The sequence below is a fragment of the Callithrix jacchus genome, chromosome 5 (genome assembly GCF_049354715.1).
Source record: "Callithrix jacchus isolate 240 chromosome 5, calJac240_pri, whole genome shotgun sequence".
In the NCBI taxonomy this organism is placed as follows: Eukaryota; Metazoa; Chordata; class Mammalia; order Primates; family Cebidae; genus Callithrix; species Callithrix jacchus.
In genome coordinates, this window is record NC_133506.1 from 176,316 (window position 1) to 320,494 (window position 144,179).

A 144,179-nucleotide genomic window follows, 5' to 3' on the forward strand; every position below is an offset into this window, starting at 1 on the left:
AAATTGCTCTGAATATAATATGTCAGACAAAATATAAAATGCCTTATTATACTCTGTTTTGGAGTATTTACACCAACTCCATATGCTCTCTTATGTAAAATCCAGAAATTCTATATTTAAGCGAATCGAAAAAAATCTAAATATTATCTAGGCAACCCAATGTTAAAAACAAAATTGCTCTGAATATAATCTGTCATAAAAAAATACAATGCCCTATTCTACCTTGTTGTGGAGTATATACACCAACTCAATATGCTCTCTCATGTAAAATACCAAAATTCTAATTTTACGTGAATCGAAAAAAATCTAAATAATATCTAGGCGCCCCAAAGTTAAAAGAAAATGGCTCTAAATATAGTCTGTTAGAAAAAATACACAATGCCTTATTCTACTCTGTTTTGGAGTATATTCACCGACTCCATATGCTCTCATGTAAAATACAGAAATTCTATATTTGAGGGAATAGAAAAAAATCTCAATATTATCTGGGCATTCGAATGTTAAAAGCAAAATTGCTGTGAATATAATCTGTCAGAGAAAATATACAATGCCCTTTTCTACTCTGTTTTGGATTATATACACCAACTCAATACGTTCTCTCATGTAAAATAATGAAATTCTAATGTTACGCGAATCGAAAAAAATCTAAATAATATCTAGGTTCCCCAAAGTTAAAAGAAAATGTCTCTGAAAATAGTCTGGTGTAAATAGTATAAAATTTCTTATTCTACTCTGTTTTGGAGTATATACACAAACTCAGTATGCTCTCTGATGTAAAATAATGAAATTCTAATTTTACGTGAATTGAAGAAAATCTAAATATTATCTAGGCACCCGAACGTTAACAATACAGTTGCTCTCAATATAATGTGTCATAAAAAATATACAATGCCCTTTTCTACTCTGGTTTGGAGTAGATACACCAGCTTATTATGCTCTCTCATGTAAAATAAAGCAATTCTAATTTTACGCGAATAAAAAAAATCTAAATATTATCTAGGCACCCCAATGTTAAAAGCAAATTTGATCTGAATATAGTCTGTCAGGAGAAAATATATAATGCCCTTTTCTACTCGGTTTTGGAGTATATACACCAACCCAATATGCTCTCTTATGTAAAATACCGAAATTCTAATTTTACGCAAATCGAAAAAAAACTAAATAATATCTAGGCGTCCCAAAGTTAAACAAAAATGGCTCTGAATATAGTCTGTTAGAATAAATATACATTGCCTTATTCTACTCTGTATTGGAGTATAAACACAAACTCAGTATGCTCTCTCATGTAAAATACAGAAATTCTAAATTTACATGAATCGAAAAAAATCAAAATATTATCTAGGCACCCCAATGTTAAAAACAAAATTTCTCTGAATATAATCTGTCAGAAAAAATATACAATGCCCTATTCTACTCTGTTTAGGAGTATATACACCAACTCAGTATGCTCTCTCATGTAAAATACAGAAATTCTATATTTAAGAGACTCGAAAAAAATCTAAATATTATCTAGGCACCCCTATGTTAAAAACAAAATTGCTCTGAATATAATCTGTCAGAAAAAATATACAATGCCCTTTTCTACTCTGTTTTGTAGTATATACACCAAGTCAATATACTCTCATGTAAAATAACAAAATTCTAATTTTACGTGAATCGAAAAAAATCTAAATATTATCTAGGCACCCCAATGTTAAAAGCAAAATTTCTCTGAATAAAATCTGTCAGAAAAAATAAACAATGCCTTTTCTACTCTCTTTTGGAGTATATACACCAAATGAATATGCTCTTTCATGTAAAATACGGAAATTCTTATTATTCGCGAATCGAAAAAAATCTAAATAATATCTAGGCGCCACAAAGTTAAAAGAAAATGGCTCGGAATATAGTCTGTTAGAAAAAATATACAATGCCTTATTCTACTTTGTTTTGGAGTATATGCAACAACTCAGTGTGCTCTCTCATGTAAAATAATGAAATTCTAATTTTACCCGAATCGAAAAAATATTAATATTATCTAGGCACCCCAATGTTAAAAACAAAATTGCTCTGAATATAATCTGTCAGAGAAAATATACAATGCCCTATTCTACGCTGTTTTGGATTATACACACCAACTATATATGCTCTCTCATGTAAAATACATAAATTGTATATTTAAGAGAATAGAATAAAATCTAAATATAATCTAGGCACCCCAATGTTAAAAACAAAATTGCTCTAAATATAATTTGTCAGAAAAAATATACAATGACCTATTCTACTTTGTTTTGGAGTATATACACCAACTCAATATGCTCTCTCATGTAAAATACAGAAATTCTATATTTAAGCGAATCGAAGAAAATCTAAATATTATCTTGGCACCACAATGTTAAAAGCAAAATTTCTTTGAATATAGTCTGTCAGAGAAAATATACAATGCCCTTTTCTACTCTGTTTTGTAGTATATACACCAACTTTATATGCTATCTCATGTAAAATACGGAAATTCTAATTATACGTGAATCGAAAAAAATTTAAATAATATCTAGGCACTTCAAAGTTAAAAGAAAATGGCTCTGAATATAATCTGTGAGAAAAAATATACAATGCCCTTTTCTACTCTGTTTTGGATTATATAAATCAACTCAATATGCTCTCTAAGGTAAAATACCGAAATTCTAATTTTATGCGAATCAAAAAAAATCTAAATAATATCTAGGCACCCCAAAGTTAAAAGAAAACGGCTCTGAATATAGTCTGTTAGTAAAAATATACAATGCCTTATTCTACTATGTTTTCGAGTATATACACCAACTCAGTATGCTCTCTCATGTAAAATAACAAAATTCTTATTTTACCTGAATCAAAATAATCTAAATATATTCTAGGCAACCCAATGTTAAAAGCAATATTGCTCTGAATATAATCTGATAGAAAAAATATAAAATTCCCTTTTCTACTCTCTTTTGTTGTATATACACCACCTCAATATGCTCTCTCACGTAAAATACAGAAATTCGAAATTTACATGAATCGAAAAAAATCTAAATAATATCTAGGCGCCCCAAAGTTAAAAGAAAATGGCTCTGAATATAGTGTGTTAGAAAAAATACACAATGCCTTATTCTTCTCTGTTTTACAGTATATACACCAACTCAGTATGCTCTCTCATATAAAATACCGAAATTATAATATTACCGGAATCGAAAAAACCTAAATATCATCTAGGCACCCGAATGCCAAAAACAATATTGCTCTGCATATAATCTATCAGAAAAAATATACAATGCTTTTTTCTACACTGTTTTAAAGTATATACCACAACTCAATATGCTCTCTCATGTAAAATACTGAAATTCAAATTTTACATGAATTCAAAATAAGCTAAATAATATCTAGGTGCCTGAAAGGTAAAAGAAAATGGCTCTGAGTATAGTCTCTTAAAAAAATACACAATGCCTCATTCTACTCTGTTTTGGAGTATATACACCAACTCAGTATGCTCTCTCCCATAAAATACAGAAATTCTAATTTTACCCGAATCATAAAAACCTCAATATTATCTAGGCACCCCAATGTTAAAAACAAAATTGCTCTGAATATAATCTGTCATAAAAAATATACAATGCCCTCTTCTACTCTGTTTTGCAGTATATACACGAACTCAATATGCTCTCTCTTGTAAAATAGAGAAATTCTATATTTAAGCGAATCAAAAAAAATCTAAATATTATCTAGGCACCCCAATGTTAAAAGCAAAATTGCTCTGAATATAAACTGTCAGAAAAAATATACAATGCTTTATTCTACTCTTTTTTGGAGTATATACACCAACTCTATATGCTCTGTCATGTAAAATACAGAAATTATATATTTAACCGGTCAAAAAAAAATCTAAACATTATCTAGGCTCCCCAATGTTAAAAGAAAAATTTCTCGGAATATAATCTGTCAGAAAAAATATACAATGCCCTTTTCCACTTTGTATTGGAATATATACACCAACTCAATATGCTCTGTCATGTAAAATACAGAAATTCTAATTTTACGTGAATCGATAAAAATCTAAATAATATCTAGGCGCCCCAAAGTTAAAAGAAAATGGCTCTGAATATAGTGTGTTAGAAAAAATATACAATGCCTTATTCTACTCTTTCTTAAAGTATATAAACAAACTCAGTATGCTTTGTCATGTGAAATACCGAAATTCTAATTTTAACAAAATCGAAAAAATCTAAATATTATCTAGGCACCCAAATGTTAAAAACAAAATTGCTCTCAATATAATCTCTCAGAAAAAATATACAATGCCCTATTCTACATTTTTTTGGAGTATATACACCAACTCCATAGTCCCTCTCATGTAAAATACAGAAATTCAATATTTTAGGGATCCGAAAAAATTCTACATATAATCTAGGAAACCCAATGTAAACAGCAAAATTGATCTGAATATAATCTGTCATAAATAATATACAATGCCCATTTCCACTTTTTTTGGAGTATATACACCAACTCAATATGCTCTGTCATGTAAAATACCGAATTTCTAATTTAACGCGAATCGAAAAAAATCTAAATAATATCTAGGTGCCCCAAAGTTAAAGGAAAATGCCTCTAAATATAGTCTGTTAAAAAAAATATACAATGCCTAATTCGACTCTGATTTGGAGTATATACACTAACTCAGTATGCTCTCTCATGTAAAATACAAAAACCCTAATTTTACGTGAATCGAAATAAGTCTAAATGTTATCTAGGCACCCGAAAGTTAAAAGAAAAATTGCTCTGAATACAATCTGTTAGAGAAAATATACAACTCCCTTTTCTACTCTTTTTTGGAGTACATACACCAACTCAATATGCTCTCTCATGTAAAATACCAAAATTCTAATTTTACGTGTATCGAAAAAAATGTAAATAATATCTAGGCACACCGAAGTTAAAAGAAAATGGCTCTCAATATAGTCTCTTAGAAATAATATGCAATGCCTTATTCCACTCTGTTTGGGAGTATACACACCAACTCAGTATGCTCTCTCATGTAAAATACCGAAATTCTAATTTTACGTGAATGGAAAAAAATCTAAATATTATCTAGGCACCCGAATATTAAAAGCAAATTTTCTCTGAATATAATCTATGAGAAATAACATACAATGTTCTTTTCTACTCTGTTTTGGAGTATATACACCAACTCAACCTTGTCTCTCATGTAAAATACCAAAATTCTAATTTTACGTGAATCGTAAAAAATCTAAATAATATCTAGGCGCCCCAAAGTTAAAAGAAAATGGCCCTGAATATAGTCAGTTAGAAAAAATATACAATGCCTTATTCTACTCTATTTTGGAGTGTATACACCAACTCAATATGCTCTGTCATGGAAAATATCGAAATTCTAATTTTAACCGAACCGAAAAATTCTAAATATTATCTTGACACCCAAATGTTAAAAACAAAATTTCTCTGAATATAATCTGTCAGAAAAATATAAAATGCCATATTCTACTCTGTTTTGGAGTATATACATCAACTCCATATGCTCTCTTATGTAAAATACAGAAATTCTGTATTTAAGCGAATCGAAAAAAATCTAAATATTATCTAGGCAACCCAATGTTAAAAACAACATTGTATTGAATATTATCTGTCAGAAAAAATATACAATGCCCTACTCTGTCCTGTTGTGGAGTATATACACCAACTCAATACGCTCTCTCATGTAAAATACCGAAATTCTAATGTAACGTGAATCGAAAACAATCTAAATAATATCTAGGTGCCCCAAAGTTAAAAGAAAATGGCTCTAAATATAGTTTGTTAGAAAAAATATACAATGCCTTATTCTACTCTGTTTTGGAGTATATACATCAACTCAGTATGCTCTCTCATGTAAAATATAGAAATTCTAATTTTACACGAATCGAAAATATCTAAATATTATCTAGGCACCCCAAAGTTAAGTCAAAATTGCTCTGAATATAATCTGTCAGAAAGAATATACAATGCTTTATTCTACTCTGTTTTTGAGTATATACACCATCTCCATATGCTCTCTCATGTAAAATACAGAAATTCTATATTTGAGCAAATCGAAAAAAATCTCAATATTATCTAGGCACCCCAATGTTAAAAGCAAAATTGCTCTGAATATAATCTCTCAGAGAAAATATACAATGCCCTTTTCTACTCTGTTTTGCAGTATATACACCAACTCAATATGCTCTGTCATGTAAAATACAGAAATTCTAATTCTATCCGAATCGAAAAAAATCTAAATATTATCTAGGCACTCCAATGTTAAAAGCAAAATTGCTCTGAATATAATCTGTCAGAAAAAATATACAATGCCCTTTTCTACACTGTTTCGGAGTATATACACCAACTCAATATGCTCTCTCATATAAAATACCGAAATTCTAATTTTAGGTGAATCAAAAAAAATCTAAATAATATCTAGGCACCCCAAACTTAAAAGAAAATGGCTCTGAATATAGTCTGTTAGAAAAAATATACAATGCCTTATTCTACTCTATTTTGGAATATATACACAAACTCAGTATGCTCTCTCACATAAATCACAGAAATTCTAATTTTAACTGAATCAAAAGAAATCTAAATATTCTCTAGGCACCCCAATGTTAAAAACAAAATTGCTCTGAATATAATCTCTCAGAAAATATATACAATGCCATATTCTACACTCTTTTAAAGTATATACAGGAACTCCGTATGCTCTCTCATGTAAAATAAAGAAATTCTATATTTAAGCGAATCGAAAAAATTCTAGATATTATCTAGGCACCCCAATGTTAAAAGCAAAATTGCTATTAATATAATCTGTCAGATAAAATATACAATGCCCTTTACTTCTTAGTTTTGTAGTATATACACCAACCCAATATGCTCTCTCATGTATAATACAGAAATTCTAATTCTACCCAAATCGAAAAAATATAAATATTATCTAGGCACCGCAATGTTAAAAAATAAATTGCTCTGAATATAATCTGTCAGAAAAAATATACAATGCCCTATTCTACTTAGTTGTGGAGTATATACAACAACTCAGTATGCTCTCTCATGTAAAATACCGAAATTCTAATTATAAGTGAATCGATAAGTTTCTAAATATTATCTAGGCACCGCAATGTTAAAAACAAAATTGCTCGGAAAAAAATCTGTGAGAAGAAAGGTACAATGCCCTTTTCTACTCTGTTTTGTAGTATATACAGCAACACAATATGCTCTGTCAGGTAAAATACAGAAATTATAATTCTACCCGAATCGAAAAATCTATTATTTAGTCAACCCAATGTTAAAAACAAAATTGCTCTGAATATAATCTGTCAGAAATAATATACAATGCCCTATTCTACTCTGTTTTTGAGTATATACACAAACTCAATATGCTCTCTCATGTAAAATACCGAAATTCTAATTTTACGCAAATCGAAATAAATCTAAATAATATCTAGGCGCCCAAAAGTTAAAAGAAAATGGCTCTGAATATAGTCTGTTAGAAAAAATATACAATGCCGTATTCTACTCTGTTTTGGAGTATATAAACCAACTCAGTATGATCTCTCATGTAAAATACAGAAATTCTAATTTTACCCGAATCAAAAAAATCTATATATTATTTAGTCAACCAAATGTTAAAAACAAAATTGCTCTGAATATAATCTGTAAGAGTAAATATACAATGCCCTATTCTACTCTGTTTTGTATTATATACACCAACTCAATATGTTCTTTCATGTGAAATACAGAAATTCTATATTTAAGTGAATCGAAAAATATCTAAATATTATCTAGGCACCCCAATGTTAAAAGAAAAATTGCTCTGAATATAATCTGTCAAAAAAAATACACAATGCCATTTTCTACTGTGTTTTGTAGTATATACACCAACTCAATATGCTCTGAAATGTAAAATACAGAAATTCTAATTTTATAAGTATCGAAAAAATCTAAATATTATGTAGGCACGTCTATGTTAAAAACAAAAGTCCTCTGAATATAATCTTTCAGAAAAAATATACAATGCCCTATTCTACTCTGTTTTGGAGTATGTATACCAACTCCGTATGGTCGCTCATGTAAAATACCGAAATTCCAATTTTACCCGAATCAAAAAAATCAAAATATTATGTAGGCAACCCAATGTTACAAACAAAATTGCTCTGAATATAATCTGTCACAAAAAATATTCAATCCCCTATTCTACTCTGCTTTGGAGTATATACACCAACACAATATGCTCTATAATGTAAAATACAGAAATTCTAATTTTACTGGAATCAAAAAAATCTAAATATTATCTAGGCACCTCAGTGTTAAAAGCAAAATTGCTGTGAATATAATCTGTCAGAAAAAATATACAATGCTCTTTTCTACTCTGTTTTCGAGTATATACACCAACTCAACCTGCTCTCTCATGTAAAATACCGAAATTCTAATTTTAGGTGAATCAAAAAAAATCTAAATAATATCTAGGCTCCCCAAAGTTAATAGAAAATGGCTCTGAATATTGTCTTTTAGAAAAAATATACAATGCCTAATTCCACTCTGTTTTGGAGTATATACATCAACTCAGGATGCTCTCTCATGTCAAATATTGAAATTCTAATTTTACCCGAATCGAAAATAATTTAAATATTATCTAGGCACCCCAGGGTTAAAAAAAATTGCTCTGAATATAATTTGTCACAAAAAATATCTAATGCCCTATTCTACTCTGTTTTGGAGTATATAAACCAACTCCATATGCTCTGTCATATAAAATACAGAAATTCTATATTTAAGCGAATCGAAAAAAATCTAAATATTATCTAGGCACCCCAATGTTAACAACAAAATTGCTCTAAATATAATCTGGCAGAAAAAATATACAATGCCCTATTCTACTCTGTTTTAAAGTATATATATCAACTTCATATGCACTCTCATGTAAAATACAGAAATTCTATATTTAAGCGAATCGAAAAAATCTAAATATTATCTAGGCACCCCAATGTTAAAAGAAAAATTGCTCTGAATAAAATTTGTCAGAAAAAATATACAATGCCATTTTCTATAATGTTTTGTATTTTATAAACAAACTCAATATGCTTTTTCATGTAAAATAGAGAAACTCTAATTTTACCCGAATCAAAAAAATCTAAATATTATTTAGGCATGCCAATGTTAAAGAAAAAATTGCTCTGAATATAATCTATAAGAAAAAATATACAATGCCCTCTTCTACTCTGTTTTAAAGTATATACACCAACTCAGTATGCTCTCTCATGTAAAATACAGAAATTCTAATTTTACCCGATTCAAAAAAATCAAAATATTATGTAGGCACCCCAATGTTAAAAACAAAATTGCTCTGAATAAAATCTGTCAGAAAAAATATACAATGCCCTATTCTACTCTGTTTTGGAGTATATACACCAACACAGTATGCCCTCTCATGTTAAATAACGAAATTCTAATTTTACGTGAATAGAAAAAAATCTAAATAATATCTAGGCACTTCAATAATAAAAACAAAATTGCTCTGAATATAATCTGTCAGAAAAAATATACAATGTTCTATTTTACTCTGTTTTGGAGTATATACAGCAACTCTATATGCTCTCTCATGTAAAATACAAAAATTCTAATTTTACGAGAATCGAAAAAAATCTAAATAATATCTAGGCGCCCCAACGGTCAACAAAAATGGTTCTGAATATAGTCTGTTAGAAAAAATATACAATAGCTTATTCTACTCTATTTTGGAGTATATACACCAACTCAGTATGCTCTCTCATGTAAAATAAAGAAATTCTAATTTTACCCGAATCAAAGAAATATAAATATTATCTAGGCACACCAATGTTAAAAACAAAATTGCTCTGAATATAGTCTGTCAGAGAAAATATACAATGCCCTTTTCTACTTTGTTTTGTAGTAAATACACCAACTCAATATGCTCTCTGATGTAAAATACAGATATTCTATATTTAAACGAATCGAAAGAAATCCAAATAATATCTAGGCACCCCAATGTTAAAAGCAAAATTGCTCTGAATATAGTGTGTCAGAGAAAATATACTATGTCATTTTCAACTCTGTTTTGTAGTATATTCATCAACTCAATATGCTTACACATGTAAAATACAGAAATTCTAATTTTATCCAAATTGAATAAATCTAAATATAATCGGGGGAACCCTATGAGAAAAAAAAATTGCGTTGAATATAATCTGTTGGAAAAAATATAGAATGCCCTATTCTACTCTGTTTTGAAGTACATACACCAACTCCATATGCTCTCTCATGTAAAATACAGAAATTCTATATTTAAGCGAATCGAAAGAAATCTAAATATTATCTAGGCACCCCAATGTTAAAAACAAAATTGCTCTGAATATAAACTGTCAGAAAAAATATACAATGCCCTATTCTACTCTGTTTTGGAGTATATACACAAACTCCATATGCTCTCTCATGTAAAATACAAAAATTCTGTATTTAGGCGAATGGAAAAAAATCTAAAAATTATCTAGGCACCCCAATGTTAAAAGCAAAATTGCTCTGAATGTAATGTGTAAGAAAAAATATACAATGCCTTTTTCGACTCTGTTTTATAGTATATAAACCAAGTTAATATGCTCTCTCATGTAAAATACCGAAATTCTGAATTTATGTAAATCAAAAAAAATCTAAATTATACCTAGGCGCCCCAAAGTTAAAAGAAAATGGCTCTGAATATAGTGTGTTAGAGAAAATATACAATGCCTTATTCTACTCTATTTTGGAGTATATACACCAACTCAGTATGCTCTATCATGTAAAATACAGAAATTCTAATTTTACCCGAATCTAAAAAATCTAAATATTATCTAGGCACCCCAATGTTAAAAACAAAATTGCTCTGAATATGGTCTGTCAGACAAAATATACAATGCCCTATTCTACTCTGTTTTGGAGTACATACACCAACTCCATATGTTCTCTCATATAAAATACAAACACTATATTTAAGCGAATCGAAAATAATCTACATATTATCTAGGCACCCCAATGTTAAAAGCAAAATTGCTCTGAATACAATGTGTCAGAAAAAATATACAATGCCCTTTTCTACTCTGTTTTCGAATATATACACAAACTCAATATGCTCTCTCATGTAAAATACCGAAATTCTAATTTTACGTGAAACGAAATAAATCTAAATAATATCTAGGCACCCGAAAGTTAAAAGAAAATGGCTCTGAATATAGTCAGTTAGAAAAAATATACAATGCTTTATTCTACTTCATTTTGGAGTATATACACCAACTCACTATGCTCTCTCATGTGAAATACCGAAATTTTAACTTAACAGAATCGAAGAAATCTAAATATTATCCAGGCACCCCAATGTTAAAAACAAAATTGCTCTGAATATAATCTGTCAGAAAAAATATACAATGCCCTATTCTACTCTGTTTTGGAGTATATACACCAACTCCATATACTTTCTTAGGTAAAATACAGACATTCTATCTTTCAGAGAATCAAAAATATCTAATTATTATCTAGGCACCCCAATGTTAAAAACAAAATTCCTCTGAATATAATATGTAAGAAAAAATATACAATGCCGTTTTCGACTCTGTTTTGGAGAATATACACCAACTACATATGCTCGCTCATGTAAAAGAGAGAAATTCTGTATTTAAGTGAATCGATAAAAATCTAAATATTATCGAGGCACCCCAATGTTAAAAGAAAAATTGCTCTGAATATAAACTGTCATAAAAAGTATACAATGCCATTTTCTACTCTGTTTTTTAGTATATACACCAAATCAATATGCTCTAATATAAAACACTGAAATTCTAATTTTACGCGAATCGAATAAAATATAAATATTATTTAGACACCCCTATGTTAAAAGCAAAATTGCTCTGAATATAATCTGTCAGAAAAAATATACAATGACCTTTTCTACTCTGTTTTGGATTATATACAGAAATTCAATACTCTCTCTCACGTAAAATACAGAAATTCTATATTTAAGCGAATCGAAAAATATCTAAATAATATCTAGGAGCTTCAAAGTTAAAAGAAAATGGCTCTAAATATAGTCTGTTACAGAAAATTTACAATGCCTTTTTCTACTCTGTTTTGGAGTATATACACCAACTCAGTGTGCTCTCTCGTGTAAAATACAGAAATTCTGATTTTACCCGAATCGATAAAATCTAAATATTATCAAGGCACCCCAATGTTAAAAACAAAATTGCTCTGAATATAAACTCTCAGAAAAAATATACAATGCCCTCTTCTACTCTTATTTGGAGTACATACACCAACTCCATATGCTCACTCATGTAAAATACAGAAATTCTAATTTTACCCGAATCGAAAAAATCTAAATATTATCTAGGCACCCCAATGTTCAAAACAAAATTGCTCTGAATATCATCTGTCAGAAATAATATACAATGCCCTATTCTATCCTTTTTTGGAGTATAAACACCAACTCAATATGCTATCTAATAGAAAATACATAAATTCTATATATAAGCGAATCGAAAAAAATCTAAATATTATCTAGGCACCCCAATGTAAAAAGCAAAATTTCTCAGAATATAATCTGTCAGAAAAAATATACAATGCCCTTTTCCACTCTGTTTTGCAGTATATACACCAACTCAGTATGCTCTCTCATGTAAAATACCAAAATTCTAATTTTACGTGAATCGAAAATAATCTAAATATTATCTAGGCACCCCAATGTTAAAATAAAAATTGCTCTGAATATAATCTGTCTGAAAAAATATACAATGCCCTATTCTACTCTGTTTTGGAGTATATACACCAACGCAGTATGTTCTCTCATGTAAAATACCGAAATTCTAATTTTACCCGAATCGAATAAATCTAAATATTATGTAGGCAACCCAATGTTAAAAGCAATATTGCTCTGAATATAATCTGACAAAAAAATATAAAATGCCCTTTTCTACTCTCTTTTGTAATCACCTCAATATGCTCTCTCACGTAAAATACAGAAGTTCGAAATTTACGTGGATCGAAAAAAATCTAAATAATATCTAGGCGCCCAAAAGTTAAAAGAAAATGGCTATGAATATAGTCTGTTAGGAAAAATATACAATGCCTTATTCTTCTCTGTTTTAAAGTATATACACCAACTCAGTATGCTCTCTTATGTAAAATACCGAAATTATAATATTACCGGAATCGAAAAAATCTAAATATTATCTAGGCACCCCAATGTTAAAAGCAAAATTGCTCTGAATATAATCTGTCAGAAAAAATATACAATGCCCTATTCTACTCTGTTTTGGAGTATATAAACCAACTTCATATGCTCTCTCATGTAAAATACAGAAATTCTATATTTAGCGAATCGAAAAAAATCTAAATATAATCTCGGCACCCCAATGTTAAATACAAAATTGCTCTGAATATAATCTGTCAGAAAAAATATACAATGTCCTATTCTAATCGGTTTATGCGTATATACACCAACTCCATATGCTCTCTCATGTAAAATACAGAAATTCTATATTTAAGCGAATCGAGAAAATCTAAATATTATGTAGGCACCCCAATGTTGAAAAAAATATTGTTCTGGGTATAATCTGTCAGAAAAAATAAACAATGCCCTTTTCTACTCTGTTTTGTAGTATATACACCAACTCAATATGCTGTTTCATGAAAAATACAAAAATTCTAATTTTACCTGAATCGAAAATATCTAACTATTATCAGAGCACCCCAATGTTAAAAACAAAACTGCTCTGAATATAATCTGTCATAAAAAATATACAATCACCTATTCTACTCTGTTTTGGAGTATATACACCAACTCCATATGCTCTCTAATGTAAAATACAGAAATTCTATATTTAAGCGAATCGAAAGAAATCTAAATATTATCTAGGCACCCAAATGTTAAAAGCAAAATTGCTCTTAATATATTCTATTAGAAAAAATATACAATTCCCTATTCTACTCTGCTTTGGAGTATATACACCAACTCAATATGCACTCTCATGTAAAATACAGAAATTCTAATATTAAGTGAATAAAAAAAAACCTAAAGAATATCTAGGCGTCCCAAAGTTAAAAGAAAACGGCTCTGAATATAGTCTGTAAGATAAGAAAAACAATGCCTTATTCTACTCTGTTTTGGAGTATATACACCAACTCTGTATGCTCTCCCATTTAAAACACCGAAATTCTAATTTTACCCGAATCGAAAAAATCTAAATATGATCTAGGCACCCCAATGTTAAAAACAAAATTGCTCTGAATATAATCTGTCTGAAAAAATATACAATGCCCTATTCTACTTTTTTTTTGGTGTATATAAACCAACTCAGTATTCTCTTTTATGTAAAATAGAGAAATTCTAAATTTACGTGGATCTAAAAAAATCTAAATATTATCTAGGCACCCCAAAGTTAAAAGCAAAATTGCTCTGAATATAATCTGTCAGAAAAATTATACAATGCCCCATTCTATTCTGTTTTGGAGTATATACAACAACTCCCTATGCTCTCTCATGTAGAATACAGAAATTCTATATTTAAGCTAATAGAGAAAAATCTAAATATTATCTAGTCAATCCAATGTTAAAAGCAAAATTGCTCCGAATATAATCTGTCAGATAAAATATCCAATGGCCTTTTCTACTGTGTTTTGGTGTATATACAACAACTCAATATAATCTCTCATGTAAAATACCGAAATTCTTATTTTACGCGAATCGAAAAAATCTAAATAATATCTACGCGACTCAAAGTTAAAAGAAAATGGCTCTGAATATAGTCTGTTAAAAAAATATACAATACCTTATTCTACCCTGTTTTACAGTATATACACAAACTCAGTATGCTCCCTCATGTAAAATACCGAAATTCGAAATTTACGCGAATCGAAAAAAATGTAAATAACATCTAGTCGCCCCAAAGTTAAAAGGAAATGGCTCTGAATATAGTCTGTTACAAAAAATATACAATGCCTTATTCTACTCTGTTTTGGAGTATATACACCAACTCAGCATGCTCTCTCATGTAATATACAGAAATTCTAATTTCACCCGAATCGAAAAAATCTAAATATTATCTAGGAATCGCAATGTTAAAAACAAAATTGCTCTGAATATAATCTGTCAGAAAAAATATACAATGTCCTATTCTACTCTGTTTTGGAGTACATACACTAACTCCATATGCTCTCTCATGTAAAATACTGAAATTCTATATTTAAGCGAATCGAAAAAATCTAAATATTATCTAGGCACCCGATGGTTAAAAGCAAAATTGCTCTGAATATAATCTGTGAGAAATAATATATAATACCCTATTCTTCTCTGTTTTGGGGTATATACAACAACTCCATATGCTCTCTCATGTAAAATACTGAAATTCTAATTTTACGTGAACGGAAAAAAACGTAAAAAGTATCTAGGCCCCCCAAAGTTAAAAGAAAATGGCTCTGAATATAGTCTGTAAGAAAAAATATACAATGCCTTATTCTACTCTGTTTCGGAGTATATACACCAACTCAGTATGCTCTCTCATGTAAAATACCGAAATTCTAATTTTACCCGAATTGAAAAAATCTAAATATGATCTAGGCACCCCAATGTTAAAACAAAATTTCTCTCAATATAATCTGTCAAAAAAAACATATAAGGCCCTATTCTACTTTTTTTTGGTGTATATAAACCAACTCAGTATGCTCTCTCATGTAAAATAGAGATATTCTAAATTTACGTGGATCTAAAAAAATCTAAATATTATCTAGGCACCCCAAAGTTAAAAGCAAAATTGCTCTGAATATAATCTGTCTAAAAAAATATACAATGCCCTTTTCTGCTCTGGTTTGGAGTTTATGCAGCAACTCAATATGCGCTCTCATGTAAAATAGCGAAATTCTAATTTTACGTGAATTGAAAAAAATATAAATAATATCTAGACACCCCAACGTTAAAAGAAAATGGCTCTAAATATAGTCTGTTAGAAAAAATATACAATGCCTCATTCTAATCTGTTTTGGAGTATATACACAAACTCAGTAAGCTCTCTAATGTAAAATACCAAAATTCTAATTTTACCCTAATTGAAAAAATCTAAATATTATCTAGGCACCCCAATGTTAAAAACAAAATTGCTCTGAATATAATCTGTCTGACAAAATATACAATGCCCTATTCTACTCTGTTTTGGAGTATATAAACCAACTCAATATGCTCTCTAATGTAAAATACAGAAATTCTATATTTAAGCGATTCAAAGAAAATATAAGTATTATCTAGGCACCCCAATGTTAAAGAAAAAATTGCTCTGAATATAAACTGTCAGAAAAAATATACAATGCCCTATTCTACTCTGTATTGGAGTATATACACCAACTCAATATGCTCTCTCATATAAAATACAAAAATTCTATATTTAAGCGAATCGAAAAAAATCTAAATATTATCTAGGCACCACAATGTTAAAAGCAAAATTGCTCTGAATATAATTTGTCAGATAAAATATAGAATGCCCTTTTCTACTCTTTTTTGAAGTATATACACCAACTCAATATGCTCTCTCATGTAAAATACAGAAATTCTATATTTAAGCGAATTGAAACAAATATAAATATTTTCTAGGCACTCTAAAGTTAAAAACAAAATTGCTCCGAATACAATCTGTCAGAAAAAATATACAATGCCCTATTCTATTCTGTTTTGGTGTATATACACCAACTCAGTATGCTCTCTCTTGTAAAATAGAGAAATTTAATTTTACGTGAATCTAAAAAAATCTAAATATTATCTAGGCACCTCAAAGTTAAAAGCAAAATTGCTCTGAATATAATCTATCAGAAAAAATATACAATGCCCTTTTCTACTCTGTTTTGGAGTATATGCAGCAACTCAATATGCGCTCTCATGTAAAATACCAAAATTCTAATTTTACGCGAATTGAAAAAAATATAAATAATATCTAGACACCCCAAAGTTAAAAGAAAATGGCTCTGAATATAGTCTGTTAGAAAAAGTATACACTGCCTTATTCTAATCTGTTTTGGAGTATATACACTAACTCAGGATGCTCTCTCATGTAAAATACCGAAATTCTAATTTTACACGAATCGAAAAAATCTAAATATTATCTAGGCACCCCAATGTTAGAAACAAAATTGCTCTGAATATAATCTGTCACAAAAAACAATTTATCTCCTATTCTACTCTGTTTTGGTGTATATACACCAACTCAGTATGCTCTCCCAAGTAAAATAAAGAAATTCTAAATTTACGTGAACCTAAAAGAATTTAAATATTATTTGGGCACCCCAAAGTTAAAAGCAAAATTGCTCTGAGTATAATCTGTCATAAAAAATATACAATGCCCTATTCTACTCTGTTTTGGAGTATATACACCAACTCCATATGCTCTCTCATGTAAAATACAGAATTCTATATTTAAGCGATTAGAGAAAACTCTAAATATTATCTAGGCACTCCAATGTTAAAAGCAAAATTGCTCCGAATATAATCTGTCAGAAAAAATATACAATGCCCTATTCTACTCTGTTTTGGTGTAAATACACCAACTCAGTATGCTCTCTCATGTAAAATACCGATATTCTAATTTTACCTGAATCGAAAAAATCTAAATATTATCTAGGTACCCGGATATTAAAAGCAAAATTGCTCTGAATATAATCTGTCAGAAAAAATATACAATGCCCTTTTCTACTCTGTTTTGGAGTATATACACCAACTCAATATGCTCTCTCATGTAAAATACCGAAATTATTAATTTACGTGAATCGAAAAAATCTAAATAATATCCCGGCACCCCAATGTTGAAAACAAAATTGCTCTGAATATAATCTCTCAGAAAAAATATACAATGCCCTATACTACTCTGTTTTGCAGTATATACAGCAACTCCATGTGTTCTCTCATGTAAAATACAGTAATTCTGTATTTAAGCGAATCGAAAAATATCTAAATATTATCTAGGCAACACAAGGTTAAATGCAAAACTGCTCTGCATATATTCTGTCATAAAAAATATACAATGTCCTTTTCTACTCTGTTTTGGAGTATATACATCAACTGAATATGCTCTCTCAGGTAAAATACTGAAATTCTAATTTTACGTGAATCGAATAAAGTCTAAATAATATCTACGCGCCCCAAAGTTAAAAGAAAATGGCTCTGAATATAGTCTGTTAGAGAAAATATACAATGCCGTATTCTACTCTGTTTTGGAGTATATACACCAACTCAGTATGCTCTCTCATGTAAAATACAAAAATTCTAATTTTACCCGAATCGAAGAAATATAAATATTATGTAGGTAACCCAATTTTAAAAATAAAATTGCTCTGAATATAATCTGTCAGAAGAAATATACAATGCCCTATTCTACTCGTTTTTGGAGTATATACACCAACTCCATATGCTCTGTCATGTAAAATACAGAAATTCTAATTTTACCCGAATCGAAAAAATCTAAATATTATCTAGGCACGCCAATGTTAAAAACAAAATTGGGCTGAAAATAATCTGTCAGAAAAAATATACAATGCCCTATTCTACTCTTTTTTGGAGTATATACAAAAACTGCATATGCTCTCTCAGGTAAAATACCGAAATTCTAATTTTACGTGAATCGAAAATATCTAAATAATATCTAGGCACCCCAAAGTTAAAACAAAATGGCTCTGAATATAGTCTGTTAGAAAAAATATGCAATAGCTTATTCTACTCTGTTTTAGAGTATATACACGAACTCAGTATGCTCTCTCATGTAAAATACAGAAATTCTAATTTTACCCGAATCAAAAAAATCTAAATATTATCTAGGCACACCAATGTTAAAAACAAAATTGCTCTGAATATAGTCTGTCAGAGAAAATATACAATGCTCTATTCTACTCTGTTTTGGAGTATATACACCAACTCCATATGCTCTCTTATTGAAAATACAGAAATTATATATTTAAGCGAATGGAAAAAATCTAAATAATATCTATACTCCCCAAAGTTAAAAGAAAATGGCTCTGAAAATAGTCTGTTAGAAAAAATATACAATGCCTTATTCTACTCTGTTTTGGAGTATATAAACCAACTCATTATGCTCTCTCATGTAAAATACCGAAATTCTAATTTTATGCGAATCGATATAAATCTAACTAATATGTAGCCACCCCAAATAAAAAAGGAAACGGCTCTGAATATAGTCTGTTAGAAAAAATATTAAATGCCTTACTCTACTCTGTTTTGGAGTATATACAACAACTCAGTATGCTCTCTCATGTAAAATACAGAAATTCTAATTTTTCTCAAATCAAAAAAATCTAAACATTATCTAGGCACCCCAATGTAAACACAAAATTGCTCTGAACATAATCTGTCATAAAAAATATTCAATGCACTTTTCTACTCTGTTTTGGAGTACATAAACCAACTCCATATGCTCTATCATTTAAATAAAGAAATTCTATATTTAAGCGACTCGAAAAAAATCTAAATATTATCTAGGCACCCCAATGTTAAAAACAGAATTTTTATGAATATAATCTGTCAGAAAAAATATACAATGCCCTTTTCTACTCTGTTTAGGAGTATATACACCAACTCAGTTTGCGCTCTGAAGGAAAATAGAGAAATTCTAATTTTACCCTAATCAAAAAAATCTAAATATTCTTTAGGCACCCCAATGTTAAAAACAAAACTGCTCTGAATATAATATGTCAGAAAAAATATACAATGCCCTATTCTACATTTTTTTTGGAGTATATACACCAACTCCATATGCTCTCTCATGTAAAATACAGAAATTCTAATTTTACTCGAATCGAAAAAATCTAAATATTATCTAGGCACCCCATTGTTAAAAACAAAATGGCTCTGAATATAATTAGTCAGAAATAATATATAATTCCCTATTCTACTCTGTTTTGGAATATATACACCAACTCCATATGCTCTCTCATGTAAAATACTGAAATTCTAATTTTACGTGAATGGAAAAAAACCTAAAGAATATCTAGGCGCCCCAAAGTTAATAGAAAATGGCTCTGAATATAGTCTGTAAGAAAAAATATACACTGCCTTATTCTAGTCTGTTTTGGAGTATATACACCAACTGAGTATGCTCTCTCATGTAAAATACCAAAATTCTAATTTTACCCAAATCGAAAAATTCTAAATATAATCTAGGCACCCTAACGTTAAAAACAAAATTTCTCTGAATATAATCTGTCAGAAAAAATATACAATGCCCTATTCTACTCTGTTTTGGAGTATATACACCAACTCCATATGCTCTCTCATGTAAAATACAGAAATTCTATATTTAAGCGAATAGACAAAATCTAAATATTATCTAGGCACCCCAATGTCTAAAACAATATTTTTCTGGGTATAATCTGTCAGAGAAAATATACAATGCCCTTTTCTACTCTGTTTTGTAGTATATACACCAACTCAATATGCTCTTTCATGTAAAATACAAAAATTCTAATTTTACCCGAATCGAAAATAGCTAAATATTATCAAAGAACCCCAATGTTAAAAACAAAACTGCTCTGAATATAATCTGTCAGAAAAAATATACAATGACCTATTCTACTCTGTTTTGGAGTATATACACCAACTCCATATGCTCTCTAATGTAAAATACAGAAATTCTATATTTAAGCGAATCGAAAGAGATCTAAATATTATCTAGGCACCCAAATGTTAAACGCAAAATTGCTCTGAATATAATCTGTCATAAAAAAATATACCATTCCCTATTCTACTCTGCTTTGGAGTATATACACCAACTCCATATGCTCTCTCATGTAAAATACAGAAATTCTATATTTAAGTGAATCGAAGAACATCTAAATATTATCTAGGCACCGCAAGGTTAAAAGCAAAATTGCTATGAATATAATCTGTCATAAAAAATATACAATGCTTTTTTCTATTCTGTTTTGGAGTATATGCAGCAACTCAATATGCGCTCTCATGTAAAATATAGGAATTCTAACATTACGTGAATTGAAAAAAATATAAATAATATCTAGGCACCCCGAAGTTAAAAGAAAATGCCTCTGAATATAGTCTGCTAGAAAAAATATACAATGCCTTATTCTAATCTGTTTTGGAGTATATACACCAACTCAATATGCTCTCTCATGTAAAATACCGAAATTCTAATTTTAAGTGAATGGAAAAAAAGCTAAAGAAAATGTAGGCGCCCAAAAGTTAAAAGAAAATGGCTCTGAATATAGTCTGTAAGATAAAAAAAACAATGCCTTATTCTACTCTGGTTTGGAGTATATAAACCAACTCAATATGCTCTCTCATGTAAAATACAGAAATTCTAATTTTACGCGAATCGAAAAAATCTAAATATTACATAGGCACCCAATTGTTAAAAACAAAATTGCTCTGTATATAGTCTGTCAGAGAAGATATACAATGCCCTATTCTACTCTGTTTTGGAGTATATACACCAACCCTATATGCTCTCTCATGTAAAATACCAAAATTCTAATTTTCCGCGAATCGAAAAAAAACTAAATAATATCTAGGCGCCCCAAAGTTAAAAGAAAATGCCTCGGAATATAGTCTGTTAGAAAAAATATACAATGCCTTATTCTACTCTGTTTTGGAGTATATACAACAACTCAATATGCTCTCTCATGTAAAATACAGAAATTCTCATTTTACCGAATTCGAATAAATCTAAATATTTTCTAGGCACCCCAATGTTAAAAACAAAATTGCTCTAAATATAATCTGTCATAAGAAATATACAATGCCCTATTCTCCTCTGTTTTAGAGTATACACACCAACTCCATATGCTCTCTCATGTAAAATACTAAAATTCTATATTTAAGCGAATTGAATAAAATATAAATATAATCTAGGCACCACTATGTTAAAAGCAAAATTGCTGTGAATATGATCTCTCAGACAAAATATACAATGCCCTTTTCTACTCTCTTTTGGCGTATATACACCAACTCAATATGCACTCTCATGTAAAATACCGAAATTCTAACTTTACGTGAATCGAAAAAAATCTAAATAATATCTAGGCGCCACAAAGTTAAAAGAAAATGGCTCTGAATATAGTCTGTAAGGAAAAATATACAATGTCTTATTCTACTATGTATTGGAGTATATACGCAAACTCAGTATGCTCTCTCATGTGAAAGACAGAAATTCCATATTTAAGCGAATCGAAAAAATCTAAATATTATATAGGCACCCCAATGTTAAAAACAAAATTTCTCTGAATATAATCTGTCAGAAAAAATATACAATGACCATTTCTAGTTTGTTTTGGAGTATATACACCAACTCAGTTTGCGCTCTCAAGTAAAATAGAGAAATTCTAATTTTACCCTAATCAAAAAAATCTAAATATTCTTTAGGCACCCCAATGTTAAAAACAAAACTGCTCTGAATATAATCTGTCAGAAAAAATATACAATGCCCTATTCTACTCTTTTTTGGAGTATATACACCAACTCCATATGCTCTCTCATGTAAAATACATAAATTCTAATTTTACTCGAATCGAAAAAATGTAAATATTATCTAGGCACCCGAATGTTAAAAACAAAATGGCTCTGAATATAATCAGTCAGAAAAAATATACAATGCCCTATTCTACTCTGTTTTGGAGTATATAGACAAACTCCATATGCTCTCTCATGTAAAATACAGAAATTCTATATTTAAGCGAATCGAAAAAAATCTAAATATTATCTAGGCACGCCAATATTAAAAGAAAAAGTGCTCTGAATATAATCTGTGAGAAAAAATATACAATGCTTTTTTCTACTCTGTTTTGTATTATATAAACCAACTCAATATGCTCTCTAAGGTAAAATACCAAAATTCTAATTTTACGTGAATCGAAAAAAACCTAAATAATATCTAGGCACCCCAATGTTAAAAGAAAATGGCTCTGAATATAGTCTGTTAGAAAAAATATACAATAGCTTATTCTACTGTGTTTTGGAGTATATACACCAACTCTGTATGCTCTCTCTTGTGAAATACAGAAATTCTAATTTGACGTGATTCGAAAAAAATTTAAATATTATCTAGGCACCCCAATGTTAAAAGCAAAATTGCTCTGAATATTATCTCTCAGAAAAAGTATACAATGCCCTTTTCTACTCTGTTTTGTTGTATATACACCAACTCAGTATGCTCTCTCGTGGAAAATACAAAAATTATAATTTTACGTGAATCGAAAAAAATCTAAATAATATCTAGGCACCCCAATGTTAAAAAAATAATTGCTCTGAATATAGTCTGTCAGAAAAAATAAATAATGCCGTATTCTACTCTGTTTTGGAGTATTTGCACCAACTTTATATGCTCTCTCATGTAAAATACAGAAATTCTATACTTAAGAGAATCGAAAAAAATCTAAATATTATCTATACACCCCAATATTATAAGAAAAATTGCTCTGTATATAATCTGTCAGAGAAAATATACAATGCCCTTTTCTACTCTGTTTTGGAGTATATACACCAACTCAGTGTGCTCTCTTATGTAAAATAACGAAATTCTGATTTTACCCAAATCGAATAAATATGAATATTATCTAGGCACCCCAATGTTAACAACAAAATTGCTCTGAATATAATCTGTCAGAAAAAATATACAATGCCGTTTTCTACTCTTTTTTGGAGTATATACACCAACTCAATATGCTCTCTCATGTAAAATACCAAAATTATAAATTTACGCTAATCAAATGAAATCTAAATATTATCTAGGCTCCCCAATGTTAATAGGAAAATTGCACTGAATATAATATATCAGAAGAAGTATACAATGCCTTTTCTACTCTATTTTGGAGTATATACACCAACTCAATATTCTCTTTCATGTAAAATACCGAAAATCTAAATTCACTTGAATCGAAAAAAATCTAAGTATTATCAAGGCACCCCAATGTTAAAAGCAAAATTGCTCTAAATGTAATCTGTTCAGAAATAATATACAATGCCCTATTCGTCTCTGGTTTGCAGGATATACACCAAATCAATATGCTCTCTTATGTAAAATACCGAAATTCTAATTTTACGCATATTGAAAAAAATCTAAATATTATGTAGGAAAACCAATGTTAAAAGAAATTAGCTCTGAATATAATCTGTCAGAAAAAATATACAATGACTTTTTCTACTCTGTTTTGGAGTTCATACACCAACTCACAATGCTCTCTTATATAAAATACCGAAATTCTAAATTGGCGCTAATTGAATAAGATCTAAATATTATCTAGGCACCCCAAAGTTAAAAGAAAATGGCTCTGAATATAATCTTTCAGAAAAAATATACAATACTCTTTTCTACTCTATTTTGGAGTATATACACCAATTCAATATGCTCTCTCATGTAAAATACCGAAATTGTAAATATACACGAATCGAAAAACATTTAATATTATCTAGGCACCCCAATGTAAAAAGCAAAATTTCTCGGAACAAAGTCTGTGGGAGAAAATATACAGTGCCCTTTTCTACTTTGTTTTAGAGTGTATACACCAACTCAATATGCTCTCTAATGTAAAATACAGAAATTCTAATTTCACACGAACAGAAACAAATCAAAATATTATCTAGGTACCCCATTGTTAAAAGCAAAATTGCTCTGAATATAATCTGTCAGAAAAAATACACAATGCCCTTTTCTACTCTGTTTTGGAGTATATACACCAATTCAATATGCTTTCTCATGTAAAATACCGAAATTCTAAATTTACGCGAATCGAAAAAAATCTAAATATTACCTAGGCACCCCAATGTTGAAAGCAAAATTACTCTGAATATAGTCTGTCAGAAAAAAAATACAATACCCTTTTCTACTTCGTTTTGGAGTATATACACAAACCCAATATGCTCTCTCATATAAAATACCGAAATTCTTATTATACGCGAATTGAAAAAAATCTAAATATTATCTAGACACCCCAATATTGAAAGAAAATGGCTCTGATTATAATCTGTCAGAAAAAATATACAATGCCCTTTTCTCCTCGGTTTTGGAGTATATGGACCAACTCAATATGCTCTCTCATGTAAAATACCGAAATTCTACATTTACGTTAATCAAATGAAATCTAAATATTATCTAGGCACCCCAATGGTAATAGCAAAATTGCTCTGCATGTATTTCGTCAGATAAAATATACAATGCCATTTTCTACTCTGTTTTGGAATATATACACCAACTCAATATGCTCTCTCATGTAAAATACAGAAATTCTAATTTTACGAGAATCGAAAAAAATCTAAATATTATCTAGGCACCCCAAAGTTAAAAGAAAATGTCTCTGAATATATTCTGTCAAAAATAATACAATGCCCTTTTCTACTCTGTTTTGGAGTATATAAACCAACTCAATATACTCTCTCATGTAAAATACCGAAATTCTAAATTTACGCGAATCAAAAAAAATCTAAATATTATCTAGACACCCCAATGTTAAAAGCAAAATTTTTCTGAATATAGTCTGTCAGAGAAAATATACAATGCCCTTTTCTACTTTGCTTTGTAGTATATACACCAACTAAATATGCTCTCTCGTGTAAAACACGGAAATTCTAATTTTACGCAAATCAAAGAAATTCTAAATATTATCTAGGCACCCCTAGGTTAAAAGAAAATGGCTATAAATATAATCTGTCAAAAAATATATACAATGTCTTATTCTACTCTGTTTTGGAGTATACACACCAACTCAATATGCTCTCTCATGTAAAATACCGAAATTCTGATTTTACGCCAATCGAAAAAATCTAAATAATATGTAAGAACCCCAATGTAAAAAGCTAAACTTCTCTGAATATAATCTGTCAGAAAAAGTATACAATGCACTTTTCCACTCTGTTTTGGAGTATATACACCAACTCAATATGCTCTCTCATGTAAAATACTGAAATTCTAATTTTACGTGAATCTAACAAACTCTAAATATTACCTAGGCACAGCAATGTTAAAAGCAAAATTGCTCTGAATATAATCTGTCAGAAAAAATATACAATGCCCTATTCTACTCTGTTTTGGGGTATATACACCAACTCAATATGCTCTCACATGTAAAATACCGAAATTCTAATTTACACGAATCGAAAAAAATGTAAATATAATCTAGGCACCCCAATGTTAAAAGCAAAATTTCTCTGAATATAGTCTGTCAGAAAAAATATTCAATGCCCTTTTCTGCACTGTTTTGGATTATATACACCAACTCAATATGCTCTCTCACGTAGAATACCGAGATTCTAATTTTACGTGAATCGAAACAATCTAAATATTATCTAGGCACACCATTGTTAAAAGCAAAATTTCTCTGAATATAATCTGTCAGAAAAAATATACAATGCGCTATTCTACTTTGTTTTGGAGTATATACACCAAGTCAATATGCTCTCTCATGTAAAATACCGAAATTCTAATTTTACGCAAATCGAAAAAAATCTAAATATTATCTACGCACCCCAATGTTAACAGCAACATTGCTCTGAATATTATCTGTCAGAAAACATATAAAATGCGCTTTTCTACTCTGTTTTGGAGTATATACACCAACTCAATATGCTCTATTATTTAAAATATGGAAATTCTAAATTTACGCGAATCGTAAAAAATCTAAATATTATCTAGGCAACCCAATGTTAAAAGCAAATTTGCTCTGAATATGATCTGTCAGAAATAATATACAATGCCCTATTCTACTCTGTTTTGGAGTATATATACCAATTCAATATGCTCTCTTGTGTAAAATACTGAAATTCTTAATTTACGCTAATCGAAAAAAATCTAAATATTATCTAGGTACCCCAATGTTAAAAGCAAAATTGCTCTCAATATAATCTGTCAGAAAAAATATACAATGCCCTTTTCTACTGTGTTTTGGAGTGTATACACCAACTCAATATTCTCCCTCATGTAAATTACCCAAATCCTAACATTACTCTAAGTATCTCATAAAGTGCACAAGACCCCCTTGATGTTGTTTTTTATAACTAGGGGATTACAGATGACATTACTCACGATATGACTGCAGCTGTTTGCCGGTCCTGTGATAATGTTTCTAATATCCAGAGAAGGAGAGGGGAATGTTTCTGCCCATAGGCAAATCCTCTGAATACGGCAAGACGAGTACACCGTGCTGTGATATTTTCACTAATGTAAACAAGAAAACAATTATATTGAATTAAATATTGCAAGGTGTTAACCCCCCCTATAATTTTCCTTGTAATTTCAAGGGGTTGAGGAGGACATTTTTGTCAACATGGCGGAGGTGTAACTTCAGCTATTGTCTACTATATAATAAAGAAGGATAAAATTATTATTTACATATGATATGATTGCCAGTATCATATTACACCACATTTTCAAAATATCTGGGCCCCAGCAGCTGTGGGCATGGCAGCCAAGCGAGGGTGTCCCTATGCAACCAGGTTGGGCATTGCAGCTGCTACGGGCCCTTCGTGATTTGTCTGGGGGCTGCTTCGGGCCCTCTGGTGGTGGCTGTGGTAACAGCCACATAGCCAGAGGGTCTCTCAGCATCCAGGGAGGGCCTGGCGGCTGCTACTATCACTCTGGCAGGGGCTATGGGCACAGCCACCTAACCAGGGGGTCCCTACGTAGCCAGGGTGGGGCTGGAAGCTGCTATAGGCCCTTTGGTGGGAGGTGTGGGGATACCCTGCTCTTCACAGGTACACAGTTTGCACCTATTTCTACATGTGTAGATTGTTTACATAATGGGCACATATTTGTACACATGTACATATAATATTATCACAATAAACATATATGTACATAATATGTGTACAATATATATGTACTTTATACGTACCTAATATAGACAATATGTACTTTTTGGTGATATTATGTGATATCTACATATTATTGATTATATATCTTATTGTGATAATATGTATCTTACCACTGAAATTTTTAGAAGTGTACATAGAGTACACTTTATGTACCTATGCATTGTGTACACATTATGGAAACAAATAGGTACATATTTTACAGATTATGTACATTTTTTCTACATGTGTATTTTGTACACATATGTACAGCGGAGTAAATGTACAGACTATACCTATTTTATACATTTATTGTGATATGTCAATAAATGTACACATGAGTACATTCTGGGATATAATTTTTAGCATATTAGACAGGAATTACACCGGTGACCAAAGTGGGTTTACACCCAGGTGCGCACATAGTTTATACATGTACATGTTGTGCTTATTATGTACTCATGTACAGAATGTACATGTCTACATTATATATACATAGGTGTACGCAGCATACATAGGTACATACTGTGCACACATATGTACACGTGCATATATTGTACATCTGTACATAATGGGTACATGATGTACATGTGTACACATCATATCACAATAAATGTAAATATACATGTTTGCAATATGTACGTTTATATTATGTATTACGTTTAGTGTGATTATGTATGCTGTTGTGATATGATATCATTGTGACATTACAAATGTACATATTATACACATTATGTACCTATGCATTGTGCACAGATTATAGAAATAGAAAGAAACATATTTTACAGGTTATGTACATTTTATTTACTTGTGTATTGGGTACACAGAGTAAATGTACAGATCTTACTTACTTTATACATTTATTGTGATATGCCAATAAATGTACACATTATGAGTACATTCTGTGATATTACATTTAGAATATAAGATAGAAATTACTCTGGTTACCAAAGTGGGTGTAAACTTATGTGTGCACATATTTTGTACATGTACATACTGTGCATATTATGTACTTGTGTACAGAAGGTAAATATCTACATTATATGTATGTATGGGTACAGAGTGTACATATGTACATACTATGTACATATATCTACACCTGAATTTATTGTACATCCGTACATAATGGGTCAATGCTCTACATGTAAACACATCGTCATACCACAATAAATGGTAATGTACATAATGTGTGAAATACGTATATTTATATTATGCATTACATGTGTATTGTGATTGTATATGCTGTTCTGATATCATTGTGATATTACAAATGTACATATTGTACACATTATGGACATACCTATTGTGTACATATTATGTACACATAAATGTACATATTGTACAGATTATGTATATTTATTGGACATCTGTATGGTGCACACATGTACATCACAGTCAACGTACATATGGTACATATTCTGTGCATTGTTTGTAATATTTCAGTAAGAGTACACATTATAAGTATATTCTGGGATATGATTTTTAGTATGTTAGATAAAAATTACTTTCAATATCAAAGTGGGTATACACTTATGTGTGTCCATTTTGTGATATTATCCATCATATCCTGAGTAGGTGTTTCTCTCATTGTGAAAGCAGGTTTACACTCTCGGATTGCTCCAATATCAAGGCAAACTAAAACTCGTCTGTGATGTAGTTAATAATATCCTGAGGACAAAGGATGACCATACCCTGAATATCGCAGGATGTGTACACCACCACTGTAGTATTGTTTCTAATGTTCAAAAACGGAAAGGATATTACTCCAAATATCTCAGAAAGCACACAAGCCCCCCGTGATATTGTTTCTAATAACTAGAGAATTACAGATGACATTACCCACGACGTGACTGGGGCTGTACCCTGGTCCTGGAATATTGTTCCTAATATCCAGAGAAGGAGAGGAAAATGTTGCTGCCCATAGGGAAATAACTCTTAATACGGCAAGAGGTGTACACCATGCTTTGATGTGGTCACTAATGTAAGCGAGAAAACAATTACATTGAATTAAGCATTGCAAGGAATGAAACTCCCCTATGATTTTCATTCTAATGTCAATGGGGGTGAGGATGACATTTTTGTCAATATGGCAGAGGTGTAGCTGGAGCTATTGCCTAATATACAAAAAAACAGAATAAGATTATCATTTTTATATAATATGGTTGCCAGTATCATATTACACTGGATTTGCAAAATAGCTGGGCCTCAGCAGCTGTGGGCAGAGCCCACAAGCGAGGGTACCCCTAAGCAGCCAGGGTGGGCCTGGGGGTTGCTCTGGGCTTTTTGGTGGGGTCTGTGAGCACATAGACCCAGCCAGGGGTCCCCGAGCAGCCATGGTTGGCCTGGGGGCTGCTACGGGCACTCTGGCATGGGCTGTGGGCACAGACACCTAGTCAGGGGGTCCCTAAGCAGCCAGGGTGGGCATGGGGGCTGCTACAGGCATTCGAGCAGTGTTTGTGGGCACAGCCCAATTGCCAGGGGGTCTCTAAGCAGCCAGGCTGGGCCTGGGGGCTGCTATAAGGGGGGCTTTGGTAATAGCGTGCTGTGCATCGGTACATAGTTTGCACCTATTACTACATGTGTAAATAGTTTTAATATCGGGCATATATATGTACATGCGTACATATGGAGTTATCACGATAAATTTATATTTACATAATATGTGCAAAATACATATGTACCTAATGCATACCTAATGTGTACAATATGTACTTTTTTGTAATATTAGACAATATATATTACTGTGATTATATATCTTATTGTGATTAAATATATTTTATCACTAATATTTTAAGGAATGTGCATAGTGTACACATTATATACCTATGTATTGTGTACACAATATAGAAATATATAGGTACATATTTTACAGATTATGTACACTTTTTCTACATGTGTATTGTGTACACCTATGCACAGCAGAGTAAATGTACAGACTGTACCTATTTTATACATTTCTTGTGATATGCCAATAAATGTACTCATTATGAGTACATTCTAAAATACAATTTTTACCATATTAGAAATTACTCCATTGACCAAAGTGGGTGTACACCCAGGTGTGTACATAGTTTATACGTGTACATATTGTGCATATTAGGTACTCATGTACAAAATGTACATGTCAACATTATATGTATTTATGTGTACATAGTGTGCACATGCACATACTGTTCACACATATGTACATGTGCATATTTTGTACGTGTGTACATAATGGGTACATGATGTGCATGTGTACACACCGTGATACCACAATAAATGTAAATGTACACGATGTGTGCAATATGTACACTTATATTATGTATTACTTGTGTATTGTGATTTTATATGCTGTTGTGATATGATATCATTGTAATATTACAATAAATGTACATATTGCACACATTTCGTACATACCTATTGTGTACACATTATGTACCTGTAATTGCACATATTGTACAGATTATGTACGTTTTTGGTACATCTGTATTGTGTACACATATGTACATAACACTCTATGTACATATGGTATGTATTCTGCACATTGATTGTAACATCTCAATAAGTGTACACATTATGAGTATATTGTGATATATGATTTTTAGTATATTAGATAAACATTTCTTTCTATATCAAAGTGGGTATACACCCATGTGTGTCCATTTTTTGATATTATCCATCATATTTTAAGTAGGTATTACTCTCATTTTGAAAGCAAGTGTTCACTCTGTGATTGTTCCAATATCACAGGCAAAGTACAAGGCTTCTTTAATGTACTACCTAATATCCTGGGGACAAAAGATTATTATACCCTGAATATCGCAGGAAGTGTACACCACCACTGTAGTATCGTGTCTAATATCCAAAAACGGAAAAGATATTACTCCAAGTATCTGATAAAGCACACAAGACCCCCGTGATATTTTTTCTAATAACTAAGGGATTACAGATGACATTACTCACGATATGACTGGGGCTGTCCGCCCGTCCTGTGATATTGTTCCTAATATCCAGAGAGCGAGAGAATAATGTTGCTGCCCATAGGCAAATCCTTTGAATACGGCAGGAGGAGTACACTGTGCTCTGATATGGTCACTAATGTAAACAAGAAAACAATTTTATTGAATTTAACATTGCAAGGGGTGAAACCCCCTTATGATTTCAATTCTAATGTCCAGGGGTGTCAGGATGACATTTCTGCCCATATGGCAGAGGTGTAACTAGAACTATTGCCTAGTATATCAAAAACCAAAATAACATCATTTCCATATGATATGGTCACCAGCATCATATTACACCACATTTTCAAAATAGCCGGGCACAGCGCCCTAGCCAGGGGGTCCCTAAACAGCCAGCGTCAGCCTGGGAGCTGTTACGGGCCCTCTGGCGGGGAATGTGGTTACAGCTCCCTTGCCAGGGGGTCTTTGAGCAGCCAGGGTGGGCCTTGGGGCTGCTACGAGGGGGGCTGTGGTAATAGCCTGTTCTGCACAGGTACATAGTTTTAATAATGAACACATATTTGTATAAGTGTACACATGGTGTTATGATAAATATATATGTACATATGTGCACAATACATATAGACCTAATGCGTACCTACTGTGAACAATATGTACTTTTTTGTGATATTACATGATATATATATATTACTGTGATTATATGCGTTATTTTGATTATATATATTTTATCACTGATATTTGAAGGAATGTGCATAGTGTACACATTATGTACCTATACATTGTTTACACATTATAGAAATATGTAGGTACATATTTTACAGAGTATGTACATTTTTTGTACATGTGCATTGTGTACACATATGTACAGCAGGGTAAATGTACAGATTGTACCTATTTTATACATTTATTGCACTATGCCAATAAATGTACACACTATTACTACATTCTGAATTATTATATTTTGTATATTAGATAGAAATTTCTCTGGTTACCAAAGTGGTGTTACACCCAGGTGTGTACATAGTTTATATGCGTACATATTGTGCATAGAATGTACTCGGGTACCGAAGGTACATATCTACATTATATGTACACATGTGTAGTGTACATATGTACATACTGTACCCACATATGTACACTTGCATATATTGTGCATCTGTACATAATGGGTACATGATGTACATGTTTACATATATCACAATAAATGTAAATGTACATGTTTGCAATATGTACATTTATATTGATATTACATATTAAATGTGTATTGTGATTTTATATGCAGTTGTGATTATATAACATTGTGATATTACAATAAATGTACATATTGTACACATTATGTGCATACCTATTGTTTGCACATTTTGTACATATATTCGTACAAATGATAGTTTATGTACATTTATTGTACATCTGTATTGTGTACATGTATGTACATCACAGTCAATGTACATATGTTAAATATTCTGTACATTGAGTATAATATCCCAATAAGTGTACACATTATGAGTTTTTTCTGGGTTATGACATTTAGTATATTAGATAAAAATGACTTCCAATATCACAGTGGGTATATACCCATGTGTGTCCATTTTGTGATATTATCCATCATATCCTAAGTAGGTATTTCTCTCACAATGAAAGAAGGTGTACACCCTGTGATTGTTCCAATATTATAGGCAAAGTGCAACGCTTCTGCGATGTAGTTCCTAATACCCCAGGGACAGAGGATGAGTATACTCTTAATATCGCAGGAAGTGTACACCACCACTGTAGTATTGTTTCTAATATTCAGAAACTAAAAGGATATTACTTCAAATATCTCCAAAAGCACACAAGACCCCCGTTACATTGTTCTTAATAACTAGGGGATTACAGATAACGTTGCTCACGATGTGACTGGCGCTGTAAGCCGGTCCTGTGATATTCTTCCTAATATCCAGATAAGGAGAGAAAAATGTTGCTGCCCATAGAGAAATATTCTGAATACTGCAAGAGATGTACACCGTGCTCTGATATGGTCACTAATGTAAACAAGAAAACTATTATATTGAATTAAACATTGCAAGGGGTGAAACCTCCTATGCTTTCAATTCTAATGTCAATGGGGTGAGGATGACATTTTTGTCAATATGCCAAATGTGTAACTAGAACTATTGCCTAATATGTAAAGAACCACAATAACATCATTTCTGTGTGATATGGTTGCCAGTATCATATTACACCACATTTTCAAAATAGCCGGGCCCCAGCAGCTGTGGGCACAGCGCCCTAGGCAGGGGGTCCCTAAGCAGCCAGCGTGGGCCTGGTAGCTGTTATGGGCCCTCTGGCGGGGGCTGTGGGTACAGCCCCCTAGCCGGGGGTCTTTAAGCAGCCAGGGTGGGCATTGAGGCTGCTACGAGCAGAACTGTAGTAATAGCCTGCTGTGCATAGGTATGTAGTTTGCACCTATTTCTGAATGTGTACATTGTTTAAATAGTAGGCACATGTTTGTATACGTGTACATACGGTGTTATCATGATACATATATATTTTCATAATATGTGCACTATACATATGTACCTAATACATACCTAATGTGTACAATACGTACTTTTTGGTGATATTACACGACATATATGTATTAGTGTGATTATATATCTTACTGTGATTATATATATTTTATCACTGAAATTTTAAGGAATGGGCATAGTGTACACATTATGTACCTATGCATTGTGTACACATTATAGAAATATATAGGTACGTATTTTACAGATTATGTACTTTTTTGTACATGTGCATTGTGTACACCTATGTACAGCAGAGTACATGTACAGATTGTGCCTATTTAATACATTTATCACAATACGACAATAAATGTACACACTATGACTACATTCTGGGATTTTATATTTAGTATATTAGATAGAAATCTCTCCGGTTACCAAAGTGGGTATACACCTATATGTGTACCTAGTATATACGTGTATATATTGTACATACTGTGTACTCCTGTACAGAAGGTACATATCTACATTATATGAACATATGTGTAGTGTACATATGTACATACTGTGCACACTTATGTACACGTGTATATACCGCAAATCTGCACGTGTGCATGATGTACATGTGTACATATCATATCACAATAAATGTAAATGTATATAATGTGTGCAATATGTACATTTATATTGATATTATGTATTATATGTGTATTGTGATTATATATGCCGTTGTGATTATATGAAATCATTGTAATATTACAATATATTTACATATTGTACACATTATGTACATACCTACTGTGTACACCTTATGTACATATAAATGTACATGTTGTACAGATTATGTACATTTTTTGTACATCTGTATTGTGTACACATATGTACATCACAGTCAATGTACATATGGTACATATTTTGTACGTTGATTGTAATATCCCAATAAGTGTACACATTATGAGTATATTCTGGGATATGATTTATAGTATATGAGAAAAAAGTTACTTCCAATATCAATGTGGGTATACTCGCATGTGTGTCCATTTTGCTGTACCTTCTATTAATCTTTGCCATTGAACATGATAGTGAGAGGTGGTTCTTTTCTCTAACAAGGTTTTCTGTTAATATAACTCAACTCTACTACCTTGTGGCCTCTGTATCTTCCATTGTAAATCGTAATTACCTATAAAAGAGAATATTTTGACATCACGCATCTACCTCTTTGATCCATCAGCCAGAGGCCTAAAATAAAAAAGACATTCACCCCACGAATGGTTATATAGTGGTTGACAACCCCACTTTCTTCTAGGTAAATAGTATCCTCTCTTTAACAGTAGCTACTTACAAGATTTGTGCATAAAGAATGTGACTTTTTTATCAGTATCTAGTTTATTCTTACATAAATTTCTAAAATACTGAGAGAATATTCTGATCATTGGTTATGTACTATTTTAATTTAATTTTTTCCTCTCAAATTTTATCTTAACTGCATACTCTACCCTGTTTATAAGACTGTCCTATGGTTAAATTTAGTAGGTAGTAAATTATCCTGAGCACACAGAACAATTCTTTTTGTAATCAACTCTGAAACATCATTGAAAGAGCAAGGATATGGGAATGAGATGTATCTGGCTTTTATTTCTGGTACTTACTTGCTCTCTGACCTTGGGCAACTTATGTATTGCTCTGAGTCTCATCTTCTTCATCTGTAAAATGATCATAGTAATACCTAATTCATATGCAGCTTGGAAATGTGTAATTTAGTGATTGATATAAAGTTCCTGATACAATTTCTGACAAAATAATAGACACCCCACGAGAGATAGCCATAACAATGAGAGTTTATATTCACATTAACTGGGATAAAATTGATCTGAAAATACAGCATAAAAAAGCAGCCAAAAATTCACAAGCATATATTTCGCTTGCCTTTTTATACAGAGCTGGAAAATTTCTCATCATTATCTTATCCATTGCCTGCAGCACGATCCTTCCAAAACTCCTCCTAAGACCGTCTGCCAAGGTGGAACACACTGAACCGCATGTGACTCTGCCTTTTCTGACTATTTTTGCAAGATTTTTCTCATAGAGTATTATTAACAGAAAATGGGGCTGTTATCAAGGTGACTAGGAATGGTGCATTCTCAGTTCAGGCTCTGATGGAATGTCTACTTGATCTGGTGCAACTCCAGCTGTGCTCTTGGCTTTCCTCACTTTTGTGGTTCCGAGAATGCAAATATTCTCCCATGGCTTCCTTATTTTGTCTTTCTGCATGAGGTCTCATTCAAGTACAAACATTCCCTTCAATTTTCTCAACTCATTTTATATTGTCTGAATAACCTTGATAATTTTCCCTTTCCTAAAGCTATAGACCTTCTTTTTGTGTGTAAGAACAGATTACTCACAAATGTTTACTGTGCGCTAAACATTTATGTGTAATCGGTCCTTAATTCTACACACAAAATATCATCTCTACCAACATTTTACAACTATAGTCTTTCTATAGAGAACTATGAAAGGAACTTGCTCTAAAGGAGAAACTTCCAGAGCTAAACCAAGGGTCTGACAATTGTTAACAATATGTTATTCAGTAAAAATATTTTTTCAGTTAACAGAGAAGAATGCCATGGACAAAATGGCAAAACTGAACTTTTCAGCACTTATTCCTTCACAGAAACATCAATTTGAACAGCCATCCGTGCATCAAAGTGTCTTCAAAAGAGACAAGGAATCCAGGTGAGAGGTTATAGCACGTTTGTGGAGTAGAAAAGTAAGAAAAACGGCATAAAATAGAGTCTAAAAGAGAGTTTTCTATTATCTGCATTACCCCGCCCCTAAACCTGGGTAGTGCAGCATGGAAAGAGATACTATGTATGTGCAGAGAGGAGAGCAAATGTAACACCTGACTTCAACATCAACTCCAATGCCAGGCACAATTCAGTGAACTCAACACCAGGCAGGTTTCTATAGCCACAGGCTATGGGACAGACCCTGTCAACCCAAGCTCCAGGCCTTCCCCTATGGCTCTAAGATCTAATGCCTCCAACCTCCATGGCTCCTATCGACATAGGCTCCAGGCCTTCGCCACAACCAGGCCATTTATGGCTTCCCCAGGCTCCACACTGGTTACTATAGACTCGTAAGTGCCTGGATAAACAAACCTCTACATCGACACAGTGGAATATTATTCAGCAATGAAAGCAAAAATCTTTGAATGTGGCCTTTGTTGCAGAAAAACAGCACGTGAGCTATGAAGCCATTAAAAGACATAGAGGAAACTCAAATACATACTACTAAGTGAAAGAAACCAATCTCAAATGACCACTTACTATATGAATCCAACTATATGACATTCTGGAAAAGGCAAAACTATAGAGACATCAAAACGTTCAGTGATTGCTTGGGGTTGAAAAGTGGGGAAGGATAAATGGGCAGAGCATAGAGGATGTTTAGGGCAATGAAACTACTCTGTGTGTTACTATAATGGTAGACACATGCCATTACACCCTTGTCAAAACTCACTGAATATACGACAGCAAGAATGGTCCCTAATGTCAATTATAAGCTATGGGTGACAGTGATAAGTCAATGTTGGTTCATCCATTGTAACAAATGTACCTCTCTAGTGAGGAAGGCTGATAGTGGAGGAGGCTGTGCATTTGGGGAGGTGGGAATGTAGGAACTCTCTGTACTTTCCACTATGCCTCACTATTAACTTTACACTGCCCTAAAAATAAAGCGTATTTGCAAAAAGATTGAGCTGTTGATATAAGCCCAATGTCTACTTTGACGTCCAGAAATGTTTCTTTTAAAACGCTAATACACCACTTCCTGGAAGAAAATATTTGTTAACAAATTCTTTTCTAGAACAATTATTTTTGTGGGTGTTCCTGTCACAACTATACATAAAAATCAGAATATGCAGCAACATCTTGATACTCTAAAAACACAATACCAAAAACGTTAAGAAAATCATTTCTAAATTTGATCTAAGCCAAAATGTGGAGAAGCAAAAGGGAAGAAAATTATTTCTGTATAATGAGATTATAGGTTGTTTCTCCGAACTCCTCTACAGTTTTCAGTATTTTCCAACTTCTATCATGGAGATATATAAATATAGAAGTAGATATGTAGATATATAGTCATTAGATATATATTTATATATAATAAATAAACAAATACCATTTTTATTATTATTTATTTATTTATTTTTTGAGACGGAGTTTCGCTCTTGTTTCCCAGGATTGAGTGCAATGACACGATCTTGGCTCACCGCAACCTCCACCTCCTGGGTTCAGGCAAATCTCCTGCCTCAGCCTCCTGAGTAGCTGGGATTACAGGCACGCGCCACCAAGCCCAGCTAATTTTTTGTATTTTTAGTAGAGACGGGGTTTCACCATGTTGACCAAGATGGTCTCGATCTCTTGACCTCGTGATCCACCCGCCTCGGCCTCCCAAAGTGCTGGGATTACAGGCTTGAGCCACCGCGCCCGGCCTACAGATACCATTTTTAAAAGACATATTTATGTATTTTATATATTTATATAATATATACATGTTCATATGTACATCATGTTATCACCATTATGGATATAAAGAAGGACATTAAAATAGTGAAAAGATTAAAATAAAATGTACCAAAATGGAAACAGTGATTTAACTCTGCCTAGCTTTATGTGATTAAACAAGGTATTTTTCAAATCTATTTTTCTTTGCTTTCTAGAGGCTTTATAATAAATCTATATTTTTATATTTAAAAGCCTAATTTTTATTAAACAAATAAAAATTCAGCAACACTGTCTTTAGAACATTTTTTAAATCAACTTGAGCATGAAGAAAATGTTATGACTACGGTGGTGAGCATTTTGAAAGATTAGCAGAAGCAGGGATAATGCGACATTTAGCTGATCTTTCAAGGGAAGCTAGACAAATGACACTTTTCGAAAAGAAAATAGTCACTAGTGTTGAAACATGGTATTGCCAGTATGATTAAGAAGGAAAGTGTCAACTTCTTCTGTGGAAAATCCTAACATTACCAAACGTAAGAAGGCAAATACTTCAACAACAGAAATGAAAAATATCTTGATTCATTTATTTAACACATTTTAGAGTTTAATCCCAAAAAGTCTATTTTGAAGAAAAGAAAAAATCTTACTCGTGTATATTACCCTTTCCAATGAACTGGCCAAATAAGTCTATCCAAGGTACGTTGAATACCGAGCATGCTGGAAACATTTTTATTGACATCATCTCTAATCCCTACAACAATAGTGCAAGGAAAGGTTTAACATCTTCTTTTTACAGAGAGGAAAGCTGAGGCTCAAAGAGGTATAGTAGCTCATTAAACATTACACATCTAATACGTGGTGGAGGTGGGACCTATACTTACATCTTTCAGACTTTAAGTCTGTGTTCTTCTTTCTACCTCTCTGCCTCAGTCCAACAATTGGGATCTTTGCCATGATGCCTCACGAGTTCACGAGGCACTTTTCAGGAAGTTTTTGACTCAGACTTTATCACTCAGCAAGATACCTCAACTAATTTACAAAATGTGACTTGAAAAGCAGGTTGTAATTCCAAAAGCAAAAATCCAACCACAAAAGATAAAGTCTTAATCAGTAGAGCTTTACAGAAGAAGTAATGTAGGTAGTAAGGGCACTTTTGGAAATGTCTGGAATTAGAGGAGTCGATGTATCACCTGTTAGAAATTGTACTCGCTTGGTAGCAAAATCTTCCTGTGTTCACTTAAAATAATAGTCTTGTTGTTTTAAAACCAACGCACAGTCAGAGGGTGACTTGGATGTTTATTTTTTATTCTCTTTGCCTTCTTGTTTTAAGAATGGATTTTTCCTGAATTCTAATTATTATTGTAACTTACATAAGTGCAGCCGATTTTGCTTTTAAGGATAAAACTACATTTAAGTAGCTTTGTCTGGATGATCAAAACCAGGCCGTGAAGAAGTGAGTTCCTAAAGGGTAGGAACTTTGCTTATGTCTATATCTCAGTTGTGTTAAACAGAATAACTGGCGCAAATTAGCAAATGATGCACTGAGGAATCATAGAACAAAAGACATTATGAAGAACTAAGTTTCCGATTCAGGGTGACGCTAAGGAGCTAGTGTACCAGAGGATGGTATGCCTTCTGCAATCACAAAAGCAGCATTCAGTCTGATCTGGGCTCTAAGAAGTGCTCCTTGAGACCTGAAATTTTATCCTAACACTGCCACTAACAGGTTAAGTCAGAAAGAGTTCACTTCCCAGAGCTTTCGATTTCTGGTTTCCAAATCAGCACAATGAGAAACTGAAAAGAAGGAAAGAGGAAAAAAAGAGAGGGTCAGAGATCCCTCCTGCTTGTACAATGCCATGATTTGGACACAGGGTTTGGGCAACCATGGCCCATCCACCAATTCCTGCCTGTCGTCTCTTGTCAGACAGCTCATGAGCCACGAATGTGAAAGAATTCAAAAAAGTAACAATATATTGGGACATGTCAACAATTATATAAAATGCAATTTTCAGTTCTCATAAAAGTACTTTGGAACTCAGCCCCACTCCTTTATTACCCATTTTTATGGCTGCTTTCACACCACAACCACAGAGATAAGTAGCTGTGACAGAGACCATATGGGCTGCCGAGCCTAAAATATTTACTGCCTAGACCTATCCAGAAAAAAAAAAAAAAAGGATTGCTGATCTTTTACACAGACAATCAAGCAAGCGATCACCTGAGAACATTAAAATCTGTGTCTAGGACAAATGGGGCCTATATAAACTAGGGGATAATCTTCCCCACTACTTATGCAAGAACATTCACCCTTGAGAGAGAAGGCTACATGGCTTGGCAGCACTACTGCCACCAGTCCAGACTTCCCCTCACCTGTGCCCTATAAGTGACCAGCATTTCTAGGCATCCGTGGAGCAGCGGAGTGCATTCTCATGGCTGGCCCCACACCTTCCCTTCCTCCTGCTTCCTCACATTCTATTTTCTGAGTGGTTGTCAAAGGAACGCTGAATTTTGCTGTCACTTTTTCAGACCCCAATTCCACTTATGACAGTCTTGGTACCAGGAAGTATTCCAAGCTCCTATCTCATCACCACAACCGCCTCCTTCTCACTTAGTCCAGACGAGCTTGCCACAGTGCACTTGCTTTTTAATCGCACTCTCTCTTCTTGCCTTCACCTCCTCTCCCTCCCTCTCTCCCTGGCTCTTTCTGTCACACGGGTGTGTGCACATACACAAGTTCCGATTAGATAAAAGAAGAAACACTTTTTAAGTTTCTTTCTAGGCCTAATAGAAACTTCTTTTTTTTTTAACAAAAGCAGAGCTGTTTTTTTCCATTGCAAAAGTGTGGGTGTCCTTCCTTTTGGAGAGTAACAATCATTTTCTACATGGCCTGCTGACACATTGCATGTTGTACATATGTGTGTGTGCACATGTGCATATGAGTGTTAGAGTATGTGTGTGTAGCAGGGAGGAAAGAGATGAAGGAGAGTGTGTGTGTGCATGTTGGTTCATATGAGTGTGAGTGTGTGCATGCACGTGCCTGTGTGTGTGCACATGTGTATGAGCATGCTTGTATTTGCGTATGAGAATGTGCATATGAGAGAGAAAGAAAGAATGCGTGTATGTGTGAATGTGTATGTGTGTGTATAGCAGGGAAGAAGGGGATGAAGGAGAGTATGCTAAAAAGAGAACACCTCAGAACAGTCCAATAAAAGATTCCATATCAACATCATATCTTGTTAAAATACAGGATTCCCAAGTCAGTCACCTTCAAGCTGGAAGCCTGGAGTGTAAGAAGAGTGGGTGTTCTTCTCTGACAACTTATTGTCTAAGACGATTTTATGATCAAAAATATATTCGAATAAAAGTACCTGAGAAAAGTACATAAAGAGAATATAGCAAAATGTTAACAATGGTTTTCTTTGGGTGAGAGGAAGAAGAAGCAGGTTGTGGTTGATCTGTTTCTTTCAGTTCAACTATTCTGCATTTTTCACTTAAATTTTGGATATTAAGCTGGAGAGAAAGAACATGAATATAAAGATGAATTCGCTGAATGGAGCAACGAATGCTGAGTTAGCCAAAAATGTATGGCTACCTTCTATATCTAATTATCTGAGGGCAAATCAGAAAACACCACTTTCAGAACATTTTTTTTTTTTTTAGAAATGAAGTTTCGCTCTTGTTGCCCAAGCTGTAGTGCAATGGCACAATCTCGGCTCACCGCAGCCTCCGCCTTTTGGGTTCAGGCAATTCTCCTTCCTCAGCCTCCTGAGTAGCTGGGATTACAGGCACGCACCACCATGCCCAGCTAATTTTTTGTATTTTTAGCAGAGACAGGGTTTCACAATGTTGACCAGGATGGTCTCGATCTCTTGATCTTGTGATCCACCCACCTCGGCCTCCCAAAGTGCTGGGATTACAGGTTTGAGCCACCGCGCCCAGCCAGAAATTTTTTAAAATGTGTTTTACGTTATTTTCCCTTTCAGCCTAAGGACTACAAATTGAACACAACCGGATCTGCGCCATTGCCTCAAAGATTCTTAGCCTAGTTCCAGATCCATTGTCTGGACACTCCTGCTTTTTAGACAGAAAACAGGGCTAAATTCCTATTGACTTCCAAATACACAGACCCACAGATTTGTCACAGTAGCCTCTCTCTCTCACCCTGTCTCTGTCCGTCTGAGTCTCTCTTTCTTTCTCTCTCTCTTCCCTCACATCATCCCCAAATCAGAATGCATATATAAAAATTTGATTAACTGAAACATAGAATGACCAAGATTTTACTACAAGAGAAATACACAGACTTCAGCTAAGATGTTTGGTTGAATACCTGCATATGCCTTCACTCCATCATTAAACCACATTAACATGGGATGATTAAAAATAAATAAACCAACAAAGATAAAAAGAAAATAAAGACAATCCCTTCAGCATATAGAAAACTGGCAAGCAGAAGCTGTCAGTGACCCCTGACAATAGACCCAGGGATGCTAAATCCCAAGCCAGTGGCAGGAAGGCAACCAGGATCCCCAAGGGTTCAAGAGTTGGCAGCTAAATTTACCTAGGGAATTTATGTTTCAGTAGTAGGTATATCCCAGATCCTCTCCCTAGAATCGGTGACTGCATCCCACGGTGGTGGCAGGGCGGAGGTTTCCCCTCTATAGGGCAAAATTTGGTGTCGTTAGGCAGGAGCTCTCTAGATACAAGTGCTTAAATGCACACACTGAACACTGAAATCCTCCAGGTTATCCTACCACTGAGTTCCAATGAGGGTGGCAGATACACTTGGTCAGAAGTTAAGATGATTTTTCTCTAGAGAGAATCTCTCTTGCTCAAGAAGAAAAGGTCTGACCCAGCAAGACCACCACCCACAAAATGTTACAATCACAGAACTTCCATCAGCTTTTAGCTTTTCAGTGCTCCATTTTTTTCTAACAGACACAGACAGCTAAGGGTCACCAGGCATCTGAGCAAAGCTTCTAACATGAATGGCCGAGACCAGAGAAAGAAGACACATAAATGCAGCCTGAATGAGGACTGTGCTAGGAGATAAGACCTTCTGAAACCCATATGAATGTTCTCGAAGAGATAAAAGTGTTACCATTTTCATGAAACAAGAACCAAATTTAAAGAAAAAGTAAACGCTTAGAAATTAAAAATATGACAGCAGAACTTGTGAAAAATTCTTGTTAGAATAGTAAGACAACCAAGTTGAGTACATGAACCTTATGTCTTCCAGAAATAGTGATAAGAAAAAAGTTGAAATCCGGAAGAAAATTTGAACAGGTTCAACACTAAAATGATCAGAATTCCAAAGATAGAAATAGAGACAGACAGAGAGAGAGAAAAAAGAACAGACACACGCAGCAAATAAGAAAGAGAGAGATAAACCCTAACACAGTAATTGCTGGAGACTACAACACCCAACTTTCAGCACTGGACAGATCTTCCAGACAGAAAACCAACCAATCAACATGAAATTTAATCTTTACTACAGACCAAATGGAACTGATATTCAAGGAACATTTCATCCAATGACTGCAGAATACACATTTTTTGAACTCAACACATAGATCATTCATAAGTATAGAAGATACCTTAGGTCACAAAGCAGATGCAATCACATTTGAAATCAGGACTAAGAAATTCATTCAAAACCATACACTTACATGGAAACTGAGTAACTTGCTCCTGAATGACTCCTGGGTAAATAATGACATTAAGGCAGAAATCAAGAAGTTTAAGAAGTTCTTTGAAAGTAATGAGAACAAAGGTACAACTTACCAGAGTTTCTGGGATGCAGCTAGTCAAGTAGTGTGGAGAGAAATTTATAGTACTAAATGCTCACATCAAGTAGTGAGAACTCGGGACAGCTGCGGTAACTCACTCTTGTAATCTCAGCACTTTTGGAGGCCAAGGCGGGCAGATTACAAGGTCAGGAGTTTGAGACCAGCCTGACCAACATGGTGAAACCCCATTCTACTCAAAATACAAAAATTAGCTGGTGTTGTGGCACATACCTGTAATCCCAGGTACTCAGGAGGCTGAGGCAGGAGAACTGCTTGAACCCAGGAGATAAATGTTGCAGTGAGCCCATATCACACCACTGAACTCCAGCCTGGTTGAGAGAACAACACTCCATCTCAAAAACAAAATTGAGATCTCAAGTTAACTACCCAACATCACAATTAAAAGAATTAGAAACCCAAGAGCAAAGAACACCCTCAAAGCTATGCTGAATGGGAGTGGGGAGAGAGGGCATCTCTATCTTGTGCCAATTTTTAAGGGGAATGCTTTCAGCTTTTGTCCATTCAGTATGATGCTGGCTGTGGTTTTGTCACATGTGGCTCTTATTATTTTGAGGTATGTTCCTTCAATACCTGGTTTATTGAGAGTTTTTAACACACATGAAAGTTGAATTTTATCAAAAGCTGTTTTTGCATCCATTGAGATAATCATGTGGGTAATTTTTTTTCTTTAGTTCTGTTTATGTGACGATGACATTTATCAATTTGCATATGTTAAACCAAACTTGCATCTCAGGGAGGGTGGTTGTGACCAGAAATTTATCAGTTTCTTCTAGATTTCTCAATTTTTTCAGGTTCAGTGGCTCACATCTGCAATCCCAGAACTTTGGGAGGTCAAGGTGGGTTGATCACCTGAGATTGGGAGTTCAAGACCAGCTGGATCAACATGGAGAAACCCCATGTCTACTAAAAATACACAATTAACCAGACATGGTGGCACATGCATGTCATCCCAGCTACTCAGGAAGCTGAGGCAGGAGAATAGCTTGAACTCAGGAGGCAGAGGTTGCACTAAGCCGAGATCTCACCATTGTCCTCCAGCCTGAGCAACAAGCACAAAACTTCATCTCAAAATTAAAGAAAAAAAAGTGCCTACAGTTGTACATCATATTCTCTGAGGGTGGTTTGTATTTCTGTGGGGTCAGTGGTAATATTGCCCTTATTGTTTTTGATGGTGGTTATTTGAATCTCTTCCCTTTCTCCTTCATTGGTCTAGCTTCAAGTTTATTATTTTTTAACCAGTATGATTTTAATAGACCAGTTACTGGGTAGTAAATTGAAACATACAGAGTGCCATCTCCAAGAGCAGTCATGATTTCATTTGGGTTCTTGAAAAATGTTAAGAAGTAGGTTGAGTTTTATTATTTTTTTCAGAAAACCAGCTTTTGAAAAATTTATGTGGAACCAAAAACCGCCAAGGCAATCCTAAGCACGAAGAGCAAAGCTGGAAGCGACATGCTACCAGACTTCAAACTGCATTACAGGGCTACAGGAAACAACAGCATAGTACTGGTACAAAAACAAACACATAGACTAATGGAACAGAATAGAGAATCCAGAAACAAAACCAAGCTTCTACAACTATCTGATCTTTGGCAAACTTAAAAAAAACAAGCAAGGGGGAAAAGATTCTCCCTATTCAGTAAACGATGCCAGGATAACTGGATAGCCATATGCAAAAGACTGAAACTAGACCCCTTCTTTACATTACATACAAAAATTTGCTCATGATAGATTAAACACTGATATGTAAAACCAAAAACTATAAAAGCTCTGCAAGACACGAGACTATGCCATTCAAAACATAAGCACAGGCAAAGATTTCATCATGAACATGCCAAAAGAAAAGGTAACAAAAGCAAAATTGAAAACGGGTCAAATTAAAATGAGAAACTTTCACACAGCAAAATAAACTATCAACAGAGAAAACTGACAACCTACAGAATGTGAGAAAATGTTTGTAATCTATGCATTCCACAAAAATCTAATATCAAACATCGGTAGGGAAATTAAATTTACAAGAGGAAAAAAAACAACCCATAAAAAGGTGGGCAAAGAACATAAACAGACACTTTTAAAACAAGACATATATGCAACAAGCAATCATATTAAAAAAGCTCAACGTCACTGATTATTAGAGAAATGCAAATGAAAATTATAATAAGATACCATCTCACACCAGTCATAATGGCAATTATTAAAGCAAAAAAAAAAAAAACACATACTGGCAAGGTTAGAGAGAAAAACAACACTTACACACTGTATTCGGGAATGCAAATTAGTTCTGCCATTGTGAAAAAGTGTCATGATTCCTCAAAGACCTAAAGAGTGAAATACCATTTGATTCAGCAAACCTAGTAATGGGTTACTAGGTATGTACCCAAGGGAATATAAATCCTTCTGTTATAGAGACATGTGCACGCATATGTCCATGGCAGCACTGTTCACAATAGAAAAAATATGGAATCAAGCTAAATGCCCATCAATGGTAGACTGGATAAAGAAAATGTGGTACATATACAACAAAAAACACTAGGCAGCCACAAAAGAATGCGATCGTGTTCTCTTCAGGGACATAGATGAAGCTGGAGACTATTATTCTTAGCAAACTAATGCAGGAACACAAAATCCAAATACCAGATATTTTCACTTGCATGTGGGAGCTAAATGATGAGAACACAGGAACATACAACAGGCGGAAGAACAACACACACTAGAGCCTTGCAGAGAGTGGAGAATGAGAGAAGGAAGAAGATCAGGAAAAACAACTAAATGGGACTAGGCTTAATACCGGAGTAATGAAATGATCTGTACAACAAACCTCATGACAGACTTTACCTACATAACAAACCTGTGCTTGAACCTTTGAACTTAAATAAAAGTTAAAAAAAAAAAGGCAACTTCTCAAGTTGAATAACATAACCTCCTAGGTTTAAACACATGAACACAAACTCACACCAAGGAACATTGTCTTGAAAATATGCAATATATGACAAAGGAAAACAGCTCTCCTAAGTTTTCAGAAAAGTTTTTTAAAAAACAGTATTTACAAAGAATCAGAAATCAGAATGATTTCAGGCTTCTCAACAGCACTACCAGAAGCTGGGAAATAATGGAGTAGTATCTTTAAAACTTGAATGGGAAATTATTTTCAATCAAAAATTCTATGCCTCACCAGTCATGTAAGTGTAAGAAGAAATAAAGTCATATTTCAGAACAATTTGCTTCAGTGTATCCTTGCTTGAATAAGTTACTGGAGGATACAGTCCACAAACAAGAGATTCAGGGCACGGGGCAGTGCAAAACAACAGAGTGGGTTTGTATTTGTATTGAAAAGACAGCAGCATTCGAGAGTTAGGGAATACTGGAGGAGGAGTTTTCTCCAGCATCCCTGGAGCCCACACCTCTCATTTCCACATTCCTATGTCCCATTGCTGCCCATGAATTCTGATCACCTATTCCTTTGAGAGAGGTGTTTCTCTCACCGATTAGCTGTAGTCAAGTGGCTCTTTCTTGGGCTACAGAAGGAAATCTATTGCATTTCATTAAACATCAATTGGATTAACCTAGGCTTAAGGTCAGCATTATGCCATCAGCTGTACGTTCTTGGGAAGACATCTACTCACAAACTGGTTAAAGAACGTGGCCCTCCTACCTCTGACTTGTGTGATTCTAAGCAAGCTATTTAGCACCCTCTCATCTGTGAAACAAACATAAAGTTCTTATCTTGGGCTCCACAAACAGAAAGTGTTGAACAAGAACAGTTTCTTCTCCTCCAAGGCCAGACCATATGGAGGACCCTAAGACAGCCACAGTCTTGGTCAGTAGGACAAACACAAGGTTCAAATTGCACCATTAAAACTGTGGCCAAACGTTTGCTCTGCCTCTGAGTCACTCACTGTCATAAGGCTCTACCGGTTCCCATTCCAGATAGAAAGTGGGCTTTTGTTGGTTTTTGTTGTGTTTTTCAAGAGATGGAGTCACCCAGGCTGGAGTACAGTGGCATGACCATAGCTCACTGCAGCCCCAAACTCCTGAGCTCAAGTGACCTTTCTGCCATGGCCTCCTGACAGAAGCTGGGCCAACAGGGCAGCAGGTATGCATCCCCACACCCAGTAATTTTTTTTTTGAGAGATGGGGTACCGCTATGTTGCCCAGACTGCTCTCAAATTCCTGGCCTGAAGCAATTTTCCCATATTAGCCTCCTAAATTTCTAGGATTACAGGTGTGAGCCACTGTGCCCAACAGGTGTTCTTAAATACAATTTCCACACTGCTATTCTGAAGAAGGGCAAGAAGCAAAGAGTCCCTCCTTGAAACATAGAAAATAAAAGCATTCACTATTAAGTGGAGGCAGAGTTGATGATCAGCCAAAACTACTTCAACTGTAATCCAGAAGTCCCATTGATACAGGAGTTCTAAAGAAATTATTTAGTCAGAGATTGAAAGTAAGGAATTCTTTGGTAAGGTTTCCCTTTGAATAAAAAGCAGCCCCAAAACGATTTCTAACAAAGAGCGGCCTGTAAAATCGAGCTGCAGATATAGACAAGCAAGCTGGAAGCTTGCACAGGCGAATGCCAGCAGCTGTAACAATAGGAGGCTACTTGGGTGCCAGGCATGCTCAACCTGACGGCTTCATCTTCCTTTTTCTTTATCAACCACAAGTGCAGTAAGGGACAGACAACATGCACTGGCCAAGTAGAAAACCTATATGCATAAGAAGATTCGGGTGGATAGCCAGCTTCTTCACGAGCTATGTAAAGCTCTCACCTGGTCCAACCCATATTTGGACCCTATGTAAATCAAACACCACCTCCTCAACAAGTCTATAAAACCTTGTGCAGTTCACCAGAAAACCAGAAAACACACTCAGAAGCCCCTCTCTCTCTCTGCAGAAGAGAGAGATGTTCTCTTTTCTTCTTTTGCCTGTAAAACCTCCATTCTTAACCTCACTCCATGTGTATTCACGTCCTTGATTTTCTTGACATGAGGCAATGTACCTTGGGTATTACCTCAGATGGACAATGCTGCTTCATCATAGTTCTGTTTTGTTCAGGTTGTGGGACAAACGGCTCCTTTCCTCTGCAACCTCAGCTCAACCTTACTCAGGCCTCCTTCCAGCAGAATCACAGAGCCAAATGAAACCCCTTAAGTCTTCTTTTAAATTGGCAGCCACTCCAAAGAAAGCAGCATGATGAGTTTCAGGTGGCCCGGGGTGGGGGCAGTGCCACTCTGGCTTCTCCGTGCTCAGTCCCTCTCAGTTCAAAAGCGCACCACGTGGAGCAATAGAACACCTCCTCATCTGGGTTTTAAAAATAGTGGGAGGAAAAGCGCTGTCTTTATGCTTATTTCCCTGGCAGAGGGGAGGTCATAAAACACTAATTTCTAAGCAGTGGACCAGAGTTTTACTGATCTCTTCTGTTACTTACTCATGTTTACCCAGAGAAACCACATCACAAATCTGAGTCTCCTCTGGCAAGAGAAGGAATCGGATTCATGATTCTCTCAGCCCCCTTTCCACACTGGAGTTCTGACTCCACTTCTAAAATACTTTTCTGCAAGCCTCTGTACCTCATAAATGTTTTACTCTACTCGAGACAGCAAAGGGAAGCACAGATTAGCTACTGTTTTCAGAACAGTGGAAACATGCTGTCTTCTCCACGTTTGGCATTGGAGTCAAAGATCAAGCGCCAAACAGTAGTTGTCAAGAATCCTTTCATTTACAATCAGGTTCTAGACTTTTCAAATGGTGTGGGCAAGAACCCGTTTTTCCAGAATAGGTTATTATCTACCTCTTACCTTTATAGGACAGGACTAAAAATTCTCTTTTTTAAGACAGAGTCTTGCTCTGTTCCCGAGGCTGGAGTGCAGTGGCATGATCTCGGCTCACTACAACTTCTGCCTCTCAGGTTGAAGTGATTTTCCTGCCTAAGCCTCCTGAGTAGCTGGAATTACAGGGGCCCACCACTACACTCAGCTAATTTTTTAATTTTTAGTAGAGACAGCGTCTCCCCATGTTTGCCAGGGTAGTCTCCAAAGCCTGACCTTATGATCTGCCTACCTGAGCTGCCCAAAGTACTGGGATTACAGATGTGAGCCACCACGCTGGGCATTTTTTTTAATTACACTGAAGACTTTTGAAAGGGTTGTGTGTTGTATGAACTCCCTCCTCACCCAATTCTCATGGATGGAAAATGCTGCTGCTTCATTTTAAAGCTAATGAGCTGCCTGAACAGGAACTTCTATTTAACCATTCAAGCTGATTAGCTCAAGTCCCTGAAGGCTGGAGAACACGGGAACTGCTATCCCATCTGAATACAATCCAAAAGCAAAAGGCTGTGGCCAAGTTGAAATAATGGGGCAGATAGAAGCGATAAAGACTGGAGCTGGGAGTGGCCCGTACTTCAAGTTAAGCCAAACAAAGGTGTTTGCATGTTTTATATGGGCCAAATAGGAATTCCATAATCGAGAAAACCATTGATTTTAAGGAGGACGCTGCCCTGAAAAGCTTCCTGCCAGGGGTAAGGAAGAGGCTGCCCAGGACCCCCAGAGGCAGGTGGTAGGAGGGCTCTTAGTGGCTTCCTAGAAACTGTATTACCTGAGGTAGTGAACTGCTGTCAGAGATCCCTACCAGGAGAATTTCTCAGGAACGCATGAGAAAGGGCCCAAAACTGCATGCCTGCTGCTAAAATGTGACACCATAATACAGCTGAACTATTCAATAAGGCCCTATCTGTTCCTCTGTCTCTCCTTTCTCCCTGCCCCTATCCAACCCTAGAAGAGCCAGAAAGCACTGCTAAGAAGTGAGGGTGGATGGCCATAACCGAACACACTGCCCTCCTTTCCCTTCCCACTGTGGGTTTCTCAGGCTGAGGCTGTCACAGAGGAGGAGGGATGAAAATTGTTTTTGTTGATATTTTATCATGAACATTTATGAACGTACAGCAAAGTTGAAAAAACTTTACAGTGAACACTTTAACTGTATCTTCACCAACTTGGAGTCTTGTTTTATCTCATGTCCATCCATAGATCCATCTTTCTATCCATCCAGTAATCCATTATAGTTTTTAGGCATTTTAAAGTAAATTGCAGACATCAGTAACTCAACGTGCATTAACTAGAATTTGGTACCTTTCTTTTTCCTTTTGGTGTAAAGTTTACAAAGGATGAAATGCAAAAATTTTAAGTATGTATTTACCGAATTTTGACAAAAGTATACATATGTGTAACCCAAAACTCTATCAAATAAAGAACATTACTATAATCCCTGATATGGTTTGGCTGTGCCCTCACCCAAATCTCTTCTTGAATTGTAGCTCCCAGAATTCCCACGTGTTGTGGGAGGGACCTGGTGGGTGAGAATTTAATCATGGTGACAGTTTCCCCCATACTGTTCTTGTGATAGTGAATGTCTCACAAGAGCTGATGCTTCTATAAGAGGAAAGCCCTTTTGCTTGTTTCTCATTTCTCTCTTGTCTGCCACCATGTAAGATGTCCCTTTGACTTTCTGCCGTGATGATGAGGCCTCCCCAGCCAGGTGTAACTGTGAGTCCCTTAAACCCTTTTTGAATAAAGTACCCAGTATCATGTATGTCTTTATCAGCAGTAAAAAAACGGACTAATACAATCCCAGAAAGTTTCCTCATGACTTGTCTCAGTCTCCAGCTCTGTACCCTTGGATTTTTTTCATTGTAGACTAAGTTTGCCAACTTTAGAAATTCCACGTAACTTGAATCATGTTGTGATAACCCTATATATAAGGCTCCCTTCAGTCCACAAAATAATTTTTATATTTATCAGTCAGGTTACACATATCAGTATCTCTTTCATTTTTATTGCTGAGTAGTATTTCATGCTATGAAATAATGTAGTTCGCAACCTGATCCTCTCTTTGTGGTCACCAGAAACATTTTCAACTTTTGATTATTATGAGTAAAGCTATTGTGGTCTTCTATAAGTATTTTTATTAACATGTATTTTCACTAATTGGGGTAGATTCCTAACTCGGAAATTTATTATAGATGAGATGTATATTTGTTCTGTAAGAAAATTCCAGAAATTTGACAAAGTAGTTGTACTGTTTTATAGTCCCATTAGCAGTAGTTATAGTTGTGCTGTATTCTTGCCAACATTTGGTGTTTAGTCTTTCCCAACCTAGTTATTTTGTGGGGTGTGTAGTAGTATCTCACTGTGGTTTTAATCTGCATTTCCTTGATGTTAACCATTTTGTCCCACTTGTATATTATCTTTGAAAAGTGGCTCCTCAAATTTTTTCCCCTTCTAAACAGTAATTGTTATCTTTTTTCTTTTAGTTGTTCTGTCATCCAGGCTTGAAGGCAATGGTGCAATCTTGGCTCACTACAGCCTCTGCTTCCTGGGCTCAAGCGATCCTCCCACCTCAGTCTCCCAATTAGCTGATACCAGGCTAACTTTTTGTATTGATATTAGCCAACATACAAGGCTAATTTTTTGTACTTATACTAGCTGTCAGGGTCTCACCATGTTGCCCAGACTAGTCTCAAACTCCTGGCCTTAAGCCATTCATCCTCCTCGGCCTCCCAAAGTACTGGCACTACAGGTGTGAGCCACTGTGCCCAGCCTGATTTTCAGGTTATAAAACTGCTTTATGTATTCTGGAAATCAGGCTCTTTACTGAAAATAGATTTATGACCATTTTCTGTCAGGCTGTGGCTTGCATATTCTTTTGTTTAATGTATCTTTTAATTTTCCCAGACACATTTTCTGCAAAATTCGTGTTAGTTTTTGTTGTATTTTTCAGATACTTTGTTCATTTCATCTAAGTTGCAGATTTGTCACCATGACGTTGTTTATGATAGTCTCTTATTATCCTTTTCACATCTGCAGGATCTGTAGTGATAGTTTCACTTCGCTTTCACTTCTGATATTGATACTGACCATTTGTGTTTCCTCTCTTTTTTTCATGATCAGAGTAGCTTAAGGTTTATTAATGTTGATATTTTAAAACAACCAGCTTCTTAGCTTTGTTAGTTTTCTCTATTATTTTGTCTGTCTTCAATTTGGTTTATCTCTGAACTTTTACCTTTATTGTTTCCTTCTTACTACTTCGTTGGAGTTTTCTTCGCTCTGTGTGTGTGTGTGTGTTTGTGTGTGTGTGTTTTCAATCTTCTTTAGGTGAACATTTACGTCATTGATTTTAGACCTTTCTCTTTTTCTTCTATTGCAGTATAAGCATGTACGGCTATACTTCCCTCTGGGAACTCCCATCGCTGTAATTCATAAATGTTGGCATGTTGTATTTTGATTATTTCTTAGAATAAAATATTTTATATTCTACCTTTTGATTTCTTCTTGGGCTTGTGTATTATATTTAATCTCCAAGTACTTGGAGCTTTCCTAGTTCTCTTATTGTTAATTTCTGTTTTAATCCTATTGTGGTCAGGTAACAAACACTGCATGAATTCAATTTGATTTAATCTATTCAGTCTTGTTTTACGACCTAGCATGTGACCTATCCTAGTGAACACTACATGTACTTGAAACATACAGTATTCTGTGGTTATAGGGTGTCGTCTTCCATTGGTTTGTTTAAGATGGTGGAGAGTGTTGTTCAGGTCATCTGCATCTTGACTAAGATTTTGTCTAGTTTATCTATCAATTGCTTGGGAGATGGGTATTAAAATCACCAATAAAAATTGTGGATTGTTTGCTTATTCCTTTAGTTCAATTTTGTTTTGTGCAAATTGACGCACAAATTATTTTTAATCCATTTTTTGATGAAATGACTCTTCTGTAATCATGAACTATCCCTCTTTATCTTTGGAAATACTGTTTTGACTTAAGCATATTTTATTTTGTATTAATATAGCTTCTTCACACTTCCATTACTGACTGTTTGCATAGTATATCATTTTAAATGTACTCATTTAGGGTCAGGTACAGTGGCTCACACCTGCAATCCCAGCACTTTGGGAGGCTGAGGCAGGTAGATCACTTGAGGTCAAAAGTTTAGGACAAGCCTATCCAATGCAGTGAAACCCCAGCTTTCTTAAAAATACCCCAACATTTAGCTAGGCGTGGTGGCAGGTTTCCGTATTCCCGGCTACTCAAAAGGCTGAGGCAGGAGAATTGCTCGAACCCAGGAGGCGGAGTTTACAGTGAGCAGAGATTGCACCACTGTACTCCAGCCTGGGAGATAGAGTAGGACACTGTCTTAAAAAAATTCAAATGTACTTATTTAGACCTACGTATACTTGTCTTTTTGTTTCTATTCAAAGTGTGTATTTCATATACAGCACTGGGTCTTGTGGGTTTTTTAAATCAATTCTGGCAATCTCTGCACTTGAATTGGAGTATGTGGTATGATTCATTAACATTTAACGTTATTAAATATAGATTTATTAGTGGTTGAATGATGTAATTGGATTCAAGCTTACAATTGAATGGTTTGTTTCATTATTTTGTTTGTTTTTGTTTGCATCCCCTTCCCCACTTTTTGTCCTGTCCCTTTTCTCCTGATGTCTTTTGGACTCTTTAAATACTTTTAAAATTTTATTTTAAAGTATCCATGACTTATTAGATGTAGTGGTTGAATATTCCTTATATGAATTCCTTGGGACTAGAAGTGTTTTGGATTTTAAACTTTTTTCATATTATGGAACATTTACATATACATAAAGAGATCTCTTAAAGATATAACTGAAGTCTAAACACAAAATTCACCTATGTTTACGTACACCTCATACACATAACGCAAATAAAATTTTACATATTTTTAGCAATTTTGTGCACGAATCAAAGTTTGTATACATTGAACCATCAGAAAGCACACATATCGCTATCTCAGCCATCGATGTGGATGAATTTCAGATCTTGGAATATTTTGGATTTTGGGGTTTATGGATCAGAGATGCTCAACCTCTACCTGTTTTCATTGTTGATTATTTTATGTGTTAAAATATGTAAAAAAGGGTTAAGTTTTCAGCTGAATGAGATTTTTGAGTTTGGAAATTAAACTAAACAGGAATTTTCTTAAGTTCCAGGATACAGGTGCAGAATGTGTAGGTTTATTATATAGGTATATGTGTACCATGGTGCTTTGCTGCACCTATCAACCGTTCATCTAGGTTTTAAGCTTCACATGCACTAGCTATTTGTCCTAATGGTCTCCCCGTCTCACCCTCCTCTGACCCCCAACTGGCCCCAATGTGTGTTGTTCCCTCCCTGTGTCCATGTGTTCTCACTGTTCGACTCCCAATTATGAGTGAGAAAGTGTGGTGCTTGGTTTTCTGCTCCTGTTTTGAACTAGACAGAATTTCTTAATATCTTAAATTGCTCAGTGAAATAGAAAATATCAAAGATTCTACCCAACAGGTGGGTAAGAATGAGTCCACGTCGCAACTTTGATAAAGTGAAGGGAAATAACAAACCATTTCTGATTGCTCCCTGCCACAGCCAGTGCATTCAACCTTTTTACTGTCCTTTTATTATTTTTTCATTGTTCTTACAGTCATTATTATTTTCCCCAAATGAAAAAATAAAAGTGGTGGGATTGATAGTGAGGAAACAAAGACTGACAGCTGCCCCTACACCTGAGTTTAACTTTTGAGAAATATAGTCAACATGATGATTTTCACACAGGGCTAGTAGGCCTTCTGCATCTGTTATAATTCCTGTTATGTTGTGGACAGAAAATAAATTTTTCTCTCCATGGGAACCTGTTAGTGATACTTGAGAACAATGTCAACTGTAGACCAAAACCGAATACAAGTGGAAATATTGTTTCATTTTTTTTTGCAGTATTCCTTTTTTAAGACCTGAGATAGGAGGATAAAAAAGGAAAGAACTATTGACATGTGCAACAACATGGCTGAATATCAAAAACATTTTCTTGACTAAAAGAAACCTTACATATGGAGTGATCACTATATAATTCTATTTCTATCAACCTTTAAAATCTGTGCTGAAAGAATATTTAAAAGTATATTTGGGTTCGGGACCGACTAAGAGGAGGCAAAACTGAACTTTCTAGTCTCTGCTGTGATCCAAAACCCATGCTATAAACTTTGTACACAGTATCTCATTTAATCCTCAAAATCACCCTAACAGGTAGTTACTGTCACTTCCCCTGCTTCAAACAGAACATAAAGCTCAGAGAATCCAGGTACTGTGTTTTTTTTTTGTTTGTTTTGTTTTTGAGATGGAGTTTTGCTCATGCCACCCAGGCTGAAGTGCAATGGCGTGATCTCGGCTCACTGCAAGCTCCGCCTTCTGGGTTCAGGCAATTCTCGTGCCTCAGCCTCCCAAGTAGCTGGGACTAAAGGAACGCACCACCATGCCCAGCTAATTTTTTGTATGTTTAGTAGAGATGGGGTTTTACCATGTTGACCAGGATGGTCTCGATCTCTTGACCTCGTGATCCACCCGCCTCAGCCTCCCGAAGTGCTGGGATTACAGGCGTGAGCCACCATACCTGGCCCGGTACTGTGTTTTACACCTACTTAGAAGTCACCAATTCCTAATGTTCTATAAAATGTTCTAAATAAAAATGAATAAAGTAGGCAAAAAAGACCATGTAAATAGCATTTCTACAAATATCTCCTGAGACAATTTTCACATCGATGTCCAAAGACATTTACAAGAATGTTTTCCACAACACTGTTTAAAATAATAGAAAACTACAAGCCACCTAAATGTCCATGGAAGAGTTAGATTCTTTCTCTTATTTCCGTATAATGCAATACTGTGCTGATGTAGAGATATCATATTCATTTTCAAAAATTACATTCACCTTCTTCTCATGGATCCAAGGAGATATGTTAGAGAATATCTATTGCATTTGGACATAAACATAAATACAAAGGAAATAGTAGGGGCTCTCTACAAGTGGTTATATATTGGAAGAGGAAGAAGAGAAAAATAAAAGGGATCATGAACTTTGTATATGCTTTGGTAGTGTCTGGTTTTGTATATAACTTGAATTTTTTCATAAATATATTTTACAGTCTGCATAATTACCAAGTAAGAAGACAAGTAAGTCACTTTAGTAAAAGTTCTTCCAATTACTGCAACTGATTTCTACAGCCAGAATGTTCCCAGAACCTGAAAAGAGGAAGCACTAGAAATGGAAGGCAGAAATACTGACACTAGAGGGCCAGAGCTGGAGAGGGTGGATCTAATGCAGCAAATCCATCAGCAGTTCTCATCGCCATCTATGAGAAACCTCACAATTTTCCGTGCGTAATAAATGAGTTAAATTGAAAACAAATCCATGACAGTGGTGCATGAGAAAGGTTACATGTGTCCCGAATAATAAAGTCTGCACACAATATAAATTAAAACATACCATTTTACATTCATAAGATTGACAAACAAAAAGTAAAAGCCTAGGAATATCAAGTGAAGCCAAACACAAAACAAGTTTCCCCACAATTCCCGTGGGAATACCAATTGTTACAACTACTTTAAACAATTGGAAATTCATAGTAAAAATGAAGACAAGCCTCCCCTACAATTTACCAATCCCTCTTCTGGGAACACAGTAAGAGAGATTCTTCCCAAGAAACCTGTAAACAAATGTATATGGCACTATGCATGTAATTGTACATCGTGGTATTTCCATATGGTAAAGTATTATTCGGCAGGGAAAGTAAGTAGACCAGAGGTAGACATTTCAATATCAATAAGTTTTAGAAAAATAAAATTGAGTATAGGAAGCTGCAACTATATCTGTAATGCTTTGTTTTGCCAGGAAAATAAAGGGACACGTGGGGAGGGCAAAGGACAACAAAAACTAAACAATCTGAAACACATGCAGAAAAATACCCATATTTTAAAATTTTCCATTGCTGCTTATATTAGTTTCTGTCTTTTCTATACGCTTGAAGTACTTGATAATCAAGAAAATATAAAAGGCATAGGAAAAAGTATTCTGAGAAAATACATCGAAAGGTTTATGGTTATTAGATTTGGTAAGATTTTAAATGACTTTAATTTTCTTTGTTATATCTCTTTATATGTCCTAGTCATACCATATTAAATGTGTGTTTCATTTATGACAATAAAAATGTATTGTTTAAAACTCATATATATGCAGTTTTATCTGACATATGATGAAACTCTACGAAACATAGATTCAGCAAAAATACTGAGAACAAGAACAAAAATAATGATATGAAGAGTTGTTGACTTCTGGATGGAGCTATGAGTGGCTTTACATTTATCTCTAAACTCGATTTTTCTATAGTGGGCAAATAAAATATTTGTGAAAGCTAGATTAAATAGAAAGCTATAGGTTTTAAATGAAAAGGAATTCAAATAATTTTCCAGCATGATAAAATGTTCATATTCCTAAATATGAACTACTTTACAAAAGCACCAGTGATTTTAAAGAAACATTAGATGATTTTTAAGGGAAGTCAGTTATGATACTGCAGTTTATAGTGATACTGAGTGTTTGCTAGCTCCACTAATCAGGATATTAAGTTAATAATATATAATATGCCATAAAGAAATTATATGAGCAGAGGTTACTGCAAAAGGAGAACACAATGATTTTAAGTGGGCTGGTGACCTGAATTTCTTCCAGTGAGGGGAAACATCAGAGTCATTTGATCAATGAAGTGCCTTTTATAAATCTTCAGGAAATCTCCTATGAAGGCTTTAAGAAGATGGATTTCTTATTACTTCTGATGTATGTTCCCATGAAATTTTTACCATTGCTACCATGGGCCTGCCCAGCCTAAGAGATGGAAACTGTGAGTCCAGCCCACTGACGCCCACCATCAGTAAGAAGATTGCACACTGAGGAGGCCACGACCAGCCTGCTGACTGAAATCTATACTGTAAAAGGATGATGCTGCTCCAGCAATCCTGAAACCCTGCCCTAGGATCAATGCAAAGTGGTGTCAGCCTTAGAATTTCAATATGCCTAGGCAGATAGTTATCTTTAAATATAAGAACAGTATCATTTTCTGGAGAAACCAAAAGAATCCAGAAAAATTCTACAGTAGTCTACTCTGCCCTTCCTCCCCGTTCCGTCTTGTTAGTAACAGCCAAATCCAGGCACAAAGATGTCCTAACTTCTACACCTGAGGTTGCCCACAACGTGTGCTAGGTGACGCATCTTATAGAGCACATATTCAAACAATTATGGGATCTGAAAAACAATAACTCAGGCAGAAACATTAGGAATTGGTGCCCCTAAGTGAACCAGTGGGAAAAAAGGAGGCTTAGAGAGTTTAAACAACTTTCCCCAGTAGCTGATAAGTTACGGTGGCCTTAGACAAGCTGACAAGAGTGGTAGCAAAAAGGCTTCAAGGATTACAAATTGTTCTACTCTAAGGTTTTTAAAAGGTTTCAAAGGCAAAGAAGAGCAAATGAAGCCATGAATTTTACAATCTACATATTTTTAGCCCTTTCTCTTTTTTGCTTTTCTTGGGTAAACTAATTAGACCCTGCAAACACATTCCCACCCACAATGTTGTCTCCATTGCTTTAGGGCCTCACCTCTGAGCAGCCAGAGGAAATGCAGCTGACCCCTTATCTAGTTAACAACCTTTTATACTCTGCCCTTTCGCTTTGCTTTCTCCATGCCAACATAAGACATACAAAGATTCTTCTGCCTCCAAGATGCTGCAGCTTTCTTCTCAGCTAGTTACCCCCAGCTAAAAATAACTGTTCCACATACTCAGAGATATGTGGCAATCAAGCAACCAAGTGCCCCTTTGGCCAATGACATGTTTTTAAAAAATATGTTCAATGAGAGGCTCTTTGAAAATTATTCACTTTTTTCTGAGTTGCAAAAGAAAACGAAAAGCAAATTATGGCTCTATAAGCAACTGTTTGCACAGATCCCATTAATTGGCCATCCACAGGGCTATTGACAACTAGCTCTTTTCTCTTGTCATTTCGCTTACCAGGCAGAAATGATTACAAACTTAATTTCTTTGGGGGGTTATTTAGGTTAGAGAGGGCTCCTTGATAATGCAGAATTCATAACGACCACCAGAGACAGGAGAACAATAGCTCCCAGTGCTTCCACAATGGAGAGAGAGATAACTGAATGTCATATTCGGAAGAAATTCAAACCATCATTGATTTTTTCAGATGAAAAAACTGAGGCTCAAAGAGGTTACGGGGTTAACCAAAGTCAGTCAGTGTTTTAGTTTGCAGCAAAGCTGAAAGCAGGCGCTAAGCATTGCAACACCTGGTGTCTTCCTTCCTCCCCTCCATCCTGCTGCTAGTAGTGTCAGTGGCAAATACAAGCCAGTTCAAGGAAATGTGGCCTCAGCGAGGAGTACTAAGGACCAAGCACCAATGCATCTTGCCATTTACAACAAATTCCTTAATTACAAGGCTTCATTTATTCACAGAAGCTGCCTCTTTTGTACATAGCCAAACACACACACACACAGTGTGACAGAGATAATTTATCATTATCTGAACGCACTCAGGGTGGTCAATTTCAGCCAGAGTGAAGAACAGAGAAAGGCAGGGTCAAGGGCACTATAGAAATAGCTGTTCCTGCTTCACTTTTCAGCCCTCCTTCCCCTCCCATCAGCCCACTTTCATTACTTTTCTCTTTGATGCAAAATCTGAAAATCTTGGTCAGGCAGCTCTGCTTATCAGTGGGTTCTGAATAACCCACTTTTATCAAACTTCATCTGATGGACCCAAAATATATTTGATCTTAGCAAAAAGTACCCTTATCAGTCCTAAAATGACACTGTCCCAAAGTGAATAGTGTTAGCAGCCAACTCTCTAGAACCAGAAAGAAGTATGTTTAAATCCTCAATCCATCACTTTCTAGCCATGCTGTCATGTCCAACTCATTCTTCTTAAACAATATCTCACTAAGCACACTAGACTGTAGAAATGCACACAGATAGGGCCTTACCTTTTCTGGCTTTATTCCTGCGAGGCAGCAGTGGACACTAACATATCTGTCACTCCAGTTAATGTAAAGGTTTAACTGGTACAAGTGCTGTGCAGGCAGGTCTCTGGAACAATGAGAGCACCCAGGAGAAGGCTTTGCTTTAGTTACAAAGTTCAGGAAAGGTTTCCCCTAGGGAGGGACCGAGATCAGAAGCATGAGTGGGCAGTAAGTGGGCAAAGTAAGGACGATCTGGCATTCCTGGCAAATATGTGGTGCAGGGGGACCTGGACCTTGGCCAGTACAAGATGCTGAGACTTTGCAGTGCAGAGCAGAGAGGAGGGGCACGCCATGAGGACAGAGAAATGGAAAGAAGACTGTGGCCATGGTGAGGAGGTGTGTCCTCATTCTAAGAAGGACTGGGAGGTATGGGGCATGGTCTGACTTACATGGAGGACAGACTGGAGACAACATGGACACAGACACACAGGTGGAAGGCCAGGAGGTAATCCACAGAAGGGCTGCAATGAGAATTTTAATGGAAAGGAATAACAGAAGCTAAGGGATATTTAAGAACTAAAATCAGCAGGCCTGAATGGTAAGTTGGATATGAGAAGTGAGAGAGAAAGGGATAAACCAGAGCTCACTCATAGGACTTTGGCTTGTGTGACTGGATAGGTGGGGGCACCATTTTCTAAAAACCAGAATGGAAGAAGGAGCAGACTAGTGACTTAAACCTCATAGTCTCAGTTTTCTCATCTGTAAAATGGGAATAGTCCTACATATATCACAATGTTTTTGAAAGCATTAGAAAATATTCCTAGAAAATGAAGCCTTCATACAAAGCGGTGTATGTTTCTCCCCCAAATAATTGGGACCTATTCTTATAGGCTTCTTTTTCTTGATCTGATTGGAAACTCAGGATCTCAGATATTCATTTCTTTTCATCCTCTTCTCTGATGGCTCTACCAAATTGCTGGTTTACTTATCTCATCACCCTAAACAACGTATAGTACTCCATACTAGTCAAATAGGCAAGTTGGCAATTGCTCTTCTGAACAAATTATCGTAAATGTCACTGCTAAAGTGCATCTCATAGTGGCTCACTTGGCTGTTCAAGGGAAAAATTCTTGCAAATGCAGCTCTTATTATTTGCCAAATGATCATGCACAAATGCATTTATTTTACCAAGAGCGTAGTGTTGGGTCATTTAAGGAGAATGGGAAAACACCACTCACAATTGAAGAGGCAAAATAGCATACATACAGCACTCCAGAGCTTGCAAACCCCTTCATATACACTATACCAATGGTACCTCACACTGACTGCGGAGAGGCTGAGATGACGAGAAAGGGCAGGTATATTTATGATTATTTTTACAAGTAAGGTTAACTTAGACAAAGTAACTCTCTCCAGGTCACAACTCAAGGAAGTAATACATTTCTGTGGTGAAAATACAAGTCTTGGGGCTTCTGATTTTATCATGTGTCTATCAAAATCCCCCACCTGCCAAAGTTAAGCCATACAACGTAGAACATAAAAACCATACAGCCTCTGAAACAGAGGAGAGGGGCGAGATCAAAACTCATTTGAACTTACATAATCATATTTTATCAATTCATTATTAGTCCACTATTATCATTGTGGTCGTCATTAATAGACAAGACGTGTTGAGCAACTACTACCTGCCAGACCAAATAGGAAGGACTTCATCTGTGCTGTTTCACTGAACCTTTACTTTCAACAAAGGTGCTCTTAGAAATCAGAATTATGAAAGTACAGATGAGAAAATGGAAGCAGAGAAGGCTTGAGTTGCCTAAACCTGCTCCTAAATCCCAGCCTTATTCCAAGGCCACTCTACTAGACTTGCTTCTGTGGGATCTATTGTATTCATAGTCAAATACCAATAAGGCCAAGACAATGAGTACTTTTGAGTTCTGGGTTTTGGGGAAAATTTAAACAATGTCTCCCAATCTCCTGAATGCATTTAATGTATTCCGCCGATTCGATAAGCGAACAGGCATGAATGCTTATCTGAGATGATACCACTCTAGTTTCACTCTAACAGTACATTTTGTGTAGAATATTTCTATCTCAAATGCTGATCCTCATTCTGTTACTTACTGGCTGTATATCGTTGGACAAGTGGCTTAGCAGCTCAGACACTCAATTTAGTAGTCTGCGAAGTAGGGTTGACGATAGTTCCAATAGTAAAATAAAGGGGAACCATCTGCAGAAAGCACTTGACATGGTTTCTAGAACATGGTTAGTAAGCCACACATATTAACTATGATTATTTTTTATTTTGAGGATCCTTGTGACCACAGAATAGAGGTTAGCTACATTCTACAGAGAGGAAACTGGTTCTAAGATATAAAGTGTTTTGTATAAATTCACCCAGCTTGATAGAATAAAGATAAGGAAGCACGTCTCCTAAATGTGACAGAGAAAATTTTTGTTACTAAAATCTCCAGCAACTCTCTGAGGAGGTGGGTCTTGGCAGCTGAAGAATTCTGAAAGTAGAAGTGGACAGAAGCTAAAATGCTCATTGGGAAAAGATAAGAAATCAAGAAATCTGAAAATGATTCAGTAGTGAGCAAAGAGAAAAACAGGGGAGAGGGAGAATATGTTCAAAGGGATTTGAGAAATTTGCTCCCCACACACAATGTAAATTACTATGAAAATACTGTGTTAGAAAAAATATACAAGGCCCCTTTCTACACTATTTTAAAGTATATACACCGTCTCAATTTTGGCTGTCTTGTAAAATACAAAGATTCTGTTTTTATGCAGTTACAGAAAAAATAAATACTCTAATTTAACCTTAAAAAATTTACTCTGAAGACACTCCGATAGAAAAAATATACAATGCAATTTTCTACTATGTTTTAAAGTATATGCACCGACTCAATATTCTCTATCTTGTAAAATATGAAAATTCTAATTTTATGCGGTTACAGAATATATACGTACTCATTTTAACACAAATGTTAAACACAAAATTACTAAAAATATAAATATTCTTTTTACCCCAACGTTAAAAACAAAATTGTTCTGACAATACTCTGTTAGAAAAAATATACAATGCCCTTTTCTATTCTGTTTTAAGGTATATACACCATCTCCATATTCCCTCTTGTAAAACATGGAAATTCTATCATTACGTGGATAGAGAAAATGTAAGTATTTCCTTTGACTTCAATGTTAAAAACCAAATTACTCTAAAGACACTCTGTTAGAAAAAATACACAATGCTTTTTTTTTTACTATCTTTCTTAGTATATACACAATCTCAATATTCTCTCACATGTAAAATACAAAAATTCTAAATTTACGTGGTTAGACACAAATATAATTATTCTCTATGCACCCCAATGTAAAAAACAAAATTGCGTGGAAGATACTCTGTTAGAAAAAAAATACGATGCTCTTTTCTACTCTCTTATGGTGTATATATACCATCTCAATATTCTCTCTTATGTAAAATACTGAATATCTAAATTTACGCAGTTAGAAATAAATATAAATATCCTCTATGTCCCCGAATGATATAAGCAAAATTGCTCGAAAAATAATCTGTTAGAAAAATTATACAATGCCCTCTCCTACATTTTTTTGGAGTATATACACTATCTCAATATTCTTTGTCATGTAAAATACCAAAACTCTAAATTTACGTGAATAGAAAAACATATAAATATTATATATTTACCCAAATGCTGAAAGCAAAATTGCTGTAATGATAATCTGTATGAAAAAATATACAATTCCCTTTTCTACACTCTTTTGGAGTATATACACCAACTCAATATGCTCTCTCATGTAAAATACTGAAATTCTAATTTTACGTGAATCTAACAAACTCTAAATATTACCTAGGCACAGCAATGTTAAAAGCAAAATTGCTCTGAATATAATCTGTCAGAAAAAATATACAATGCCCTATTCTACTCTGTTTTGGGGTATATACACCAACTCAATATGCTCTCACATGTAAAATACCGAAATTCTAATTTACACGAATCGAAAAAAATGTAAATATAATCTAGGCACCCCAATGTTAAAAGCAAAATTTCTCTGAATATAGTCTGTCAGAAAAAATATTCAATGCCCTTTTCTGCACTGTTTTGGATTATATACACCAACTCAATATGCTCTCTCACGTAGAATACCGAGATTCTAATTTTACGTGAATCGAAACAATCTAAATATTATCTAGGCACACCATTGTTAAAAGCAAAATTTCTCTGAATATAATCTGTCAGAAAAAATATACAATGCGCTATTCTACTTTGTTTTGGAGTATATACACCAAGTCAATATGCTCTCTCATGTAAAATACCGAAATTCTAATTTTACGCAAATCGAAAAAAATCTAAATATTATCTACGCACCCCAATGTTAACAGCAACATTGCTCTGAATATTATCTGTCAGAAAACATATAAAATGCGCTTTTCTACTCTGTTTTGGAGTATATACACCAACTCAATATGCTCTATTATTTAAAATATGGAAATTCTAAATTTACGCGAATCGTAAAAAATCTAAATATTATCTAGGCAACCCAATGTTAAAAGCAAATTTGCTCTGAATATGATCTGTCAGAAATAATATACAATGCCCTATTCTACTCTGTTTTGGAGTATATATACCAATTCAATATGCTCTCTTGTGTAAAATACTGAAATTCTTAATTTACGCTAATCGAAAAAAATCTAAATATTATCTAGGTACCCCAATGTTAAAAGCAAAATTGCTCTCAATATAATCTGTCAGAAAAAATATACAATGCCCTTTTCTACTGTGTTTTGGAGTGTATACACCAACTCAATATTCTCCCTCATGTAAATTACCCAAATCCTAACATTACTCTAAGTATCTCATAAAGTGCACAAGACCCCCTTGATGTTGTTTTTTATAACTAGGGGATTACAGATGACATTACTCACGATATGACTGCAGCTGTTTGCCGGTCCTGTGATAATGTTTCTAATATCCAGAGAAGGAGAGGGGAATGTTTCTGCCCATAGGCAAATCCTCTGAATACGGCAAGACGAGTACACCGTGCTGTGATATTTTCACTAATGTAAACAAGAAAACAATTATATTGAATTAAATATTGCAAGGTGTTAACCCCCCCTATAATTTTCCTTGTAATTTCAAGGGGTTGAGGAGGACATTTTTGTCAACATGGCGGAGGTGTAACTTCAGCTATTGTCTACTATATAATAAAGAAGGATAAAATTATTATTTACATATGATATGATTGCCAGTATCATATTACACCACATTTTCAAAATATCTGGGCCCCAGCAGCTGTGGGCATGGCAGCCAAGCGAGGGTGTCCCTATGCAACCAGGTTGGGCATTGCAGCTGCTACGGGCCCTTCGTGATTTGTCTGGGGGCTGCTTCGGGCCCTCTGGTGGTGGCTGTGGTAACAGCCACATAGCCAGAGGGTCTCTCAGCATCCAGGGAGGGCCTGGCGGCTGCTACTATCACTCTGGCAGGGGCTATGGGCACAGCCACCTAACCAGGGGGTCCCTACGTAGCCAGGGTGGGGCTGGAAGCTGCTATAGGCCCTTTGGTGGGAGGTGTGGGGATACCCTGCTCTTCACAGGTACACAGTTTGCACCTATTTCTACATGTGTAGATTGTTTACATAATGGGCACATATTTGTACACATGTACATATAATATTATCACAATAAACATATATGTACATAATATGTGTACAATATATATGTACTTTATACGTACCTAATATAGACAATATGTACTTTTTGGTGATATTATGTGATATCTACATATTATTGATTATATATCTTATTGTGATAATATGTATCTTACCACTGAAATTTTTAGAAGTGTACATAGAGTACACTTTATGTACCTATGCATTGTGTACACATTATGGAAACAAATAGGTACATATTTTACAGATTATGTACATTTTTTCTACATGTGTATTTTGTACACATATGTACAGCGGAGTAAATGTACAGACTATACCTATTTTATACATTTATTGTGATATGTCAATAAATGTACACATGAGTACATTCTGGGATATAATTTTTAGCATATTAGACAGGAATTACACCGGTGACCAAAGTGGGTTTACACCCAGGTGCGCACATAGTTTATACATGTACATGTTGTGCTTATTATGTACTCATGTACAGAATGTACATGTCTACATTATATATACATAGGTGTACGCAGCATACATAGGTACATACTGTGCACACATATGTACACGTGCATATATTGTACATCTGTACATAATGGGTACATGATGTACATGTGTACACATCATATCACAATAAATGTAAATATACATGTTTGCAATATGTACGTTTATATTATGTATTACGTTTAGTGTGATTATGTATGCTGTTGTGATATGATATCATTGTGACATTACAAATGTACATATTATACACATTATGTACCTATGCATTGTGCACAGATTATAGAAATAGAAAGAAACATATTTTACAGGTTATGTACATTTTATTTACTTGTGTATTGGGTACACAGAGTAAATGTACAGATCTTACTTACTTTATACATTTATTGTGATATGCCAATAAATGTACACATTATGAGTACATTCTGTGATATTACATTTAGAATATAAGATAGAAATTACTCTGGTTACCAAAGTGGGTGTAAACTTATGTGTGCACATATTTTGTACATGTACATACTGTGCATATTATGTACTTGTGTACAGAAGGTAAATATCTACATTATATGTATGTATGGGTACAGAGTGTACATATGTACATACTATGTACATATATCTACACCTGAATTTATTGTACATCCGTACATAATGGGTCAATGCTCTACATGTAAACACATCGTCATACCACAATAAATGGTAATGTACATAATGTGTGAAATACGTATATTTATATTATGCATTACATGTGTATTGTGATTGTATATGCTGTTCTGATATCATTGTGATATTACAAATGTACATATTGTACACATTATGGACATACCTATTGTGTACATATTATGTACACATAAATGTACATATTGTACAGATTATGTATATTTATTGGACATCTGTATGGTGCACACATGTACATCACAGTCAACGTACATATGGTACATATTCTGTGCATTGTTTGTAATATTTCAGTAAGAGTACACATTATAAGTATATTCTGGGATATGATTTTTAGTATGTTAGATAAAAATTACTTTCAATATCAAAGTGGGTATACACTTATGTGTGTCCATTTTGTGATATTATCCATCATATCCTGAGTAGGTGTTTCTCTCATTGTGAAAGCAGGTTTACACTCTCGGATTGCTCCAATATCAAGGCAAACTAAAACTCGTCTGTGATGTAGTTAATAATATCCTGAGGACAAAGGATGACCATACCCTGAATATCGCAGGATGTGTACACCACCACTGTAGTATTGTTTCTAATGTTCAAAAACGGAAAGGATATTACTCCAAATATCTCAGAAAGCACACAAGCCCCCCGTGATATTGTTTCTAATAACTAGAGAATTACAGATGACATTACCCACGACGTGACTGGGGCTGTACCCTGGTCCTGGAATATTGTTCCTAATATCCAGAGAAGGAGAGGAAAATGTTGCTGCCCATAGGGAAATAACTCTTAATACGGCAAGAGGTGTACACCATGCTTTGATGTGGTCACTAATGTAAGCGAGAAAACAATTACATTGAATTAAGCATTGCAAGGAATGAAACTCCCCTATGATTTTCATTCTAATGTCAATGGGGGTGAGGATGACATTTTTGTCAATATGGCAGAGGTGTAGCTGGAGCTATTGCCTAATATACAAAAAAACAGAATAAGATTATCATTTTTATATAATATGGTTGCCAGTATCATATTACACTGGATTTGCAAAATAGCTGGGCCTCAGCAGCTGTGGGCAGAGCCCACAAGCGAGGGTACCCCTAAGCAGCCAGGGTGGGCCTGGGGGTTGCTCTGGGCTTTTTGGTGGGGTCTGTGAGCACATAGACCCAGCCAGGGGTCCCCGAGCAGCCATGGTTGGCCTGGGGGCTGCTACGGGCACTCTGGCATGGGCTGTGGGCACAGACACCTAGTCAGGGGGTCCCTAAGCAGCCAGGGTGGGCATGGGGGCTGCTACAGGCATTCGAGCAGTGTTTGTGGGCACAGCCCAATTGCCAGGGGGTCTCTAAGCAGCCAGGCTGGGCCTGGGGGCTGCTATAAGGGGGGCTTTGGTAATAGCGTGCTGTGCATCGGTACATAGTTTGCACCTATTACTACATGTGTAAATAGTTTTAATATCGGGCATATATATGTACATGCGTACATATGGAGTTATCACGATAAATTTATATTTACATAATATGTGCAAAATACATATGTACCTAATGCATACCTAATGTGTACAATATGTACTTTTTTGTAATATTAGACAATATATATTACTGTGATTATATATCTTATTGTGATTAAATATATTTTATCACTAATATTTTAAGGAATGTGCATAGTGTACACATTATATACCTATGTATTGTGTACACAATATAGAAATATATAGGTACATATTTTACAGATTATGTACACTTTTTCTACATGTGTATTGTGTACACCTATGCACAGCAGAGTAAATGTACAGACTGTACCTATTTTATACATTTCTTGTGATATGCCAATAAATGTACTCATTATGAGTACATTCTAAAATACAATTTTTACCATATTAGAAATTACTCCATTGACCAAAGTGGGTGTACACCCAGGTGTGTACATAGTTTATACGTGTACATATTGTGCATATTAGGTACTCATGTACAAAATGTACATGTCAACATTATATGTATTTATGTGTACATAGTGTGCACATGCACATACTGTTCACACATATGTACATGTGCATATTTTGTACGTGTGTACATAATGGGTACATGATGTGCATGTGTACACACCGTGATACCACAATAAATGTAAATGTACACGATGTGTGCAATATGTACACTTATATTATGTATTACTTGTGTATTGTGATTTTATATGCTGTTGTGATATGATATCATTGTAATATTACAATAAATGTACATATTGCACACATTTCGTACATACCTATTGTGTACACATTATGTACCTGTAATTGCACATATTGTACAGATTATGTACGTTTTTGGTACATCTGTATTGTGTACACATATGTACATAACACTCTATGTACATATGGTATGTATTCTGCACATTGATTGTAACATCTCAATAAGTGTACACATTATGAGTATATTGTGATATATGATTTTTAGTATATTAGATAAACATTTCTTTCTATATCAAAGTGGGTATACACCCATGTGTGTCCATTTTTTGATATTATCCATCATATTTTAAGTAGGTATTACTCTCATTTTGAAAGCAAGTGTTCACTCTGTGATTGTTCCAATATCACAGGCAAAGTACAAGGCTTCTTTAATGTACTACCTAATATCCTGGGGACAAAAGATTATTATACCCTGAATATCGCAGGAAGTGTACACCACCACTGTAGTATCGTGTCTAATATCCAAAAACGGAAAAGATATTACTCCAAGTATCTGATAAAGCACACAAGACCCCCGTGATATTTTTTCTAATAACTAAGGGATTACAGATGACATTACTCACGATATGACTGGGGCTGTCCGCCCGTCCTGTGATATTGTTCCTAATATCCAGAGAGCGAGAGAATAATGTTGCTGCCCATAGGCAAATCCTTTGAATACGGCAGGAGGAGTACACTGTGCTCTGATATGGTCACTAATGTAAACAAGAAAACAATTTTATTGAATTTAACATTGCAAGGGGTGAAACCCCCTTATGATTTCAATTCTAATGTCCAGGGGTGTCAGGATGACATTTCTGCCCATATGGCAGAGGTGTAACTAGAACTATTGCCTAGTATATCAAAAACCAAAATAACATCATTTCCATATGATATGGTCACCAGCATCATATTACACCACATTTTCAAAATAGCCGGGCACAGCGCCCTAGCCAGGGGGTCCCTAAACAGCCAGCGTCAGCCTGGGAGCTGTTACGGGCCCTCTGGCGGGGAATGTGGTTACAGCTCCCTTGCCAGGGGGTCTTTGAGCAGCCAGGGTGGGCCTTGGGGCTGCTACGAGGGGGGCTGTGGTAATAGCCTGTTCTGCACAGGTACATAGTTTTAATAATGAACACATATTTGTATAAGTGTACACATGGTGTTATGATAAATATATATGTACATATGTGCACAATACATATAGACCTAATGCGTACCTACTGTGAACAATATGTACTTTTTTGTGATATTACATGATATATATATATTACTGTGATTATATGCGTTATTTTGATTATATATATTTTATCACTGATATTTGAAGGAATGTGCATAGTGTACACATTATGTACCTATACATTGTTTACACATTATAGAAATATGTAGGTACATATTTTACAGAGTATGTACATTTTTTGTACATGTGCATTGTGTACACATATGTACAGCAGGGTAAATGTACAGATTGTACCTATTTTATACATTTATTGCACTATGCCAATAAATGTACACACTATTACTACATTCTGAATTATTATATTTTGTATATTAGATAGAAATTTCTCTGGTTACCAAAGTGGTGTTACACCCAGGTGTGTACATAGTTTATATGCGTACATATTGTGCATAGAATGTACTCGGGTACCGAAGGTACATATCTACATTATATGTACACATGTGTAGTGTACATATGTACATACTGTACCCACATATGTACACTTGCATATATTGTGCATCTGTACATAATGGGTACATGATGTACATGTTTACATATATCACAATAAATGTAAATGTACATGTTTGCAATATGTACATTTATATTGATATTACATATTAAATGTGTATTGTGATTTTATATGCAGTTGTGATTATATAACATTGTGATATTACAATAAATGTACATATTGTACACATTATGTGCATACCTATTGTTTGCACATTTTGTACATATATTCGTACAAATGATAGTTTATGTACATTTATTGTACATCTGTATTGTGTACATGTATGTACATCACAGTCAATGTACATATGTTAAATATTCTGTACATTGAGTATAATATCCCAATAAGTGTACACATTATGAGTTTTTTCTGGGTTATGACATTTAGTATATTAGATAAAAATGACTTCCAATATCACAGTGGGTATATACCCATGTGTGTCCATTTTGTGATATTATCCATCATATCCTAAGTAGGTATTTCTCTCACAATGAAAGAAGGTGTACACCCTGTGATTGTTCCAATATTATAGGCAAAGTGCAACGCTTCTGCGATGTAGTTCCTAATACCCCAGGGACAGAGGATGAGTATACTCTTAATATCGCAGGAAGTGTACACCACCACTGTAGTATTGTTTCTAATATTCAGAAACTAAAAGGATATTACTTCAAATATCTCCAAAAGCACACAAGACCCCCGTTACATTGTTCTTAATAACTAGGGGATTACAGATAACGTTGCTCACGATGTGACTGGCGCTGTAAGCCGGTCCTGTGATATTCTTCCTAATATCCAGATAAGGAGAGAAAAATGTTGCTGCCCATAGAGAAATATTCTGAATACTGCAAGAGATGTACACCGTGCTCTGATATGGTCACTAATGTAAACAAGAAAACTATTATATTGAATTAAACATTGCAAGGGGTGAAACCTCCTATGCTTTCAATTCTAATGTCAATGGGGTGAGGATGACATTTTTGTCAATATGCCAAATGTGTAACTAGAACTATTGCCTAATATGTAAAGAACCACAATAACATCATTTCTGTGTGATATGGTTGCCAGTATCATATTACACCACATTTTCAAAATAGCCGGGCCCCAGCAGCTGTGGGCACAGCGCCCTAGGCAGGGGGTCCCTAAGCAGCCAGCGTGGGCCTGGTAGCTGTTATGGGCCCTCTGGCGGGGGCTGTGGGTACAGCCCCCTAGCCGGGGGTCTTTAAGCAGCCAGGGTGGGCATTGAGGCTGCTACGAGCAGAACTGTAGTAATAGCCTGCTGTGCATAGGTATGTAGTTTGCACCTATTTCTGAATGTGTACATTGTTTAAATAGTAGGCACATGTTTGTATACGTGTACATACGGTGTTATCATGATACATATATATTTTCATAATATGTGCACTATACATATGTACCTAATACATACCTAATGTGTACAATACGTACTTTTTGGTGATATTACACGACATATATGTATTAGTGTGATTATATATCTTACTGTGATTATATATATTTTATCACTGAAATTTTAAGGAATGGGCATAGTGTACACATTATGTACCTATGCATTGTGTACACATTATAGAAATATATAGGTACGTATTTTACAGATTATGTACTTTTTTGTACATGTGCATTGTGTACACCTATGTACAGCAGAGTACATGTACAGATTGTGCCTATTTAATACATTTATCACAATACGACAATAAATGTACACACTATGACTACATTCTGGGATTTTATATTTAGTATATTAGATAGAAATCTCTCCGGTTACCAAAGTGGGTATACACCTATATGTGTACCTAGTATATACGTGTATATATTGTACATACTGTGTACTCCTGTACAGAAGGTACATATCTACATTATATGAACATATGTGTAGTGTACATATGTACATACTGTGCACACTTATGTACACGTGTATATACCGCAAATCTGCACGTGTGCATGATGTACATGTGTACATATCATATCACAATAAATGTAAATGTATATAATGTGTGCAATATGTACATTTATATTGATATTATGTATTATATGTGTATTGTGATTATATATGCCGTTGTGATTATATGAAATCATTGTAATATTACAATATATTTACATATTGTACACATTATGTACATACCTACTGTGTACACCTTATGTACATATAAATGTACATGTTGTACAGATTATGTACATTTTTTGTACATCTGTATTGTGTACACATATGTACATCACAGTCAATGTACATATGGTACATATTTTGTACGTTGATTGTAATATCCCAATAAGTGTACACATTATGAGTATATTCTGGGATATGATTTATAGTATATGAGAAAAAAGTTACTTCCAATATCAATGTGGGTATACTCGCATGTGTGTCCATTTTGCTGTACCTTCTATTAATCTTTGCCATTGAACATGATAGTGAGAGGTGGTTCTTTTCTCTAACAAGGTTTTCTGTTAATATAACTCAACTCTACTACCTTGTGGCCTCTGTATCTTCCATTGTAAATCGTAATTACCTATAAAAGAGAATATTTTGACATCACGCATCTACCTCTTTGATCCATCAGCCAGAGGCCTAAAATAAAAAAGACATTCACCCCACGAATGGTTATATAGTGGTTGACAACCCCACTTTCTTCTAGGTAAATAGTATCCTCTCTTTAACAGTAGCTACTTACAAGATTTGTGCATAAAGAATGTGACTTTTTTATCAGTATCTAGTTTATTCTTACATAAATTTCTAAAATACTGAGAGAATATTCTGATCATTGGTTATGTACTATTTTAATTTAATTTTTTCCTCTCAAATTTTATCTTAACTGCATACTCTACCCTGTTTATAAGACTGTCCTATGGTTAAATTTAGTAGGTAGTAAATTATCCTGAGCACACAGAACAATTCTTTTTGTAATCAACTCTGAAACATCATTGAAAGAGCAAGGATATGGGAATGAGATGTATCTGGCTTTTATTTCTGGTACTTACTTGCTCTCTGACCTTGGGCAACTTATGTATTGCTCTGAGTCTCATCTTCTTCATCTGTAAAATGATCATAGTAATACCTAATTCATATGCAGCTTGGAAATGTGTAATTTAGTGATTGATATAAAGTTCCTGATACAATTTCTGACAAAATAATAGACACCCCACGAGAGATAGCCATAACAATGAGAGTTTATATTCACATTAACTGGGATAAAATTGATCTGAAAATACAGCATAAAAAAGCAGCCAAAAATTCACAAGCATATATTTCGCTTGCCTTTTTATACAGAGCTGGAAAATTTCTCATCATTATCTTATCCATTGCCTGCAGCACGATCCTTCCAAAACTCCTCCTAAGACCGTCTGCCAAGGTGGAACACACTGAACCGCATGTGACTCTGCCTTTTCTGACTATTTTTGCAAGATTTTTCTCATAGAGTATTATTAACAGAAAATGGGGCTGTTATCAAGGTGACTAGGAATGGTGCATTCTCAGTTCAGGCTCTGATGGAATGTCTACTTGATCTGGTGCAACTCCAGCTGTGCTCTTGGCTTTCCTCACTTTTGTGGTTCCGAGAATGCAAATATTCTCCCATGGCTTCCTTATTTTGTCTTTCTGCATGAGGTCTCATTCAAGTACAAACATTCCCTTCAATTTTCTCAACTCATTTTATATTGTCTGAATAACCTTGATAATTTTCCCTTTCCTAAAGCTATAGACCTTCTTTTTGTGTGTAAGAACAGATTACTCACAAATGTTTACTGTGCGCTAAACATTTATGTGTAATCGGTCCTTAATTCTACACACAAAATATCATCTCTACCAACATTTTACAACTATAGTCTTTCTATAGAGAACTATGAAAGGAACTTGCTCTAAAGGAGAAACTTCCAGAGCTAAACCAAGGGTCTGACAATTGTTAACAATATGTTATTCAGTAAAAATATTTTTTCAGTTAACAGAGAAGAATGCCATGGACAAAATGGCAAAACTGAACTTTTCAGCACTTATTCCTTCACAGAAACATCAATTTGAACAGCCATCCGTGCATCAAAGTGTCTTCAAAAGAGACAAGGAATCCAGGTGAGAGGTTATAGCACGTTTGTGGAGTAGAAAAGTAAGAAAAACGGCATAAAATAGAGTCTAAAAGAGAGTTTTCTATTATCTGCATTACCCCGCCCCTAAACCTGGGTAGTGCAGCATGGAAAGAGATACTATGTATGTGCAGAGAGGAGAGCAAATGTAACACCTGACTTCAACATCAACTCCAATGCCAGGCACAATTCAGTGAACTCAACACCAGGCAGGTTTCTATAGCCACAGGCTATGGGACAGACCCTGTCAACCCAAGCTCCAGGCCTTCCCCTATGGCTCTAAGATCTAATGCCTCCAACCTCCATGGCTCCTATCGACATAGGCTCCAGGCCTTCGCCACAACCAGGCCATTTATGGCTTCCCCAGGCTCCACACTGGTTACTATAGACTCGTAAGTGCCTGGATAAACAAACCTCTACATCGACACAGTGGAATATTATTCAGCAATGAAAGCAAAAATCTTTGAATGTGGCCTTTGTTGCAGAAAAACAGCACGTGAGCTATGAAGCCATTAAAAGACATAGAGGAAACTCAAATACATACTACTAAGTGAAAGAAACCAATCTCAAATGACCACTTACTATATGAATCCAACTATATGACATTCTGGAAAAGGCAAAACTATAGAGACATCAAAACGTTCAGTGATTGCTTGGGGTTGAAAAGTGGGGAAGGATAAATGGGCAGAGCATAGAGGATGTTTAGGGCAATGAAACTACTCTGTGTGTTACTATAATGGTAGACACATGCCATTACACCCTTGTCAAAACTCACTGAATATACGACAGCAAGAATGGTCCCTAATGTCAATTATAAGCTATGGGTGACAGTGATAAGTCAATGTTGGTTCATCCATTGTAACAAATGTACCTCTCTAGTGAGGAAGGCTGATAGTGGAGGAGGCTGTGCATTTGGGGAGGTGGGAATGTAGGAACTCTCTGTACTTTCCACTATGCCTCACTATTAACTTTACACTGCCCTAAAAATAAAGCGTATTTGCAAAAAGATTGAGCTGTTGATATAAGCCCAATGTCTACTTTGACGTCCAGAAATGTTTCTTTTAAAACGCTAATACACCACTTCCTGGAAGAAAATATTTGTTAACAAATTCTTTTCTAGAACAATTATTTTTGTGGGTGTTCCTGTCACAACTATACATAAAAATCAGAATATGCAGCAACATCTTGATACTCTAAAAACACAATACCAAAAACGTTAAGAAAATCATTTCTAAATTTGATCTAAGCCAAAATGTGGAGAAGCAAAAGGGAAGAAAATTATTTCTGTATAATGAGATTATAGGTTGTTTCTCCGAACTCCTCTACAGTTTTCAGTATTTTCCAACTTCTATCATGGAGATATATAAATATAGAAGTAGATATGTAGATATATAGTCATTAGATATATATTTATATATAATAAATAAACAAATACCATTTTTATTATTATTTATTTATTTATTTTTTGAGACGGAGTTTCGCTCTTGTTTCCCAGGATTGAGTGCAATGACACGATCTTGGCTCACCGCAACCTCCACCTCCTGGGTTCAGGCAAATCTCCTGCCTCAGCCTCCTGAGTAGCTGGGATTACAGGCACGCGCCACCAAGCCCAGCTAATTTTTTGTATTTTTAGTAGAGACGGGGTTTCACCATGTTGACCAAGATGGTCTCGATCTCTTGACCTCGTGATCCACCCGCCTCGGCCTCCCAAAGTGCTGGGATTACAGGCTTGAGCCACCGCGCCCGGCCTACAGATACCATTTTTAAAAGACATATTTATGTATTTTATATATTTATATAATATATACATGTTCATATGTACATCATGTTATCACCATTATGGATATAAAGAAGGACATTAAAATAGTGAAAAGATTAAAATAAAATGTACCAAAATGGAAACAGTGATTTAACTCTGCCTAGCTTTATGTGATTAAACAAGGTATTTTTCAAATCTATTTTTCTTTGCTTTCTAGAGGCTTTATAATAAATCTATATTTTTATATTTAAAAGCCTAATTTTTATTAAACAAATAAAAATTCAGCAACACTGTCTTTAGAACATTTTTTAAATCAACTTGAGCATGAAGAAAATGTTATGACTACGGTGGTGAGCATTTTGAAAGATTAGCAGAAGCAGGGATAATGCGACATTTAGCTGATCTTTCAAGGGAAGCTAGACAAATGACACTTTTCGAAAAGAAAATAGTCACTAGTGTTGAAACATGGTATTGCCAGTATGATTAAGAAGGAAAGTGTCAACTTCTTCTGTGGAAAATCCTAACATTACCAAACGTAAGAAGGCAAATACTTCAACAACAGAAATGAAAAATATCTTGATTCATTTATTTAACACATTTTAGAGTTTAATCCCAAAAAGTCTATTTTGAAGAAAAGAAAAAATCTTACTCGTGTATATTACCCTTTCCAATGAACTGGCCAAATAAGTCTATCCAAGGTACGTTGAATACCGAGCATGCTGGAAACATTTTTATTGACATCATCTCTAATCCCTACAACAATAGTGCAAGGAAAGGTTTAACATCTTCTTTTTACAGAGAGGAAAGCTGAGGCTCAAAGAGGTATAGTAGCTCATTAAACATTACACATCTAATACGTGGTGGAGGTGGGACCTATACTTACATCTTTCAGACTTTAAGTCTGTGTTCTTCTTTCTACCTCTCTGCCTCAGTCCAACAATTGGGATCTTTGCCATGATGCCTCACGAGTTCACGAGGCACTTTTCAGGAAGTTTTTGACTCAGACTTTATCACTCAGCAAGATACCTCAACTAATTTACAAAATGTGACTTGAAAAGCAGGTTGTAATTCCAAAAGCAAAAATCCAACCACAAAAGATAAAGTCTTAATCAGTAGAGCTTTACAGAAGAAGTAATGTAGGTAGTAAGGGCACTTTTGGAAATGTCTGGAATTAGAGGAGTCGATGTATCACCTGTTAGAAATTGTACTCGCTTGGTAGCAAAATCTTCCTGTGTTCACTTAAAATAATAGTCTTGTTGTTTTAAAACCAACGCACAGTCAGAGGGTGACTTGGATGTTTATTTTTTATTCTCTTTGCCTTCTTGTTTTAAGAATGGATTTTTCCTGAATTCTAATTATTATTGTAACTTACATAAGTGCAGCCGATTTTGCTTTTAAGGATAAAACTACATTTAAGTAGCTTTGTCTGGATGATCAAAACCAGGCCGTGAAGAAGTGAGTTCCTAAAGGGTAGGAACTTTGCTTATGTCTATATCTCAGTTGTGTTAAACAGAATAACTGGCGCAAATTAGCAAATGATGCACTGAGGAATCATAGAACAAAAGACATTATGAAGAACTAAGTTTCCGATTCAGGGTGACGCTAAGGAGCTAGTGTACCAGAGGATGGTATGCCTTCTGCAATCACAAAAGCAGCATTCAGTCTGATCTGGGCTCTAAGAAGTGCTCCTTGAGACCTGAAATTTTATCCTAACACTGCCACTAACAGGTTAAGTCAGAAAGAGTTCACTTCCCAGAGCTTTCGATTTCTGGTTTCCAAATCAGCACAATGAGAAACTGAAAAGAAGGAAAGAGGAAAAAAAGAGAGGGTCAGAGATCCCTCCTGCTTGTACAATGCCATGATTTGGACACAGGGTTTGGGCAACCATGGCCCATCCACCAATTCCTGCCTGTCGTCTCTTGTCAGACAGCTCATGAGCCACGAATGTGAAAGAATTCAAAAAAGTAACAATATATTGGGACATGTCAACAATTATATAAAATGCAATTTTCAGTTCTCATAAAAGTACTTTGGAACTCAGCCCCACTCCTTTATTACCCATTTTTATGGCTGCTTTCACACCACAACCACAGAGATAAGTAGCTGTGACAGAGACCATATGGGCTGCCGAGCCTAAAATATTTACTGCCTAGACCTATCCAGAAAAAAAAAAAAAAAGGATTGCTGATCTTTTACACAGACAATCAAGCAAGCGATCACCTGAGAACATTAAAATCTGTGTCTAGGACAAATGGGGCCTATATAAACTAGGGGATAATCTTCCCCACTACTTATGCAAGAACATTCACCCTTGAGAGAGAAGGCTACATGGCTTGGCAGCACTACTGCCACCAGTCCAGACTTCCCCTCACCTGTGCCCTATAAGTGACCAGCATTTCTAGGCATCCGTGGAGCAGCGGAGTGCATTCTCATGGCTGGCCCCACACCTTCCCTTCCTCCTGCTTCCTCACATTCTATTTTCTGAGTGGTTGTCAAAGGAACGCTGAATTTTGCTGTCACTTTTTCAGACCCCAATTCCACTTATGACAGTCTTGGTACCAGGAAGTATTCCAAGCTCCTATCTCATCACCACAACCGCCTCCTTCTCACTTAGTCCAGACGAGCTTGCCACAGTGCACTTGCTTTTTAATCGCACTCTCTCTTCTTGCCTTCACCTCCTCTCCCTCCCTCTCTCCCTGGCTCTTTCTGTCACACGGGTGTGTGCACATACACAAGTTCCGATTAGATAAAAGAAGAAACACTTTTTAAGTTTCTTTCTAGGCCTAATAGAAACTTCTTTTTTTTTTAACAAAAGCAGAGCTGTTTTTTTCCATTGCAAAAGTGTGGGTGTCCTTCCTTTTGGAGAGTAACAATCATTTTCTACATGGCCTGCTGACACATTGCATGTTGTACATATGTGTGTGTGCACATGTGCATATGAGTGTTAGAGTATGTGTGTGTAGCAGGGAGGAAAGAGATGAAGGAGAGTGTGTGTGTGCATGTTGGTTCATATGAGTGTGAGTGTGTGCATGCACGTGCCTGTGTGTGTGCACATGTGTATGAGCATGCTTGTATTTGCGTATGAGAATGTGCATATGAGAGAGAAAGAAAGAATGCGTGTATGTGTGAATGTGTATGTGTGTGTATAGCAGGGAAGAAGGGGATGAAGGAGAGTATGCTAAAAAGAGAACACCTCAGAACAGTCCAATAAAAGATTCCATATCAACATCATATCTTGTTAAAATACAGGATTCCCAAGTCAGTCACCTTCAAGCTGGAAGCCTGGAGTGTAAGAAGAGTGGGTGTTCTTCTCTGACAACTTATTGTCTAAGACGATTTTATGATCAAAAATATATTCGAATAAAAGTACCTGAGAAAAGTACATAAAGAGAATATAGCAAAATGTTAACAATGGTTTTCTTTGGGTGAGAGGAAGAAGAAGCAGGTTGTGGTTGATCTGTTTCTTTCAGTTCAACTATTCTGCATTTTTCACTTAAATTTTGGATATTAAGCTGGAGAGAAAGAACATGAATATAAAGATGAATTCGCTGAATGGAGCAACGAATGCTGAGTTAGCCAAAAATGTATGGCTACCTTCTATATCTAATTATCTGAGGGCAAATCAGAAAACACCACTTTCAGAACATTTTTTTTTTTTTTAGAAATGAAGTTTCGCTCTTGTTGCCCAAGCTGTAGTGCAATGGCACAATCTCGGCTCACCGCAGCCTCCGCCTTTTGGGTTCAGGCAATTCTCCTTCCTCAGCCTCCTGAGTAGCTGGGATTACAGGCACGCACCACCATGCCCAGCTAATTTTTTGTATTTTTAGCAGAGACAGGGTTTCACAATGTTGACCAGGATGGTCTCGATCTCTTGATCTTGTGATCCACCCACCTCGGCCTCCCAAAGTGCTGGGATTACAGGTTTGAGCCACCGCGCCCAGCCAGAAATTTTTTAAAATGTGTTTTACGTTATTTTCCCTTTCAGCCTAAGGACTACAAATTGAACACAACCGGATCTGCGCCATTGCCTCAAAGATTCTTAGCCTAGTTCCAGATCCATTGTCTGGACACTCCTGCTTTTTAGACAGAAAACAGGGCTAAATTCCTATTGACTTCCAAATACACAGACCCACAGATTTGTCACAGTAGCCTCTCTCTCTCACCCTGTCTCTGTCCGTCTGAGTCTCTCTTTCTTTCTCTCTCTCTTCCCTCACATCATCCCCAAATCAGAATGCATATATAAAAATTTGATTAACTGAAACATAGAATGACCAAGATTTTACTACAAGAGAAATACACAGACTTCAGCTAAGATGTTTGGTTGAATACCTGCATATGCCTTCACTCCATCATTAAACCACATTAACATGGGATGATTAAAAATAAATAAACCAACAAAGATAAAAAGAAAATAAAGACAATCCCTTCAGCATATAGAAAACTGGCAAGCAGAAGCTGTCAGTGACCCCTGACAATAGACCCAGGGATGCTAAATCCCAAGCCAGTGGCAGGAAGGCAACCAGGATCCCCAAGGGTTCAAGAGTTGGCAGCTAAATTTACCTAGGGAATTTATGTTTCAGTAGTAGGTATATCCCAGATCCTCTCCCTAGAATCGGTGACTGCATCCCACGGTGGTGGCAGGGCGGAGGTTTCCCCTCTATAGGGCAAAATTTGGTGTCGTTAGGCAGGAGCTCTCTAGATACAAGTGCTTAAATGCACACACTGAACACTGAAATCCTCCAGGTTATCCTACCACTGAGTTCCAATGAGGGTGGCAGATACACTTGGTCAGAAGTTAAGATGATTTTTCTCTAGAGAGAATCTCTCTTGCTCAAGAAGAAAAGGTCTGACCCAGCAAGACCACCACCCACAAAATGTTACAATCACAGAACTTCCATCAGCTTTTAGCTTTTCAGTGCTCCATTTTTTTCTAACAGACACAGACAGCTAAGGGTCACCAGGCATCTGAGCAAAGCTTCTAACATGAATGGCCGAGACCAGAGAAAGAAGACACATAAATGCAGCCTGAATGAGGACTGTGCTAGGAGATAAGACCTTCTGAAACCCATATGAATGTTCTCGAAGAGATAAAAGTGTTACCATTTTCATGAAACAAGAACCAAATTTAAAGAAAAAGTAAACGCTTAGAAATTAAAAATATGACAGCAGAACTTGTGAAAAATTCTTGTTAGAATAGTAAGACAACCAAGTTGAGTACATGAACCTTATGTCTTCCAGAAATAGTGATAAGAAAAAAGTTGAAATCCGGAAGAAAATTTGAACAGGTTCAACACTAAAATGATCAGAATTCCAAAGATAGAAATAGAGACAGACAGAGAGAGAGAAAAAAGAACAGACACACGCAGCAAATAAGAAAGAGAGAGATAAACCCTAACACAGTAATTGCTGGAGACTACAACACCCAACTTTCAGCACTGGACAGATCTTCCAGACAGAAAACCAACCAATCAACATGAAATTTAATCTTTACTACAGACCAAATGGAACTGATATTCAAGGAACATTTCATCCAATGACTGCAGAATACACATTTTTTGAACTCAACACATAGATCATTCATAAGTATAGAAGATACCTTAGGTCACAAAGCAGATGCAATCACATTTGAAATCAGGACTAAGAAATTCATTCAAAACCATACACTTACATGGAAACTGAGTAACTTGCTCCTGAATGACTCCTGGGTAAATAATGACATTAAGGCAGAAATCAAGAAGTTTAAGAAGTTCTTTGAAAGTAATGAGAACAAAGGTACAACTTACCAGAGTTTCTGGGATGCAGCTAGTCAAGTAGTGTGGAGAGAAATTTATAGTACTAAATGCTCACATCAAGAAGTGAGAACTCGGGACAGCTGCGGTGACTCACTCTTGTAATCTCAGCACTTTTGGAGGCCAAGGCGGGCAGATTACAAGGTCAGGAGTTTGAGACCAGCCTGACCAACATGGTGAAACCCCATTCTACTCAAAATACAAAAATTAGCTGGTGTTGTGGCACATACCTGTAATCCCAGGTACTCAGGAGGCTGAGGCAGGAGAACTGCTTGAACCCAGGAGATAAATGTTGCAGTGAGCCCATATCACACCACTGAACTCCAGCCTGGTTGAGAGAACAACACTCCATCTCAAAAACAAAATTGAGATCTCAAGTTAACTACCCAACATCACAATTAAAAGAATTAGAAACCCAAGAGCAAAGAACACCCTCAAAGCTATGCTGAATGGGAGTGGGGAGAGAGGGCATCTCTATCTTGTGCCAATTTTTAAGGGGAATGCTTTCAGCTTTTGTCCATTCAGTATGATGCTGGCTGTGGTTTTGTCACATGTGGCTCTTATTATTTTGAGGTATGTTCCTTCAATACCTGGTTTATTGAGAGTTTTTAACACACATGAAAGTTGAATTTTATCAAAAGCTGTTTTTGCATCCATTGAGATAATCATGTGGGTAATTTTTTTTCTTTAGTTCTGTTTATGTGACGATGACATTTATCAATTTGCATATGTTAAACCAAACTTGCATCTCAGGGAGGGTGGTTGTGACCAGAAATTTATCAGTTTCTTCTAGATTTCTCAATTTTTTCAGGTTCAGTGGCTCACATCTGCAATCCCAGAACTTTGGGAGGTCAAGGTGGGTTGATCACCTGAGATTGGGAGTTCAAGACCAGCTGGATCAACATGGAGAAACCCCATGTCTACTAAAAATACACAATTAACCAGACATGGTGGCACATGCATGTCATCCCAGCTACTCAGGAAGCTGAGGCAGGAGAATAGCTTGAACTCAGGAGGCAGAGGTTGCACTAAGCCGAGATCTCACCATTGTCCTCCAGCCTGAGCAACAAGCACAAAACTTCATCTCAAAATTAAAGAAAAAAAAGTGCCTACAGTTGTACATCATATTCTCTGAGGGTGGTTTGTATTTCTGTGGGGTCAGTGGTAATATTGCCCTTATTGTTTTTGATGGTGGTTATTTGAATCTCTTCCCTTTCTCCTTCATTGGTCTAGCTTCAAGTTTATTATTTTTTAACCAGTATGATTTTAATAGACCAGTTACTGGGTAGTAAATTGAAACATACAGAGTGCCATCTCCAAGAGCAGTCATGATTTCATTTGGGTTCTTGAAAAATGTTAAGAAGTAGGTTGAGTTTTATTATTTTTTTCAGAAAACCAGCTTTTGAAAAATTTATGTGGAACCAAAAACCGCCAAGGCAATCCTAAGCACGAAGAGCAAAGCTGGAAGCGACATGCTACCAGACTTCAAACTGCATTACAGGGCTACAGGAAACAACAGCATAGTACTGGTACAAAAACAAACACATAGACTAATGGAACAGAATAGAGAATCCAGAAACAAAACCAAGCTTCTACAACTATCTGATCTTTGGCAAACTTAAAAAAAACAAGCAAGGGGGAAAAGATTCTCCCTATTCAGTAAACGATGCCAGGATAACTGGATAGCCATATGCAAAAGACTGAAACTAGACCCCTTCTTTACATTACATACAAAAATTTGCTCATGATAGATTAAACACTGATATGTAAAACCAAAAACTATAAAAGCTCTGCAAGACACGAGACTATGCCATTCAAAACATAAGCACAGGCAAAGATTTCATCATGAACATGCCAAAAGAAAAGGTAACAAAAGCAAAATTGAAAACGGGTCAAATTAAAATGAGAAACTTTCACACAGCAAAATAAACTATCAACAGAGAAAACTGACAACCTACAGAATGTGAGAAAATGTTTGTAATCTATGCATTCCACAAAAATCTAATATCAAACATCGGTAGGGAAATTAAATTTACAAGAGGAAAAAAAACAACCCATAAAAAGGTGGGCAAAGAACATAAACAGACACTTTTAAAACAAGACATATATGCAACAAGCAATCATATTAAAAAAGCTCAACGTCACTGATTATTAGAGAAATGCAAATGAAAATTATAATAAGATACCATCTCACACCAGTCATAATGGCAATTATTAAAGCAAAAAAAAAAAAAACACATACTGGCAAGGTTAGAGAGAAAAACAACACTTACACACTGTATTCGGGAATGCAAATTAGTTCTGCCATTGTGAAAAAGTGTCATGATTCCTCAAAGACCTAAAGAGTGAAATACCATTTGATTCAGCAAACCTAGTAATGGGTTACTAGGTATGTACCCAAGGGAATATAAATCCTTCTGTTATAGAGACATGTGCACGCATATGTCCATGGCAGCACTGTTCACAATAGAAAAAATATGGAATCAAGCTAAATGCCCATCAATGGTAGACTGGATAAAGAAAATGTGGTACATATACAACAAAAAACACTAGGCAGCCACAAAAGAATGCGATCGTGTTCTCTTCAGGGACATAGATGAAGCTGGAGACTATTATTCTTAGCAAACTAATGCAGGAACACAAAATCCAAATACCAGATATTTTCACTTGCATGTGGGAGCTAAATGATGAGAACACAGGAACATACAACAGGCGGAAGAACAACACACACTAGAGCCTTGCAGAGAGTGGAGAATGAGAGAAGGAAGAAGATCAGGAAAAACAACTAAATGGGACTAGGCTTAATACCGGAGTAATGAAATGATCTGTACAACAAACCTCATGACAGACTTTACCTACATAACAAACCTGTGCTTGAACCTTTGAACTTAAATAAAAGTTAAAAAAAAAAAGGCAACTTCTCAAGTTGAATAACATAACCTCCTAGGTTTAAACACATGAACACAAACTCACACCAAGGAACATTGTCTTGAAAATATGCAATATATGACAAAGGAAAACAGCTCTCCTAAGTTTTCAGAAAAGTTTTTTAAAAAACAGTATTTACAAAGAATCAGAAATCAGAATGATTTCAGGCTTCTCAACAGCACTACCAGAAGCTGGGAAATAATGGAGTAGTATCTTTAAAACTTGAATGGGAAATTATTTTCAATCAAAAATTCTATGCCTCACCAGTCATGTAAGTGTAAGAAGAAATAAAGTCATATTTCAGAACAATTTGCTTCAGTGTATCCTTGCTTGAATAAGTTACTGGAGGATACAGTCCACAAACAAGAGATTCAGGGCACGGGGCAGTGCAAAACAACAGAGTGGGTTTGTATTTGTATTGAAAAGACAGCAGCATTCGAGAGTTAGGGAATACTGGAGGAGGAGTTTTCTCCAGCATCCCTGGAGCCCACACCTCTCATTTCCACATTCCTATGTCCCATTGCTGCCCATGAATTCTGATCACCTATTCCTTTGAGAGAGGTGTTTCTCTCACCGATTAGCTGTAGTCAAGTGGCTCTTTCTTGGGCTACAGAAGGAAATCTATTGCATTTCATTAAACATCAATTGGATTAACCTAGGCTTAAGGTCAGCATTATGCCATCAGCTGTACGTTCTTGGGAAGACATCTACTCACAAACTGGTTAAAGAACGTGGCCCTCCTACCTCTGACTTGTGTGATTCTAAGCAAGCTATTTAGCACCCTCTCATCTGTGAAACAAACATAAAGTTCTTATCTTGGGCTCCACAAACAGAAAGTGTTGAACAAGAACAGTTTCTTCTCCTCCAAGGCCAGACCATATGGAGGACCCTAAGACAGCCACAGTCTTGGTCAGTAGGACAAACACAAGGTTCAAATTGCACCATTAAAACTGTGGCCAAACGTTTGCTCTGCCTCTGAGTCACTCACTGTCATAAGGCTCTACCGGTTCCCATTCCAGATAGAAAGTGGGCTTTTGTTGGTTTTTGTTGTGTTTTTCAAGAGATGGAGTCACCCAGGCTGGAGTACAGTGGCATGACCATAGCTCACTGCAGCCCCAAACTCCTGAGCTCAAGTGACCTTTCTGCCATGGCCTCCTGACAGAAGCTGGGCCAACAGGGCAGCAGGTATGCATCCCCACACCCAGTAATTTTTTTTTTGAGAGATGGGGTACCGCTATGTTGCCCAGACTGCTCTCAAATTCCTGGCCTGAAGCAATTTTCCCATATTAGCCTCCTAAATTTCTAGGATTACAGGTGTGAGCCACTGTGCCCAACAGGTGTTCTTAAATACAATTTCCACACTGCTATTCTGAAGAAGGGCAAGAAGCAAAGAGTCCCTCCTTGAAACATAGAAAATAAAAGCATTCACTATTAAGTGGAGGCAGAGTTGATGATCAGCCAAAACTACTTCAACTGTAATCCAGAAGTCCCATTGATACAGGAGTTCTAAAGAAATTATTTAGTCAGAGATTGAAAGTAAGGAATTCTTTGGTAAGGTTTCCCTTTGAATAAAAAGCAGCCCCAAAACGATTTCTAACAAAGAGCGGCCTGTAAAATCGAGCTGCAGATATAGACAAGCAAGCTGGAAGCTTGCACAGGCGAATGCCAGCAGCTGTAACAATAGGAGGCTACTTGGGTGCCAGGCATGCTCAACCTGACGGCTTCATCTTCCTTTTTCTTTATCAACCACAAGTGCAGTAAGGGACAGACAACATGCACTGGCCAAGTAGAAAACCTATATGCATAAGAAGATTCGGGTGGATAGCCAGCTTCTTCACGAGCTATGTAAAGCTCTCACCTGGTCCAACCCATATTTGGACCCTATGTAAATCAAACACCACCTCCTCAACAAGTCTATAAAACCTTGTGCAGTTCACCAGAAAACCAGAAAACACACTCAGAAGCCCCTCTCTCTCTCTGCAGAAGAGAGAGATGTTCTCTTTTCTTCTTTTGCCTGTAAAACCTCCATTCTTAACCTCACTCCATGTGTATTCACGTCCTTGATTTTCTTGACATGAGGCAATGTACCTTGGGTATTACCTCAGATGGACAATGCTGCTTCATCATAGTTCTGTTTTGTTCAGGTTGTGGGACAAACGGCTCCTTTCCTCTGCAACCTCAGCTCAACCTTACTCAGGCCTCCTTCCAGCAGAATCACAGAGCCAAATGAAACCCCTTAAGTCTTCTTTTAAATTGGCAGCCACTCCAAAGAAAGCAGCATGATGAGTTTCAGGTGGCCCGGGGTGGGGGCAGTGCCACTCTGGCTTCTCCGTGCTCAGTCCCTCTCAGTTCAAAAGCGCACCACGTGGAGCAATAGAACACCTCCTCATCTGGGTTTTAAAAATAGTGGGAGGAAAAGCGCTGTCTTTATGCTTATTTCCCTGGCAGAGGGGAGGTCATAAAACACTAATTTCTAAGCAGTGGACCAGAGTTTTACTGATCTCTTCTGTTACTTACTCATGTTTACCCAGAGAAACCACATCACAAATCTGAGTCTCCTCTGGCAAGAGAAGGAATCGGATTCATGATTCTCTCAGCCCCCTTTCCACACTGGAGTTCTGACTCCACTTCTAAAATACTTTTCTGCAAGCCTCTGTACCTCATAAATGTTTTACTCTACTCGAGACAGCAAAGGGAAGCACAGATTAGCTACTGTTTTCAGAACAGTGGAAACATGCTGTCTTCTCCACGTTTGGCATTGGAGTCAAAGATCAAGCGCCAAACAGTAGTTGTCAAGAATCCTTTCATTTACAATCAGGTTCTAGACTTTTCAAATGGTGTGGGCAAGAACCCGTTTTTCCAGAATAGGTTATTATCTACCTCTTACCTTTATAGGACAGGACTAAAAATTCTCTTTTTTAAGACAGAGTCTTGCTCTGTTCCCGAGGCTGGAGTGCAGTGGCATGATCTCGGCTCACTACAACTTCTGCCTCTCAGGTTGAAGTGATTTTCCTGCCTAAGCCTCCTGAGTAGCTGGAATTACAGGGGCCCACCACTACACTCAGCTAATTTTTTAATTTTTAGTAGAGACAGCGTCTCCCCATGTTTGCCAGGGTAGTCTCCAAAGCCTGACCTTATGATCTGCCTACCTGAGCTGCCCAAAGTACTGGGATTACAGATGTGAGCCACCACGCTGGGCATTTTTTTTAATTACACTGAAGACTTTTGAAAGGGTTGTGTGTTGTATGAACTCCCTCCTCACCCAATTCTCATGGATGGAAAATGCTGCTGCTTCATTTTAAAGCTAATGAGCTGCCTGAACAGGAACTTCTATTTAACCATTCAAGCTGATTAGCTCAAGTCCCTGAAGGCTGGAGAACACGGGAACTGCTATCCCATCTGAATACAATCCAAAAGCAAAAGGCTGTGGCCAAGTTGAAATAATGGGGCAGATAGAAGCGATAAAGACTGGAGCTGGGAGTGGCCCGTACTTCAAGTTAAGCCAAACAAAGGTGTTTGCATGTTTTATATGGGCCAAATAGGAATTCCATAATCGAGAAAACCATTGATTTTAAGGAGGACGCTGCCCTGAAAAGCTTCCTGCCAGGGGTAAGGAAGAGGCTGCCCAGGACCCCCAGAGGCAGGTGGTAGGAGGGCTCTTAGTGGCTTCCTAGAAACTGTATTACCTGAGGTAGTGAACTGCTGTCAGAGATCCCTACCAGGAGAATTTCTCAGGAACGCATGAGAAAGGGCCCAAAACTGCATGCCTGCTGCTAAAATGTGACACCATAATACAGCTGAACTATTCAATAAGGCCCTATCTGTTCCTCTGTCTCTCCTTTCTCCCTGCCCCTATCCAACCCTAGAAGAGCCAGAAAGCACTGCTAAGAAGTGAGGGTGGATGGCCATAACCGAACACACTGCCCTCCTTTCCCTTCCCACTGTGGGTTTCTCAGGCTGAGGCTGTCACAGAGGAGGAGGGATGAAAATTGTTTTTGTTGATATTTTATCATGAACATTTATGAACGTACAGCAAAGTTGAAAAAACTTTACAGTGAACACTTTAACTGTATCTTCACCAACTTGGAGTCTTGTTTTATCTCATGTCCATCCATAGATCCATCTTTCTATCCATCCAGTAATCCATTATAGTTTTTAGGCATTTTAAAGTAAATTGCAGACATCAGTAACTCAACGTGCATTAACTAGAATTTGGTACCTTTCTTTTTCCTTTTGGTGTAAAGTTTACAAAGGATGAAATGCAAAAATTTTAAGTATGTATTTACCGAATTTTGACAAAAGTATACATATGTGTAACCCAAAACTCTATCAAATAAAGAACATTACTATAATCCCTGATATGGTTTGGCTGTGCCCTCACCCAAATCTCTTCTTGAATTGTAGCTCCCAGAATTCCCACGTGTTGTGGGAGGGACCTGGTGGGTGAGAATTTAATCATGGTGACAGTTTCCCCCATACTGTTCTTGTGATAGTGAATGTCTCACAAGAGCTGATGCTTCTATAAGAGGAAAGCCCTTTTGCTTGTTTCTCATTTCTCTCTTGTCTGCCACCATGTAAGATGTCCCTTTGACTTTCTGCCGTGATGATGAGGCCTCCCCAGCCAGGTGTAACTGTGAGTCCCTTAAACCCTTTTTGAATAAAGTACCCAGTATCATGTATGTCTTTATCAGCAGTAAAAAAACGGACTAATACAATCCCAGAAAGTTTCCTCATGACTTGTCTCAGTCTCCAGCTCTGTACCCTTGGATTTTTTTCATTGTAGACTAAGTTTGCCAACTTTAGAAATTCCACGTAACTTGAATCATGTTGTGATAACCCTATATATAAGGCTCCCTTCAGTCCACAAAATAATTTTTATATTTATCAGTCAGGTTACACATATCAGTATCTCTTTCATTTTTATTGCTGAGTAGTATTTCATGCTATGAAATAATGTAGTTCGCAACCTGATCCTCTCTTTGTGGTCACCAGAAACATTTTCAACTTTTGATTATTATGAGTAAAGCTATTGTGGTCTTCTATAAGTATTTTTATTAACATGTATTTTCACTAATTGGGGTAGATTCCTAACTCGGAAATTTATTATAGATGAGATGTATATTTGTTCTGTAAGAAAATTCCAGAAATTTGACAAAGTAGTTGTACTGTTTTATAGTCCCATTAGCAGTAGTTATAGTTGTGCTGTATTCTTGCCAACATTTGGTGTTTAGTCTTTCCCAACCTAGTTATTTTGTGGGGTGTGTAGTAGTATCTCACTGTGGTTTTAATCTGCATTTCCTTGATGTTAACCATTTTGTCCCACTTGTATATTATCTTTGAAAAGTGGCTCCTCAAATTTTTTCCCCTTCTAAACAGTAATTGTTATCTTTTTTCTTTTAGTTGTTCTGTCATCCAGGCTTGAAGGCAATGGTGCAATCTTGGCTCACTACAGCCTCTGCTTCCTGGGCTCAAGCGATCCTCCCACCTCAGTCTCCCAATTAGCTGATACCAGGCTAACTTTTTGTATTGATATTAGCCAACATACAAGGCTAATTTTTTGTACTTATACTAGCTGTCAGGGTCTCACCATGTTGCCCAGACTAGTCTCAAACTCCTGGCCTTAAGCCATTCATCCTCCTCGGCCTCCCAAAGTACTGGCACTACAGGTGTGAGCCACTGTGCCCAGCCTGATTTTCAGGTTATAAAACTGCTTTATGTATTCTGGAAATCAGGCTCTTTACTGAAAATAGATTTATGACCATTTTCTGTCAGGCTGTGGCTTGCATATTCTTTTGTTTAATGTATCTTTTAATTTTCCCAGACACATTTTCTGCAAAATTCGTGTTAGTTTTTGTTGTATTTTTCAGATACTTTGTTCATTTCATCTAAGTTGCAGATTTGTCACCATGACGTTGTTTATGATAGTCTCTTATTATCCTTTTCACATCTGCAGGATCTGTAGTGATAGTTTCACTTCGCTTTCACTTCTGATATTGATACTGACCATTTGTGTTTCCTCTCTTTTTTTCATGATCAGAGTAGCTTAAGGTTTATTAATGTTGATATTTTAAAACAACCAGCTTCTTAGCTTTGTTAGTTTTCTCTATTATTTTGTCTGTCTTCAATTTGGTTTATCTCTGAACTTTTACCTTTATTGTTTCCTTCTTACTACTTCGTTGGAGTTTTCTTCGCTCTGTGTGTGTGTGTGTGTTTGTGTGTGTGTGTTTTCAATCTTCTTTAGGTGAACATTTACGTCATTGATTTTAGACCTTTCTCTTTTTCTTCTATTGCAGTATAAGCATGTACGGCTATACTTCCCTCTGGGAACTCCCATCGCTGTAATTCATAAATGTTGGCATGTTGTATTTTGATTATTTCTTAGAATAAAATATTTTATATTCTACCTTTTGATTTCTTCTTGGGCTTGTGTATTATATTTAATCTCCAAGTACTTGGAGCTTTCCTAGTTCTCTTATTGTTAATTTCTGTTTTAATCCTATTGTGGTCAGGTAACAAACACTGCATGAATTCAATTTGATTTAATCTATTCAGTCTTGTTTTACGACCTAGCATGTGACCTATCCTAGTGAACACTACATGTACTTGAAACATACAGTATTCTGTGGTTATAGGGTGTCGTCTTCCATTGGTTTGTTTAAGATGGTGGAGAGTGTTGTTCAGGTCATCTGCATCTTGACTAAGATTTTGTCTAGTTTATCTATCAATTGCTTGGGAGATGGGTATTAAAATCACCAATAAAAATTGTGGATTGTTTGCTTATTCCTTTAGTTCAATTTTGTTTTGTGCAAATTGACGCACAAATTATTTTTAATCCATTTTTTGATGAAATGACTCTTCTGTAATCATGAACTATCCCTCTTTATCTTTGGAAATACTGTTTTGACTTAAGCATATTTTATTTTGTATTAATATAGCTTCTTCACACTTCCATTACTGACTGTTTGCATAGTATATCATTTTAAATGTACTCATTTAGGGTCAGGTACAGTGGCTCACACCTGCAATCCCAGCACTTTGGGAGGCTGAGGCAGGTAGATCACTTGAGGTCAAAAGTTTAGGACAAGCCTATCCAATGCAGTGAAACCCCAGCTTTCTTAAAAATACCCCAACATTTAGCTAGGCGTGGTGGCAGGTTTCCGTATTCCCGGCTACTCAAAAGGCTGAGGCAGGAGAATTGCTCGAACCCAGGAGGCGGAGTTTACAGTGAGCAGAGATTGCACCACTGTACTCCAGCCTGGGAGATAGAGTAGGACACTGTCTTAAAAAAATTCAAATGTACTTATTTAGACCTACGTATACTTGTCTTTTTGTTTCTATTCAAAGTGTGTATTTCATATACAGCACTGGGTCTTGTGGGTTTTTTAAATCAATTCTGGCAATCTCTGCACTTGAATTGGAGTATGTGGTATGATTCATTAACATTTAACGTTATTAAATATAGATTTATTAGTGGTTGAATGATGTAATTGGATTCAAGCTTACAATTGAATGGTTTGTTTCATTATTTTGTTTGTTTTTGTTTGCATCCCCTTCCCCACTTTTTGTCCTGTCCCTTTTCTCCTGATGTCTTTTGGACTCTTTAAATACTTTTAAAATTTTATTTTAAAGTATCCATGACTTATTAGATGTAGTGGTTGAATATTCCTTATATGAATTCCTTGGGACTAGAAGTGTTTTGGATTTTAAACTTTTTTCATATTATGGAACATTTACATATACATAAAGAGATCTCTTAAAGATATAACTGAAGTCTAAACACAAAATTCACCTATGTTTACGTACACCTCATACACATAACGCAAATAAAATTTTACATATTTTTAGCAATTTTGTGCACGAATCAAAGTTTGTATACATTGAACCATCAGAAAGCACACATATCGCTATCTCAGCCATCGATGTGGATGAATTTCAGATCTTGGAATATTTTGGATTTTGGGGTTTATGGATCAGAGATGCTCAACCTCTACCTGTTTTCATTGTTGATTATTTTATGTGTTAAAATATGTAAAAAAGGGTTAAGTTTTCAGCTGAATGAGATTTTTGAGTTTGGAAATTAAACTAAACAGGAATTTTCTTAAGTTCCAGGATACAGGTGCAGAATGTGTAGGTTTATTATATAGGTATATGTGTACCATGGTGCTTTGCTGCACCTATCAACCGTTCATCTAGGTTTTAAGCTTCACATGCACTAGCTATTTGTCCTAATGGTCTCCCCGTCTCACCCTCCTCTGACCCCCAACTGGCCCCAATGTGTGTTGTTCCCTCCCTGTGTCCATGTGTTCTCACTGTTCGACTCCCAATTATGAGTGAGAAAGTGTGGTGCTTGGTTTTCTGCTCCTGTTTTGAACTAGACAGAATTTCTTAATATCTTAAATTGCTCAGTGAAATAGAAAATATCAAAGATTCTACCCAACAGGTGGGTAAGAATGAGTCCACGTCGCAACTTTGATAAAGTGAAGGGAAATAACAAACCATTTCTGATTGCTCCCTGCCACAGCCAGTGCATTCAACCTTTTTACTGTCCTTTTATTATTTTTTCATTGTTCTTACAGTCATTATTATTTTCCCCAAATGAAAAAATAAAAGTGGTGGGATTGATAGTGAGGAAACAAAGACTGACAGCTGCCCCTACACCTGAGTTTAACTTTTGAGAAATATAGTCAACATGATGATTTTCACACAGGGCTAGTAGGCCTTCTGCATCTGTTATAATTCCTGTTATGTTGTGGACAGAAAATAAATTTTTCTCTCCATGGGAACCTGTTAGTGATACTTGAGAACAATGTCAACTGTAGACCAAAACCGAATACAAGTGGAAATATTGTTTCATTTTTTTTTGCAGTATTCCTTTTTTAAGACCTGAGATAGGAGGATAAAAAAGGAAAGAACTATTGACATGTGCAACAACATGGCTGAATATCAAAAACATTTTCTTGACTAAAAGAAACCTTACATATGGAGTGATCACTATATAATTCTATTTCTATCAACCTTTAAAATCTGTGCTGAAAGAATATTTAAAAGTATATTTGGGTTCGGGACCGACTAAGAGGAGGCAAAACTGAACTTTCTAGTCTCTGCTGTGATCCAAAACCCATGCTATAAACTTTGTACACAGTATCTCATTTAATCCTCAAAATCACCCTAACAGGTAGTTACTGTCACTTCCCCTGCTTCAAACAGAACATAAAGCTCAGAGAATCCAGGTACTGTGTTTTTTTTTTGTTTGTTTTGTTTTTGAGATGGAGTTTTGCTCATGCCACCCAGGCTGAAGTGCAATGGCGTGATCTCGGCTCACTGCAAGCTCCGCCTTCTGGGTTCAGGCAATTCTCGTGCCTCAGCCTCCCAAGTAGCTGGGACTAAAGGAACGCACCACCATGCCCAGCTAATTTTTTGTATGTTTAGTAGAGATGGGGTTTTACCATGTTGACCAGGATGGTCTCGATCTCTTGACCTCGTGATCCACCCGCCTCAGCCTCCCGAAGTGCTGGGATTACAGGCGTGAGCCACCATACCTGGCCCGGTACTGTGTTTTACACCTACTTAGAAGTCACCAATTCCTAATGTTCTATAAAATGTTCTAAATAAAAATGAATAAAGTAGGCAAAAAAGACCATGTAAATAGCATTTCTACAAATATCTCCTGAGACAATTTTCACATCGATGTCCAAAGACATTTACAAGAATGTTTTCCACAACACTGTTTAAAATAATAGAAAACTACAAGCCACCTAAATGTCCATGGAAGAGTTAGATTCTTTCTCTTATTTCCGTATAATGCAATACTGTGCTGATGTAGAGATATCATATTCATTTTCAAAAATTACATTCACCTTCTTCTCATGGATCCAAGGAGATATGTTAGAGAATATCTATTGCATTTGGACATAAACATAAATACAAAGGAAATAGTAGGGGCTCTCTACAAGTGGTTATATATTGGAAGAGGAAGAAGAGAAAAATAAAAGGGATCATGAACTTTGTATATGCTTTGGTAGTGTCTGGTTTTGTATATAACTTGAATTTTTTCATAAATATATTTTACAGTCTGCATAATTACCAAGTAAGAAGACAAGTAAGTCACTTTAGTAAAAGTTCTTCCAATTACTGCAACTGATTTCTACAGCCAGAATGTTCCCAGAACCTGAAAAGAGGAAGCACTAGAAATGGAAGGCAGAAATACTGACACTAGAGGGCCAGAGCTGGAGAGGGTGGATCTAATGCAGCAAATCCATCAGCAGTTCTCATCGCCATCTATGAGAAACCTCACAATTTTCCGTGCGTAATAAATGAGTTAAATTGAAAACAAATCCATGACAGTGGTGCATGAGAAAGGTTACATGTGTCCCGAATAATAAAGTCTGCACACAATATAAATTAAAACATACCATTTTACATTCATAAGATTGACAAACAAAAAGTAAAAGCCTAGGAATATCAAGTGAAGCCAAACACAAAACAAGTTTCCCCACAATTCCCGTGGGAATACCAATTGTTACAACTACTTTAAACAATTGGAAATTCATAGTAAAAATGAAGACAAGCCTCCCCTACAATTTACCAATCCCTCTTCTGGGAACACAGTAAGAGAGATTCTTCCCAAGAAACCTGTAAACAAATGTATATGGCACTATGCATGTAATTGTACATCGTGGTATTTCCATATGGTAAAGTATTATTCGGCAGGGAAAGTAAGTAGACCAGAGGTAGACATTTCAATATCAATAAGTTTTAGAAAAATAAAATTGAGTATAGGAAGCTGCAACTATATCTGTAATGCTTTGTTTTGCCAGGAAAATAAAGGGACACGTGGGGAGGGCAAAGGACAACAAAAACTAAACAATCTGAAACACATGCAGAAAAATACCCATATTTTAAAATTTTCCATTGCTGCTTATATTAGTTTCTGTCTTTTCTATACGCTTGAAGTACTTGATAATCAAGAAAATATAAAAGGCATAGGAAAAAGTATTCTGAGAAAATACATCGAAAGGTTTATGGTTATTAGATTTGGTAAGATTTTAAATGACTTTAATTTTCTTTGTTATATCTCTTTATATGTCCTAGTCATACCATATTAAATGTGTGTTTCATTTATGACAATAAAAATGTATTGTTTAAAACTCATATATATGCAGTTTTATCTGACATATGATGAAACTCTACGAAACATAGATTCAGCAAAAATACTGAGAACAAGAACAAAAATAATGATATGAAGAGTTGTTGACTTCTGGATGGAGCTATGAGTGGCTTTACATTTATCTCTAAACTCGATTTTTCTATAGTGGGCAAATAAAATATTTGTGAAAGCTAGATTAAATAGAAAGCTATAGGTTTTAAATGAAAAGGAATTCAAATAATTTTCCAGCATGATAAAATGTTCATATTCCTAAATATGAACTACTTTACAAAAGCACCAGTGATTTTAAAGAAACATTAGATGATTTTTAAGGGAAGTCAGTTATGATACTGCAGTTTATAGTGATACTGAGTGTTTGCTAGCTCCACTAATCAGGATATTAAGTTAATAATATATAATATGCCATAAAGAAATTATATGAGCAGAGGTTACTGCAAAAGGAGAACACAATGATTTTAAGTGGGCTGGTGACCTGAATTTCTTCCAGTGAGGGGAAACATCAGAGTCATTTGATCAATGAAGTGCCTTTTATAAATCTTCAGGAAATCTCCTATGAAGGCTTTAAGAAGATGGATTTCTTATTACTTCTGATGTATGTTCCCATGAAATTTTTACCATTGCTACCATGGGCCTGCCCAGCCTAAGAGATGGAAACTGTGAGTCCAGCCCACTGACGCCCACCATCAGTAAGAAGATTGCACACTGAGGAGGCCACGACCAGCCTGCTGACTGAAATCTATACTGTAAAAGGATGATGCTGCTCCAGCAATCCTGAAACCCTGCCCTAGGATCAATGCAAAGTGGTGTCAGCCTTAGAATTTCAATATGCCTAGGCAGATAGTTATCTTTAAATATAAGAACAGTATCATTTTCTGGAGAAACCAAAAGAATCCAGAAAAATTCTACAGTAGTCTACTCTGCCCTTCCTCCCCGTTCCGTCTTGTTAGTAACAGCCAAATCCAGGCACAAAGATGTCCTAACTTCTACACCTGAGGTTGCCCACAACGTGTGCTAGGTGACGCATCTTATAGAGCACATATTCAAACAATTATGGGATCTGAAAAACAATAACTCAGGCAGAAACATTAGGAATTGGTGCCCCTAAGTGAACCAGTGGGAAAAAAGGAGGCTTAGAGAGTTTAAACAACTTTCCCCAGTAGCTGATAAGTTACGGTGGCCTTAGACAAGCTGACAAGAGTGGTAGCAAAAAGGCTTCAAGGATTACAAATTGTTCTACTCTAAGGTTTTTAAAAGGTTTCAAAGGCAAAGAAGAGCAAATGAAGCCATGAATTTTACAATCTACATATTTTTAGCCCTTTCTCTTTTTTGCTTTTCTTGGGTAAACTAATTAGACCCTGCAAACACATTCCCACCCACAATGTTGTCTCCATTGCTTTAGGGCCTCACCTCTGAGCAGCCAGAGGAAATGCAGCTGACCCCTTATCTAGTTAACAACCTTTTATACTCTGCCCTTTCGCTTTGCTTTCTCCATGCCAACATAAGACATACAAAGATTCTTCTGCCTCCAAGATGCTGCAGCTTTCTTCTCAGCTAGTTACCCCCAGCTAAAAATAACTGTTCCACATACTCAGAGATATGTGGCAATCAAGCAACCAAGTGCCCCTTTGGCCAATGACATGTTTTTAAAAAATATGTTCAATGAGAGGCTCTTTGAAAATTATTCACTTTTTTCTGAGTTGCAAAAGAAAACGAAAAGCAAATTATGGCTCTATAAGCAACTGTTTGCACAGATCCCATTAATTGGCCATCCACAGGGCTATTGACAACTAGCTCTTTTCTCTTGTCATTTCGCTTACCAGGCAGAAATGATTACAAACTTAATTTCTTTGGGGGGTTATTTAGGTTAGAGAGGGCTCCTTGATAATGCAGAATTCATAACGACCACCAGAGACAGGAGAACAATAGCTCCCAGTGCTTCCACAATGGAGAGAGAGATAACTGAATGTCATATTCGGAAGAAATTCAAACCATCATTGATTTTTTCAGATGAAAAAACTGAGGCTCAAAGAGGTTACGGGGTTAACCAAAGTCAGTCAGTGTTTTAGTTTGCAGCAAAGCTGAAAGCAGGCGCTAAGCATTGCAACACCTGGTGTCTTCCTTCCTCCCCTCCATCCTGCTGCTAGTAGTGTCAGTGGCAAATACAAGCCAGTTCAAGGAAATGTGGCCTCAGCGAGGAGTACTAAGGACCAAGCACCAATGCATCTTGCCATTTACAACAAATTCCTTAATTACAAGGCTTCATTTATTCACAGAAGCTGCCTCTTTTGTACATAGCCAAACACACACACACACAGTGTGACAGAGATAATTTATCATTATCTGAACGCACTCAGGGTGGTCAATTTCAGCCAGAGTGAAGAACAGAGAAAGGCAGGGTCAAGGGCACTATAGAAATAGCTGTTCCTGCTTCACTTTTCAGCCCTCCTTCCCCTCCCATCAGCCCACTTTCATTACTTTTCTCTTTGATGCAAAATCTGAAAATCTTGGTCAGGCAGCTCTGCTTATCAGTGGGTTCTGAATAACCCACTTTTATCAAACTTCATCTGATGGACCCAAAATATATTTGATCTTAGCAAAAAGTACCCTTATCAGTCCTAAAATGACACTGTCCCAAAGTGAATAGTGTTAGCAGCCAACTCTCTAGAACCAGAAAGAAGTATGTTTAAATCCTCAATCCATCACTTTCTAGCCATGCTGTCATGTCCAACTCATTCTTCTTAAACAATATCTCACTAAGCACACTAGACTGTAGAAATGCACACAGATAGGGCCTTACCTTTTCTGGCTTTATTCCTGCGAGGCAGCAGTGGACACTAACATATCTGTCACTCCAGTTAATGTAAAGGTTTAACTGGTACAAGTGCTGTGCAGGCAGGTCTCTGGAACAATGAGAGCACCCAGGAGAAGGCTTTGCTTTAGTTACAAAGTTCAGGAAAGGTTTCCCCTAGGGAGGGACCGAGATCAGAAGCATGAGTGGGCAGTAAGTGGGCAAAGTAAGGACGATCTGGCATTCCTGGCAAATATGTGGTGCAGGGGGACCTGGACCTTGGCCAGTACAAGATGCTGAGACTTTGCAGTGCAGAGCAGAGAGGAGGGGCACGCCATGAGGACAGAGAAATGGAAAGAAGACTGTGGCCATGGTGAGGAGGTGTGTCCTCATTCTAAGAAGGACTGGGAGGTATGGGGCATGGTCTGACTTACATGGAGGACAGACTGGAGACAACATGGACACAGACACACAGGTGGAAGGCCAGGAGGTAATCCACAGAAGGGCTGCAATGAGAATTTTAATGGAAAGGAATAACAGAAGCTAAGGGATATTTAAGAACTAAAATCAGCAGGCCTGAATGGTAAGTTGGATATGAGAAGTGAGAGAGAAAGGGATAAACCAGAGCTCACTCATAGGACTTTGGCTTGTGTGACTGGATAGGTGGGGGCACCATTTTCTAAAAACCAGAATGGAAGAAGGAGCAGACTAGTGACTTAAACCTCATAGTCTCAGTTTTCTCATCTGTAAAATGGGAATAGTCCTACATATATCACAATGTTTTTGAAAGCATTAGAAAATATTCCTAGAAAATGAAGCCTTCATACAAAGCGGTGTATGTTTCTCCCCCAAATAATTGGGACCTATTCTTATAGGCTTCTTTTTCTTGATCTGATTGGAAACTCAGGATCTCAGATATTCATTTCTTTTCATCCTCTTCTCTGATGGCTCTACCAAATTGCTGGTTTACTTATCTCATCACCCTAAACAACGTATAGTACTCCATACTAGTCAAATAGGCAAGTTGGCAATTGCTCTTCTGAACAAATTATCGTAAATGTCACTGCTAAAGTGCATCTCATAGTGGCTCACTTGGCTGTTCAAGGGAAAAATTCTTGCAAATGCAGCTCTTATTATTTGCCAAATGATCATGCACAAATGCATTTATTTTACCAAGAGCGTAGTGTTGGGTCATTTAAGGAGAATGGGAAAACACCACTCACAATTGAAGAGGCAAAATAGCATACATACAGCACTCCAGAGCTTGCAAACCCCTTCATATACACTATACCAATGGTACCTCACACTGACTGCGGAGAGGCTGAGATGACGAGAAAGGGCAGGTATATTTATGATTATTTTTACAAGTAAGGTTAACTTAGACAAAGTAACTCTCTCCAGGTCACAACTCAAGGAAGTAATACATTTCTGTGGTGAAAATACAAGTCTTGGGGCTTCTGATTTTATCATGTGTCTATCAAAATCCCCCACCTGCCAAAGTTAAGCCATACAACGTAGAACATAAAAACCATACAGCCTCTGAAACAGAGGAGAGGGGCGAGATCAAAACTCATTTGAACTTACATAATCATATTTTATCAATTCATTATTAGTCCACTATTATCATTGTGGTCGTCATTAATAGACAAGACGTGTTGAGCAACTACTACCTGCCAGACCAAATAGGAAGGACTTCATCTGTGCTGTTTCACTGAACCTTTACTTTCAACAAAGGTGCTCTTAGAAATCAGAATTATGAAAGTACAGATGAGAAAATGGAAGCAGAGAAGGCTTGAGTTGCCTAAACCTGCTCCTAAATCCCAGCCTTATTCCAAGGCCACTCTACTAGACTTGCTTCTGTGGGATCTATTGTATTCATAGTCAAATACCAATAAGGCCAAGACAATGAGTACTTTTGAGTTCTGGGTTTTGGGGAAAATTTAAACAATGTCTCCCAATCTCCTGAATGCATTTAATGTATTCCGCCGATTCGATAAGCGAACAGGCATGAATGCTTATCTGAGATGATACCACTCTAGTTTCACTCTAACAGTACATTTTGTGTAGAATATTTCTATCTCAAATGCTGATCCTCATTCTGTTACTTACTGGCTGTATATCGTTGGACAAGTGGCTTAGCAGCTCAGACACTCAATTTAGTAGTCTGCGAAGTAGGGTTGACGATAGTTCCAATAGTAAAATAAAGGGGAACCATCTGCAGAAAGCACTTGACATGGTTTCTAGAACATGGTTAGTAAGCCACACATATTAACTATGATTATTTTTTATTTTGAGGATCCTTGTGACCACAGAATAGAGGTTAGCTACATTCTACAGAGAGGAAACTGGTTCTAAGATATAAAGTGTTTTGTATAAATTCACCCAGCTTGATAGAATAAAGATAAGGAAGCACGTCTCCTAAATGTGACAGAGAAAATTTTTGTTACTAAAATCTCCAGCAACTCTCTGAGGAGGTGGGTCTTGGCAGCTGAAGAATTCTGAAAGTAGAAGTGGACAGAAGCTAAAATGCTCATTGGGAAAAGATAAGAAATCAAGAAATCTGAAAATGATTCAGTAGTGAGCAAAGAGAAAAACAGGGGAGAGGGAGAATATGTTCAAAGGGATTTGAGAAATTTGCTCCCCACACACAATGTAAATTACTATGAAAATACTGTGTTAGAAAAAATATACAAGGCCCCTTTCTACACTATTTTAAAGTATATACACCGTCTCAATTTTGGCTGTCTTGTAAAATACAAAGATTCTGTTTTTATGCAGTTACAGAAAAAATAAATACTCTAATTTAACCTTAAAAAATTTACTCTGAAGACACTCCGATAGAAAAAATATACAATGCAATTTTCTACTATGTTTTAAAGTATATGCACCGACTCAATATTCTCTATCTTGTAAAATATGAAAATTCTAATTTTATGCGGTTACAGAATATATACGTACTCATTTTAACACAAATGTTAAACACAAAATTACTAAAAATATAAATATTCTTTTTACCCCAACGTTAAAAACAAAATTGTTCTGACAATACTCTGTTAGAAAAAATATACAATGCCCTTTTCTATTCTGTTTTAAGGTATATACACCATCTCCATATTCCCTCTTGTAAAACATGGAAATTCTATCATTACGTGGATAGAGAAAATGTAAGTATTTCCTTTGACTTCAATGTTAAAAACCAAATTACTCTAAAGACACTCTGTTAGAAAAAATACACAATGCTTTTTTTTTTACTATCTTTCTTAGTATATACACAATCTCAATATTCTCTCACATGTAAAATACAAAAATTCTAAATTTACGTGGTTAGACACAAATATAATTATTCTCTATGCACCCCAATGTAAAAAACAAAATTGCGTGGAAGATACTCTGTTAGAAAAAAAATACGATGCTCTTTTCTACTCTCTTATGGTGTATATATACCATCTCAATATTCTCTCTTATGTAAAATACTGAATATCTAAATTTACGCAGTTAGAAATAAATATAAATATCCTCTATGTCCCCGAATGATATAAGCAAAATTGCTCGAAAAATAATCTGTTAGAAAAATTATACAATGCCCTCTCCTACATTTTTTTGGAGTATATACACTATCTCAATATTCTTTGTCATGTAAAATACCAAAACTCTAAATTTACGTGAATAGAAAAACATATAAATATTATATATTTACCCAAATGCTGAAAGCAAAATTGCTGTAATGATAATCTGTATGAAAAAATATACAATTCCCTTTTCTACACTCTTTTGGAGTATATACACCAACTCAATATGCTCTCTCATGTAAAATACTGAAATTCTAATTTTACGTGAATCTAACAAACTCTAAATATTACCTAGGCACAGCAATGTTAAAAGCAAAATTGCTCTGAATATAATCTGTCAGAAAAAATATACAATGCCCTATTCTACTCTGTTTTGGGGTATATACACCAACTCAATATGCTCTCACATGTAAAATACCGAAATTCTAATTTACACGAATCGAAAAAAATGTAAATATAATCTAGGCACCCCAATGTTAAAAGCAAAATTTCTCTGAATATAGTCTGTCAGAAAAAATATTCAATGCCCTTTTCTGCACTGTTTTGGATTATATACACCAACTCAATATGCTCTCTCACGTAGAATACCGAGATTCTAATTTTACGTGAATCGAAACAATCTAAATATTATCTAGGCACACCATTGTTAAAAGCAAAATTTCTCTGAATATAATCTGTCAGAAAAAATATACAATGCGCTATTCTACTTTGTTTTGGAGTATATACACCAAGTCAATATGCTCTCTCATGTAAAATACCGAAATTCTAATTTTACGCAAATCGAAAAAAATCTAAATATTATCTACGCACCCCAATGTTAACAGCAACATTGCTCTGAATATTATCTGTCAGAAAACATATAAAATGCGCTTTTCTACTCTGTTTTGGAGTATATACACCAACTCAATATGCTCTATTATTTAAAATATGGAAATTCTAAATTTACGCGAATCGTAAAAAATCTAAATATTATCTAGGCAACCCAATGTTAAAAGCAAATTTGCTCTGAATATGATCTGTCAGAAATAATATACAATGCCCTATTCTACTCTGTTTTGGAGTATATATACCAATTCAATATGCTCTCTTGTGTAAAATACTGAAATTCTTAATTTACGCTAATCGAAAAAAATCTAAATATTATCTAGGTACCCCAATGTTAAAAGCAAAATTGCTCTCAATATAATCTGTCAGAAAAAATATACAATGCCCTTTTCTACTGTGTTTTGGAGTGTATACACCAACTCAATATTCTCCCTCATGTAAATTACCCAAATCCTAACATTACTCTAAGTATCTCATAAAGTGCACAAGACCCCCTTGATGTTGTTTTTTATAACTAGGGGATTACAGATGACATTACTCACGATATGACTGCAGCTGTTTGCCGGTCCTGTGATAATGTTTCTAATATCCAGAGAAGGAGAGGGGAATGTTTCTGCCCATAGGCAAATCCTCTGAATACGGCAAGACGAGTACACCGTGCTGTGATATTTTCACTAATGTAAACAAGAAAACAATTATATTGAATTAAATATTGCAAGGTGTTAACCCCCCCTATAATTTTCCTTGTAATTTCAAGGGGTTGAGGAGGACATTTTTGTCAACATGGCGGAGGTGTAACTTCAGCTATTGTCTACTATATAATAAAGAAGGATAAAATTATTATTTACATATGATATGATTGCCAGTATCATATTACACCACATTTTCAAAATATCTGGGCCCCAGCAGCTGTGGGCATGGCAGCCAAGCGAGGGTGTCCCTATGCAACCAGGTTGGGCATTGCAGCTGCTACGGGCCCTTCGTGATTTGTCTGGGGGCTGCTTCGGGCCCTCTGGTGGTGGCTGTGGTAACAGCCACATAGCCAGAGGGTCTCTCAGCATCCAGGGAGGGCCTGGCGGCTGCTACTATCACTCTGGCAGGGGCTATGGGCACAGCCACCTAACCAGGGGGTCCCTACGTAGCCAGGGTGGGGCTGGAAGCTGCTATAGGCCCTTTGGTGGGAGGTGTGGGGATACCCTGCTCTTCACAGGTACACAGTTTGCACCTATTTCTACATGTGTAGATTGTTTACATAATGGGCACATATTTGTACACATGTACATATAATATTATCACAATAAACATATATGTACATAATATGTGTACAATATATATGTACTTTATACGTACCTAATATAGACAATATGTACTTTTTGGTGATATTATGTGATATCTACATATTATTGATTATATATCTTATTGTGATAATATGTATCTTACCACTGAAATTTTTAGAAGTGTACATAGAGTACACTTTATGTACCTATGCATTGTGTACACATTATGGAAACAAATAGGTACATATTTTACAGATTATGTACATTTTTTCTACATGTGTATTTTGTACACATATGTACAGCGGAGTAAATGTACAGACTATACCTATTTTATACATTTATTGTGATATGTCAATAAATGTACACATGAGTACATTCTGGGATATAATTTTTAGCATATTAGACAGGAATTACACCGGTGACCAAAGTGGGTTTACACCCAGGTGCGCACATAGTTTATACATGTACATGTTGTGCTTATTATGTACTCATGTACAGAATGTACATGTCTACATTATATATACATAGGTGTACGCAGCATACATAGGTACATACTGTGCACACATATGTACACGTGCATATATTGTACATCTGTACATAATGGGTACATGATGTACATGTGTACACATCATATCACAATAAATGTAAATATACATGTTTGCAATATGTACGTTTATATTATGTATTACGTTTAGTGTGATTATGTATGCTGTTGTGATATGATATCATTGTGACATTACAAATGTACATATTATACACATTATGTACCTATGCATTGTGCACAGATTATAGAAATAGAAAGAAACATATTTTACAGGTTATGTACATTTTATTTACTTGTGTATTGGGTACACAGAGTAAATGTACAGATCTTACTTACTTTATACATTTATTGTGATATGCCAATAAATGTACACATTATGAGTACATTCTGTGATATTACATTTAGAATATAAGATAGAAATTACTCTGGTTACCAAAGTGGGTGTAAACTTATGTGTGCACATATTTTGTACATGTACATACTGTGCATATTATGTACTTGTGTACAGAAGGTAAATATCTACATTATATGTATGTATGGGTACAGAGTGTACATATGTACATACTATGTACATATATCTACACCTGAATTTATTGTACATCCGTACATAATGGGTCAATGCTCTACATGTAAACACATCGTCATACCACAATAAATGGTAATGTACATAATGTGTGAAATACGTATATTTATATTATGCATTACATGTGTATTGTGATTGTATATGCTGTTCTGATATCATTGTGATATTACAAATGTACATATTGTACACATTATGGACATACCTATTGTGTACATATTATGTACACATAAATGTACATATTGTACAGATTATGTATATTTATTGGACATCTGTATGGTGCACACATGTACATCACAGTCAACGTACATATGGTACATATTCTGTGCATTGTTTGTAATATTTCAGTAAGAGTACACATTATAAGTATATTCTGGGATATGATTTTTAGTATGTTAGATAAAAATTACTTTCAATATCAAAGTGGGTATACACTTATGTGTGTCCATTTTGTGATATTATCCATCATATCCTGAGTAGGTGTTTCTCTCATTGTGAAAGCAGGTTTACACTCTCGGATTGCTCCAATATCAAGGCAAACTAAAACTCGTCTGTGATGTAGTTAATAATATCCTGAGGACAAAGGATGACCATACCCTGAATATCGCAGGATGTGTACACCACCACTGTAGTATTGTTTCTAATGTTCAAAAACGGAAAGGATATTACTCCAAATATCTCAGAAAGCACACAAGCCCCCCGTGATATTGTTTCTAATAACTAGAGAATTACAGATGACATTACCCACGACGTGACTGGGGCTGTACCCTGGTCCTGGAATATTGTTCCTAATATCCAGAGAAGGAGAGGAAAATGTTGCTGCCCATAGGGAAATAACTCTTAATACGGCAAGAGGTGTACACCATGCTTTGATGTGGTCACTAATGTAAGCGAGAAAACAATTACATTGAATTAAGCATTGCAAGGAATGAAACTCCCCTATGATTTTCATTCTAATGTCAATGGGGGTGAGGATGACATTTTTGTCAATATGGCAGAGGTGTAGCTGGAGCTATTGCCTAATATACAAAAAAACAGAATAAGATTATCATTTTTATATAATATGGTTGCCAGTATCATATTACACTGGATTTGCAAAATAGCTGGGCCTCAGCAGCTGTGGGCAGAGCCCACAAGCGAGGGTACCCCTAAGCAGCCAGGGTGGGCCTGGGGGTTGCTCTGGGCTTTTTGGTGGGGTCTGTGAGCACATAGACCCAGCCAGGGGTCCCCGAGCAGCCATGGTTGGCCTGGGGGCTGCTACGGGCACTCTGGCATGGGCTGTGGGCACAGACACCTAGTCAGGGGGTCCCTAAGCAGCCAGGGTGGGCATGGGGGCTGCTACAGGCATTCGAGCAGTGTTTGTGGGCACAGCCCAATTGCCAGGGGGTCTCTAAGCAGCCAGGCTGGGCCTGGGGGCTGCTATAAGGGGGGCTTTGGTAATAGCGTGCTGTGCATCGGTACATAGTTTGCACCTATTACTACATGTGTAAATAGTTTTAATATCGGGCATATATATGTACATGCGTACATATGGAGTTATCACGATAAATTTATATTTACATAATATGTGCAAAATACATATGTACCTAATGCATACCTAATGTGTACAATATGTACTTTTTTGTAATATTAGACAATATATATTACTGTGATTATATATCTTATTGTGATTAAATATATTTTATCACTAATATTTTAAGGAATGTGCATAGTGTACACATTATATACCTATGTATTGTGTACACAATATAGAAATATATAGGTACATATTTTACAGATTATGTACACTTTTTCTACATGTGTATTGTGTACACCTATGCACAGCAGAGTAAATGTACAGACTGTACCTATTTTATACATTTCTTGTGATATGCCAATAAATGTACTCATTATGAGTACATTCTAAAATACAATTTTTACCATATTAGAAATTACTCCATTGACCAAAGTGGGTGTACACCCAGGTGTGTACATAGTTTATACGTGTACATATTGTGCATATTAGGTACTCATGTACAAAATGTACATGTCAACATTATATGTATTTATGTGTACATAGTGTGCACATGCACATACTGTTCACACATATGTACATGTGCATATTTTGTACGTGTGTACATAATGGGTACATGATGTGCATGTGTACACACCGTGATACCACAATAAATGTAAATGTACACGATGTGTGCAATATGTACACTTATATTATGTATTACTTGTGTATTGTGATTTTATATGCTGTTGTGATATGATATCATTGTAATATTACAATAAATGTACATATTGCACACATTTCGTACATACCTATTGTGTACACATTATGTACCTGTAATTGCACATATTGTACAGATTATGTACGTTTTTGGTACATCTGTATTGTGTACACATATGTACATAACACTCTATGTACATATGGTATGTATTCTGCACATTGATTGTAACATCTCAATAAGTGTACACATTATGAGTATATTGTGATATATGATTTTTAGTATATTAGATAAACATTTCTTTCTATATCAAAGTGGGTATACACCCATGTGTGTCCATTTTTTGATATTATCCATCATATTTTAAGTAGGTATTACTCTCATTTTGAAAGCAAGTGTTCACTCTGTGATTGTTCCAATATCACAGGCAAAGTACAAGGCTTCTTTAATGTACTACCTAATATCCTGGGGACAAAAGATTATTATACCCTGAATATCGCAGGAAGTGTACACCACCACTGTAGTATCGTGTCTAATATCCAAAAACGGAAAAGATATTACTCCAAGTATCTGATAAAGCACACAAGACCCCCGTGATATTTTTTCTAATAACTAAGGGATTACAGATGACATTACTCACGATATGACTGGGGCTGTCCGCCCGTCCTGTGATATTGTTCCTAATATCCAGAGAGCGAGAGAATAATGTTGCTGCCCATAGGCAAATCCTTTGAATACGGCAGGAGGAGTACACTGTGCTCTGATATGGTCACTAATGTAAACAAGAAAACAATTTTATTGAATTTAACATTGCAAGGGGTGAAACCCCCTTATGATTTCAATTCTAATGTCCAGGGGTGTCAGGATGACATTTCTGCCCATATGGCAGAGGTGTAACTAGAACTATTGCCTAGTATATCAAAAACCAAAATAACATCATTTCCATATGATATGGTCACCAGCATCATATTACACCACATTTTCAAAATAGCCGGGCACAGCGCCCTAGCCAGGGGGTCCCTAAACAGCCAGCGTCAGCCTGGGAGCTGTTACGGGCCCTCTGGCGGGGAATGTGGTTACAGCTCCCTTGCCAGGGGGTCTTTGAGCAGCCAGGGTGGGCCTTGGGGCTGCTACGAGGGGGGCTGTGGTAATAGCCTGTTCTGCACAGGTACATAGTTTTAATAATGAACACATATTTGTATAAGTGTACACATGGTGTTATGATAAATATATATGTACATATGTGCACAATACATATAGACCTAATGCGTACCTACTGTGAACAATATGTACTTTTTTGTGATATTACATGATATATATATATTACTGTGATTATATGCGTTATTTTGATTATATATATTTTATCACTGATATTTGAAGGAATGTGCATAGTGTACACATTATGTACCTATACATTGTTTACACATTATAGAAATATGTAGGTACATATTTTACAGAGTATGTACATTTTTTGTACATGTGCATTGTGTACACATATGTACAGCAGGGTAAATGTACAGATTGTACCTATTTTATACATTTATTGCACTATGCCAATAAATGTACACACTATTACTACATTCTGAATTATTATATTTTGTATATTAGATAGAAATTTCTCTGGTTACCAAAGTGGTGTTACACCCAGGTGTGTACATAGTTTATATGCGTACATATTGTGCATAGAATGTACTCGGGTACCGAAGGTACATATCTACATTATATGTACACATGTGTAGTGTACATATGTACATACTGTACCCACATATGTACACTTGCATATATTGTGCATCTGTACATAATGGGTACATGATGTACATGTTTACATATATCACAATAAATGTAAATGTACATGTTTGCAATATGTACATTTATATTGATATTACATATTAAATGTGTATTGTGATTTTATATGCAGTTGTGATTATATAACATTGTGATATTACAATAAATGTACATATTGTACACATTATGTGCATACCTATTGTTTGCACATTTTGTACATATATTCGTACAAATGATAGTTTATGTACATTTATTGTACATCTGTATTGTGTACATGTATGTACATCACAGTCAATGTACATATGTTAAATATTCTGTACATTGAGTATAATATCCCAATAAGTGTACACATTATGAGTTTTTTCTGGGTTATGACATTTAGTATATTAGATAAAAATGACTTCCAATATCACAGTGGGTATATACCCATGTGTGTCCATTTTGTGATATTATCCATCATATCCTAAGTAGGTATTTCTCTCACAATGAAAGAAGGTGTACACCCTGTGATTGTTCCAATATTATAGGCAAAGTGCAACGCTTCTGCGATGTAGTTCCTAATACCCCAGGGACAGAGGATGAGTATACTCTTAATATCGCAGGAAGTGTACACCACCACTGTAGTATTGTTTCTAATATTCAGAAACTAAAAGGATATTACTTCAAATATCTCCAAAAGCACACAAGACCCCCGTTACATTGTTCTTAATAACTAGGGGATTACAGATAACGTTGCTCACGATGTGACTGGCGCTGTAAGCCGGTCCTGTGATATTCTTCCTAATATCCAGATAAGGAGAGAAAAATGTTGCTGCCCATAGAGAAATATTCTGAATACTGCAAGAGATGTACACCGTGCTCTGATATGGTCACTAATGTAAACAAGAAAACTATTATATTGAATTAAACATTGCAAGGGGTGAAACCTCCTATGCTTTCAATTCTAATGTCAATGGGGTGAGGATGACATTTTTGTCAATATGCCAAATGTGTAACTAGAACTATTGCCTAATATGTAAAGAACCACAATAACATCATTTCTGTGTGATATGGTTGCCAGTATCATATTACACCACATTTTCAAAATAGCCGGGCCCCAGCAGCTGTGGGCACAGCGCCCTAGGCAGGGGGTCCCTAAGCAGCCAGCGTGGGCCTGGTAGCTGTTATGGGCCCTCTGGCGGGGGCTGTGGGTACAGCCCCCTAGCCGGGGGTCTTTAAGCAGCCAGGGTGGGCATTGAGGCTGCTACGAGCAGAACTGTAGTAATAGCCTGCTGTGCATAGGTATGTAGTTTGCACCTATTTCTGAATGTGTACATTGTTTAAATAGTAGGCACATGTTTGTATACGTGTACATACGGTGTTATCATGATACATATATATTTTCATAATATGTGCACTATACATATGTACCTAATACATACCTAATGTGTACAATACGTACTTTTTGGTGATATTACACGACATATATGTATTAGTGTGATTATATATCTTACTGTGATTATATATATTTTATCACTGAAATTTTAAGGAATGGGCATAGTGTACACATTATGTACCTATGCATTGTGTACACATTATAGAAATATATAGGTACGTATTTTACAGATTATGTACTTTTTTGTACATGTGCATTGTGTACACCTATGTACAGCAGAGTACATGTACAGATTGTGCCTATTTAATACATTTATCACAATACGACAATAAATGTACACACTATGACTACATTCTGGGATTTTATATTTAGTATATTAGATAGAAATCTCTCCGGTTACCAAAGTGGGTATACACCTATATGTGTACCTAGTATATACGTGTATATATTGTACATACTGTGTACTCCTGTACAGAAGGTACATATCTACATTATATGAACATATGTGTAGTGTACATATGTACATACTGTGCACACTTATGTACACGTGTATATACCGCAAATCTGCACGTGTGCATGATGTACATGTGTACATATCATATCACAATAAATGTAAATGTATATAATGTGTGCAATATGTACATTTATATTGATATTATGTATTATATGTGTATTGTGATTATATATGCCGTTGTGATTATATGAAATCATTGTAATATTACAATATATTTACATATTGTACACATTATGTACATACCTACTGTGTACACCTTATGTACATATAAATGTACATGTTGTACAGATTATGTACATTTTTTGTACATCTGTATTGTGTACACATATGTACATCACAGTCAATGTACATATGGTACATATTTTGTACGTTGATTGTAATATCCCAATAAGTGTACACATTATGAGTATATTCTGGGATATGATTTATAGTATATGAGAAAAAAGTTACTTCCAATATCAATGTGGGTATACTCGCATGTGTGTCCATTTTGCTGTACCTTCTATTAATCTTTGCCATTGAACATGATAGTGAGAGGTGGTTCTTTTCTCTAACAAGGTTTTCTGTTAATATAACTCAACTCTACTACCTTGTGGCCTCTGTATCTTCCATTGTAAATCGTAATTACCTATAAAAGAGAATATTTTGACATCACGCATCTACCTCTTTGATCCATCAGCCAGAGGCCTAAAATAAAAAAGACATTCACCCCACGAATGGTTATATAGTGGTTGACAACCCCACTTTCTTCTAGGTAAATAGTATCCTCTCTTTAACAGTAGCTACTTACAAGATTTGTGCATAAAGAATGTGACTTTTTTATCAGTATCTAGTTTATTCTTACATAAATTTCTAAAATACTGAGAGAATATTCTGATCATTGGTTATGTACTATTTTAATTTAATTTTTTCCTCTCAAATTTTATCTTAACTGCATACTCTACCCTGTTTATAAGACTGTCCTATGGTTAAATTTAGTAGGTAGTAAATTATCCTGAGCACACAGAACAATTCTTTTTGTAATCAACTCTGAAACATCATTGAAAGAGCAAGGATATGGGAATGAGATGTATCTGGCTTTTATTTCTGGTACTTACTTGCTCTCTGACCTTGGGCAACTTATGTATTGCTCTGAGTCTCATCTTCTTCATCTGTAAAATGATCATAGTAATACCTAATTCATATGCAGCTTGGAAATGTGTAATTTAGTGATTGATATAAAGTTCCTGATACAATTTCTGACAAAATAATAGACACCCCACGAGAGATAGCCATAACAATGAGAGTTTATATTCACATTAACTGGGATAAAATTGATCTGAAAATACAGCATAAAAAAGCAGCCAAAAATTCACAAGCATATATTTCGCTTGCCTTTTTATACAGAGCTGGAAAATTTCTCATCATTATCTTATCCATTGCCTGCAGCACGATCCTTCCAAAACTCCTCCTAAGACCGTCTGCCAAGGTGGAACACACTGAACCGCATGTGACTCTGCCTTTTCTGACTATTTTTGCAAGATTTTTCTCATAGAGTATTATTAACAGAAAATGGGGCTGTTATCAAGGTGACTAGGAATGGTGCATTCTCAGTTCAGGCTCTGATGGAATGTCTACTTGATCTGGTGCAACTCCAGCTGTGCTCTTGGCTTTCCTCACTTTTGTGGTTCCGAGAATGCAAATATTCTCCCATGGCTTCCTTATTTTGTCTTTCTGCATGAGGTCTCATTCAAGTACAAACATTCCCTTCAATTTTCTCAACTCATTTTATATTGTCTGAATAACCTTGATAATTTTCCCTTTCCTAAAGCTATAGACCTTCTTTTTGTGTGTAAGAACAGATTACTCACAAATGTTTACTGTGCGCTAAACATTTATGTGTAATCGGTCCTTAATTCTACACACAAAATATCATCTCTACCAACATTTTACAACTATAGTCTTTCTATAGAGAACTATGAAAGGAACTTGCTCTAAAGGAGAAACTTCCAGAGCTAAACCAAGGGTCTGACAATTGTTAACAATATGTTATTCAGTAAAAATATTTTTTCAGTTAACAGAGAAGAATGCCATGGACAAAATGGCAAAACTGAACTTTTCAGCACTTATTCCTTCACAGAAACATCAATTTGAACAGCCATCCGTGCATCAAAGTGTCTTCAAAAGAGACAAGGAATCCAGGTGAGAGGTTATAGCACGTTTGTGGAGTAGAAAAGTAAGAAAAACGGCATAAAATAGAGTCTAAAAGAGAGTTTTCTATTATCTGCATTACCCCGCCCCTAAACCTGGGTAGTGCAGCATGGAAAGAGATACTATGTATGTGCAGAGAGGAGAGCAAATGTAACACCTGACTTCAACATCAACTCCAATGCCAGGCACAATTCAGTGAACTCAACACCAGGCAGGTTTCTATAGCCACAGGCTATGGGACAGACCCTGTCAACCCAAGCTCCAGGCCTTCCCCTATGGCTCTAAGATCTAATGCCTCCAACCTCCATGGCTCCTATCGACATAGGCTCCAGGCCTTCGCCACAACCAGGCCATTTATGGCTTCCCCAGGCTCCACACTGGTTACTATAGACTCGTAAGTGCCTGGATAAACAAACCTCTACATCGACACAGTGGAATATTATTCAGCAATGAAAGCAAAAATCTTTGAATGTGGCCTTTGTTGCAGAAAAACAGCACGTGAGCTATGAAGCCATTAAAAGACATAGAGGAAACTCAAATACATACTACTAAGTGAAAGAAACCAATCTCAAATGACCACTTACTATATGAATCCAACTATATGACATTCTGGAAAAGGCAAAACTATAGAGACATCAAAACGTTCAGTGATTGCTTGGGGTTGAAAAGTGGGGAAGGATAAATGGGCAGAGCATAGAGGATGTTTAGGGCAATGAAACTACTCTGTGTGTTACTATAATGGTAGACACATGCCATTACACCCTTGTCAAAACTCACTGAATATACGACAGCAAGAATGGTCCCTAATGTCAATTATAAGCTATGGGTGACAGTGATAAGTCAATGTTGGTTCATCCATTGTAACAAATGTACCTCTCTAGTGAGGAAGGCTGATAGTGGAGGAGGCTGTGCATTTGGGGAGGTGGGAATGTAGGAACTCTCTGTACTTTCCACTATGCCTCACTATTAACTTTACACTGCCCTAAAAATAAAGCGTATTTGCAAAAAGATTGAGCTGTTGATATAAGCCCAATGTCTACTTTGACGTCCAGAAATGTTTCTTTTAAAACGCTAATACACCACTTCCTGGAAGAAAATATTTGTTAACAAATTCTTTTCTAGAACAATTATTTTTGTGGGTGTTCCTGTCACAACTATACATAAAAATCAGAATATGCAGCAACATCTTGATACTCTAAAAACACAATACCAAAAACGTTAAGAAAATCATTTCTAAATTTGATCTAAGCCAAAATGTGGAGAAGCAAAAGGGAAGAAAATTATTTCTGTATAATGAGATTATAGGTTGTTTCTCCGAACTCCTCTACAGTTTTCAGTATTTTCCAACTTCTATCATGGAGATATATAAATATAGAAGTAGATATGTAGATATATAGTCATTAGATATATATTTATATATAATAAATAAACAAATACCATTTTTATTATTATTTATTTATTTATTTTTTGAGACGGAGTTTCGCTCTTGTTTCCCAGGATTGAGTGCAATGACACGATCTTGGCTCACCGCAACCTCCACCTCCTGGGTTCAGGCAAATCTCCTGCCTCAGCCTCCTGAGTAGCTGGGATTACAGGCACGCGCCACCAAGCCCAGCTAATTTTTTGTATTTTTAGTAGAGACGGGGTTTCACCATGTTGACCAAGATGGTCTCGATCTCTTGACCTCGTGATCCACCCGCCTCGGCCTCCCAAAGTGCTGGGATTACAGGCTTGAGCCACCGCGCCCGGCCTACAGATACCATTTTTAAAAGACATATTTATGTATTTTATATATTTATATAATATATACATGTTCATATGTACATCATGTTATCACCATTATGGATATAAAGAAGGACATTAAAATAGTGAAAAGATTAAAATAAAATGTACCAAAATGGAAACAGTGATTTAACTCTGCCTAGCTTTATGTGATTAAACAAGGTATTTTTCAAATCTATTTTTCTTTGCTTTCTAGAGGCTTTATAATAAATCTATATTTTTATATTTAAAAGCCTAATTTTTATTAAACAAATAAAAATTCAGCAACACTGTCTTTAGAACATTTTTTAAATCAACTTGAGCATGAAGAAAATGTTATGACTACGGTGGTGAGCATTTTGAAAGATTAGCAGAAGCAGGGATAATGCGACATTTAGCTGATCTTTCAAGGGAAGCTAGACAAATGACACTTTTCGAAAAGAAAATAGTCACTAGTGTTGAAACATGGTATTGCCAGTATGATTAAGAAGGAAAGTGTCAACTTCTTCTGTGGAAAATCCTAACATTACCAAACGTAAGAAGGCAAATACTTCAACAACAGAAATGAAAAATATCTTGATTCATTTATTTAACACATTTTAGAGTTTAATCCCAAAAAGTCTATTTTGAAGAAAAGAAAAAATCTTACTCGTGTATATTACCCTTTCCAATGAACTGGCCAAATAAGTCTATCCAAGGTACGTTGAATACCGAGCATGCTGGAAACATTTTTATTGACATCATCTCTAATCCCTACAACAATAGTGCAAGGAAAGGTTTAACATCTTCTTTTTACAGAGAGGAAAGCTGAGGCTCAAAGAGGTATAGTAGCTCATTAAACATTACACATCTAATACGTGGTGGAGGTGGGACCTATACTTACATCTTTCAGACTTTAAGTCTGTGTTCTTCTTTCTACCTCTCTGCCTCAGTCCAACAATTGGGATCTTTGCCATGATGCCTCACGAGTTCACGAGGCACTTTTCAGGAAGTTTTTGACTCAGACTTTATCACTCAGCAAGATACCTCAACTAATTTACAAAATGTGACTTGAAAAGCAGGTTGTAATTCCAAAAGCAAAAATCCAACCACAAAAGATAAAGTCTTAATCAGTAGAGCTTTACAGAAGAAGTAATGTAGGTAGTAAGGGCACTTTTGGAAATGTCTGGAATTAGAGGAGTCGATGTATCACCTGTTAGAAATTGTACTCGCTTGGTAGCAAAATCTTCCTGTGTTCACTTAAAATAATAGTCTTGTTGTTTTAAAACCAACGCACAGTCAGAGGGTGACTTGGATGTTTATTTTTTATTCTCTTTGCCTTCTTGTTTTAAGAATGGATTTTTCCTGAATTCTAATTATTATTGTAACTTACATAAGTGCAGCCGATTTTGCTTTTAAGGATAAAACTACATTTAAGTAGCTTTGTCTGGATGATCAAAACCAGGCCGTGAAGAAGTGAGTTCCTAAAGGGTAGGAACTTTGCTTATGTCTATATCTCAGTTGTGTTAAACAGAATAACTGGCGCAAATTAGCAAATGATGCACTGAGGAATCATAGAACAAAAGACATTATGAAGAACTAAGTTTCCGATTCAGGGTGACGCTAAGGAGCTAGTGTACCAGAGGATGGTATGCCTTCTGCAATCACAAAAGCAGCATTCAGTCTGATCTGGGCTCTAAGAAGTGCTCCTTGAGACCTGAAATTTTATCCTAACACTGCCACTAACAGGTTAAGTCAGAAAGAGTTCACTTCCCAGAGCTTTCGATTTCTGGTTTCCAAATCAGCACAATGAGAAACTGAAAAGAAGGAAAGAGGAAAAAAAGAGAGGGTCAGAGATCCCTCCTGCTTGTACAATGCCATGATTTGGACACAGGGTTTGGGCAACCATGGCCCATCCACCAATTCCTGCCTGTCGTCTCTTGTCAGACAGCTCATGAGCCACGAATGTGAAAGAATTCAAAAAAGTAACAATATATTGGGACATGTCAACAATTATATAAAATGCAATTTTCAGTTCTCATAAAAGTACTTTGGAACTCAGCCCCACTCCTTTATTACCCATTTTTATGGCTGCTTTCACACCACAACCACAGAGATAAGTAGCTGTGACAGAGACCATATGGGCTGCCGAGCCTAAAATATTTACTGCCTAGACCTATCCAGAAAAAAAAAAAAAAAGGATTGCTGATCTTTTACACAGACAATCAAGCAAGCGATCACCTGAGAACATTAAAATCTGTGTCTAGGACAAATGGGGCCTATATAAACTAGGGGATAATCTTCCCCACTACTTATGCAAGAACATTCACCCTTGAGAGAGAAGGCTACATGGCTTGGCAGCACTACTGCCACCAGTCCAGACTTCCCCTCACCTGTGCCCTATAAGTGACCAGCATTTCTAGGCATCCGTGGAGCAGCGGAGTGCATTCTCATGGCTGGCCCCACACCTTCCCTTCCTCCTGCTTCCTCACATTCTATTTTCTGAGTGGTTGTCAAAGGAACGCTGAATTTTGCTGTCACTTTTTCAGACCCCAATTCCACTTATGACAGTCTTGGTACCAGGAAGTATTCCAAGCTCCTATCTCATCACCACAACCGCCTCCTTCTCACTTAGTCCAGACGAGCTTGCCACAGTGCACTTGCTTTTTAATCGCACTCTCTCTTCTTGCCTTCACCTCCTCTCCCTCCCTCTCTCCCTGGCTCTTTCTGTCACACGGGTGTGTGCACATACACAAGTTCCGATTAGATAAAAGAAGAAACACTTTTTAAGTTTCTTTCTAGGCCTAATAGAAACTTCTTTTTTTTTTAACAAAAGCAGAGCTGTTTTTTTCCATTGCAAAAGTGTGGGTGTCCTTCCTTTTGGAGAGTAACAATCATTTTCTACATGGCCTGCTGACACATTGCATGTTGTACATATGTGTGTGTGCACATGTGCATATGAGTGTTAGAGTATGTGTGTGTAGCAGGGAGGAAAGAGATGAAGGAGAGTGTGTGTGTGCATGTTGGTTCATATGAGTGTGAGTGTGTGCATGCACGTGCCTGTGTGTGTGCACATGTGTATGAGCATGCTTGTATTTGCGTATGAGAATGTGCATATGAGAGAGAAAGAAAGAATGCGTGTATGTGTGAATGTGTATGTGTGTGTATAGCAGGGAAGAAGGGGATGAAGGAGAGTATGCTAAAAAGAGAACACCTCAGAACAGTCCAATAAAAGATTCCATATCAACATCATATCTTGTTAAAATACAGGATTCCCAAGTCAGTCACCTTCAAGCTGGAAGCCTGGAGTGTAAGAAGAGTGGGTGTTCTTCTCTGACAACTTATTGTCTAAGACGATTTTATGATCAAAAATATATTCGAATAAAAGTACCTGAGAAAAGTACATAAAGAGAATATAGCAAAATGTTAACAATGGTTTTCTTTGGGTGAGAGGAAGAAGAAGCAGGTTGTGGTTGATCTGTTTCTTTCAGTTCAACTATTCTGCATTTTTCACTTAAATTTTGGATATTAAGCTGGAGAGAAAGAACATGAATATAAAGATGAATTCGCTGAATGGAGCAACGAATGCTGAGTTAGCCAAAAATGTATGGCTACCTTCTATATCTAATTATCTGAGGGCAAATCAGAAAACACCACTTTCAGAACATTTTTTTTTTTTTTAGAAATGAAGTTTCGCTCTTGTTGCCCAAGCTGTAGTGCAATGGCACAATCTCGGCTCACCGCAGCCTCCGCCTTTTGGGTTCAGGCAATTCTCCTTCCTCAGCCTCCTGAGTAGCTGGGATTACAGGCACGCACCACCATGCCCAGCTAATTTTTTGTATTTTTAGCAGAGACAGGGTTTCACAATGTTGACCAGGATGGTCTCGATCTCTTGATCTTGTGATCCACCCACCTCGGCCTCCCAAAGTGCTGGGATTACAGGTTTGAGCCACCGCGCCCAGCCAGAAATTTTTTAAAATGTGTTTTACGTTATTTTCCCTTTCAGCCTAAGGACTACAAATTGAACACAACCGGATCTGCGCCATTGCCTCAAAGATTCTTAGCCTAGTTCCAGATCCATTGTCTGGACACTCCTGCTTTTTAGACAGAAAACAGGGCTAAATTCCTATTGACTTCCAAATACACAGACCCACAGATTTGTCACAGTAGCCTCTCTCTCTCACCCTGTCTCTGTCCGTCTGAGTCTCTCTTTCTTTCTCTCTCTCTTCCCTCACATCATCCCCAAATCAGAATGCATATATAAAAATTTGATTAACTGAAACATAGAATGACCAAGATTTTACTACAAGAGAAATACACAGACTTCAGCTAAGATGTTTGGTTGAATACCTGCATATGCCTTCACTCCATCATTAAACCACATTAACATGGGATGATTAAAAATAAATAAACCAACAAAGATAAAAAGAAAATAAAGACAATCCCTTCAGCATATAGAAAACTGGCAAGCAGAAGCTGTCAGTGACCCCTGACAATAGACCCAGGGATGCTAAATCCCAAGCCAGTGGCAGGAAGGCAACCAGGATCCCCAAGGGTTCAAGAGTTGGCAGCTAAATTTACCTAGGGAATTTATGTTTCAGTAGTAGGTATATCCCAGATCCTCTCCCTAGAATCGGTGACTGCATCCCACGGTGGTGGCAGGGCGGAGGTTTCCCCTCTATAGGGCAAAATTTGGTGTCGTTAGGCAGGAGCTCTCTAGATACAAGTGCTTAAATGCACACACTGAACACTGAAATCCTCCAGGTTATCCTACCACTGAGTTCCAATGAGGGTGGCAGATACACTTGGTCAGAAGTTAAGATGATTTTTCTCTAGAGAGAATCTCTCTTGCTCAAGAAGAAAAGGTCTGACCCAGCAAGACCACCACCCACAAAATGTTACAATCACAGAACTTCCATCAGCTTTTAGCTTTTCAGTGCTCCATTTTTTTCTAACAGACACAGACAGCTAAGGGTCACCAGGCATCTGAGCAAAGCTTCTAACATGAATGGCCGAGACCAGAGAAAGAAGACACATAAATGCAGCCTGAATGAGGACTGTGCTAGGAGATAAGACCTTCTGAAACCCATATGAATGTTCTCGAAGAGATAAAAGTGTTACCATTTTCATGAAACAAGAACCAAATTTAAAGAAAAAGTAAACGCTTAGAAATTAAAAATATGACAGCAGAACTTGTGAAAAATTCTTGTTAGAATAGTAAGACAACCAAGTTGAGTACATGAACCTTATGTCTTCCAGAAATAGTGATAAGAAAAAAGTTGAAATCCGGAAGAAAATTTGAACAGGTTCAACACTAAAATGATCAGAATTCCAAAGATAGAAATAGAGACAGACAGAGAGAGAGAAAAAAGAACAGACACACGCAGCAAATAAGAAAGAGAGAGATAAACCCTAACACAGTAATTGCTGGAGACTACAACACCCAACTTTCAGCACTGGACAGATCTTCCAGACAGAAAACCAACCAATCAACATGAAATTTAATCTTTACTACAGACCAAATGGAACTGATATTCAAGGAACATTTCATCCAATGACTGCAGAATACACATTTTTTGAACTCAACACATAGATCATTCATAAGTATAGAAGATACCTTAGGTCACAAAGCAGATGCAATCACATTTGAAATCAGGACTAAGAAATTCATTCAAAACCATACACTTACATGGAAACTGAGTAACTTGCTCCTGAATGACTCCTGGGTAAATAATGACATTAAGGCAGAAATCAAGAAGTTTAAGAAGTTCTTTGAAAGTAATGAGAACAAAGGTACAACTTACCAGAGTTTCTGGGATGCAGCTAGTCAAGTAGTGTGGAGAGAAATTTATAGTACTAAATGCTCACATCAAGTAGTGAGAACTCGGGACAGCTGCGGTGACTCACTCTTGTAATCTCAGCACTTTTGGAGGCCAAGGCGGGCAGATTACAAGGTCAGGAGTTTGAGACCAGCCTGACCAACATGGTGAAACCCCATTCTACTCAAAATACAAAAATTAGCTGGTGTTGTGGCACATACCTGTAATCCCAGGTACTCAGGAGGCTGAGGCAGGAGAACTGCTTGAACCCAGGAGATAAATGTTGCAGTGAGCCCATATCACACCACTGAACTCCAGCCTGGTTGAGAGAACAACACTCCATCTCAAAAACAAAATTGAGATCTCAAGTTAACTACCCAACATCACAATTAAAAGAATTAGAAACCCAAGAGCAAAGAACACCCTCAAAGCTATGCTGAATGGGAGTGGGGAGAGAGGGCATCTCTATCTTGTGCCAATTTTTAAGGGGAATGCTTTCAGCTTTTGTCCATTCAGTATGATGCTGGCTGTGGTTTTGTCACATGTGGCTCTTATTATTTTGAGGTATGTTCCTTCAATACCTGGTTTATTGAGAGTTTTTAACACACATGAAAGTTGAATTTTATCAAAAGCTGTTTTTGCATCCATTGAGATAATCATGTGGGTAATTTTTTTTCTTTAGTTCTGTTTATGTGACGATGACATTTATCAATTTGCATATGTTAAACCAAACTTGCATCTCAGGGAGGGTGGTTGTGACCAGAAATTTATCAGTTTCTTCTAGATTTCTCAATTTTTTCAGGTTCAGTGGCTCACATCTGCAATCCCAGAACTTTGGGAGGTCAAGGTGGGTTGATCACCTGAGATTGGGAGTTCAAGACCAGCTGGATCAACATGGAGAAACCCCATGTCTACTAAAAATACACAATTAACCAGACATGGTGGCACATGCATGTCATCCCAGCTACTCAGGAAGCTGAGGCAGGAGAATAGCTTGAACTCAGGAGGCAGAGGTTGCACTAAGCCGAGATCTCACCATTGTCCTCCAGCCTGAGCAACAAGCACAAAACTTCATCTCAAAATTAAAGAAAAAAAAGTGCCTACAGTTGTACATCATATTCTCTGAGGGTGGTTTGTATTTCTGTGGGGTCAGTGGTAATATTGCCCTTATTGTTTTTGATGGTGGTTATTTGAATCTCTTCCCTTTCTCCTTCATTGGTCTAGCTTCAAGTTTATTATTTTTTAACCAGTATGATTTTAATAGACCAGTTACTGGGTAGTAAATTGAAACATACAGAGTGCCATCTCCAAGAGCAGTCATGATTTCATTTGGGTTCTTGAAAAATGTTAAGAAGTAGGTTGAGTTTTATTATTTTTTTCAGAAAACCAGCTTTTGAAAAATTTATGTGGAACCAAAAACCGCCAAGGCAATCCTAAGCACGAAGAGCAAAGCTGGAAGCGACATGCTACCAGACTTCAAACTGCATTACAGGGCTACAGGAAACAACAGCATAGTACTGGTACAAAAACAAACACATAGACTAATGGAACAGAATAGAGAATCCAGAAACAAAACCAAGCTTCTACAACTATCTGATCTTTGGCAAACTTAAAAAAAACAAGCAAGGGGGAAAAGATTCTCCCTATTCAGTAAACGATGCCAGGATAACTGGATAGCCATATGCAAAAGACTGAAACTAGACCCCTTCTTTACATTACATACAAAAATTTGCTCATGATAGATTAAACACTGATATGTAAAACCAAAAACTATAAAAGCTCTGCAAGACACGAGACTATGCCATTCAAAACATAAGCACAGGCAAAGATTTCATCATGAACATGCCAAAAGAAAAGGTAACAAAAGCAAAATTGAAAACGGGTCAAATTAAAATGAGAAACTTTCACACAGCAAAATAAACTATCAACAGAGAAAACTGACAACCTACAGAATGTGAGAAAATGTTTGTAATCTATGCATTCCACAAAAATCTAATATCAAACATCGGTAGGGAAATTAAATTTACAAGAGGAAAAAAAACAACCCATAAAAAGGTGGGCAAAGAACATAAACAGACACTTTTAAAACAAGACATATATGCAACAAGCAATCATATTAAAAAAGCTCAACGTCACTGATTATTAGAGAAATGCAAATGAAAATTATAATAAGATACCATCTCACACCAGTCATAATGGCAATTATTAAAGCAAAAAAAAAAAAAACACATACTGGCAAGGTTAGAGAGAAAAACAACACTTACACACTGTATTCGGGAATGCAAATTAGTTCTGCCATTGTGAAAAAGTGTCATGATTCCTCAAAGACCTAAAGAGTGAAATACCATTTGATTCAGCAAACCTAGTAATGGGTTACTAGGTATGTACCCAAGGGAATATAAATCCTTCTGTTATAGAGACATGTGCACGCATATGTCCATGGCAGCACTGTTCACAATAGAAAAAATATGGAATCAAGCTAAATGCCCATCAATGGTAGACTGGATAAAGAAAATGTGGTACATATACAACAAAAAACACTAGGCAGCCACAAAAGAATGCGATCGTGTTCTCTTCAGGGACATAGATGAAGCTGGAGACTATTATTCTTAGCAAACTAATGCAGGAACACAAAATCCAAATACCAGATATTTTCACTTGCATGTGGGAGCTAAATGATGAGAACACAGGAACATACAACAGGCGGAAGAACAACACACACTAGAGCCTTGCAGAGAGTGGAGAATGAGAGAAGGAAGAAGATCAGGAAAAACAACTAAATGGGACTAGGCTTAATACCGGAGTAATGAAATGATCTGTACAACAAACCTCATGACAGACTTTACCTACATAACAAACCTGTGCTTGAACCTTTGAACTTAAATAAAAGTTAAAAAAAAAAAGGCAACTTCTCAAGTTGAATAACATAACCTCCTAGGTTTAAACACATGAACACAAACTCACACCAAGGAACATTGTCTTGAAAATATGCAATATATGACAAAGGAAAACAGCTCTCCTAAGTTTTCAGAAAAGTTTTTTAAAAAACAGTATTTACAAAGAATCAGAAATCAGAATGATTTCAGGCTTCTCAACAGCACTACCAGAAGCTGGGAAATAATGGAGTAGTATCTTTAAAACTTGAATGGGAAATTATTTTCAATCAAAAATTCTATGCCTCACCAGTCATGTAAGTGTAAGAAGAAATAAAGTCATATTTCAGAACAATTTGCTTCAGTGTATCCTTGCTTGAATAAGTTACTGGAGGATACAGTCCACAAACAAGAGATTCAGGGCACGGGGCAGTGCAAAACAACAGAGTGGGTTTGTATTTGTATTGAAAAGACAGCAGCATTCGAGAGTTAGGGAATACTGGAGGAGGAGTTTTCTCCAGCATCCCTGGAGCCCACACCTCTCATTTCCACATTCCTATGTCCCATTGCTGCCCATGAATTCTGATCACCTATTCCTTTGAGAGAGGTGTTTCTCTCACCGATTAGCTGTAGTCAAGTGGCTCTTTCTTGGGCTACAGAAGGAAATCTATTGCATTTCATTAAACATCAATTGGATTAACCTAGGCTTAAGGTCAGCATTATGCCATCAGCTGTACGTTCTTGGGAAGACATCTACTCACAAACTGGTTAAAGAACGTGGCCCTCCTACCTCTGACTTGTGTGATTCTAAGCAAGCTATTTAGCACCCTCTCATCTGTGAAACAAACATAAAGTTCTTATCTTGGGCTCCACAAACAGAAAGTGTTGAACAAGAACAGTTTCTTCTCCTCCAAGGCCAGACCATATGGAGGACCCTAAGACAGCCACAGTCTTGGTCAGTAGGACAAACACAAGGTTCAAATTGCACCATTAAAACTGTGGCCAAACGTTTGCTCTGCCTCTGAGTCACTCACTGTCATAAGGCTCTACCGGTTCCCATTCCAGATAGAAAGTGGGCTTTTGTTGGTTTTTGTTGTGTTTTTCAAGAGATGGAGTCACCCAGGCTGGAGTACAGTGGCATGACCATAGCTCACTGCAGCCCCAAACTCCTGAGCTCAAGTGACCTTTCTGCCATGGCCTCCTGACAGAAGCTGGGCCAACAGGGCAGCAGGTATGCATCCCCACACCCAGTAATTTTTTTTTTGAGAGATGGGGTACCGCTATGTTGCCCAGACTGCTCTCAAATTCCTGGCCTGAAGCAATTTTCCCATATTAGCCTCCTAAATTTCTAGGATTACAGGTGTGAGCCACTGTGCCCAACAGGTGTTCTTAAATACAATTTCCACACTGCTATTCTGAAGAAGGGCAAGAAGCAAAGAGTCCCTCCTTGAAACATAGAAAATAAAAGCATTCACTATTAAGTGGAGGCAGAGTTGATGATCAGCCAAAACTACTTCAACTGTAATCCAGAAGTCCCATTGATACAGGAGTTCTAAAGAAATTATTTAGTCAGAGATTGAAAGTAAGGAATTCTTTGGTAAGGTTTCCCTTTGAATAAAAAGCAGCCCCAAAACGATTTCTAACAAAGAGCGGCCTGTAAAATCGAGCTGCAGATATAGACAAGCAAGCTGGAAGCTTGCACAGGCGAATGCCAGCAGCTGTAACAATAGGAGGCTACTTGGGTGCCAGGCATGCTCAACCTGACGGCTTCATCTTCCTTTTTCTTTATCAACCACAAGTGCAGTAAGGGACAGACAACATGCACTGGCCAAGTAGAAAACCTATATGCATAAGAAGATTCGGGTGGATAGCCAGCTTCTTCACGAGCTATGTAAAGCTCTCACCTGGTCCAACCCATATTTGGACCCTATGTAAATCAAACACCACCTCCTCAACAAGTCTATAAAACCTTGTGCAGTTCACCAGAAAACCAGAAAACACACTCAGAAGCCCCTCTCTCTCTCTGCAGAAGAGAGAGATGTTCTCTTTTCTTCTTTTGCCTGTAAAACCTCCATTCTTAACCTCACTCCATGTGTATTCACGTCCTTGATTTTCTTGACATGAGGCAATGTACCTTGGGTATTACCTCAGATGGACAATGCTGCTTCATCATAGTTCTGTTTTGTTCAGGTTGTGGGACAAACGGCTCCTTTCCTCTGCAACCTCAGCTCAACCTTACTCAGGCCTCCTTCCAGCAGAATCACAGAGCCAAATGAAACCCCTTAAGTCTTCTTTTAAATTGGCAGCCACTCCAAAGAAAGCAGCATGATGAGTTTCAGGTGGCCCGGGGTGGGGGCAGTGCCACTCTGGCTTCTCCGTGCTCAGTCCCTCTCAGTTCAAAAGCGCACCACGTGGAGCAATAGAACACCTCCTCATCTGGGTTTTAAAAATAGTGGGAGGAAAAGCGCTGTCTTTATGCTTATTTCCCTGGCAGAGGGGAGGTCATAAAACACTAATTTCTAAGCAGTGGACCAGAGTTTTACTGATCTCTTCTGTTACTTACTCATGTTTACCCAGAGAAACCACATCACAAATCTGAGTCTCCTCTGGCAAGAGAAGGAATCGGATTCATGATTCTCTCAGCCCCCTTTCCACACTGGAGTTCTGACTCCACTTCTAAAATACTTTTCTGCAAGCCTCTGTACCTCATAAATGTTTTACTCTACTCGAGACAGCAAAGGGAAGCACAGATTAGCTACTGTTTTCAGAACAGTGGAAACATGCTGTCTTCTCCACGTTTGGCATTGGAGTCAAAGATCAAGCGCCAAACAGTAGTTGTCAAGAATCCTTTCATTTACAATCAGGTTCTAGACTTTTCAAATGGTGTGGGCAAGAACCCGTTTTTCCAGAATAGGTTATTATCTACCTCTTACCTTTATAGGACAGGACTAAAAATTCTCTTTTTTAAGACAGAGTCTTGCTCTGTTCCCGAGGCTGGAGTGCAGTGGCATGATCTCGGCTCACTACAACTTCTGCCTCTCAGGTTGAAGTGATTTTCCTGCCTAAGCCTCCTGAGTAGCTGGAATTACAGGGGCCCACCACTACACTCAGCTAATTTTTTAATTTTTAGTAGAGACAGCGTCTCCCCATGTTTGCCAGGGTAGTCTCCAAAGCCTGACCTTATGATCTGCCTACCTGAGCTGCCCAAAGTACTGGGATTACAGATGTGAGCCACCACGCTGGGCATTTTTTTTAATTACACTGAAGACTTTTGAAAGGGTTGTGTGTTGTATGAACTCCCTCCTCACCCAATTCTCATGGATGGAAAATGCTGCTGCTTCATTTTAAAGCTAATGAGCTGCCTGAACAGGAACTTCTATTTAACCATTCAAGCTGATTAGCTCAAGTCCCTGAAGGCTGGAGAACACGGGAACTGCTATCCCATCTGAATACAATCCAAAAGCAAAAGGCTGTGGCCAAGTTGAAATAATGGGGCAGATAGAAGCGATAAAGACTGGAGCTGGGAGTGGCCCGTACTTCAAGTTAAGCCAAACAAAGGTGTTTGCATGTTTTATATGGGCCAAATAGGAATTCCATAATCGAGAAAACCATTGATTTTAAGGAGGACGCTGCCCTGAAAAGCTTCCTGCCAGGGGTAAGGAAGAGGCTGCCCAGGACCCCCAGAGGCAGGTGGTAGGAGGGCTCTTAGTGGCTTCCTAGAAACTGTATTACCTGAGGTAGTGAACTGCTGTCAGAGATCCCTACCAGGAGAATTTCTCAGGAACGCATGAGAAAGGGCCCAAAACTGCATGCCTGCTGCTAAAATGTGACACCATAATACAGCTGAACTATTCAATAAGGCCCTATCTGTTCCTCTGTCTCTCCTTTCTCCCTGCCCCTATCCAACCCTAGAAGAGCCAGAAAGCACTGCTAAGAAGTGAGGGTGGATGGCCATAACCGAACACACTGCCCTCCTTTCCCTTCCCACTGTGGGTTTCTCAGGCTGAGGCTGTCACAGAGGAGGAGGGATGAAAATTGTTTTTGTTGATATTTTATCATGAACATTTATGAACGTACAGCAAAGTTGAAAAAACTTTACAGTGAACACTTTAACTGTATCTTCACCAACTTGGAGTCTTGTTTTATCTCATGTCCATCCATAGATCCATCTTTCTATCCATCCAGTAATCCATTATAGTTTTTAGGCATTTTAAAGTAAATTGCAGACATCAGTAACTCAACGTGCATTAACTAGAATTTGGTACCTTTCTTTTTCCTTTTGGTGTAAAGTTTACAAAGGATGAAATGCAAAAATTTTAAGTATGTATTTACCGAATTTTGACAAAAGTATACATATGTGTAACCCAAAACTCTATCAAATAAAGAACATTACTATAATCCCTGATATGGTTTGGCTGTGCCCTCACCCAAATCTCTTCTTGAATTGTAGCTCCCAGAATTCCCACGTGTTGTGGGAGGGACCTGGTGGGTGAGAATTTAATCATGGTGACAGTTTCCCCCATACTGTTCTTGTGATAGTGAATGTCTCACAAGAGCTGATGCTTCTATAAGAGGAAAGCCCTTTTGCTTGTTTCTCATTTCTCTCTTGTCTGCCACCATGTAAGATGTCCCTTTGACTTTCTGCCGTGATGATGAGGCCTCCCCAGCCAGGTGTAACTGTGAGTCCCTTAAACCCTTTTTGAATAAAGTACCCAGTATCATGTATGTCTTTATCAGCAGTAAAAAAACGGACTAATACAATCCCAGAAAGTTTCCTCATGACTTGTCTCAGTCTCCAGCTCTGTACCCTTGGATTTTTTTCATTGTAGACTAAGTTTGCCAACTTTAGAAATTCCACGTAACTTGAATCATGTTGTGATAACCCTATATATAAGGCTCCCTTCAGTCCACAAAATAATTTTTATATTTATCAGTCAGGTTACACATATCAGTATCTCTTTCATTTTTATTGCTGAGTAGTATTTCATGCTATGAAATAATGTAGTTCGCAACCTGATCCTCTCTTTGTGGTCACCAGAAACATTTTCAACTTTTGATTATTATGAGTAAAGCTATTGTGGTCTTCTATAAGTATTTTTATTAACATGTATTTTCACTAATTGGGGTAGATTCCTAACTCGGAAATTTATTATAGATGAGATGTATATTTGTTCTGTAAGAAAATTCCAGAAATTTGACAAAGTAGTTGTACTGTTTTATAGTCCCATTAGCAGTAGTTATAGTTGTGCTGTATTCTTGCCAACATTTGGTGTTTAGTCTTTCCCAACCTAGTTATTTTGTGGGGTGTGTAGTAGTATCTCACTGTGGTTTTAATCTGCATTTCCTTGATGTTAACCATTTTGTCCCACTTGTATATTATCTTTGAAAAGTGGCTCCTCAAATTTTTTCCCCTTCTAAACAGTAATTGTTATCTTTTTTCTTTTAGTTGTTCTGTCATCCAGGCTTGAAGGCAATGGTGCAATCTTGGCTCACTACAGCCTCTGCTTCCTGGGCTCAAGCGATCCTCCCACCTCAGTCTCCCAATTAGCTGATACCAGGCTAACTTTTTGTATTGATATTAGCCAACATACAAGGCTAATTTTTTGTACTTATACTAGCTGTCAGGGTCTCACCATGTTGCCCAGACTAGTCTCAAACTCCTGGCCTTAAGCCATTCATCCTCCTCGGCCTCCCAAAGTACTGGCACTACAGGTGTGAGCCACTGTGCCCAGCCTGATTTTCAGGTTATAAAACTGCTTTATGTATTCTGGAAATCAGGCTCTTTACTGAAAATAGATTTATGACCATTTTCTGTCAGGCTGTGGCTTGCATATTCTTTTGTTTAATGTATCTTTTAATTTTCCCAGACACATTTTCTGCAAAATTCGTGTTAGTTTTTGTTGTATTTTTCAGATACTTTGTTCATTTCATCTAAGTTGCAGATTTGTCACCATGACGTTGTTTATGATAGTCTCTTATTATCCTTTTCACATCTGCAGGATCTGTAGTGATAGTTTCACTTCGCTTTCACTTCTGATATTGATACTGACCATTTGTGTTTCCTCTCTTTTTTTCATGATCAGAGTAGCTTAAGGTTTATTAATGTTGATATTTTAAAACAACCAGCTTCTTAGCTTTGTTAGTTTTCTCTATTATTTTGTCTGTCTTCAATTTGGTTTATCTCTGAACTTTTACCTTTATTGTTTCCTTCTTACTACTTCGTTGGAGTTTTCTTCGCTCTGTGTGTGTGTGTGTGTTTGTGTGTGTGTGTTTTCAATCTTCTTTAGGTGAACATTTACGTCATTGATTTTAGACCTTTCTCTTTTTCTTCTATTGCAGTATAAGCATGTACGGCTATACTTCCCTCTGGGAACTCCCATCGCTGTAATTCATAAATGTTGGCATGTTGTATTTTGATTATTTCTTAGAATAAAATATTTTATATTCTACCTTTTGATTTCTTCTTGGGCTTGTGTATTATATTTAATCTCCAAGTACTTGGAGCTTTCCTAGTTCTCTTATTGTTAATTTCTGTTTTAATCCTATTGTGGTCAGGTAACAAACACTGCATGAATTCAATTTGATTTAATCTATTCAGTCTTGTTTTACGACCTAGCATGTGACCTATCCTAGTGAACACTACATGTACTTGAAACATACAGTATTCTGTGGTTATAGGGTGTCGTCTTCCATTGGTTTGTTTAAGATGGTGGAGAGTGTTGTTCAGGTCATCTGCATCTTGACTAAGATTTTGTCTAGTTTATCTATCAATTGCTTGGGAGATGGGTATTAAAATCACCAATAAAAATTGTGGATTGTTTGCTTATTCCTTTAGTTCAATTTTGTTTTGTGCAAATTGACGCACAAATTATTTTTAATCCATTTTTTGATGAAATGACTCTTCTGTAATCATGAACTATCCCTCTTTATCTTTGGAAATACTGTTTTGACTTAAGCATATTTTATTTTGTATTAATATAGCTTCTTCACACTTCCATTACTGACTGTTTGCATAGTATATCATTTTAAATGTACTCATTTAGGGTCAGGTACAGTGGCTCACACCTGCAATCCCAGCACTTTGGGAGGCTGAGGCAGGTAGATCACTTGAGGTCAAAAGTTTAGGACAAGCCTATCCAATGCAGTGAAACCCCAGCTTTCTTAAAAATACCCCAACATTTAGCTAGGCGTGGTGGCAGGTTTCCGTATTCCCGGCTACTCAAAAGGCTGAGGCAGGAGAATTGCTCGAACCCAGGAGGCGGAGTTTACAGTGAGCAGAGATTGCACCACTGTACTCCAGCCTGGGAGATAGAGTAGGACACTGTCTTAAAAAAATTCAAATGTACTTATTTAGACCTACGTATACTTGTCTTTTTGTTTCTATTCAAAGTGTGTATTTCATATACAGCACTGGGTCTTGTGGGTTTTTTAAATCAATTCTGGCAATCTCTGCACTTGAATTGGAGTATGTGGTATGATTCATTAACATTTAACGTTATTAAATATAGATTTATTAGTGGTTGAATGATGTAATTGGATTCAAGCTTACAATTGAATGGTTTGTTTCATTATTTTGTTTGTTTTTGTTTGCATCCCCTTCCCCACTTTTTGTCCTGTCCCTTTTCTCCTGATGTCTTTTGGACTCTTTAAATACTTTTAAAATTTTATTTTAAAGTATCCATGACTTATTAGATGTAGTGGTTGAATATTCCTTATATGAATTCCTTGGGACTAGAAGTGTTTTGGATTTTAAACTTTTTTCATATTATGGAACATTTACATATACATAAAGAGATCTCTTAAAGATATAACTGAAGTCTAAACACAAAATTCACCTATGTTTACGTACACCTCATACACATAACGCAAATAAAATTTTACATATTTTTAGCAATTTTGTGCACGAATCAAAGTTTGTATACATTGAACCATCAGAAAGCACACATATCGCTATCTCAGCCATCGATGTGGATGAATTTCAGATCTTGGAATATTTTGGATTTTGGGGTTTATGGATCAGAGATGCTCAACCTCTACCTGTTTTCATTGTTGATTATTTTATGTGTTAAAATATGTAAAAAAGGGTTAAGTTTTCAGCTGAATGAGATTTTTGAGTTTGGAAATTAAACTAAACAGGAATTTTCTTAAGTTCCAGGATACAGGTGCAGAATGTGTAGGTTTATTATATAGGTATATGTGTACCATGGTGCTTTGCTGCACCTATCAACCGTTCATCTAGGTTTTAAGCTTCACATGCACTAGCTATTTGTCCTAATGGTCTCCCCGTCTCACCCTCCTCTGACCCCCAACTGGCCCCAATGTGTGTTGTTCCCTCCCTGTGTCCATGTGTTCTCACTGTTCGACTCCCAATTATGAGTGAGAAAGTGTGGTGCTTGGTTTTCTGCTCCTGTTTTGAACTAGACAGAATTTCTTAATATCTTAAATTGCTCAGTGAAATAGAAAATATCAAAGATTCTACCCAACAGGTGGGTAAGAATGAGTCCACGTCGCAACTTTGATAAAGTGAAGGGAAATAACAAACCATTTCTGATTGCTCCCTGCCACAGCCAGTGCATTCAACCTTTTTACTGTCCTTTTATTATTTTTTCATTGTTCTTACAGTCATTATTATTTTCCCCAAATGAAAAAATAAAAGTGGTGGGATTGATAGTGAGGAAACAAAGACTGACAGCTGCCCCTACACCTGAGTTTAACTTTTGAGAAATATAGTCAACATGATGATTTTCACACAGGGCTAGTAGGCCTTCTGCATCTGTTATAATTCCTGTTATGTTGTGGACAGAAAATAAATTTTTCTCTCCATGGGAACCTGTTAGTGATACTTGAGAACAATGTCAACTGTAGACCAAAACCGAATACAAGTGGAAATATTGTTTCATTTTTTTTTGCAGTATTCCTTTTTTAAGACCTGAGATAGGAGGATAAAAAAGGAAAGAACTATTGACATGTGCAACAACATGGCTGAATATCAAAAACATTTTCTTGACTAAAAGAAACCTTACATATGGAGTGATCACTATATAATTCTATTTCTATCAACCTTTAAAATCTGTGCTGAAAGAATATTTAAAAGTATATTTGGGTTCGGGACCGACTAAGAGGAGGCAAAACTGAACTTTCTAGTCTCTGCTGTGATCCAAAACCCATGCTATAAACTTTGTACACAGTATCTCATTTAATCCTCAAAATCACCCTAACAGGTAGTTACTGTCACTTCCCCTGCTTCAAACAGAACATAAAGCTCAGAGAATCCAGGTACTGTGTTTTTTTTTTGTTTGTTTTGTTTTTGAGATGGAGTTTTGCTCATGCCACCCAGGCTGAAGTGCAATGGCGTGATCTCGGCTCACTGCAAGCTCCGCCTTCTGGGTTCAGGCAATTCTCGTGCCTCAGCCTCCCAAGTAGCTGGGACTAAAGGAACGCACCACCATGCCCAGCTAATTTTTTGTATGTTTAGTAGAGATGGGGTTTTACCATGTTGACCAGGATGGTCTCGATCTCTTGACCTCGTGATCCACCCGCCTCAGCCTCCCGAAGTGCTGGGATTACAGGCGTGAGCCACCATACCTGGCCCGGTACTGTGTTTTACACCTACTTAGAAGTCACCAATTCCTAATGTTCTATAAAATGTTCTAAATAAAAATGAATAAAGTAGGCAAAAAAGACCATGTAAATAGCATTTCTACAAATATCTCCTGAGACAATTTTCACATCGATGTCCAAAGACATTTACAAGAATGTTTTCCACAACACTGTTTAAAATAATAGAAAACTACAAGCCACCTAAATGTCCATGGAAGAGTTAGATTCTTTCTCTTATTTCCGTATAATGCAATACTGTGCTGATGTAGAGATATCATATTCATTTTCAAAAATTACATTCACCTTCTTCTCATGGATCCAAGGAGATATGTTAGAGAATATCTATTGCATTTGGACATAAACATAAATACAAAGGAAATAGTAGGGGCTCTCTACAAGTGGTTATATATTGGAAGAGGAAGAAGAGAAAAATAAAAGGGATCATGAACTTTGTATATGCTTTGGTAGTGTCTGGTTTTGTATATAACTTGAATTTTTTCATAAATATATTTTACAGTCTGCATAATTACCAAGTAAGAAGACAAGTAAGTCACTTTAGTAAAAGTTCTTCCAATTACTGCAACTGATTTCTACAGCCAGAATGTTCCCAGAACCTGAAAAGAGGAAGCACTAGAAATGGAAGGCAGAAATACTGACACTAGAGGGCCAGAGCTGGAGAGGGTGGATCTAATGCAGCAAATCCATCAGCAGTTCTCATCGCCATCTATGAGAAACCTCACAATTTTCCGTGCGTAATAAATGAGTTAAATTGAAAACAAATCCATGACAGTGGTGCATGAGAAAGGTTACATGTGTCCCGAATAATAAAGTCTGCACACAATATAAATTAAAACATACCATTTTACATTCATAAGATTGACAAACAAAAAGTAAAAGCCTAGGAATATCAAGTGAAGCCAAACACAAAACAAGTTTCCCCACAATTCCCGTGGGAATACCAATTGTTACAACTACTTTAAACAATTGGAAATTCATAGTAAAAATGAAGACAAGCCTCCCCTACAATTTACCAATCCCTCTTCTGGGAACACAGTAAGAGAGATTCTTCCCAAGAAACCTGTAAACAAATGTATATGGCACTATGCATGTAATTGTACATCGTGGTATTTCCATATGGTAAAGTATTATTCGGCAGGGAAAGTAAGTAGACCAGAGGTAGACATTTCAATATCAATAAGTTTTAGAAAAATAAAATTGAGTATAGGAAGCTGCAACTATATCTGTAATGCTTTGTTTTGCCAGGAAAATAAAGGGACACGTGGGGAGGGCAAAGGACAACAAAAACTAAACAATCTGAAACACATGTAGAAAAATACCCATATTTTAAAATTTTCCATTGCTGCTTATATTAGTTTCTGTCTTTTCTATACGCTTGAAGTACTTGATAATCAAGAAAATATAAAAGGCATAGGAAAAAGTATTCTGAGAAAATACATCGAAAGGTTTATGGTTATTAGATTTGGTAAGATTTTAAATGACTTTAATTTTCTTTGTTATATCTCTTTATATGTCCTAGTCATACCATATTAAATGTGTGTTTCATTTATGACAATAAAAATGTATTGTTTAAAACTCATATATATGCAGTTTTATCTGACATATGATGAAACTCTACGAAACATAGATTCAGCAAAAATACTGAGAACAAGAACAAAAATAATGATATGAAGAGTTGTTGACTTCTGGATGGAGCTATGAGTGGCTTTACATTTATCTCTAAACTCGATTTTTCTATAGTGGGCAAATAAAATATTTGTGAAAGCTAGATTAAATAGAAAGCTATAGGTTTTAAATGAAAAGGAATTCAAATAATTTTCCAGCATGATAAAATGTTCATATTCCTAAATATGAACTACTTTACAAAAGCACCAGTGATTTTAAAGAAACATTAGATGATTTTTAAGGGAAGTCAGTTATGATACTGCAGTTTATAGTGATACTGAGTGTTTGCTAGCTCCACTAATCAGGATATTAAGTTAATAATATATAATATGCCATAAAGAAATTATATGAGCAGAGGTTACTGCAAAAGGAGAACACAATGATTTTAAGTGGGCTGGTGACCTGAATTTCTTCCAGTGAGGGGAAACATCAGAGTCATTTGATCAATGAAGTGCCTTTTATAAATCTTCAGGAAATCTCCTATGAAGGCTTTAAGAAGATGGATTTCTTATTACTTCTGATGTATGTTCCCATGAAATTTTTACCATTGCTACCATGGGCCTGCCCAGCCTAAGAGATGGAAACTGTGAGTCCAGCCCACTGACGCCCACCATCAGTAAGAAGATTGCACACTGAGGAGGCCACGACCAGCCTGCTGACTGAAATCTATACTGTAAAAGGATGATGCTGCTCCAGCAATCCTGAAACCCTGCCCTAGGATCAATGCAAAGTGGTGTCAGCCTTAGAATTTCAATATGCCTAGGCAGATAGTTATCTTTAAATATAAGAACAGTATCATTTTCTGGAGAAACCAAAAGAATCCAGAAAAATTCTACAGTAGTCTACTCTGCCCTTCCTCCCCGTTCCGTCTTGTTAGTAACAGCCAAATCCAGGCACAAAGATGTCCTAACTTCTACACCTGAGGTTGCCCACAACGTGTGCTAGGTGACGCATCTTATAGAGCACATATTCAAACAATTATGGGATCTGAAAAACAATAACTCAGGCAGAAACATTAGGAATTGGTGCCCCTAAGTGAACCAGTGGGAAAAAAGGAGGCTTAGAGAGTTTAAACAACTTTCCCCAGTAGCTGATAAGTTACGGTGGCCTTAGACAAGCTGACAAGAGTGGTAGCAAAAAGGCTTCAAGGATTACAAATTGTTCTACTCTAAGGTTTTTAAAAGGTTTCAAAGGCAAAGAAGAGCAAATGAAGCCATGAATTTTACAATCTACATATTTTTAGCCCTTTCTCTTTTTTGCTTTTCTTGGGTAAACTAATTAGACCCTGCAAACACATTCCCACCCACAATGTTGTCTCCATTGCTTTAGGGCCTCACCTCTGAGCAGCCAGAGGAAATGCAGCTGACCCCTTATCTAGTTAACAACCTTTTATACTCTGCCCTTTCGCTTTGCTTTCTCCATGCCAACATAAGACATACAAAGATTCTTCTGCCTCCAAGATGCTGCAGCTTTCTTCTCAGCTAGTTACCCCCAGCTAAAAATAACTGTTCCACATACTCAGAGATATGTGGCAATCAAGCAACCAAGTGCCCCTTTGGCCAATGACATGTTTTTAAAAAATATGTTCAATGAGAGGCTCTTTGAAAATTATTCACTTTTTTCTGAGTTGCAAAAGAAAACGAAAAGCAAATTATGGCTCTATAAGCAACTGTTTGCACAGATCCCATTAATTGGCCATCCACAGGGCTATTGACAACTAGCTCTTTTCTCTTGTCATTTCGCTTACCAGGCAGAAATGATTACAAACTTAATTTCTTTGGGGGGTTATTTAGGTTAGAGAGGGCTCCTTGATAATGCAGAATTCATAACGACCACCAGAGACAGGAGAACAATAGCTCCCAGTGCTTCCACAATGGAGAGAGAGATAACTGAATGTCATATTCGGAAGAAATTCAAACCATCATTGATTTTTTCAGATGAAAAAACTGAGGCTCAAAGAGGTTACGGGGTTAACCAAAGTCAGTCAGTGTTTTAGTTTGCAGCAAAGCTGAAAGCAGGCGCTAAGCATTGCAACACCTGGTGTCTTCCTTCCTCCCCTCCATCCTGCTGCTAGTAGTGTCAGTGGCAAATACAAGCCAGTTCAAGGAAATGTGGCCTCAGCGAGGAGTACTAAGGACCAAGCACCAATGCATCTTGCCATTTACAACAAATTCCTTAATTACAAGGCTTCATTTATTCACAGAAGCTGCCTCTTTTGTACATAGCCAAACACACACACACACAGTGTGACAGAGATAATTTATCATTATCTGAACGCACTCAGGGTGGTCAATTTCAGCCAGAGTGAAGAACAGAGAAAGGCAGGGTCAAGGGCACTATAGAAATAGCTGTTCCTGCTTCACTTTTCAGCCCTCCTTCCCCTCCCATCAGCCCACTTTCATTACTTTTCTCTTTGATGCAAAATCTGAAAATCTTGGTCAGGCAGCTCTGCTTATCAGTGGGTTCTGAATAACCCACTTTTATCAAACTTCATCTGATGGACCCAAAATATATTTGATCTTAGCAAAAAGTACCCTTATCAGTCCTAAAATGACACTGTCCCAAAGTGAATAGTGTTAGCAGCCAACTCTCTAGAACCAGAAAGAAGTATGTTTAAATCCTCAATCCATCACTTTCTAGCCATGCTGTCATGTCCAACTCATTCTTCTTAAACAATATCTCACTAAGCACACTAGACTGTAGAAATGCACACAGATAGGGCCTTACCTTTTCTGGCTTTATTCCTGCGAGGCAGCAGTGGACACTAACATATCTGTCACTCCAGTTAATGTAAAGGTTTAACTGGTACAAGTGCTGTGCAGGCAGGTCTCTGGAACAATGAGAGCACCCAGGAGAAGGCTTTGCTTTAGTTACAAAGTTCAGGAAAGGTTTCCCCTAGGGAGGGACCGAGATCAGAAGCATGAGTGGGCAGTAAGTGGGCAAAGTAAGGACGATCTGGCATTCCTGGCAAATATGTGGTGCAGGGGGACCTGGACCTTGGCCAGTACAAGATGCTGAGACTTTGCAGTGCAGAGCAGAGAGGAGGGGCACGCCATGAGGACAGAGAAATGGAAAGAAGACTGTGGCCATGGTGAGGAGGTGTGTCCTCATTCTAAGAAGGACTGGGAGGTATGGGGCATGGTCTGACTTACATGGAGGACAGACTGGAGACAACATGGACACAGACACACAGGTGGAAGGCCAGGAGGTAATCCACAGAAGGGCTGCAATGAGAATTTTAATGGAAAGGAATAACAGAAGCTAAGGGATATTTAAGAACTAAAATCAGCAGGCCTGAATGGTAAGTTGGATATGAGAAGTGAGAGAGAAAGGGATAAACCAGAGCTCACTCATAGGACTTTGGCTTGTGTGACTGGATAGGTGGGGGCACCATTTTCTAAAAACCAGAATGGAAGAAGGAGCAGACTAGTGACTTAAACCTCATAGTCTCAGTTTTCTCATCTGTAAAATGGGAATAGTCCTACATATATCACAATGTTTTTGAAAGCATTAGAAAATATTCCTAGAAAATGAAGCCTTCATACAAAGCGGTGTATGTTTCTCCCCCAAATAATTGGGACCTATTCTTATAGGCTTCTTTTTCTTGATCTGATTGGAAACTCAGGATCTCAGATATTCATTTCTTTTCATCCTCTTCTCTGATGGCTCTACCAAATTGCTGGTTTACTTATCTCATCACCCTAAACAACGTATAGTACTCCATACTAGTCAAATAGGCAAGTTGGCAATTGCTCTTCTGAACAAATTATCGTAAATGTCACTGCTAAAGTGCATCTCATAGTGGCTCACTTGGCTGTTCAAGGGAAAAATTCTTGCAAATGCAGCTCTTATTATTTGCCAAATGATCATGCACAAATGCATTTATTTTACCAAGAGCGTAGTGTTGGGTCATTTAAGGAGAATGGGAAAACACCACTCACAATTGAAGAGGCAAAATAGCATACATACAGCACTCCAGAGCTTGCAAACCCCTTCATATACACTATACCAATGGTACCTCACACTGACTGCGGAGAGGCTGAGATGACGAGAAAGGGCAGGTATATTTATGATTATTTTTACAAGTAAGGTTAACTTAGACAAAGTAACTCTCTCCAGGTCACAACTCAAGGAAGTAATACATTTCTGTGGTGAAAATACAAGTCTTGGGGCTTCTGATTTTATCATGTGTCTATCAAAATCCCCCACCTGCCAAAGTTAAGCCATACAACGTAGAACATAAAAACCATACAGCCTCTGAAACAGAGGAGAGGGGCGAGATCAAAACTCATTTGAACTTACATAATCATATTTTATCAATTCATTATTAGTCCACTATTATCATTGTGGTCGTCATTAATAGACAAGACGTGTTGAGCAACTACTACCTGCCAGACCAAATAGGAAGGACTTCATCTGTGCTGTTTCACTGAACCTTTACTTTCAACAAAGGTGCTCTTAGAAATCAGAATTATGAAAGTACAGATGAGAAAATGGAAGCAGAGAAGGCTTGAGTTGCCTAAACCTGCTCCTAAATCCCAGCCTTATTCCAAGGCCACTCTACTAGACTTGCTTCTGTGGGATCTATTGTATTCATAGTCAAATACCAATAAGGCCAAGACAATGAGTACTTTTGAGTTCTGGGTTTTGGGGAAAATTTAAACAATGTCTCCCAATCTCCTGAATGCATTTAATGTATTCCGCCGATTCGATAAGCGAACAGGCATGAATGCTTATCTGAGATGATACCACTCTAGTTTCACTCTAACAGTACATTTTGTGTAGAATATTTCTATCTCAAATGCTGATCCTCATTCTGTTACTTACTGGCTGTATATCGTTGGACAAGTGGCTTAGCAGCTCAGACACTCAATTTAGTAGTCTGCGAAGTAGGGTTGACGATAGTTCCAATAGTAAAATAAAGGGGAACCATCTGCAGAAAGCACTTGACATGGTTTCTAGAACATGGTTAGTAAGCCACACATATTAACTATGATTATTTTTTATTTTGAGGATCCTTGTGACCACAGAATAGAGGTTAGCTACATTCTACAGAGAGGAAACTGGTTCTAAGATATAAAGTGTTTTGTATAAATTCACCCAGCTTGATAGAATAAAGATAAGGAAGCACGTCTCCTAAATGTGACAGAGAAAATTTTTGTTACTAAAATCTCCAGCAACTCTCTGAGGAGGTGGGTCTTGGCAGCTGAAGAATTCTGAAAGTAGAAGTGGACAGAAGCTAAAATGCTCATTGGGAAAAGATAAGAAATCAAGAAATCTGAAAATGATTCAGTAGTGAGCAAAGAGAAAAACAGGGGAGAGGGAGAATATGTTCAAAGGGATTTGAGAAATTTGCTCCCCACACACAATGTAAATTACTATGAAAATACTGTGTTAGAAAAAATATACAAGGCCCCTTTCTACACTATTTTAAAGTATATACACCGTCTCAATTTTGGCTGTCTTGTAAAATACAAAGATTCTGTTTTTATGCAGTTACAGAAAAAATAAATACTCTAATTTAACCTTAAAAAATTTACTCTGAAGACACTCCGATAGAAAAAATATACAATGCAATTTTCTACTATGTTTTAAAGTATATGCACCGACTCAATATTCTCTATCTTGTAAAATATGAAAATTCTAATTTTATGCGGTTACAGAATATATACGTACTCATTTTAACACAAATGTTAAACACAAAATTACTAAAAATATAAATATTCTTTTTACCCCAACGTTAAAAACAAAATTGTTCTGACAATACTCTGTTAGAAAAAATATACAATGCCCTTTTCTATTCTGTTTTAAGGTATATACACCATCTCCATATTCCCTCTTGTAAAACATGGAAATTCTATCATTACGTGGATAGAGAAAATGTAAGTATTTCCTTTGACTTCAATGTTAAAAACCAAATTACTCTAAAGACACTCTGTTAGAAAAAATACACAATGCTTTTTTTTTTACTATCTTTCTTAGTATATACACAATCTCAATATTCTCTCACATGTAAAATACAAAAATTCTAAATTTACGTGGTTAGACACAAATATAATTATTCTCTATGCACCCCAATGTAAAAAACAAAATTGCGTGGAAGATACTCTGTTAGAAAAAAAATACGATGCTCTTTTCTACTCTCTTATGGTGTATATATACCATCTCAATATTCTCTCTTATGTAAAATACTGAATATCTAAATTTACGCAGTTAGAAATAAATATAAATATCCTCTATGTCCCCGAATGATATAAGCAAAATTGCTCGAAAAATAATCTGTTAGAAAAATTATACAATGCCCTCTCCTACATTTTTTTGGAGTATATACACTATCTCAATATTCTTTGTCATGTAAAATACCAAAACTCTAAATTTACGTGAATAGAAAAACATATAAATATTATATATTTACCCAAATGCTGAAAGCAAAATTGCTGTAATGATAATCTGTATGAAAAAATATACAATTCCCTTTTCTACACTCTTTTGGAGTATATACACCAACTCAATATGCTCTCTCATGTAAAATACTGAAATTCTAATTTTACGTGAATCTAACAAACTCTAAATATTACCTAGGCACAGCAATGTTAAAAGCAAAATTGCTCTGAATATAATCTGTCAGAAAAAATATACAATGCCCTATTCTACTCTGTTTTGGGGTATATACACCAACTCAATATGCTCTCACATGTAAAATACCGAAATTCTAATTTACACGAATCGAAAAAAATGTAAATATAATCTAGGCACCCCAATGTTAAAAGCAAAATTTCTCTGAATATAGTCTGTCAGAAAAAATATTCAATGCCCTTTTCTGCACTGTTTTGGATTATATACACCA